The sequence below is a fragment of the Zosterops lateralis genome (genome assembly GCF_965231275.1).
Source record: "Zosterops lateralis genome assembly, chromosome: 3".
Taxonomy (NCBI): domain Eukaryota; kingdom Metazoa; phylum Chordata; class Aves; order Passeriformes; family Zosteropidae; genus Zosterops; species Zosterops lateralis.
Genome location: NC_139764.1, coordinates 70,336,448 through 70,480,626, shown reverse-complemented (window position 1 = coordinate 70,480,626; position 144,179 = coordinate 70,336,448). Strand labels below are relative to the sequence as shown.

Genomic DNA, 144,179 nt, shown 5'->3' with positions numbered 1-144,179 from the left:
ACATATCTGAAGATGTCATGTTCAACTGCCCACAAGTAATAGGTCGAACTTGTCTTTCACAGTGAATCAAATCAATTATCAGCCCTGTGAAAGAAACACTGTCCTCGACTCGTACAGGAAGTTCATTGCTGTGAGCAGTCTCGGGGGGATGAGAGGTAGGCTGCTTCTTTTCAAAAAAGATAATACCATCCCTAACAGTTAAAACTAGTGCCTGCAGTATTTATTTTTCTACAAGAAAAGTTTTCTTCAGAGATAAAACTTATTTTGTTTTCAGGATTGGGAGGAATACAGATTGTTGTCAGAAATGGAATGCAGTACTATGTAAAACTAAAAACATTCAGCTCTTTCACTCTGTTTTTCCCTCTGTACATTCTTCACAAAGACATAAAAAATTAGAAGAACTTTATGCTAGTTAGCCTACAGCATAGAAGTGAGGAATTGATATTGATTTTTTCCATGTTTAAATGCAAAGATAAATTTGTGGCATAAAGACTTAGTAAACTTGGATCTCAGGTTTTTTCACACATTTTCTGTCATTAGATTGCTAGTTACTCACAAAGAGACTTCTCTGGACAGTGCTGAGCACAAGCATCCAGTCCTAAACTGGACCTTTGGTCATCACAGAACACCAAATATAGGAACAAATTCAGTATGTGGGAAAGTGCATCTATAGTTTGTTGTCTCCTTTTACCAAAAAAATTAAAGGGATTCTGCTCAGATTCAGTTCAACAGACCCTATTCATTTACATGGAAACTATGAGACAGGGCTACTTTGAAAAAATACCAAATCTCTGCGTAAAGGAAAAATATCAATAAATATTTAGAAACAGATTTTTAAAACCATATTTTTTATTTTGTCTGCAAAGAACTCTAGGATCATTGAGTCCAACCATTAACCCAGCACTGCCATGTCCAGCACTAAATCATGTCCCTAAGTACTGCACAACTTTTAAATACCTCCAGGGATGGCGACTCAACCACTTCCCTAGGCAGCGTGATTGAAAACCCTTTTGATGAAGAAATTTCTCCCAATATCCCATCCAAACCTCCTCTGATTCAACTTGAATCTGTTTGCTCTTATCCTATCTCTTGTTACTTGGGAGATGAGACCACCCCTCACCCGACCTACTCCTTTCAGGTAGTTGCAGAGAGCAATATGGTCTCCCAAGCCTCCTTTTCCCCAGGCTAAACAACCCAAGTCCCTAAGCCATTCCTTATAAGACTGTACTCCAGACCCTTAACCCACTTTATTGCCACTCTCTGGACTTGTTCCAGCTCCTTGATGTCCTTCTTGTAGTGAGGAGCTCAAAACTGAAACACAGGATTTCCTGAAACACAGGAAACAAGATGCAGCCTCACCATTGCTGAGTGCAAGGGTATCATCATTGCCCAGGTTCTGCTGGCCACACTGTTTCTGATACAAACCAAGATGGCATGGTAGTCCACGTTTCATCAAGGAATGAACTAAAAATCTGAGAGGAGTATGATATTTTAATGGGATACTCCAGATAAACTAGCATGAGCCATTGTTCTTCCTCCTGCAATTCCATTTGCCTTGATTCCATTCCCTAGCAGTGAACTCTAAGCGCAATCTGAGCTCTTCCTGGAAGCAGCTCTGCCAGCAGAGGTTTTCCTCTCCACTGCATTGCAGTCTTAGGAGTCAGCATATCTTTGGTGTGTGGCTTGGAGCCATTTTTCTCAACAGCCATGTGCTCCTTGTGGGCTGAGTCAGCTTCTTCTGGACATGCCAGCAGACTAAGATTGAAAATTGCTGACATATATTGTACTGGGGCTTGCCTGCAATGAAGATGAATCTATATAACTGAGGACCTTTGCAGAGTTGTAGTAGAGATCAACTTAATTCACAGAGATCTTCAACTACCTTTCTCCTCCCTATGCTGTCTTCAAAGAACAGAATATATTCACAGGCAACATGTGCATGATGTTTTCCCTCTGCTCTTGAGGGGATTTGTCTTCATAGAATCTAAGTGTGGTGTGGATTAGATGAGACCATAAAGGTCACCTAGCTCCAGCACCCTGCCATGGGCAGAATACCTTCCACTAAACCAAGGTTCTTAGAGCCCCATCCAGCCTGCTCTTGAACACCTCCAGGGATGGGAATCCACAACTTCTCTGGGCAGCCTGTTCCAGTGCCTCACCACCCTCACAGTAAAGATTTTTTTCCTATATCTATTCTAATTCTGCACTCTTTCAGCTTAAGGCCTTTCCCCCTTGTCCTATCACAACATGCCCTTGTGAAAAGTCCCTCTCCAGCCTTCTTGCAAGCACCTTCTAGGTGCTGCAAGGCCACAAAAATCTCCCTTGAGCCTTCTCTTCTCCAGGACAAATGGCCCCAACTCTCTCTATATTTCATAGGAGAGGTGTTCCAGCCCTGTGATCCATTCAGTGATCCCGTAAATGATCTATTCTTATTGCTAGATGTATATTCTTTGGGATTGAGGAAAATAGGCACTGCAGTCAGAGAACTGTGCACAATCCCAATGAAAACAGTAATAGAGGATCTATACATACCTCTGAGAATTCCAGTGCTAACACAGCTGCATGTCTGTCCTATATACTAATTCATGCAGGTATGTTTTAATATATTTGGCCAAGGTAAAATGCTACCACAATGAAGCTTCAAGCAACAATTTTTGTCATTGGATAGATAAGCTTTATACATGTATACATGAATCCTTCTTTTTCCAGAGATTTTTTGGATTCCAAATTCTACATTTCATCTTGTTATCATTAGTATTGAGGGTAAGAAAATGTAGCTTTAAACTGTTTCACTTTTATGTGTTATTTGTACTGGAAATCCATTTTTAATTTGCATATCTATCTTTAAAACAATCAATACGAGCCCACTTTTTTTGTCAATGGGGTTAAAAGTCAATAATAATATGGATTATCTCTACATTTATTTCTACTGTCAAAAGAAATGTGAACTTGTCTGATTTCAGACTTGATTTCTGATCCTCGTTTTTTGTGCTATAGATGCCAAAGCAATATTAATAGAGGCCAAATTAATTATTAATAATAAAATAACATTTTATTTTATTATCATAATAATGAATCATTTTTATTTTTTTAAATCGCAAAATAAAATCTATTATTTCTATGCCTTGTGTTATTTTTGAGTAATATGATCATATGTAAAAAGATGCTGGCTTCAATCACTTAATGGGATTTCAAACTTAGTTCCCTAGATAATATTGAAAATGTGTTCTAGAAAAGTACAAATTGTGTATTCTTTGACTGGGTTTCTTTTCATTTTAGGATGAAGAAATTTTATCAAGGAGGGAAAATTCCTCAGAGAGGGCCTTGAAAGCACCACATCTGCTTTGATTCTGCCAACTGATGGTCAGCAGCTATGGCTCAGGACACCACAAAAACTCCCCATCACTTTTTCTGGTTTTATTTTATCTGCCTTGTTGAACTATCTTGCCTTTTATTTCTTTGCTGTGTGAACTATACTAAGTCCTGGTTTCTCTTTCTGAGATTATGGCACTGCTACAAAAGATGTGTGTATATATATATATATATATAAAAATAAGGTTTAAAATGTTATTGTCTATTTTTATGACCCATCTGATTTAGACTGTCAAAATTTCTAAACTAAAGGACCATCAGTTAGAGCTTGTGCAGCATCCATTTCTATTCTCTGTGGAGCAGTTAATGCTACTTGACGGCTACCTACATTTCCTTAAAGCTGGTTGCTGAAATTTCTCGAAAATAATATGTCCAGGCTCAAAAATATATTTTTAAACTTTCTCTTTGTCTAATTCACCCAGGCTCCTGGTCTGAAGCAGATTCTACCAGCTCTATTTCTGCTATATTTGTGCTAAGTCTCTCTTGCATTAATTTTTCAAAAGGAAGCTTTAATGTGCCTCAAAACAAATCTAGAGTGCTCAAGGATTAGACTGAAGATACTTTGAACTATTTTCAGAATGTCATAGCCCTGAAGTTTGCATTGTCTTTACAGGAGCTTGAAAAGCTTACAACTATATTTCATATTTAAAAAATATCATCACTCCTCTTTTAGTAAAGCCCATCTTCTGCACGAAGCGTTTTTAAGGAAAAAAAAATACCAAAGAGCAAGTAAGGTATAAACATAAGACTTTTTTTCTGCTAATCATTATGTTTCTCTCAGTATTAGTCTAGGTGGAATCCGGGAAGAGCCAAGTATTTAAACACCTGCTTGGCCAGGAAGAAATCAATAACCATTCTGTCCTGGTCTCTCTAACGCTGGTGATGTTGTTCTTGCAAGATTATTTCTGGCTGTTGTGTTTTTACTACCACTTCTCTCGTTGGTTTTGTTTGCACCTTTATTCTGTGCAGCAGGAGCTCTCTACAGATGTTAGGGGAGTTTTTTTCTCCAGATAATGATGGCCATTTCTTTATATTCTCTTGTTTCTAGAACATGCATATTTACAATTCTGCAACAATAAACATGACTTAAGGTCCATCATCACTACACTCAAGAAGAGATCAGAAAAAGGAAACCTGAAAGGTGAAAAATGCTGAAATACTGTGTTACATCCCAAGCAACAACCTAAAAATGTTGAATGAACAGTGGAACCATTATTTTCTTCCATTTGCTGCAAATTTTGAGTTTATGATATACTGAGATTTTCACTGTCTCCCTGTTTCAGGTCCTTAATTCCGTAAAAATTCATTCCAGCTGACACTATTTTCTGTCATTCTAGAACCGATTCTGTTTTGAAGGACAATAAAAATCTATTAATTTGGTCCTAATCCACTCATTTTCATTTTTCATATTAAAACTGGGCTATTTTTAGTTGTTGGCAGACAAGGAAGCATACTGTCAGTCAGAAAAGTTCAAAGGAAGGCAATCTCCTTTCTTTTCTCAACCAAATAAATAGATGAATTAGTTACATACACAGGGTTGATCTAACCTCACTTGGTAAAATAACTGAAGATATTTGTTCTGCTGTTTCTCTGTTACTTGCTGCTGATGCTACCCAGGTGGACTCCTCTTGATATCCTAGACCTCAAGTAAAGCATTCCTGCAGACATTGTTGATGCCTATGAACAAGCTAATCAAGTAGATAGATAGAAGATTGCAGAGTTTCAGATAAACATCCTAATTACTTTCTAGCTTTGTATCAGCACGTTGCCAGTTGCAAACATTTGCCTAAGAAAGAAACTTCCACTTTAAAATTCAGAAGAATGTGAATATAGAGCCTGTTAATACAATCCCTGAGATTAAAAAAAAAAAAAAAAAAAAAAAAAAAAAAAAAAAAAAAAAGTGGCAATTTCTATAGTCTTTGGACTGGCAAAAATAGTATTGTCTGAAATGGATCCTATTTTGCAGAGATATGAGGTGCATCTTTTACCCTTGCACCACAATAAAATACATGATGAAACCTTGGGGAGCACAGCTGAGTCCCAGTAACTGTCTTGATTTGATATATGCAAAAGGCAGGTCTCACTATATACATTCTGCTGGACATGGTAACTTCTAACTCACAAAAGATAGAACATCATTAAAGAGATTTTCAAACCAAAGGAGACTCCCTTGTTACTCTAGCCACTGCCTTGAAGTTTGCTTAGTGTTCTAGGATAGGATTACTAACAGTTTTAAAAAAATTCGAGATGATAAATATTATCGTGTAAACAGAGACACAATTAAAGAGACTGTGATTGCAGTGGTAATGCTTTTGTGCATTAACAATTCAACACCATAAAGCTCTGCGGGGGAAATAAAAAAGAGAATTAAATTTTGATACAGCATTAATTCTTTTCTCAGCTCCCTGGCGGGGTTACTGAATAATTTTCAGAATCGTGTGGCAAAAACATCCTCAGTAACATTGAGAGGATGTACAGTAGCTGGTTAAGCCGAAGGATAAGTTCAGTCTTTCCTAAGAAATTCGGGCAGAAGTCGTCATACAAAAAACTACCACAAGATGTCAGTCTTAATGAATTACAGTAGATTATTCTGATTGGCTCCTTCCTGATAAGTAACTAGGCAGGGGGAAACTATTGATCATGTTGCAATATTTGCGGAGAAAGTGATCTAGCAATAATATTGCTAGTCCTAAACATATTCATAAAAACGAACGATCAGACCCAAATATAGCCTCTGTGCATATTTGTTTCTTCTAGAAGATTTAACACTTCTGCTCACAGAGGGAAGGAAGGGACTTAAAGGAAGGACATGGCAGGGATTTGTCTCTCCCCACTTCCCTTTTCCACACATTTTCTCAAAGCATCTTCCATCAGAAATGGAATATCAGACTATATAGACTTTTTTCTGTAAAGGTATTTTTATATTCCTGATCGCCTTGACCATGTTCTAATCTTACCATTCTGAATGTTTGTAAGATAATAAGAAAGTCCAATTTCCATTTCCAGTCCAGGCTTGGGTGCATCCAAGTAGCAGGTATTGATCATTGTTCATGGAATACTTTACAATCCATCCCCTCACAGTTCACCATTTGAGCCCTGACATAGGAGCTGTGCTCTGCATTGCATTTTGGGGGGGGACACTCTATTCACCTCTTGCTACTCACATCAGCACTCTTCTTGTATTTCCTACCTGTTTGCTCATCATGTTTACCATTAGCTACTGCCAGCAGTCACAACCTTCTGTTGTTGTTGTTTCTGATGGTTGCTCACACTGTGCTGCTTTGTTCTGCTCTGATGTGCAGCAAAACTGTTGTTTGCCTCTGTGCCTCCAATCAACCCTTTATTTCTGCAGTGCAATCTTTCAGTTGTGCTCAAAAAGTTGAAGTGATATCCAGGATCTGTAAAAAGACCTTGTGAAAAAAGGCAATTTTCCAGTAGGATCTTTCCCAGATTCTAAAAAATACAGACAAAACACCATAATATGCTTTGACCCAGATTTGCTTTCACTTCCTTTACTGTGAGATCCAATGACAAGCTGCAGCATTTGCTTCCTCAGCAATTGCAGATAGGTTGCCCATAACACAATTAAGCAAACCCCTTACAAATCATCTTGCAGCTGAAATATCCCAGGGCACCACAACACTCTACCAGGAAATTAAACTCTGAATCTTTGGTTCCTTCACTGGCTCACTGCAGATAGGCCATCTTATGGGATCCTCACAGAGGCTGTCAGCCTCCCCTGCACCTCACACCTTCAGCCTTACAAACCACTTAACTGGAGTTGACCGACTCTTGGCATTCAGCTATTAACTGAAAGCAATTTTACTAAAGTTACTTTATTAAAATTTAATTCACCTTCTGTATCTTCAGGTTTCATAATGCACTGTTTGATGGTTGCAAGTCTCCCTTGGGGCATTTTCTTCTGCTTTCTGATGAGAGCAGGCATCCTAATATGCAGATTAAAGGTGCTGTGGGGCTTTGCTCTGGTTTTCTCAGTGGTAAGAAGATGACAGAGAGCAGAGACACCACTCTGCAACTGTGTAATATTAATCCCAAACCAGGGACATATGCATACAGGGCAAGAAGGGAGATGATGCACTCAGGTGGAGCCTCCAGTAGTCTGAACCTGCATCCTGAGGCTGAAAGTCCCCTGCCATCTGGGACAAGCATGGCTGCAAATGTAGGTTATTTGTGTGCCTGGTTGAAAGATGACTCATGTTCTGCTGAGATCTGCTCTGTGCTTTGTAAAATGAATGGGTTGTAGTAGGATGTTTCAAAATTTAGGAGGGAAAATGTTTGGGGATGTTAAAGCTTTTTCCTTATACATAATTTATTATAATAGTATCCTTTACTTACGATAATCCTTTGCAAATATTAAAAGTAAAAAGGTGAAGGATGAAAACCTGATTTTTCTTGTTTCTTTCAATTTCTGTCATGTAATTTGCCTGGAATCTTGTCTGGTTTTTGGTACATAATCAGTTCATTCCTGTGTACTTTCTGTTCTGGAAAGCAATTAGACATATTGGCCACTAACAGAGTCACAAAGGATGCAGAATCATAGACTCAGGAGTTAACTTACATTGATTTAGTGTTCATCAATTATTTTATAATGAGTTCCACTGGAGTGATGCAAAATGTCAGCAAGACAATGAAATTCCTGAACTTATCTAAAGATATATCTGACACAGATAATTTCTGCAGAAAGTCCAATGCTTCCAACAGAAAAAGGTCAATTTTCAGATCACTCAGATAACAATATTCGTATTATTCAACACTTATAAACACCCTCTATTCGAATTTACCATTTAAAGAGCTTGTTCATATCACAAGACTAAGTAGTGTAGCACCCCACTAGAAGCTCATGAAGCACTTGGCTTCATGGGTATCTTTACATTAGTAAGTATAACCCAAGCTCAAGTTTCATTGAAGACAGCTAATGGAGTTACTGTATTCCATTAAAAGAGAGTTTTCTTTCCTTGCCTGATGCTTAATCAGCTTCTTAAATGTGATTCTCTTGTTCACCTCTTCTCAGTATGTGCTTTTCTAGTTTTACCATTTTACAAAGTTATTGTGCTGGTTCCAGCTGGGGCAGAATTAATTTTCTTCACTGTGGCTCTTATGGGGCTGTGTTTTGGATATGTGCTGAACACAGGGTTGCTAATACAGAAATGTTCCTGGTTTTGCTGAGCAGGGCTTGCACAGAGCCAAGGAATTTTCTGCTTTCCATATTGCCATGCTGGAAAGGGAGTTGAGGATGCATGGGAGATCGGGAGGAGACACAGCCAGGACTGGTGATCCAAAGTGACTAAAGGGATATTCCGGACCATGTTGACACCATGCTTAGTATATAAAGTGGAAGGAAGAAGGAGGAAGGGGAAATTTGAAGGGATGATATTTGTCTTCCCAAGTCACTGTTAGGTGAGATGGTGCCCTGACCTTCTGGAAATGGCTGAACACACCTGCCCATGGGAAGCAGCAAATTAGTTCCTTGTTTTTCTTTGCTTGTGTGCTTGGCTTCTGCTTTCCCTATTAAATTGTCTTTATCTCAACCCATGAGTTCTCTGGCTTTTACCATACAAGTTCTCTCCCTGATCTGTCTGGTGTGGGAGTGAGCAAGCAGCTGTGTGGGACTTTGTTGCTGGCTGGGGTTAAACCATGTCTCTCCTATTTTGGCATCCAATGTGGGGTTCAAAGACTTTGAGATAATGATAGATTTGCTTGGGATGTGGCAGTCTGAATTTACATCTGATAGTGCTGTTTAGCTAGTAATGGGCAGGCTCCTTTGCTTCCATGGGGCTTGCCTGCCTGACTGTATTGTGTTAGTTACTGGCTGCTTTTCACTCTCACTGCTGCTGTACTGCTTATCACCTCATTCTGTTGTGCCTGGGAACATTTTGATAACAGCCATGGTGAAATGCCTGGGCTGGCACGTGGCCAGGCATTGCTGCTGTGTTCTGTGCTTCTGTACTGGATAGGCTGGAACTCCAGTGTGAACGTGAGTTGAAGGGACTGTGATGGGTGGGTGAGTCCACAAGAGAGCAGAGATACACATGTAGCCCATGGAGGACCCCGTGCTGGAGCAGGTGGATGCCTGAAGGAGGATGTGACACAGCTCTGCAAGAAGCCCATGGTGGAGCAGGTTTGCTGGCAGGACTTGTGACCCCACAGGAGACCAGGGGTGGAGATTGTAATCAATGTGCCTTTAAACTGTTGTAAGCTGTGATCTGAGTTGTTTCAGGAATTACTGTAACAGGAACCACCCAATCCAATGGAGAAGAAGCCTTACAAGAGGCAGTTACAGTGCAGCAGTGACCTGACCTGAGCTGGCTTTGGTGCCCAGTAACTCCCCACATACACCACCTCTCTTGTCCTGAGTGACCATAACAGATGGAGCCCAAAGTCATGGACTACATAAATTCAACAGACATTTTGTGGACATTGTGTGGACATTTTGCAAGGGTGGTCCATAGGCTAAGGGAACAATATCTGTGTGTTATATCAAAGAATTGGAAGGGGGATGGTGGTTAATGAAGTTGTACTGAAGAGTGCGGGACCTGAGCATGATGTAAATGGTATGGAATATGCTGGTGTCAGCACAGGTAGAGTTAATTTTCTTCATAGTGGCTCTTACGGGTGTTGTGGATTTGTGCTGAACACAGGGTTGATAATATGGAGATGCTTTTGATATTGCTGAGCAGGGTTTGAACAGAAACAAAGCCTTTTCTGCTTTTCATGCTGCCATGCTGGAAAGGAGGTTGGGGGATGCATTGAAGGCTGGGAGGAGACACAGCTGGGACAAGTGACCCCAACTGACCAAAGGGATATTTCAGACCCTATGACATCATGCTCAGTATATAAACTAGAAGGAAGAAAGGAGAAGTGAGGGAGGACGTTTGGAGTGGTGGCATTTTTATTTTCAGAAGTCACTGCTACACCTGATGGGGCCCTGCTCTTCTGGAAATGGCTGAATATCTGCCTGCCCATGAGTAGCAACAAATTAGTTCTTTGCTTTTCTTTGCCTGTGTGTTTGGCTTTTGCTTTCCTTATTAAACTGTCTTCATCTCAAACTCTGAGTTCTCTGGCTTTCGCACTTCCAATTCTCTCCCCAGTCTCACTGGTGGGGGAGTGATCAAGCAGCTGCTTGCTGGGGTTAAACCACAACAGTCATAGATTGATGTTTCTTTCAACATCAGTTTTAACCATTGACAGTGATGATGATAGATGATGTATACCTTCCCCCACAGTATCCCTTATCTCCTATTCTGCCACTTTTATTTTAAAAACTTGCCCACTCGTAACCACTATCGTCATCCACCTACTCTGCGTCAACTTCCACTATCTCTTGGGACCTCCCAAACACACACAGGCAGAAAACAAACCATCCCAGACCTGATGAGTGTTATTAGTCTTCTGTCTCAATTTTCTCCTTGCACTAGAGCATTTTCCAGAGGGCAGGATGAGGCTAAGGACTGTGCCTGAAAAGCCAGCCAAGCACATGGGAATGTTGTGTTCCTTAAGATAAAGTGGTTTGTTTGGTTTTTTAAAGCTTGTGGCAATGAAAGGATTGGGGGTTTTATCCTGGGTTTAGTTTCAAAAAAACCAGAAAAAATAAAAAAGATGATTTTCCAGATTTCTTTTTTTGTGTGTGTTTTCCTGTACTGCATGAAACCCATATTTGGATTTTGAAATTTTCAGACCTCTCAGGATCTTTGCCCATCACCTTTTTTCTCCCTAAATTTGGACTTATGGCAAGGTTCCTGTGCACCAAGGGACCTGCTGAAGGGCAGCACTGTAGCTGGGGAGTCTGTTTTACAGCACATACCTCTGGGTGATCCTGAACCTTGTGGCCTCCCTTGTCCTCTCTGCCGCATAAAACTGACCACTTGGATTTGCAGCTGCACCTGACCTGTGGGATTCTGGATCCAGAGAACAGATGCAGTTTAGTTTGGGGATATATCTTGTAGATTGCTCTTTGTTTGGCACCATAACTTGGGAACATGGGCCAGGAGATAGATAAACAAATGTCAGTTTGAAAGGATGATTTGGCATATCCACATTTGAGAGGGAATGTCATTCCTGCTCTTTTACTTTCAGAACACCTGACAAATTTTGAGCACACTAAAACACAAGTATACAATCATAATAAATAGCAACACTATTACTTTTTTCTTATTATAGTATTCTTTTCTTATAATATCTATTATTTTTCAGAGAAGTTTGTCATTGGGTTGTGCCTGTTGCCAAAGAATTCAGCTCTATAATTTAGAGCAACTTTGTAAGTGAAGAGTTAATCATCAAAAGCATATATACAGTTGGGAAAAATAACTGCATAGAATAGCCAGTGTTGCCACACTTACTTACATCATCTGCATAACTTCCTTGGAGCAAGAAGGGAGTGTGAAGCCTGGGAAGAAAGGAAGGGATATGCAGGACAAGAAGCAGAATGGTTTACATCACTCTGAGCTATTATCTTAGGCTGTTACTCACTTCCTTCCCTGAGCTCTTTGGGGCCACCTCAGAGAGATCAGTGAGATGAATTGTCTATTTCACATGCTTCAGACAAACCCTCCATAATTAGAGCTCAGCTTTTCTGAATGGTGTATGTATAAAAAGATTAACTTGCGGAAAATGAAGCCATGATAAAAACAGCTATTACAAAGTGCTAGAAAACATAGCCATAGCCAAAAAGTGGCACGCAGCCACTGACTGTTGGGTGAAGTTTTCTTGTACGTTGGTTCTTTGTAAATTGAGTTACAGAGGCGAGGGAAAGTGACACCCTCCTGCACTCTGCTGCCTGTAACGTGCGTGGGGTGCCAGAGAGGGCACCTGGTAGCATGGAGCAAAGGCACCATACTCATGGTGTTGGTGACCGTGTGAGACAAGAGACAGGAATGCACAGGAAACAGCAGCAGCAGAAGGCTGCAGGGAAATAAGTACTACAGAGGAGTTTAATTTATTGCCACCATCTTCATGAGTTTGCCATGAACAAGACTCTACTAGCAGAACCCCATGTTCAGGCCACCTGTCCTGGATTAATTGTAGGGCTGCATGGAGCACCAAGATCATGCACTGTGCAGCTCCTGCAGATGTACAAAGCAGAAACCTAGAGTTTTAAAACTTTTGTGTTCATATGCAAGAATGTTTAGGTCATGAGGTCAAGAGACTTCTGAGCTGTCACATAAAAGTTACTAAGACAGCCTAGCACCCACAGACTGTTCTTGGCTTTTACCTCCCTTGGCAAGTTTCACAGCTGACACAATTTAAATTAGGGTGTTCTAGAATAAGACATGCCAGATCTCACATTAACGATATACTGTATTACCTACACACAAAAATATAGAATATGACAGACTGCTGGGATGTTTCCAGTTCTTGCAATGACCTAGTTTCTGGCTATTCATAAAAGCGGACAACAGCTATTTTAACGTGAAACTTTGATTTTTGTACTGCACCTAAATAGTTAATCAAGGAACAAAAATTATTATCTAAACATATTAATCTAAAAAATTACACTCAGCTATATATATAGAAGAGAAATATTATATTTTTGTCTCTGTCTTTCAAAAAAATACGGTCAATAAGACTGGAACAGAGTGAATAATATTTTTGGCTAGTTTTATGTATATAGCCAGAGTATCAGATTCCTTGTGAATGAGCGAACCAAAATCCAACCATAAAGGAATTAATATTGATCTACTTACATACAAATTATACTCTTATGTAATATTTAAATAAAGTTTTGGGGAGGTATCTATTCCCATGCAAGACTTGATTGATACATGGGTATCTATGTTAAAAATTATTTAAGCAGCTATTAAGCAAATCTGACTTCTGGATATGCTAACTCTGCAAAACTTGTGTGCTCCAAAGGTTTAATGTCCGTATCTAATCCTGATTATTCCTAATCTTAAATCAGAGGAAATCCTCTACTCCCCTCTGCAACACCTGATCTTGATTCCTGGATTACCTTATTAATTGAATATTAACATGAATCATCTCCTTTTTAAAATATATGTTTTACATAAATTGGACCTCAGCGCTGCTCACTCCTAATCTTCATTCTCTTACGCCATTATGCCTCCTAGGTATTATTGGTATACTGTAGAAGAAAAGAGCTGGACTTATTTAATTTTTGAGCACTTTTCTTCTGCTCCAAATACAGCACAAATGCATGGAGAAGCAACTCCAGAGATTTGATAGGACTTGCACCCACTCAGCATGTACAGCACAGTGCCGATCTTATCCACCCCGTGCTTCTCTCTCTACAAGTAGATCTGTGCCTAAGACTGTTGCCAGTCATTGTAACTGAAGTGTCTGTACTGCTACATTGTTAAAGGAAAAGCCTGGCCCAGGCATAGCTCTCCCAAGCAATTCCCAGTCATAGCTAAGGAGCTGTCCAAAGCCAGGAACCATTTCCAATAGGGCGTGCATATGGCCACTCTCCTTTAGAAACAAGGGCCACTACTGGCTGTTGTGTCAGTTCACTAGTTTGTTAATTAATTGACTAGCAAGCCAATTCCTTCATGGATTCAAAATTTTATTTTGAAGAGCTGGTGATGGCTCCTAGCAGATGTTCCATGCTAGGTATGGTAGAAGGAACATCAAGCCTCCCATAAGGTGTTACCTCCATGCAGGCATCATCTCTTTCATGGTATTTATATATGGAAGAATGATCCATCTTCCTTGGTAAATCAATGGAGAAGAAAGAACAACTAGAAAATGCCATTGCACCACCGAACACTGTAGGCAGTTCTGCCTCCTCACCCAGCTCAGAAAGCGGGGAAAAAGTATGTCAGGGACAGTCGAAATTATGAAACTGCTCCTTTCTGAGAACACCCAAAGACAGAGCTGGAGGTGAGGAAGAATGTAATAGATCTCTGTAAAGACAGGAATAGCACAGAAAAGGTGCACACCAAGTGATTATGAGCATCAGTGAAATTTCCAGGCAGCATTTTCAATATGAACCAATGGAAGGATTACTGCAGACACCACAAAGGAAGGAAATCAGAACTCATTGACACAGGACATCATATTAGCCCAAAGTAAAAATGAGTTAGAAGAGCAGCTAAACAAGTTCTTAGTAAAAAAGTTCACCAAAGACTGTTAAACACCAAGTCCTGGATACAATTTTGTCTCTAAAATGCGAGTAGACCAGGAGAATATACCAGGCATCACTATATGTTTCATATTCACTTTAGCAAATCACGTTTGTTGCTTGAGACTGGGATGCTGGGCTTTGCATTCAAATTACTAAAATCTTTCTTATTTTTGCCGAGTTTATAATATAATCATCCTTGTTAATTAATGTTCATTAACTAGAGTTTAAGTATGAATAAAAACCCAAATTAGTCTTATCTGAAGAACTCTTTGGTTTGGATCTTTGGCCTATTTAAGGTGAAATAAGTTCGAGGAAGAATGATAGCAACTCCTTAGATACTGGCCTGCCAGCTATCGAAGATGTCCAATGGAACACATGTTAGGGATAGTTTTAAAATAACAAAGTTTCCATTCCTTTTGTTAAATGGATATAATATGTTTACTGTAGCTCAGAGCTGGGTTAACTTTGGATATACAAAAATAGCTTCAGCAGCTGTGCAAGGTGAGTTTTGACTCTGGAGATTAGTGTCTCACAGGAAGAAAAGATACTCTCTCTAATGAAGACTACTCAAAACCACGTCTCAGAAATTAATGAAGTCAGGCTGACTAAGCTCATGATTCTCTTCAGTAACAACACTGAGAAAGGTTGACATTATGCAGCTCTGGACCAAATTTCTGCTAAATGAGACCCTTAATAAGTGAATTATGGAAGAACGGGCACCAATATAGCAAATTCTAGGTACACGAAGTCACAAATTTTACTTAATATCCTGACAGATCTTTAAGCTGAGCTGTGAGAAAAGAATTGTCCTTTTTTTTCTATCTGTTCATCATTTTTTATGTTCATATTTTTTCTTCCTTCCTTCAAACTGTCAAAGTAGATATGTTTTTGAGCTTGACATGAGAAACACTCTGAAAAGCTTTACGTGTGAAAGGTGCAGATTTTAGCTTCTTAACCTCCTAAGAATTTAGCAAATGAGCTTGTGCGGATCAGTATTTTTTACATATTTTTGTCTCTGCAGGATATAAGCTTAAATTAATATTGCTGTCAGCACCACTATGGACTTAGTTAAAGGTCTATACCAGCTCTTGATCAGCTAGGATTTATGGCCTCAACTTTCTTTTGAAAAAATATATACAATTACTGATCCCTCAGCCCACCATGGAACATTCTGGTATACTGCATTATGATGTATATTAGTAGAAGATACCTTGATGGAAAAAGTAATCTTGTTAAAGGGAAAAAGAGCATCTTAAATATACTCCTATGAAATTTTGATTTCCAAATATCTCATTAAACCTGTCCTTAGAATGCTGGAAGCTAGTCCTGCAGTTTACTCCATCCTTGAGCTCATTTATGTGTCCCAAATTATGTGCCCCCTGGTGCTGGGGACAATACAATTTACCATCACTGAGGTGGAAATTCTGGCTGATTCAGAGATCAGTGGAAAATAGTGCACCTGGCATCACTGGGAGGAAAACTAACAGAGATACAAAAGGGCAGCAAGATGAGCACTGTCTTGCAAATATGCAGACTCCTGAGCATATTGCCTTGACATCCTAAAGACCTTGAATTTTCAATTCCTTTGCATCTCCCTTGAGTAGATGCTGTTTCCTCCTTCATCCCTGACCCATGTTGCATAAATCAGTAGCCATCACTACAAGCTTGTGATGGACTCAACAGCACAGCTGAATCCTCCCAAACAGATAGGAAAGAGCTGTCTGTGAATAGTTTTTAATGTCCTTTTTGTACCTCAAAGACCAGGGTAAGAAGCCTTCCAAGTGATGCCTTGTAGATATATGAGTTTCTTGGAGATGGACTGAGGTGAGACACAATTCAGCTGAGGAAGAAAACTCATCTTATTCTTGGTATGTAAGACATGCCTTTCAACACTTTCCCATGTAAGTCCAGCTAATTGATAGGTTTAGGTGCAGAGATAATAACAGGAGTTGATTTTTTTTTTTCTGGCTGATCTTTTTTGAATTGCTTCCCATCCAGTTCCATTAATTGGTCAACTGCACAAGGCTAGTTTCTGGTGCAATGCAGGGAAAGATGCAAGCAGGAGTTTGATGGTGTGAATTTGAAAGTGACATTCCACACCAAATAAAAAGAAAATCAGTAAATTTCACCAAAATCTCCAACCTTCTCTTCTAAAGTTCAAAAAAAAAAAATTGAAGAGAGGTTTTTTGTTTGTTTTTTTTTATGAAGGGGAGCTGATGACCAGTTCCAAGAGTATGCAAAAAAATAATGCTCTAAAAAGGACAAGAAGGCAATTTCACAGTTATGAAACAGATTATTGGTCACCAATTCCTTTCCTGTTGACAGTGACAATTTGGTAGTTGGAAAACCTAATTCCTGTAGTATTTTATGGATAGGTGAAGCAGTTATTAGGCAACAGCAGTACAAAAAAAATTCTTTAACACTCCCTTTGCAGGAAAAATAATTGAAGTCCACTTTCATCAGTGTACTAAATGGAAGGTTGTCTCTAGAGGGAAGGGTTAATGGCATTTTTTACTCCAGATCATCCTCTTCTCTGGAAGCTTGCTCCATCTCTGTCTTTGACAGAGAAAGTAGAGCCCCTAGCCTCCTTTACCTACTTCAGCCAGGGCACTGAATTGTGCTAGGGTTCATCTTGGAGGTACTCTAAAGGTCAGGACATAATCTGCAATGTAGGTCACATTTGCCACATGAAGTCAGCAGAACAATGGTACTTTGCTCCATGAAAGTTTGCCTCTAACTACTTTGTTGTCTTTCATAGACATAGTAAATGTCTATGTCCCAAGTTTCATTTTCTTCATGCTCTATTATGACTTTGTTTTGAGGTTCCAAAAGGACAGGAGAATTGGTCTGCTGATAGATCTCTTCTGGTTACATAAAATTTTTTGGACAAAATTAATTTATTAGCAGCTTCTATGTAGTTTGCACATCACTTACATAGCAGCCTGCTGGTTTTTTAAGGAACAGACTTATTTGCTTAGTACCAGTGAAAGTTGGTAGGAGTGTCCAAGTTCATTTACAACAAAATGTAAGTAGGAAAGGGATAAAAGATTATTTCATTTCTTCAAAGTATATTGAAGAGTGGCTTTTCACTCGCCTTGCCAGTTCCTGGGGTAGACATGTTGGAAGATGGAGAGAATACCAGCATTGTTCAATGGAGTCTCTCAAGAAATGGAACAATGAGCTTTATATAAAATTTGGACTGTGTCAGGAGTGCCTTGGAATGAGGAAGTGAAGAGAAACGAAAGAGCAGCTTCATTTATAGGATTTTTATTTGCTCCCAGTCTACTTTCTTCTGTGTCAACAGGGATTCAGCAGGAGCATTCATGCAGGAGAGAGCAGGTGACAGGACAGCCAGCTCTGGGAGGGGGCAGTGCTGCCACATCTCTGACCGACATTCCACATACCGCTTCCCACTGAATTCAATTTGTGGTGATGAACTCGTTTGTTAGCAAGATGTCAGTTCCTGTCTCCAATCAGTCTATTTGTTAAAGTCATTAAAACAAAACAAAACCACAAATTTTTGATTCTTCCTGTGCTGATCCTTGCACTTATTAAAAGCTCAACTGCTGGGCTCTTCCATTATCCTTTTTCAAGTAGGTTCTTTATATTTCTTCCATAATGCCTGCAAGAAATATGACAACGATTAGATTACTGGTATGCTGTAACTACTTTTAACTCATTGACTTCTGATACCTTCTTATCAATCTCCATTCTTATTTTAAATTGCAAACTCTTTACTGAAGATTTTTTCCTCTCTATTTGCACGACTTCTTAAAAAATATATATGTCAGGCAAGAAAAAAGCAAGCAAGAAAAAGAATTCACCCCACATAATCTAATTCACCTATTCTCTACTTGCCTCGCTCACTTCTGAAACTCTAGGTCCCTTTCAAAAACCAAAAGTTGTATACTTGCTTGGCTACAGTTCAACTTTCACAGACAGAGCCTGGAGGGTGAATCAGTGAAGGATGATGCAGGTTCGGTTGAAATGCCCTTCTGTTTTTAACAGTCTCTTTTTTTTCTGACCATAGAGATAATGAAGGGATAAATGCCTTATCTCCTCCTTTCCTCATTCTTGCTATTTACCCCTTCAAAGATGCTGACTGACTATTTAAACAAAAAAAAAAAAACCAAAACCAAACAAAACAACAACAACAACAACAAAAAATTAATCCTTTTTACTTCAGACTTCCAGCTGTGTTAGCATATCTATTTATTTACATGTTTCCAGGTCTGGCTAAGCACAATAGGATGGTTCTGCAGAGCTGAATGAGGCTTGTCTCCCCTTATTAAGTGTCAGTTTATAGTTGAATGGCACAGGGATTTTTAAGGAGAATTAGTTATTCAAACCCAGAAAAGGCTATAATGAAGGCTATAAGGAAATGTTCTATATCTATCTATCCATATCTATATCTAATCTATATCTATATCTGTATCTATATCCATATCTATATATAGGAGTTACAGAAAATTCCTTGTTGTGGTTTGGTTTCCATTTAATTTTCCTTTGAGAGTTCCACTATTAGCTTTTAAGTAATATATGTAGCATGTCACCAAGCTGAAGTGCATGAATCCCAGCATTTGTCGCCTATATTAAGAAAATGGCATGCTGAGGGAGACAGTTGTCTAAGCTTTCTGACTCTTCCTCAGATTGGTAGTTATTTTTTTAGAAAGGCAATGAGAGTTGTGGTTAACAAATTTTGTGGAAAATTATTTTCTCTAAAGTCTTTAATTAAGACATGTTTTCATTCTTGTGCTGTAAAAAGGATAAGTGAGGGAATTTTATTCCCATCAGAGAAAGAATTTTTAGCAGGCAGATTAGATTTCCCAAATTCCATAGCACAATTTAGTCTTAATTTCTGTATCCTTAAAGTGAGGTTAATATTTTTGTAAGTACCAAAAATAACTCACTGGCAGTATTCTAAGTGACAAGTAGCACTGATACATTGCATAACACGTACAATTAGGAGAGCACTGATCCTATTGATTACAATCTTCGTAACCAATAAATAGAAAAATACTTCTTAAGCCATCAAAAAATTATTCTGTCATTCAAAGACTCTTGAATTACTGTCATGAAACACGCCAAATGAACACTTACTTGAGATTAACTTAGGATAATGAATTTTCTTACTTTTAGTAGGTAAATATATATGTATCTATTATATTACACCTATGCCTCTATAACTTTGGAATACCTTCCTTTTTTCAAAATTGGATTTTACTTCAAAAGTGGCTGAATATTTGCCCAAATTTCCTTGATGTAGGATATTTATTTCATGTAATTACAGTGTTGTTCATTCCTATTCTAGTAAGACATTTTGTGTTTGATCTGTTTGTATTTAGTGCATTGTAAATTTTACAGTTCTTTTAAATTTATATTGTACTGTTAGGAGAATTTACCTCAAATCAGATCATAATCTCAGAGTATCTTAAATAACTACTGTATGTTGACTTAGTAAATCAGTGGTGTAGAGGTTACAACAAAATATGTAAACATATGTGCACACATTTTTTTTAACTGAAAGGTGATGAAAACTGCAAAAACTTGTACGTATTTTATCAGGTCAGATCTGTGATTTGCTTTGACTTAATGCAAAGCTGAACATTTCCTTAAATGTAAAATTCTACACATGATGTTCTCAGATGTTTTCTCAGAAAAATTTTCAAAGTTGATGTTTTATTTACTCAGATCTCTATGAGCTTATAGTAAATCTCTAAAAGTTCAATTGTTTCAGCTTTGCTAATGGCCTAATTAACCTCTATGTTTGTATAATCTAATTCAATTTAATTAAATTTCTAAGGTTTTACTTTATCAGAAAAATAGTCTAATGAATAAGCTACTAAGCTGAAATGAAAGTGATAACAACTCGCTTTTCAATTCAATCGTATAGCCATCAGCAATAACAAGAAAATAAATTATTTTAGTCTATGTTGCCTATCTGTAAAATTAGGAGAACACTTCTATTTCTTTCATGGTTGTCATAAGAAATAAAATTCATTAATGGCTACGAGGCTTTCAGATACTGGGATGAAAAACGTACAGATGCACATACAGTAGTAAACTAAACAGTGACATAAAATGGTTCTGAACACAGGAACTTACTCATCTGCATAAACTCTGAACCAATTAGGTTTTTTTCTCAGCAATGTAGGGCACAATTCACAAGTTAGAGGAGGCACCATTTCCAATTGTGAGGTTGTACCTGGCCACTATCTGAAATTTGGAGAGTTTAATAATACAGACCTTGGCTACCCCAAGTCAACTGGCCAAGAGGCAGAGAAAGACATGGAGCTAATTAGTGTTTAGATGCACTTTCTCTACACCCATAGCTGATGAGTACATTTCCTGGTGATAGAATCAGACCTGCATGCCACAATATACAGCGCATTACTGTTTTATGTGAGCAGATTTGAGAAAAGAAACATTTCCCATTCCACAATAATCACTTTTTGGAAAACTCTCTGGTCTGCATATTGCAGATGCTCAAAAAAACAAAGGATTTTCCAATTTTCCTTTATTTTTTAACTGAGAGACCAAGAACAAGGTGCCACACTGGTTGCCTCTTCTCCAAAAAATACATTTAAGAGACTTGTCTAAAACCATTGTCTAGATTCAGCAGGCAATTGATTTCTTAGTTGATCAGCTCCAATTTGCACAATGTCATATAATATTCCACTGAAACAAACTCTACTTGGAATTTACCCAAGTATTTGACCAAGTATTAGACCAAGTGAGTTTATGTCCTAAGTTCAGAAGAGCTAGAGTTTTTTCAATTTCCTTGATTTTGACATGGACTTACCCGAGCCCTGATCTTGCAAGCTGTTCCACCCAAGTGAGGCCATGCAGCTCAGTACAGCTGCAGCTGAATTGCAGATACAGGTTTCACCTAGGTTAGCATTTTTTACCATAACTAATATGATAATTTTTACATGGCTTGCCTGGTTTCAGAGGTCACAGAATCAAAGAGTCATGGAGAAAGGAACCTCTAGAGATAATCCAATTCTCTTCTGCTCAAAATAAGGTGGCACCCTTACAAAAGGGTGTTCTGGGCTGGGTCCAGTCAAAATTTAATTATTTTTAAAGATGGATATTCCAAAACCTCTCTGGACAACCTATGTCAGCATTTGATCATCTTCAAAGTGCATTTAAATGGAATTCCCAATATTTCTGCTTTGTGTTCATTGTCTCCTGTGTTTTCACTGAGCATCACCAAGAAGAACTCAGCTCTGTCTTCTCTCCTTCTCTCCATTAGGTATTTGTCATATTCATTGATCAGGTTCCCCCTGAGCCTTCTGTTCTCCAGGCTAAACAGTTCCAGCTCTCTCAGCCTCTTCTCACACAACAGATGCTCTAATCCCTTAATCATCTATGTGGTCCATAGCAGGACTCACTCCAGCATATCTTTCCTGTGCAGTTTGACATGAACCAAAACCCTCATCTCATTTACTGCCATGATGCTTTCCAGCTATGCAGCCTCCCAACATTTCCTGGTGCATGGAATTGTTCTTTCCTAGGTGCAAAACTTTCTTCTCCTGGGTGAACTTAGAGGGTGCCTCTCAACCTGTTGCTCCAGCCCATCCAGGTCCCATCCCTGAATGGCACTGTGACTGTCTGATCTATCAATCCCTCCTTGCAGTTTTGCACCTGAGCAGAGAAAATGCTTTTATAACTCATTTATGAAATTCATCTTTTAACAGCCTCTCATTTCTCTAAGACACTTGTTAGTCTTTTTGCAGGTTCTTTCTGGGTTTTGTCTCACAGAAAGTGTAGAGCACCTCAACTCTCTCCCTGCAAAAATCCATATCAAAGCTACAATGAGAGAGAAAAAGGGTATTTTTAAAGAGGAAAGGGATATTTTTGTTGAGGTTTTCTTCACGTCTGTCTCTTTTTATAGAATTAATCTCAAGTTTACAACTCCTGTCAATCCTAGGATACACTCCTAGAATGGACTGTTCTTCAAACGAGATTGTTGCAAGCAATGAATCTGCCTTCAAGGGTCTTTCATTGCCCAGGAAAACCAACTGATGCAAGGAAATAAAACCTTAGTAAATTGCCTTTCAAAAGTAAAACTGAATCTTTAAATAAAGTCCTGCAGGTTCAAAGGAACTTGGTAGAGACCAAGACTTTGGAAGAGGTATTTTCAGTGTTTTTTAATTTTTTCTAGTGCTCTTCTCTGCAATCAGTATTTGAAGAGAAGCTGGAAAAGGCAAAATCCTAATTTCTATATATGGCAGGTTCTGAAGCAATGAAGGATATCAGTATGTAAGGGGTAAGAAGGGCACTGCAAGCTCTAAACCAGGTCACATATTTTAAATATGCAGTTAGACCAGAGGAGTGTAACTTAATTTCAGAGGATTGTCAGTTTATAATCTTTTATAAGGTGTAACCCTTGATTATGAAAAGCAAAAACCAAAACAAGTACAAACTGTGTGTATGCTGGCAAATATCTTCTGCTTTCTCCAAGAATGTCTTGCTTTGTATGTTTCCACTGAAGAGAGTTCGGTTTTCATCTCTCATGAATGCTTTATCCCTTTACTTCTTTCCAGGCTTGTTTGTTAGCTTTTCCTCTTTCTTCTGAAGAAAGCAAGCTTGATAGGTTTTGCTAATGATCATGCCCTCTCCACTAACTATAAAACACATATAATTAACGATGGAAGCAAAAGGTTAAGTAAATGAAAGGTCATGACAATTGAGGCTGATTTCATTAGACAGCATCGGTATGTTATTGTTCCCAATGCAGAAATCTAGGTTTAAAGATAATGCATTCATTAAACTGGGCCACAGGAAATGATCATCCATTTCTGTTGGGTCACCTGCAACTCTTACTTTAATTAGGTTCACAAGAAGACAATGCTAACAAATAGCCTGAAAATTATATATGAATGTGCTTTCATCAAAATGACTCACATGTTGATTCTTCCACATTTACTCATTGGGTAAAATTTCCCAGTATGAAAAATCAATCTTATATGTAAGGGCGGGAAATTCTCCCCTCTGATTTGTGTCACTTCCACTTTCATCTCTTGGTAATAAGAGAGGAACTGGACACTTGGGTCCATGTGTTTTGAAAAAACAATGAGTTAGGATTTGGAAAGAGATACTTTATCACATGAAAACTGAAGCATAGTACTTAAAGAAACACACGAAAACGTCAACTTTCAGCTCCCTACATTAAGGATATATTGTTGAAGTACAGATAAACTGCTTGGGAAAAGGACAGTATTTAGAACCAGAAGGTACATGCTTGGCTACTTAATTACATATTGGTCTATATAAATTGTAGCACTGGAGGTTGAGAATAATTATTTTGATACTGCCAGAGCCTACAGGGGAGTTTTCCTACCAATGGATTTAGCCAATATCACTAAGCCTAAGAACTTCAGTCTCAGTCAGCTTATGCCAGTGTTCTATCCCCAAGAGAGAAAAATGTCAAACACCTAGATGTTTTTAATATAGTCATAGTTCATTACTGAACTTTTCAGCAGCTGAGTGTCAGTCCTGCCTTTCTTCTTCCCCCATGTCCACCTGGCTCTCGCATGGAGTCTTCTCTTCAGTGGCTTCATTAACCAGCCAAATATTACTGCTACTCACATAGTTGGTCCTTCAGTGACTGTCAAATTTTTGACGCTCCAGTTTCTCTGCCCTCCTTTTCATCATCAGTATTTCTTCCTGGATTGCATGGAGAATCTTTGCCTCTGCCACCATTCTGTAGCTAACCAATTTGTTCCTTTTATTTTGAGCCTCAGACATGTCTTTGTTATTTATACTGCAGAATCCACTGGAAAAAGTTGTGAGATCTTTCTGTTTCAACAGAAAGCTGATTCTCTACTTCCTAAATCAGCTGTTACTTTGGCCAAGGAGCCCCTCTTTTTCTCCTTTCATTCTGCTACTTTTATTTCAATTTTTATTTCTGTCTGTTATCTGTCACCCTTTTTAAAAATTATTATTTCTTGTTTTTCTACAAGAATAAATAAGTAGGATTTGTGAGGATCTCCCTTCAATGTTTCCTTCTCCACTCACACTTTAGCTTGGACTCTGCCTAACTAAAATTTTCCAAATTTCTTCTGATAGCAAATACAATGGTACTTAAACTATACTGACTTTTAGTCAGAAAAGAACCTCAAAATGTATTAAAAAGCCATACTTCTATTTCCATTGTCTTATTTATTTATTTATTTAAAAGGGTATGGGAAATATGAAGGAAGACTCTCCTGTATCAAAGCAGTCTCCATTTGAATCAGTGTCACTTTCAATCAGTTCACCCTTTAGCAATGTGGTTTATTTCTGCAATTAACCTAGGGGTGAATTCCGATTGACTGAAACTGAAGTGGCAGAGGTAAGCCAGGAGCGAAACAAAACCTTTTGAGACAATATTTTTGACTAGTTTAAGCCTTGCTTATCAATTAATGTTTCATTCTTAAAATTCATGAGTAACAATAAGAGTGATGCTGCAAATGAAGGCTTGGACATTATTATTCCAGTTGCATATTATTCTAGTCCAGTGGAAATGCAAAGAAGCTCTTTCTAAATCATGTTAACTTCTCGGCTTGGTTTTTCAATATTCAATAGAATAAGGAAATGCTGAGCTAACTGACTGTAATTAGTTCTCGTGATTGGAGCAATGGCAGATGAAGAAACAAAGTAAATGTATAAGCCGACTGTGGCTTCCACCCACAGATGCATGAGGCAGGCACTTTCTCACTCTACGCCCCCAATCCAAGTAAGCATTTCCTTTCTTCACCACGGTACACTTTGAAAAATGTTCTGTAATGTTTTTCTACCAGCTAACAATTCAATTTTTTGAGCCTGCAGTTCCCAAAGGAAACTAGTTCAAACTCCTTAAATCAAGCTGCTATAAGGAGCCAGACAGTTTCAGCTGATGAAAACCACATCCAATGTAATGCAATAAACCCCACAGATCAGTCTCAGTCATAATGTAAAATTTATTCCTAATGTTAAGCTAACATTTTCTTATGGTTGTTACTCTTAAAGGCTACACATATTGATTTTAAAAGCATTAAATATTAATGGTTAACGAAGTGCACATCCTTGAATTCCTAAACCAGTATTTGAACATGACTGTCATTGTTTTGAAGTAATTCTTTACGTGTGAAGACCTTGTACACTAATTCAGCTTCACCATAAATCCCTCATCCTGCCTCAGACTCTTTGCTGTTGCTGTTGATGAGCATTATATGAAAATCTCCATATTACTCCTCCTTTTTAAAAAGTGCCATAACCCCCACTCTGCTAATTATTCTGAAGAGGAGCATGCTGAAACCCTTCTGTGTTTGAACTGACCCTAAATCCTGGATCAGAAATAGAACAAACACTTAAAAGCTTGGTGAAAACTACCACTTTGGGTAATCAGCTGGACACAAGGAGACCTGAGTCCTTATTTCCTCCCTACTAACGTTTTCTTTAATGGTGGTATAATATAAGACACAGAAGAAATTCAGAGCAGAAACCACTCAATTATGAGCTCATTTTTAAAGCTGGCTCTTAAAAAGGGAGCCCTCAAAGTGGACACTCCCTTGTTCCCCTCCTTCTCCGCTTCCCCTCCTCCCACCAAACTCATTGTGGGGTCAAGGCCATGTATCTACCAGTGAATAAAAAAGTCCAGGGCTCATTTTCAGCTACCCTGTGGCTAACTAGTCTGGCACATCTCACAAGATGAGATGCAAGAGTTTTATCCAGCTGTTCCTAAAACCAAGCCAATAAAAATCTGCACATTAGGGCTTGAGTTTCTCCTATGCTAGTCCCTCAGCCACAGTCTGGCACCTATTGTTTTGGTGAAGCCTGATTGGCACTAAAACACTTCATGGACTATGCACAACCAGTGCTCTGGCATTTGCCCTGGCCCTGTTCATTTTGCTAATTCAGATGTGGCCAGAGTTTCCATATCCCTGAGTAAGCAAGCCAGCAGTGAGGACCTGGGCACAGGATTTCTCATCCATGAAACAAAACATGATAGGGGAAACAGATAAACTGAGAACAGCAGTCCCTTATACTTGATTTGGCAGGGGCAAAATTTTTGTCCTCTTCCTTGACATAAAACCAATACCTATGTGACACATATATGATATGCTCATTCCCATTAATAGGAAAGCTCAAGCCAACACTTTTTTTGTAGCTGCATGTGTGGCCTTGGCCTAAAAAACAGAAAGCTGAATCTGCATTCACTGCAGGGGTTCACAGCTTCCTTTTTGGTTCAGTCTTCCTGATGGATCCATCTCCAGTTGCAAGATTCTGGATGGACACAGCTCAATTTCTGCACCAGTTTAAACACTAAGCATAATGTCAGCTTTCAAATTAGTGTATCTGAGCCCCTGAACAAGGACAGAAATTACTGAGCATTTGAAGAAGGCCAAATATCTACTGACTTGGAATTAAATACAGACTTGTAAAAGTGGTAAATACTGGCATAGAAAAGGTGTGGAGAAGTAACAGTAAAGGCTCGGCTTGACAGAGCACTCTGAATTTGCCTGTGCAATACACTGACTTTGCTGCAACTAAATAATTGCCTAAAAAGCCATTTTTGATAAAATAATTTTCTCTGATTACCATATTGAATGCTCATGTGCTTAGATATCTGCCTTGGTTTGCAAACGGAACGTTCTTGAGAATCTCACATTAAAATTTAAAGCTTCATAAAATGCTGCATAATTTTCATAAGGCCACAAAATAAAACAGAACAGCATATTTTGGCACAGCTTTTTCAAACAAACTTCTAAAGAAATCACTCCCTTTCTTTGGCCCCACTGGCAAATGCAAATAAAATAGGAGGAAGGCACATGGAAAATAGGAAACTCCTCTGTTACTAACATTTTCATTGGATCATTAAAAAAATTAAAACAAACCCAAAGGCAAAGAAGGAGACTAATGGCTAAAAAGAGGACAGAGATCTGTAACTGCACACAGCCATCAATCGCTAAGAAACAGTTTGGACCATGAGCTTTTCTGGGGGAAAGAAAAGAAGACCCTCACCAGTGTCCTTCTATAACACATTTCATATCAGTTTTGCTGCCAGCATGGAGGGAGCATTTAGCTTTAAAACTGCAGTAATTTCTTTTGGTTGAGTAGTTTACTGGTAGACTTGATGTGGTTTTAAAAAATAAATCTGTTAGTCAAATGGAAAAAAGACAAATGCAAGACCAGAATGAGAATAAAAACATAGATTAAGAGTCTTCTGAGATCAGAGCTGTTGCAAGGTGCAAAAAGCTAAGTCTGGAAATTGGGGAGCAGGGACTGGCTGCCAAGAGCATCTCAGTCATATCATTGACCAGCACAGATTAGTCCACAATATGTGAAAATCAGTTAATGAAGATTAACATTACTGTGCTGGAAGAGCTGTCCTACATATCTTCAGGAAGCAGCAGTATCTCTCCTGTTAGTTGTGAGGGGTGAGGACAGGAGAGGCTGATCAGAAAACCATGAGGAAAGCATGGGAAGTTAGTGGGCAAATAGGATAGGCTAAAAGAAAGAGGAAAAGGGGCTGGGAATGTAGTGGAGGAGGAAAAAAAAATGTTTAGAAACACGTCTGCAAAATGTGGGTTGGGATGGCAGGACACTTTAAAAGGTCACCTTAGGAAGAAATGGCTCATGAAATACCTAATACTGTTTAATCTGCATAGGAAGAAACAAATTTCTCAGAAAGTTCTCAGGGGAAATGCTATTAACAAGACCAGTGGAAAAAAAAAAAACTGAAAAAAGGAGAAAGTAATAGGAAAAAAATAATAGTGCAGTGTTTTCACAGCCTGTTTGCTGTGATTTATTGAAGGAATTCAATTCTGCTTATGTTCCATATATAATTTGTTTTATGCAAACTTGCTATAAAATTAGGTTACATTGTATTCTGAGGGCACAGCAAAACAAAGCATATGGGGAAGTTTCTTTTTCTGCAAAAATAAATACCTCAGCAGAAATAGCAGGTACCAGGAAGGAACTCTTCCCCATCTATAATAAATAAATAAAAATTAAGTGAAAAACCAACTTCTGACCATGATCTGGTTTTGCTCGTTTGTTTTTCGGGAAAGATTGTGTAGACTCAAACTATTAGCCAAACGCAACTAAAGTTGTGTTAAGGTAATATAGCTCTGTGCTGGGCTACATTTATGTATATACACACACAGAGTATGTACCAAGTGTTAGGCAATAGAGTCAAGTATTAGGACTCTAGATAAATGTGGGTACTTAAAATCTCATCTCTGAAACATGAAGCAGCTTTCTATGACTGTGCCTAGGTAAGTTGAAGTGAAAGAGTTTGGTCATTTGGTCACTGGAAGACTCCCTCCTGAGCCTTGGAAATATCTCTCTGTTCCACACAAAACATTTCTGAGAGAAGTAAGGCACAGTATTTGAAGGCTAGAAATGTTCCACAGCTGCTTTAATCACAGGCTAAGATCACATAGCAAAATTCTCTGTAAAGCTTTTTCTGTTGAAAGGAAGTTATAAAGCTATGTATGGTAAGTATTTTAGTGCTGAGTTTGCGCTTATTTACACTAAAAATGCTAAAAAATTCTTGAAAGCCTAACTGTATCCTCAAAAGTTAAATCTACAAAGGAAAGCCCAAGAGTGGGAAGTTCAAGGCAAGCATACTAATGCCTAATGATAGAGAATACATGTGAACTGGGCTCACTACAGACAGCATTTTTATCTTGTTCTCTTAAGAAAATGGAATTGCATTTGCCATCCCTTTGTTCTCAGGCAAATTTTGAACCCTTTTCACAGTTTCAGCTCAATTCAAGGTAAAGGACCCAGAAATACTATGTATCATGATGAAAACCAGCAGTCAGGAAAATGAGATGGCTAACTGGTGTTCTCTCCAGATGGAAGATGGTGCGATTTCACCATTTGCCTGCTGTTTGACTCACCAGTTGGCCAATCCTCAGCACATGTGCCTGGTGAGGAACCACACCACTGAGAACCATCTCCATTTTGCTAGTGCGTGTGGAAAATGGTGACTACTGGAGCCTATGTAGTGTGGATTGGTAGGAAAAGGATGTGGAACACTGGTCCATAGGTTGCCAAACCTTGTTAACCCTTCTATTTTTAGAACAATTAACAATATACCCTTGGGTAAAGCTGATGCTGGCTGCGGGACAGTGTGTAAACCACCATTGGGGTATTCCATGGATAAGTCAGGACAAGCTAGAAAAATAAAACTTTGGCATTTATAGCCTCATATGCCAGTAAAGGAAACCAATCATGGTGCAAGACTACTGGGAATGGACAAGTTCTGCACAAGCCACTTGTACAGTGGGAATCCTGCCTGCTCTGTGGATGTGGACTGCATGCCATCAGTGGCATGCTGCTGGTTAAAGAGCCATTCAGACCGTCCACACAGGAGCATCACATTAACACTTGTTTGGATGGAAATTACACACCCTTCACGTATCTTTTCCTTCTCACAGAACTTCTGTCGCAATTGCACGTGCCCCCCCCGCATGTGCCAGCGGCAGATTTGGGGGTGAGGACACGGCGGCTGGAGAGTCCAGTCCCCGGGGCGGCGAAGCCGGACGCAACTATAGGTGCCAATGGCCTCCGTGATGGGCAGCCAAGGAGGCGGCCGGGGGAAGGTGTTGTTGGCTGGATGGGGCGAGCGGGGCCCTCCCGAGCGAAAGCGCCCTGACCCTGGGCTCGGTCGGGCGGCTCCCGGGGGCGCGGCCGGCCCCGCCCCGCCCGCGGCTCCCGCTGCCCTGGAGCGCCCCCGCGCGCAGCCGCCGGTGCCGCCCGCGCGCCCGCGGGGAGGGCGGCGGGGCAGGTGCGCGGCGGCTGCGGCGGCGTGAGGCAGCGCCGGGCCGTGTCCGTGTCCGCCCGCCGCCGCCGCCGCCCCTCCGCGCCGGCTGCTGCTGCCGCCGCCCGCCCGCCGGGAGCGCCGGTTCCCTCTGCCGCCGCAGCTCGCTTTCTCCTCCTCCTCCTCCGTTCCGTCCTCCCGGTGGCTCGGGAAGGCAAAGCCCCCCGCCCGTCGGTGGGCGCTCGCCCCGCGGCCCCCGCGCTCGCCTCGCCACCGCGGCCGCCGCCGGCACAGCCCCGCTCAGCCCGGCCACCATGGCGTGCGGGAGGTAAGCGAGCCCCCTTCACCCCTTCCTTCGCGGGTCTCGCGCTCCCGCCGCACCTGCCGGGGGCGCCGGTGGGCGGCGGCGGAGAGGGGACGGCCGGCGGGTGTCTCCGGTGCCGAAGGAAAAGTTGCGCTGTGCGGAGGCGGAGCGGCGCCGCATTGGGGTGTGTGTGTGTGTGTGGGTGTGTGTGTGTGTGTGTGTGCGTGTGCGGTGTGGTGTTCCCTGCGGGCGGTGGCGGGGCGGGTGTACTTCCGGGTTCGCACCTTTCTCCCGTGGCCGCCGCCGCGCCCCCTCCTCCGCCGCCGCCCCCGGCCCGCCCGCCCCGGCCCCGCTGTCCGCGCCCCAGCCGCCGGGACGGGCACAGGGGGCGCCGGGCCGCGCCGCCCGTCAGACGCGAACGACGGCGGCGGCCGCGGTAGAGGAGAGGGAGTAGGGACGAAGCCGAGCGAGGCGCGGGGCGCAGCGCCCCGCCGAGAGCACCGGCGGCGGCCGGGGCCGAGACACCGGCGGCGGGAGCGGTGCGACAGCCCGACGCCAGGGGGCGGCCCGCGCCCCGCCGACTGCCGCCGCCGGATGGCGGTGACCGCCCGCAGAGCGGCCGCGGCCGGGCAGGGCGGGCAGGGACCGGCGCGGGGCGCCCGCGGCCCGGCGGAAGGGAAGGCCGGGGAGGAGAGCGGGCTGAGGGCGGGATGGGACCCGCCGGGCGACGCGTCCGCTGAGAGGCGGCCGGGGAGCGGAGGAGGGGGCGGAGGCGGCGCGGCCCGAGGGGTGCGGGGCTCGGCCGCCCTGCGGTGACACCGGCGGAGCGGCGGGGCCGCCCGTCACGCGCGGCGCCGTGTGCGCGGAGCGGCGCGGTTAACGCGGGGCCGCCATCTTGGAACGCTCCCGCCGCGGAGCGCGGGTCGCGGCCGGCGCTGCCCGCCCCGGGGCCGCGGGGACACGGCCGGGACCGCCGGGGATGGGGATGGGGGCGCGGCCCCGCCGGCGAGGGAGGGGCCGGGCGGCTCTCCGGTGCCGCCACACGCAGCCCCCGGCTGGTCTGAGGTGCCGGCCGGGCGCGGTGCGGGACGCGGTGCCGGTAAGAACAAATAAAGCGCCGAAATGCCTCCAGCACGCCTCGCTCCTCCTTGTCCGGGTGCGCGCCCGCGGGACCGCGTGGCCGCCGCCGCCTCTGCGGTGAGGGCACGGCCCCGGCATCCCCGGGCTCCGTGTGCGAGCGCCGGCAGCTCCGCTCGGCTGTTGTGTTACCGTACAGCGGGTCAGATAACCAGCTATCGAATGGGAACAGCCATCGGAAAATATGTAAACAGCAGCGATACACGCGTTTTGTCCAAGATACAGTAAAATATGCAATTGGCGTATCTAAATAAATTGGAAAACTCTAAGTTAATTTTAAGTATCTTTTAGCTTTAACGTGAGGAATTACCCATTTTAATCTGATCAACGTATTATCTAAAGAGATTTGATTCGTTCACTTGTTTCTCTCTTACCAGTTGTTAGCTTCTTAGTGATGGTGAGTAAATGATGTACCGTGGTGTTGCAGGGATGGGACAAAACAGCAGTGCACGCTACGCCCATTTGTTTACAGACTTGACTCCTTTTCCTTATGTAATTGGTCTTGCTGTTCTTTTTAAATAGGCCGTTCACAGGGCTGTGGGTTTTTTCCCACCTGTTTTGGAATTTCCCATTTTGCATAGAAATTGCAAGTATGGAGAAGTGTCCTGTTATGGACAAGTCATCAGACACTGAGAAAATAGTTACAGCTGAATTTGGTCATGGTTAATTTAAATGTAGTTGTGTGTACTTCTAGTGATATCTGGATATAACATTGTACATAAGTGCAATAGTGCAATTTACTCTTAGAAAAAAACCACCAAAAAAACCCTTTAAAGCTTCAGAGGAGATAACACTGACAAGCTTGTTTGGAAAATTATTTGTAAGATGTGCAACTAAGCCATAACTCTTCAAAGGATGATGATTTCTTTTTCCCTTTGGTATAAAGAGTACTAAGAATCAATGTTGAATTAAATTATGACCTAAATTATTAATACACCAGGAAGTCAAGTTTCCTTTGCTGTAGTCAAATGAATCATGTATATAATGGCAAAGGTAGTGATGATATCTGATGTTTGTCCCTTGGAGTAGTTACAAAAATGCAACTGTACTAAAAACTGCCTGTGTGAATATGACAAAATAACTGTTTTCTGCTCAGTTCATTTTAAAATACGTTCTGTAAAGGACATGTGCTGCTGTCTCACTTTTATAGAAACTTTTTTTTTAATCAATCTGAAAATGTATTAGCTGGTATGTACTGAGAATTTCATCAGAGGGAAGACGGTGATACGTAAAGGAAGGAGGAAAACCCACATGCTCTCCCTCCTAGGCCTGAACAGCTGCAGTCTAGGCCGTTTGCAGGATGCAGTGGTAGGTCACACGCGGTGTTTCATGTTGCATCCCTCAGCACAGAAGTGAATTTTAAAGCCCGAGCGGTTAAGCCATTTGTTCCTCCTCTTTTCCTGCTTTGTAACCCCGCGGCAGCCGCGTTTGGTTTGAGCGGCAGCCGAAGCCCGGGCGCGGAGGGGCGAGAGGCAAGGTGCTGGGCCGGGAGGGGCTCCCAAAGGAGCCGCTATTCCCAGGGCGGGGGGCCGTGCATCCCCCGTGGGCGGCGGGGCGGCCGAGGGCTCCCGTGGGCAGCGGGGACCGGCGGGCGCGGCCCCTCCTCTGGCGCGGCGCTGTCCGCGGTGCTGAACCCCGCGGCCATGCCATTGTTATCGCTATCGCCGTGCCGTGCCGTGCCGTGCCGTGCCGTGCCGTGCCGTGCCGTGCCCCGGGCGGGATGCCCCGGGCGGCTCCGGGCGCTGCAGCGCGGGGGTCACGGCACACAGTGCTCTCACCCACGGCCTGTATATAATGCACTGTATCGCGCCGGTATCGGATGCTGACAGCAAAATCAGTGGCAAATACTACAGATTTCTCCTTCGGGAGCTCTCCCAGCAACGCAGATTTTTTTTTTTGTAGCCAGTTTGGGAAGCTTAACGTTTCCTATACGAAGTGGAAGTGTGCAGGTGAAACCGGCAAGTAAACAGGAACTTGGTATTCGCTATTTTTAGCCACAGGTTCAGTTTATGAAAGGACATTCTGAAAGTGAATATCGAAACAGCGTGTCATCAATGAGAACAAAATAACTGCTCATGGCACAGGGAAGGTTCAGGAAAAAGCAGGTATCTGTTAGCAGCAATGCAAACACAGGCATGGGGTTTTCTCCTTTTTTTCCTCTATTTAATAAAGACAAATTTAGAAAAGTGCGCTGTCTGGCAGATCTTTTTTTCCAAAGTCACTTTAAAGTGCTGTGACATCTCTACTACATGAAAAAAATTTAAAAGCTTTTTTCATCTCAGAGACAAGCATTCATTTTCTGTAATTGCACACCGGGTGTTTCGAATACAGTTGCACAATAAAAAGCAAATATGCTCCTCTGGTGTGACGTGTAGAGGCTGAAAAAAAAAAGACAAAACCAACATGATGTGTTTCATACTGAAGGATAACAATTTAAAAAATATATGTTCCGCTTCTAAAAATAGAATGAATTGATATGCAGAATGAATTGACCTTCAAATTAAAGGTCAGAGGTGACAAACCAGGACAAAGGTCATGCAGCTCATTTCCAAGCAATCAGTTTCTAGTTTTTTCATAGTTGAACAAAAGCTTAATTATACAGAAGAGTAAGAACTGTAATATTTAACTAGCCATTTCTAACAGAGAAATAGAGGTAGTTTTACACAATTCCCTACTTTCTTGAATGTAGTGCTGTTAGGGAATTAGTTGTGCTGTTACTGATGCAGAAATGGGTCTGTCTTAAAATAATTAAATGCATTTCTTAAGTTAATAATCCACCATCTGTACTTAATATTACTGCTTCAGAGATGAGAGGGTTGTGTAGCCATTTTCTGCTTTTTCAGTGATTTTAGAAAAAAAAATAAATCCTGCTCATGCTATTGTTTCAATGAAGTTAGATTGCAGGTCCATTCAGTTGGGCATTCATGCACATACTTATTATTTGTAGCAAACCACTTCCCCAAAACCCTACTTCCACTCTGCAGCATTCTGTATGTCCATATGCAGCAATTAGACCTAATACCTGACTGTTTAACTAGTGTGTGTATATGATTATTGTTTTATTGTAGGCACTAAGATTCAATGTTCTAACAATTTGAAGGTATTGGTTCAGTGTTGATATCAATAATACCACATTTAGACTAAACCAAGCTTTCATAAATATTCTGAAGGTATTTAACAAATATTCTATAGGCTGACCATATGCAATAATGTACCAGCTAAGGACAGCTACTAGAAATTCAACTGTTAAATTTTGTACAGTAACTCACCAATAATTTTGTATCACATATTAGGCTTCTCTTACAGATACTGTATGTTCTGTACCTACTTCAACTACTGATGTGTACATCGTTTTTAAAGTTTTCATCTTTTCTTTTAGAGATTGTAGGCTTTTTTAGTTATGTATCACTTGTTTACTTTTTTTTTTGTTTTGAATTAATGGCCTATCTCCACTAAAGTTTTTAAGAAGTGGCCATTGTGTTACTTTATTAATGTTAATGTTACTTTATTTTAAACAATGAAGCCATGGACATACAGGATTGATGTCCACTCCAGTTGAAATGGGAGAGATGTGCCCTGTACTATCCACTCTTCTAGGAAAGTGAATATTGGTGTTTAAAATACAGACACTTTTTACCTTCTACAATGTTTGATTTGATTATTTTAATGGACAATATCCATATCAGCGCTTGATAAGCATATTGCAAAACAAAAATTATGATAAACCCCATCATTAGTAGTGCTCTCAAGTAATAATTCAGTGATTAAAAAAAACCAACAAAAATGAAGAAAGAAGATTCTGTGGTTTATAGGTAAATAGCACATGCAAATAAGACAAAAGTTCTGTGCAAAGGAAAAAGTATATAGAGGGTGTGTAAATTTTACATTAACAAGTGTTAATGTAAAACTTCTCAGAAAGGAGGTATGAATAAACCATAATAAAGTTGTTATAAAAGTAAAAATAAAAATTGTTAATTTTAAAAAATAAAATCTTAGTACTATCAATTTTGAGGGGATGATATTGAAATCCTACTTGGGTGCAGTATTTTTATAACCTAAGTGAAAGTTGTAAGTTGTACAAATACTGAATTCAGCTTGTCATAATATTCATTCTTAATTTGACCTTTAGTAGGCATTTTATTCAGTACTTCATTTGGCATTCTTTTGTTTGCAAATAGTTATCAAGTGGGGAAATAAAATCTTACTCTCAATGTAGTTTCTCACAGAAATAAATAACAAAATAAATCAGTGATCAAGCTCTGAAAAATGTTACTACCTATGATTTGAGAATTAGGGCTTTTAAAGTTCTTTTCCTTACAAACTATTGATATGAAGTAATTTAAGAAGTACAAAGAAAAATCCATCTGAAAACATTAAATAAGGTCACAACATAGTTTCCTCATTGTTTCATTTGCTGTATAGCAAATCAATGTGTGGCAATTTCAAATGCCTTTGTTAGCAGTAAACCGGGAACAAAATAATTTAAATATATAGGAAGTAGAACAGTAGTGAATCATTTTTAAATTGTTTGTTTAAAAAAAATATCTTTGAATCACAAAATATTGCTTGAAACATACCCGGTTTACATTGTTTCTTTAATTATATAATATGATCATTGTTTATTACATGTATATTCAAATGCAGACCATAAGAATTGCAGATTTGACTAGATCAAATACACTAAATATGAGGATTGTATTTAAGTAATTTCAATACTTTAAACAAAAACAACCTTGTTCAGCATATTCCTTTGTTATGTATTTTTAATGTTTTAAACTAAATAAATGCTAAATAGTTTTTATTGTAAAAATAATTGCAAGTATAGCAGTAGCATTTATTTTTGAGGAGAAACTCTGATGCTAGAGTTGTCAGGCTTTCATTGGCTCCCATTCTGATATTGTGGAATCCATTACCCTTTTTGTTGCCCAAAAGAATCATATTCCTAACAATGGTGGAAGCACAATTTGCCTTTCTTTGTTCCTGTTCTCACTGTAGTCAAATGACATTCTTACACATAATTAAAAGGTGCATAACTGTATGTTTGATCTTTGAAAACTTAATTTCCTAAAAACTAAATATGCTTATCCTCTTTGATATCAGGAAAAAAGCATATCTGGGCTATTGCCCAGCTGTGTTATTTCCTTGAAGTTGTAGTTATCCTCCTTCAGATCAATAACAAAAGTGAGTGAAATTAGCAAAGAAAGACTAAGTTTAAATTTGCTAGTTGTTCAATTAACTTTCTTAAATCAGCATTGTAAAAAATATTTTAAATATCTCACACATGCTTGCTTTCATCTTCACATGCTAGAAAAATACTATAATGGTGTACAAACAGAAATGTGGCAGAAAAGCAAAGAAAATTATGGCTAAACGAAGAATAAAATTGTGAGAGCTTTCAACTTGATCCACCCTGTAATTACATAAGAACATTAACACTTGAGTTTACCTTTTCAGGAAATCTTAATTTTTCTTGTTTATGCATTTCAAAGTAACTATATTGAACTGAATGAAATGAAAAGGAAAAAAAATAATTTAAACAATGAAAGCATCTCAGAACGAAATCCATTAGTTAGAATTGCACATTGAGGAATCTGTGTAAAACAAGTAAATTCAGAGTGTCAGACAACACTCATTTCTGATGTTTGAAATCAAAATACTGTGTGCATAATGCTTTTCTCAGCAGTCAAAAGCAGTAAATAAGGCTATTTTTGGCTGACTGGTTCAAATGACAGCAAAGTTTGTTAGTGTATCTGACTGGTTTGTGTGTGTGTATATAGATACATTTTAAAAGCTCATGTTTTATGCTCTTACTGTGTTTGGGTTCTGTCCACAGAGTTTTAAAATTTTGTATATACTTTGCAGCATTCATCTATTTAAGTTTTCACTCCTGATGAGTTAACTAAAAGAAGATCTTTTCAACACTGGGATGTTTTCTCCTATTCCTTTGCATCATTATTTTCCTTATTTGTTATAAAATAAAGGATTGGTGGGTTTTGTTTTCTAGTTCTTCTGCTCTCAAATCATACTTACAGTACCCAGCATTCTTTAAAAATATTGTTGGCTTTACTCTGGAAGAAAACAGTCCCCTGGCTACCACTGTAGAAGAAACAAATTTAACATATTAATTTTTCTTTTCAACTTACTTTTGGAGGAAAGTGTTTATCTTACTTAAGTGAAGTAACTATTTATGTCTGCTTTACTTTCTTGCAAACAAATTATGTTTCTAAATCCTTTGGCAGCAAACCTACTTAAGGTAATGAATTCAAAACAATGCATATCTCAGAGAATTCCTTTTAAGTAGATACAAACTTGCTATTATTTTTTATTGAGAAGTTGTCAAAAAATAGACTACATAAGCTGTTAAGTCAGTTGAATTACAGAATGTGCTACTTGTATGGGAAAGTGGATCACCTTTGTTGGGTGTCTGTCAGTGTGCCTTTAACTGCTACTGCACTTCTCATTGTATTTCCTCTCCAGAAATAATTCCATACGGTGTTCTCTTGCATTATTTTTCACACTTATTGTTAAAGTATCCTTCCACATGCTGTGAATGCCTAGTTAAAATAAGTATTGCTCTCAAAGTTAGTGACTTTTTCGCTGAAAACATCTTGCTGTCCAGTACACAATTCCTCAGCAGCATTTTTTTACTTACTCGCAGTTACAAAGTTCATGTAAATGCCAAGATAATTTCAGAAGTAAAATGCCAAAATACTTTTTTTTTGTTTGTACAGCATAAGTGGGCACAGGAGAGTTCACCATGAGCCATTTCAGAGCCCAAACCTGCTTCCATTTAAATCAGGGGCTGATTTTGTATGTCTTTCAGTAGGATACAGTAAAATACATGCCAGAATAGTTTCTCATTTAAACTGTCTATTTAAATGAGTTCATAGAATTGAAATGCCCAGGCTCTTATACACAACACATGCCAAGTTTTAGATATTGTATCTGGAAGCTTTTTGTAATAACTCTTAAAAAAATTAGATATCCTTTTTTCTGCTTAATAATCTATTGTGTGACCCTCTAGAATATGTGATGATTAGAAATGTGTTACAAAATTACGATACTGGAAACAAGAATAACTTGAACTTGTGCTGTTTCCTGCTACAGTTTTTAAGAACTCTACTTCCCTCCTTTGAATCCCAATACTGCTCCCCCAAATACTTACTTTTAATCCCTTCATAAACTGAAGCAGGCTACGTTCCAAAGCCAAGAACGGATCTTTTACTCTATGCTTGCATATTTCATTATGTTGCATAAATAATGCAAGTAAATCTGAAAGACACAAAAGCCACATAGCCACAGGTTGGCAGAACAAAGAAGCAGATACAAGAGATTGGGCTTCAATGCTTGAAGGTGTAAAAGCAGAGTTAGGTTTAATACTAGACAAAAGTCCACACAATTCCAGTGGAAAACTTAGTTACTACAAAAGAAGAGGAACTGAATCAGCTTGCCAGTGTTGTTGCACTGAAAAGAAAGATTGTATCACCTCCTTTTCCAAATTTCTGGTGTTGGAAAGGATTCAGGATATTTGACTGTAAGGGAAAAGAAGTTAGAGAAAATTGGTTCTCATTTGTCTTTGTTCATTCTTCTTCTAACTTTGCTCACTTCTAGTAGATTTTTTTTTTTCCTAAGGGAGCAAGATAGTTGTCCAGATGTTCTCTTAAACTGGAAAAAAGGACAAAAAGTCAGATTTGTGTAAAACAGAAGAGAACTGAGCTTATATCTAAACAAGGTGATACTGCAATTCCTTGTTTCTTTTTGATGGGTTTTAGTTAACATAGATTATTCAAAAAAAAACAATAGAGGGTGACAAGAGGACAGGCTTGTGACAGGTGAGTTTGTGCATGCTCCTATCTATTCATCCTTCATTTGTTAAGCAAACTGGACAACCTTAGTAACAAGAATACTTCAAAACCAAGGTATTTTCCTTAATGCTTCCTGCCATCTGCAGCGGTTTTCTTCTGTATGATTTTTTTTTTTTTTTTTTTTTTTTTTTTTTGACATTACACTAAATCAGCCAGGCCTTTTTCAGCTAGAGCAAAAGTACAGCTTTCATGAGGTTTCAGTCAAGTCACACATCTGTATTTGTATGACTGATTGATTTTGTTTAGATCGAGACCTAGAATTTCATATCATTACCTTCTATGCTTTGCAGTTTTATCAGTCATAACTAAAAGCCTTTTTTTGTTGATATTCATAAGTTGGCATTGAGTTACTATTTTGATTATGAAAGAATCCTGGAGAATTGTTTTTATTAGCTTTTCTTAAATCGTATACAAGGCAAGACTTGATTATTTAATATGTACAATTTAAGCATAGTAAAGAAAACTCACTAGTTCTTAGGTTACCTAGTGCAATTAAATATTCATAAAGGAAAAAAACACGTTCCAATATTCTGCAAATCTCTGTCTTTTCCGTCTGTTGTCATCAACTGTGTAGCTTTAATAAGAGACTAATGAAAAGGGCAATGTTTTTACTGGTGCTGGGAGGGGAGAAGCAGCACTTGATTCTTTCTCTTATGCCTTGGTTATCTCATTGTGGTTCTGATGAGCTAGGTAAGTCTCAAAACAGTAGGTTTACAGGTCACTTCATAGAGTCAATGCCCTGGCATTTTATGGCCTCCTAATGAGCCGTTAAACTGGAGATGAGGTAATTCAATACTCTGGGACAGTGTACTCGGTACTGACTCCAGCTCTCTGATTTTAGGTTCCTCAGAAGACGATGAGGTCATTCAAGAAGGTCTCCTCAGGCTCAGGTCAGTCTTCTCTACAGCGTCTTACGTGGCTGTGTATGTGTAAAAGTGAGGTACTTCAGCCCTTCTGTCCCGCTGACTCATGACAGTAATCATTGGGTGGGATGGGGAAGAATCGCTAATCTTGTGCGCAGGCTCCAGAGTTCTTCTTGGATGCAGTCTTGAGTGTTCTGCTTCTGTATGAAAAATAAACGATTACATGAGGAAAGTTTATTTACAATAACGCCATGTCACATACCTGTCGCAAATGGTGGGAGCCCACGGGTTTGTGCGGGCGCTGCGGGACCAGCACCCCGGGAGACGCCGGCGGGCGCACACAGCTCAGTCACTGACTGAAATTTATACTCGTGGCGTTATTTCCGTGCCGCTGTCACGCTACCGTGACCTACCTCCTCCGATCGCGACGCCTCAGCAGTGCCGCCCGTCCACACCCTCTGCCCGCCCGTCCATCCCCTTAGGCTGCCCGCCCATCCCTATGCTTGTCCGTCCATCCCCTTTGGCCGCCCGTCCGTCCCCCTGTCTGTCCCTCCATCCCCCTGTCTGTCCCTCCATTCCCCTGTCCGTCCATCCCCCTGTCTGTCCGTCCATTCCGGGTGCCCGGGGTGGCGGCGCATGCGCGGGCGGGGGCGCTGCACCCCCGGGGAGGGACGCGGGTCCCGGGGACCCCCGTGACACACCCGTGACCCGCCCGCACGGCGGGACGGGCTCCCCGCAGCGCTGCGAGCCGGCTCGGGGCGGGCGGAGCGGGCGCCGGGTGTTGCGTGTGCTCTGGGGCGGGAGAAGCCGCCCGTGTCACCGCCGGGCTGCCGCAGGCCAGAGCGCCCGGGCACTTGCCCGTCGGGGAGGATGCGCTCCCCACACGGTGCCGTGTCCCGCCTGAGGAAACGGGCTGGAGCGACCCGCCCGCTCACAGTCCTGCGCCTGCCGAGCGGGAGGCGAAGCGGTGACACCGGGGCCGTGTCCCTCCGCGAGGGCCAGCGTTCCCCGCGGGCGTTAGCCCTTTCAGGCGGTCTCCCGCGACGACTTCCAGAGCCTCCTTAAATCCCCCAGGGGAGCGGCCGCTATCAGTTGCAAATCCGCAGCTGAGAGACGGTTAATGTACGTGATACCACATCCTGCATCCGAGCTCTCCGAGCGGGTGCCTCCCGCACCCTCCTGCCCGCGGATCCCGCGCGGGATCCCAGTCATGGACAGCCCTTTCAGGAGTCCCCTGCAGGCCCGGCACGGCACGGCCCGCAGGGATGCACGGCCCGCAGGGATGCACGGACGGCAGGGCGGGCCCGCGCCGCGCCCACCGCCGCTTCTCGTTTCAACAGAAAGCGTTCGTAGAGCTCATGCTGCAAACCGCGCTCCCATACCAGTTCGAGCAGCGGCTCCTGCGATCCTCGGCGAGGGCTGCCCCGTCCCATGAGGGAGCCGGGGAGGGCTCCGGGCAGCCGAGAGCGCCCGCCTTGGCTGTGACGGCTGAGGAGCGGCGGAGAAGCCAAAAAACCGCGGTGCTGCGGCGGGCGGGACTGAGGGGAGAGAGGCGCCTTCTGCGCACTGGAACTGCATTTCCCGAAAAGAGCTGCGGTTCGGGACGGGCGCGGGGAGAAGGCGCCTCTCTAAGGCCTGTGACTTCATACCCCGCAGCCGCACGTCGGGCAAACCTCGTCCCCGCTCGAGCCGAGCCGAGGCAGCGCGCAGTTGGGCCGGCGCTGTGTTTACAAAAAAAAAAAAAAAAAAAAAAAATTATATATATATTTACAAATTGCATCTTTTGTACTCTTAATGCTCACGATTTAAAGCGAGGATAGGGGAGCTGGCGGTGTCCTGAGCGCGTCCGAGCCTGCTCTCCCCAAGGCGCGGGAAGGAAGGCACGCCGCTACCTCCCCGCTAGGAAGGAGCCGCATTTTCTGGGAAGTGTTAAAAGCCGGGGGCCAAAGCCCGGCTTTAGGGCAGGGTTGCGGGAACAGACCCACCTCCGCGCCCTGACGGAGCGCGGCCGCTGGACGCCCGAGCCTGCCCGCCCGGCGGGTGCCCGAGTCTGGCTCGCCCTGCCCGGCGGCGCTGGGAGCGGCCTCTCCTCTCCTCTCTCCTCCTCCCCCCGAGGCACGGCCGCGCCGGGAGCGGGGCCCGCCGGACACCCCCACCCTCCGCCCGGGCGCTGCGCGGCGGCGGAAAGGGAAAGCGGCTTTGGCGCCCAAAATGTAGGTGAGGGTTTTGGCGGGAACAGCTCCGCACCGGCACAGCCTCCCGGCCGTAGGAGCGGCGGAAAAGGGCCCCCTCCGACCACACATCTAGGAAAAGGCGGATTCGGTGGAGAGCGCGTAGAAAAAACCACGACGGGCATTTTGCTCGGTCCAGCATCGGCGGGGCGGCGCCGAGCCCAGGCCGGGCAGAGGAGAGGGGGCAGGGCAGGGGCCGCGGCGCCGTCCTGCCCCTCCTGCCCGCCCGTCGGCGAGGGGCGCTGCCCGGGCTCTGAAATGGGAAGTGATAGCAGCACCCCGAGCTCCGCTTTCAAGTGTTAAACACGCGTTTTGTTTCAAATGCACGCGGCTCCGTCGTTTGTTTGAATTTTTGTGGTTTGTTTTTTTTTTCCCCCTTTTTTTCCCCCTTGTTTTTGTTTTCTTGTTTGGTTGTTTTTGAGGTAGGGGTCTGTTTTGAGAGGGCGAGCAGTGTATTTGGGAGAGGGTTGTGCGATTTTTGTCTTGTTTTGCTTTTGTTTAGGGGAATAGAAGAATCCGAAGTTAGGACATTAAAAGTTTTAGGAAGGTGACAAATAGGAAATCCAACACCATTGGTTTTGGTGACATAGTTTCAAGCGAACTCTTGCTGTGCATGTAGAAAGACAATGATTCCAGCTTCCTATAATTGTCTTTACCAAAATTAGCATCTGTTTAGCGAAATGTAAGGGTAGAAACAGCTTTTTTTAAAAAATATGTAAACTGTAAACTATTACTATTAAATTAATTTTTCCACGAACTGGCTTGCTCCGTAGGGTTTTTTCCCTCTTCCCTTCTCCTTTCAAAATGAATTTTGGACAAATGTTGGTTAAGGTCCCTTTTCTTATTTTATTATTTTTTTCCTTTTTAATTTTTTTTTTCTTTTACTCGAGAGTTCCCAGCTGGCAACAGCTCTCTACCTTCCACAAAACTTGAAAGGCTGATGTCCCTTGCAGGAAATGAATGAGTCGATAACATCTGACACCAGTGACCAGTCCAGTGACCCCAACCTTAATTCCACTAATACTGGAGGCCTGAAAATCTCAGTACAGACACATTGCAAATCCAACCTCCTCCATTTTACAAAATCTGCATTTATTTTGCAACCTAAGGAAAACTTTGCAACCAATATATTTACATTCATTTATTTGTCTGGTTTTGTAGTCTTTCATTTATTAATCGAAGAACATACTGAATTTTCTTTTCATTGAAATTTGCTAACAAGACATTTTGTCCATTTAATTAACTCAATCAACTTGTTTGTGTCTGTTTGACCAATATTCTAACCTCTAAGGATTTTTTTAATACCGAATATTTGTAAAATAAATCAGTCTTTCAAAATAAAGACTTAAAAAACTTTATTAAACGGGTATTTCCTGTTTTTTCGAGGGGAGGGGCAGAGGGATCTTGTATTTTACATGTGTGCCACTCTGCCACAAGATATGTAGCCTTGGGCAGTTCAAGTAAGAGGTGTAAGGATTGTTTTCTTCCGGTAACCTTAATTTCTTGTTCATAACTGTGGTTTCACCTGTATTAAAATCTCGCACGTTTATTATATATCCCCCGGGTCATAAGATCCAAGCATATAAATTACTGGAGATTTAATATTGTAAAATAATCGCTATTGTAAAGGGGGAAAGGAGGTTATGAGCCAAAAGCAGTGGTACGTTGCACGAATGCGTAAGGCAGGTCAGTGTTGGAAGTCGACCTCACTGTTGAAATAACCTATAGGAAATTTACGGTTGAAGACTGCAAAGGAATTTCAGGATTTAAAGCTTCTGCTCCACTTGCCAGGGTGCTTGTATTTGTACACTCTTGCCCACCCTCGCCTCTTTTTTGCAAACGATCACACGGAGCCTCCACCTTGGTGTTTCACACAGAAATGAGGCGCTGGCAGGGGAATTGACGCTTTCCTGAAAGGCAACAAAAGGAGTAAACAGGCCCATGGGGGCAAAGGCGTTCCCCTTAATTGGGCAGACTGATCGACGCCACTTCCCAAACAACAGCAAGTGCTTTGCAAATGCATAAGCCCCTTGCATTCAGGTTCTGCACGGATCAGTTTGTTGCCTTGGCTTTTGTTTGTGTGTCCTTGGGATAAGAGAGGATGCTGGGGGGAGGAGGGGGGAGGTTAAAAAGAAAGTCAGAGTCCAGGTTTTTACAAGGTATGGGCAACGTTTAAAACATACACACATACGTATATGTATATGTATATGTATGTATATGTGTATATGTGTGTATATATATAAATACCGCCTGGAAAGACAGGTTAATGCGAGAGTAGGTGGTTATGAGGACAGAATACTTCCACTTTTACTCTAAAGGAGATGGGCGGAGGGAAAATAAAACTAATTGTCCCGTAATTGTTTTTCACGTTTATAAAATATAATTTTAAATGCGTTTGGCCGAGCGCAGAGCAGCGGGAAGGGCTCGAGGGCAGGGCCAGAGCTGTGTACCTGTGAGCGCGGAAGGGGAGTGCCCTTGCAAAGGGGCTGTTACCGAGCCCGTTACACATCACACATTTTTCTCCGAATTGGATCTCCCCTCCCGCTGGCAGTGAAGACTTAAAACAGCACTCCTCGGTCACTGTTATTTCTCCCCTCTTTGTCCTCTTCCCCCGAGGCTTTTTTTTTTTTCTTTTTTTTTTTTTTTTTTTTTTTTTTTTTCTTTCCGCCCTCTTCTCCAGTAAATCCCTCTCTCTGTCCGTCCTCTCCCAACTGCTGATTGAGGTTCACTCCAATTCTCGGCTTGAAAACTGGGCTCTTATTTAGGAAGTCATTAATCACATCCCCTCCCCCGGAAAGAGATGGCGGAGAAACCTGTGAAGTACAATTCCTCGCCCCATCCCCCTTCCAGAAATGTTGTGAAACGCTAGATCTGCGCACATTCTGGGGCATATTAAGGTGATATCGCGTTTCCGGCGCGCTTTTAATTTGAATGCGTTATTAGTAACGATCCAGTGGCACATCTGCCCGCATTGTGCGCAGAGGGTGCCACAGATGCCTCCCGGCGCTCGCCGTGCCTGTCTGCGCACACGTGTGTCCCCCGTGAGTGTGTGCGCACACGTGTCCCTTGTGAGTGTCTGCACACACGTGTGTTCCTTGTGTGTGCACACACGTATGTCCCCTAGCCGTGTCTGCACACACGTGTCCCTTGTGTCTGTGCACACGTGTGTCCCCAGCCGTGTCTGCACACACGTGTGTCCCCAGTCCATGTCTGCACACACGTGTGTCCCTTGTGAGTGTCTGTGCACACGTGTGTCCCCTAGCCGTGTCTGCACACACGTGTCCCTTGTGAGTGTCTGTACACACGTGTGTCCCCAGTCCATGTCTGCACACACGTGTGTCCCTTGTGAGTGTCTGTGCACACGTGTGTCCCCTAGCCGTGTCTGCACACACGTGTCCCTTGTGAGTGTCTGTACACACGTATGTCCCCTAGCCGTGTCTGCACACACGTGTCCCTTGTGAGTGTTTGTGCACACGTGTGTCCCCAGTCCATGTCTGCACACACGTGTGTCCCCAGTCCATGTCTGCACACATGTGTGTCCCCCAGCCGTGTCTGCACACATGTGTGTCCCCCAGCCGTGTCTGCACACGTGTCCTCTGTGTCTGCACACACGTGTGTCCCCCGTGAGTGTCTGTGCACACGTGTGTCCCTTTGTGTCTGCACACACGTGTGTCCCCCGGCCGTGTCTGCACACATGTGTCCTCTGTCCGTGTCTGCACACACGTGTGTCCCCAGTCCATGTCTGCACACACTCCAGTGAGTGCCCACACGCGTGTCCCCGGTCCGGGAGCATCTCTCCCTGGTGTGCGTACGCGGAGCCTCCCGCGGTGGGCACAGATACCCCCATAATCTCCTCCGCACGGCCGCCCCTGCGTGCAGCTGTTGTTCAGTGGGCTGTATCTGGAAACACACGGACCTTCCTACGGATTTCTGCGTGCACGGGAGGGCAGAACCCCCAGAATAATACGTCATCTCGATTTCCCGTAAAGAAGCGTGCAGATTAGCTGTCCGAAAAGGAAGGGGAAAAAAAAAAAAAAAAGCGCCGTGTTGGAAATTTCTTGTTCATTCGTAAATTATTTTGGTGTGTCAGGCTACTTGAAATGGCGATTGGCTGCTCCTGCCTCCTGCCAACCCCTTAAGGATCCGATGCGAAATTAGTAGCAAGAAAGCATGTAATTGACCGAGTCACGTGTGCGCAGGGGGCCAGAAACGGAGCGAGAGAGCCGGGGAAAAATCAAAAGAGGGAAAGCACATTAGACCATGCGAGCTAAATTTGCGATCGTTCAAATTCAGGATGTTAGATTAATGCAGAAGACCACTTCGATCCACAGGGAAAGTTTTCATCTCACGAGTTTGGAGCAGAGGGCCCGTGGGGCAACATGGCCGAAGGTTAATTTTCTTTTTCTATTGTTTTACTATGATTTTCGCTCGCTCGCTCGTTCTCTCCCTCTGTCCCCCCCTCCCCCCAGCCCTTTTTAACCCAACTATGCATTACCCTTTTTTAGCAGCTCGCGCAAGGGGGCTTTCTCCAAACCCATTGTTACCCAGCTCAGAAACTGTTCCGTACCGCCCACACCGATTCACAACTTGAAAAGCTTTCAGGGGGCTATTGTTTGAATTGTTCCTGTTTGATTAAGCACAGTTGCAGTGGTGGGATGAGAAAACGGCCGTACACCTGTCCCAACTTTAATCGAAAGTTTATTCCAAGGAGGGATGGATACACGGTGGAAAATAGTGGTTTCGGCGCTGCATGTGCAATAAGCAGTTGTGCAATCTACCCAATTTTGCTTATTCTCTGTCCTCCACCCCTCCTCGGCCGCCTCCCCCCTCGCCCCCCCCGGTCCTGCGCCTTGCGAGGAGAGACTAATTGAGCTGAGAATTTCTCTTGAGAAATGGGATCGGTCTTAAACCAGCAATATTCAAGTAAAGTATCGCGTTCCGTGCTGTAATGTGGCTGAAAGATGGAGTTAAATGGAAAAATACACGTATGTACAGAAACGTGGGCTGCCCTGGGCTCAGAGAGAGGGAAAGCCTCCGTGCGCAGTGTTTCCTCTCTCTAACCTCCGGTGATTTTATTTTGTTACGTATTTTGGGGAGAAGGCTGTTTATTTTAGGATTTAGGAAAAATACGCACTTTTCACCGTTTGCTTTTCGATTTTGTTTTGTTCGCCCCCCCCCCCCCTTTTTTTTTTTCCTGTTCAGTTTGTAGTAACTCCTTTCTACAGCGGCGAAAGGATGTTACCAGAATTTAACTCTTGCTTTGCATCTTGTCCCTCTCTTCCTTCTTTTTCTGCCCCCTTCCCCCCTACACCCCCCGCCTTTCCCTCTTCCTCAGCAGGGGCGAGTAAAGGTGGAGACGAACCCGGGAAGTTGCCGGAGCAGGAAGAAGAAGAGGAATCCCAGGTTTTGCACGGAACCGGCCATTGCAAATGGTTCAATGTGAGAATGGGATTCGGGTTCATCTCCATGAGCAACCGAGAGGGAAGCCCCTTGGAGTCTCCAGTTGATGTCTTTGTACACCAAGTAAGACCCGTTTTTGTCTTCCATCTCAGCCTGCCACATTTGGTTGAGCTCAGTGGGGACTCCGGTTTTATGTGAAGAGAAGTAACCTATTTTTTCTAGGTATTTAAGTACATCTGTAGTTAAAGAGTTGCCTTAGGTAGTGGTTTTGTTGGCAGTGTACAATTTGAGTAAATAAGGTCGTTAGATTGTGCTTGGTCTCTGTGGCTGGTGATTTGTGCAAGGGTATAATGTTTCTTCGGATCTTCCTCCTTGGTTAGAAAAGTCTCCTGTGGTTTTTATTTATTTTCAAATGTCACAGTTTTAAACGAGGTTTATCATTTGTCACCAGACTGATCAGGAGCAGATACGCCTTTCCTTGGAAAGTGTTTAAAATTAAGCTGGGAAAAGGATAAATAAATGTCGGGTTTCATTCAGATAACATTTCAGTACAGTTTTAAACGGTTTACTTGTAAACCTCGAATTACTTTTTAAAAGCTCATCTGAGATTAGTTAGTGAAATTAAGACATAATTATAGTGTTATTTTGCAGTAATTCAGACCTGAGAGCGTCCCTGTGGTGATACTCTGAAGCGTGTATGTGGTTTGGTTGGTTGATTTTTAAGTATTCCTTTCTAGGGAGGAAAAAAAAAAAAGTAATCTTTAAGTATTCAAACCAAAAGCAGTGTTTCTGTAAGGCTGTTGGGGAGACAAGGGGTGTATGTTCCATGGTTTTAATTTTAAGCACAGCAGCACGGTTGGTTTCGTGTTTTGAACGTGGAAACTGGCATGAATGCCTTCATGTTAGAGTTACAGATGCAAAATAGGTATGGTACAAAATAATAAGAGAACTTTTTTCGAGATCTGTACTGTGGTTTGTGAAGAAGACCTTCCCTGGTCTTTCTCTAAGTCTCCAGTTGCAAGAATGCTATTTTGAATTTCCCCCATCTCCTTTGTGATCAGAGAAGAGAGGTCTCAGGTAAAGAGACCATTTTGGGGTTGGCTAGGGCCATGTTAGGGAGGCAAAAGGCATCTTTTTTACGAGGTTGTCCGTTTTCTATGACGTTTGCAGTGACGGTGAAGGGGGTGTTCCGTGATTATATAGTGACTCCCTTTTAATGCTGCATTTGGTGGCCCGGCTTTATTCTGCAGTAACTTTATCAGGCTTTTTAAAAGCGTACACCTTTGATTAGGTTAGTAAAAAGGTGGCTGAAATTTCTTAAACTCCTGGTGTGCCCTGTTGCCTTGCAGTGCAGGGTGGAGTGGATTTCTGGTCTTGCTGCCTTACATGTGCCCTTGCACCTAAGGGCCTGCACTTCAGTATAGCTGCTTGCGTTTGAAATTATGTACAAAGCGTAGAATCCACTAGTGAACTTACTAAATTCCTACACTTCCTGCTTTGTATTGGCATATAAGCTGCGTCCTCTTTGCTGCTGCTTTTTCTGTTTAGAATTGAATGAATGAAACGCTTATCAAAGAAGGAGCACTCTTCCTCCTTTTCCTTTTTCTTCCCTTCTTTGTATCTTAACTCACAAAGTTGCTCTCTACAGTTTTATAAATATACTTTAAAGATAAAACCCCCTTTCTCTTAATGTAATTTTGTGTTCATGTATGTGACATTTTTGCTTCTTGAATAGTAGAAGACAAATATTTGAAACATAGCAGTGCTGTTAATAAAAAACACATTTGGAAACAAAGATATTCTTAGAGCTGTGGAAATAGAGAAGTATTGAACTGCGTGATAACCTGATACATTTAAGTAATACTAGACAAGGTTTTTGGTTTCATAATGGAAAGTAGTCATAGAAGATAATAAAGTAGTAGTAAATTTGGAAGTCTCTATTGAGTTGTGTCCCCTAAAGGAGGGGAAGAGAAGGAAATGTTAGACAAGTTTGTTTATTACAGTTTAATAATCTACAGCTTATCCATACCCTTGGGTTTCTAAGACAATCACAGTGTAAAATGCAGTGAAAAATACTATGTTTCATTGCTTGCTAACTGTGTGCCTCAGTCATTTTGAGTTTACTTAGAGATATGTCTTACTGAGTGAAGTTACTATCAGTATTCTGCAATGAATTGCAGCAAAGAATGTTTCTCGTGATTTTCATTCTGATGAAATCTAAGGTGTATATATATATGTATAAACTTCACGGTGGCATGAATCATCTTTCCATCAGTTTTCTGTGTAACGTAACAGGGAGAACTACTATGTATTGTGTTTCAGAGTACATTTTAGAGAATTGATTTTGCTACATAAAATGCTTTGTTAGCTAGCTAGGTGATAAAGTTCTAGTTCTAGCTAGTTCTAGCAGTAGAAATCAGAGTATAACAATGTCTTTAAATCTGTAATGCTATTTAACACTGCTGCTTGTACAACAGTCTGTTGCCTGAGCAGTGAATGGACCCTATTCCTATTTGTTTCATTAATTTGAAAAAAATTGTCCTGTGAATGGTCCTTTTCAAGGCAAAGATGTTAGTTTCTTAATCTGTTGAAACAAAATACTACTGTTCAAAATTGCTTTGAAAACACTTCATCATTTAAGTGTGTGCAGGTAGTGTTGCATGCATTTATTCACTCATTCTGCAGTGTTTGTAGTTACTAGTATAATTTTATAGAAATCTGAGTCTGAGCAGGGGAGAGAAGCTTCTAGTTTACTTAGTCAAAGTCCTGTCAAAGCTAGCTTGAACCCTGCAACAATATTTTTACTTTCTTATCTTACCCTTTTTTGGTGAGGTTATGCCCAGTTTATGAGATCTTGCTATGAGCAAAAACTTACTGTATGTCAAGTCAAAATTCCTGTAATAGTTTAAGCTCATTATACCTAGACTTTTGAGCTTGCAATAAATAATTTTGCTTTCTTCTTGGAGTTCCCCCTTAGCTATGTGTGGATTATAGTCGCATTTTTCTGAAGTCGGTGCTTTGCTAATTGTATATATTGATATATTTTTAGAGGACTGTGCTTTTGTTTGGACTTCTCTTCCCCTACATCCAATGAAAGTCCTGCTCACAAAATACTTGCAGTATTGAGTTTTTAACCCTGTCTTTAAAGTCCCTCCTTTGGTGTTAATCATTTCGATTGATCTTCCCTGAACTACCTTCAGACTGTTACCCTTCTAGTAATGAGGTACCTAGGGCTGTGGATGCATTATTTAAGGTAGAAACACATCAGCCATTATATATGTACATCTATGTGTCTACAGTGTAATTTGGTACACTTACACACATCCACAGTCTTTTCCTTTTGAGCTCTATTCTGATACACTTCATATCTTTAAGTCATGTATTTGAGTCATTCAGGGTCATATAAAAATTATGAGTCCTAAGAGCAATTTGATTTTTTGAGCAGAAGCCATGCTTAGTGCAGCAATGTGCCAAGTCAACTATTTCTTCTGAAAAAAAAAAAAATGGAAGAGTAGTAACTATAGTCCTTTGTAACATTTTTAAATCTAAGGAATGTGCACCTTTCTGAATTTGGCTCATTGTCATATGTACTCTTTATAAGTTACCATGGAATGAATAATACAGCTTATTTCTCTTTTGTGATGTGAATTCTTGCACCTAGTTATGTGTAAGTGGCTCTTATTAAATTTTAGAAGAAGATCTATTTGTCAAAGGGTAAAGCAGACTGGAGAGGTGAAGTGAGGAAAACCTTTTGTGGTGCACATGAATAAAGGTCTTCAGTGCAAAGGACTCAGAGGAGCTGACGTTCTTATAGAATCAGAAAAGGACGTTTGTTAAAATTTTTTTGCACATTCAAAATTAGACACAACTTAAATATGTACTACTTCTTTTGAATGCTGGCAGTAAGGCAAAAATGCTGTATATTCTTTTTCACACACACTTTGTACAAGCCGAGCTACAAACAAGTCTCTTTTCCTTTGCTTAGCATGAAGCACAGATGTTAAAGATGATAATGAACTGTAGGGTGCTGAATGTAAACAGATGCAATTAAATGCCTGAGTATCGAGGGTTAAAAATTCATGTCTGTTTCTCAATAATGTGTTATTTTCAGGATAGGATGGATTGTTCCGTTTAGATGGAGTTTGTTGGGACCTTGTTGGCTCTGTAGTCCAAAATTCTTACCACAATAAAGGGTTGATACAAGATTTCTGAACTGGGACCTTAAACACAATCATTCTTTGGGATCCTCTTTTATGAGATGGGGAGAGGAAGGAAGGGAGGAGCAGTATGTAGGAGCTGGTGTATTTTGTCTTCTCGTTAAAAGGAATATCGTTGGCTTGAAATTTTTCACTTTCATCTGAACTTTCTTACTGTTAACATTACTAAAAAATTTGATAAAAATGGAAAACACCCTTTTTTCTTGCATTGAATCCTTCTGCACTGCACTATCATTTGTGTATTATAAAGATTGCTCTTACTGTTTCAAGTACATATAACAAAAGGAGGAAAAATTACTGAGACTATTTTGACTGTAAACAGAAAAATAAATGGAAAATGAGACATATAAGGCTTTTCCCTTAATGTGACCAACTGTCCTTTTCAATGATGAATCAGATGCCTGTTGTTTGAATTCCTAGTTTTTAGGCACAGTTGAACTACTTTTCCTATGACAGAGTAGGGCATGGCATTATACACTCAATGCTGACTTTCTTATATTGTGAGCACATGTGATCCTGTGCTTTTTCAAGGATGTGTTCATTCTTTCATCTAGCATACCTTTTTAATTTTTGTTTTATTGGGAGCTTTTAAAAACTACTTAATTGCTCAGGATAACTGTAAGTCCTGGCAAGCAGGCAGGATCAGTATTTCATTGCTCCTTATGTTTAGTGTGACATGTTTGAAGTATAGAAGTCCCCAGAATACGCTGTGACTTCTGCCGGGGACCAGGCAAGGCCAGCCCTAATCAAAACAAAAGTGGCTAGCAGGATTTAGGGAGGGAGGCTGAGGAAGGAAGCAAACAGGGAGTGAACGTGTGTCTGCAGTGAGCATGTGTGTGGAAGATCCAGCAGGGATCAGACGCGGGTGTCAAAGTCTGCTCCGCAGCCTCAGCGCGTGTGGCATCTGTAACGGGATGGAGCTGCCGGAGACCTGGAGCCAAGCAAGGTTTGGCACTCTCCAGCTGTGCTGCAGCATGCAGAGAAATGGTGGAGACGAGACCACTGATTGTGGTGTGGATGGAGTGCTACGGCATTGGGATTCTTTTTTTTTTACTAATTTTTAAAATTTTGTTTTGGCTACTAATTACTGGATAAGTTAGCATAATATATGGACACATAGACAGATGGCAAAATACTTCACTGACAGCTTGATGGTTTAAGATGGTTGTCTGAAGAAACTCGTACTTTGGTTATTTGAGTTACAGAGCCACCATCTTCTTAACCTTCCATATTTCATCTATTTACATCTAACCCCAACACTGTAGTAATTTTTTATTAGTAAACCCATATAGTATTTAAGTGAATGGCAACACCATTAAACCTAAGGAGCGTTATGTCAGATCAGCGTTATGTTAAAACTCTTCACTGAAGAGTTTTAAACCTTGCATGGTGACAAGTAGAAATCACAAGTGGCCCAAAGGCAGAGGGCTGCAGTGGGACAACTTTGTCTTAAGAGGTATTTCCCTCTTTGGCAGGGCAGTAAGCTCACCCTTTCCAGAGCATGCTATCCTCCTTTTCTCCAAGACTGAGGAAGTTGTGCACTGGGGTTGGGATACTGGAAGGAAGAGGATATTTTGTCTGGGGCACAAACATAAGATATCAAAGCAGATACACGAACCAAAGCTAAAAGGAAATGAATTGTCAGATTGGGAAAAATGTTATTATTGTTGCTTGTTCTGGTTTGCAAGTACATTACAGAGGCAGTAGATACATTTAGAGCTATCCAGAGTTTCGTTTCACAAAGTATACTCCCATGTAAACATTGCTTAATTAATCTTCCTTAAGTAACCCATTGCAGTAAAGGCCTGCCATATTTCCCCACTAATTATCAACAGAAGCAAAATTAGGCCCACCAGTTTCTATAAAGGTGTACAAAAGTGACCATAAAAGTGTCATTTAAGAATGATCCTAGAAATGAGAAACTAGAGGGTAAAAACAATTTATGATGCTTTTTAAAACCAACACAAATAAATAAGGACATATTGTTTAAATTTTAAATTCCCTGGATGTAGGAGTGCTTTTTTTGCCTTTTTTAAAATCAGCTGAAAGTAACCAGGACTTACATAGAGGTATTATGTGATGCTTGACTCTTTTTAAAAGACAGTTCTTCAGGCTAGATTTGGACTGGCTTTTGCCTGATGGATATCACCAGTGAAAGAGTGAATCCTTAAATTGCTTTTACATCCGCAGAGTATCACTAACACCTCTGCATGGAAGGTGGGGAAGTGCTTCTGATTGCTTAAGCCTATTCAGTTGAAGAAACTGGTGTCCATGCTTTTCCTCAGATTAGTCTGGCTGGTTCTGACTTAAAATGGAGGGGGGGTTTAACTACTTGGGAGATGGCTAAAGGGAATTCCAGATCCTCACTCCAGAGATGGCTTGGCTGCTTGAAGAGCAGCTGTAGACCTTGCTGCAAGCTTCACAGTCTGCTGTATTATGGAAAACTGGCACTGAATTCAATTTTTTCTGAACATGCAGAGCTGTAACATGCAGCAGTTCAGCAGCTGCTCTGCAAGCAGCCAAATAAGATTTTGCAGTAGCAGTGTGGGGTGACTAGGTGGAGGCTTAAACTCCTACAGCCACTCTTCTCGGTGGGAATCCTACAGAGATGACTTGGCTTTTACATTTGGCAGCAGTGCTGCTGCCTCAGTAAGTTTCAAGAGCTTTTGTATCACTGTTGGTATTGGACTAGGATAAGTGCTTGTGGGGCTGCATTGCAAACTCAGCTGCACTTCAGGGACAGTGTTCATGTTCATATCTGATTTTTGTATCATTTTTTGCAGCAGGGAATGCCGATAATCCCTGCCAATAAGGGTGGGCAGTGTTGGCACTATGGGAGGGTGGCCAAGGGTGCAAGCAAGCAGCAGCCAGGATGAGGTGAAGGTATTGGAGCAAAGCACTGGAAGCTGCTGTCACAGAAATATGAGGAATGAAACTGCTGTCTCCTGGTACAAAATAGCAGAGTTCTTGCATTGCCACCTTCAGCTGGGGATGGAGAGACAAGGAAAGTGATGATGACTTTGCAAGGAAAAGGGCACTTAAGGGTATTGGCATGAGTACAGGCATCTGAGTTCTCTTTGGAAGTGAAATGTTTCAGGAGTCTTTCTGTCACACTTCAGTCTTTTTCTTTTTAAGTGATTACAGTTCAGTGGTGGCACTGAAATATATTGATTGCTGTTTTTAAAAAGCACTATTTATAAGGCAGACAAAAAATCAGGGAAATTTTGAGTAATATAAATAATATGTGGGCTTTTTCTTCTACAGAACAGAAATAAGCATATTTACAGGGCATGTTCATAATAATTTGGATAAATCTTTTTAGCAGATAGGTGGGGTCTAAGTGAAATTTGTTGATAATCTGGAAAGTACAGCTCCTTAATTATTCCATAGGTATGGAATTTCAACTTTGAAATTTAAATGCATCAAAGTCTTTGAGATTGAGAGTTTGTAGAATATTCTTATTTTATTATCAGTGTAGGTGCCAAGAAAATCACAGTTTCTATTCCAAAATGCTGATCTGGTGCTAGAATTGCATTTTGTGGAAGGAGGAAGGCTGAAAAGTTTGGATTTATTTTTTAGCATTGTAAGTTAATATTTTCACTGGTTAAAATTCTTTAACAAGTAAAATCTGAGTAAAGGCATATGTAATAAGTATTTGGAGTGTATGAATTTATCTATAAAATTGAAGTAATATTTCATGACTATAGCAGATCTTGTGCACTGTCAGAAAATGCTAATCTTGTTATTACATTCATGAGTGTGTAATTCCCATCAATTTAGCTGATAGTTACTTTCCCATCAAAGATAATCTGTTCCCAGAGAAGACTTCTTTTAATAAGTAATGCTAATTTATAGGTATGCAGTGCTGAGAGAATTTATTTTTCTTGATTGTTTTTATTATAGTGCCACGTGAGACTACTTTAACATTTGTGTTACAACACTCTGTTTATGGTCATATAAATACATGGACTGAAATAAACCCTTGTCTGAAACTGAGTGTAAAAGTGATAGTCATTGTGTACTTTCAGGAGACCAGAATAAGCTTTTTTTTTTTTTTTTTTTTTTTTCCCCGAAGTACAGGTGTCTTTAAAATCCCTTAATTGTGCACATGTGCTATAATTTATAAAATATTTTGTTTCATTTTACAACTGTGTTTTGCAAGGTAGTAATCAAAATCTTGGTTAGTTTTATGGGCCATTTGTAATAATACAATCTTAGGGGAAATAAGGGGGTTTAAAAAGCCTCTGCTGACCATGTGTAGTAATTTCTAAATATTCTTAGACTCATTGTACTGGAAATACTAGAAATATATAAAAGTAGTAGTATCAAACATACCTAACAGACCCAAGCTGACTTCTCTAGATGTAGGGTTGGACCCTCAATTGCATCCTGTATTTAAAATATATATTATATACATATCACAATAAATAAATAAATATCACCCAGTTTAATTACCTGGTCGAAGTCATGCAGATTATGCATCCTGAGAATCAGCCATTTTTGACACTAAAGTGGAATAAGATCCAAGAATTATTCACTAACGTATTTGCTGCCCTCTTCCCCAGATTTTAAACAGAAAAGTGCATCAAGGGAATGGAAATTTGAGAATTGTTTCAATGGTGAACATGCAATGAAATTATGACAGCCCTTCCCTTCTTGATTACAGCCCGGTGGGCCAAATTCTGCTCAGTGTTCTCACATGATGTGCTCCTACTGACCTGTGAAACTTAGAAGTGGATGATAAGACTCTTACATGAATGTTTTTACTGAAACTATGTGGTTCCAGGCTTTTGTTTTCATAAGGCAGTAAGTGTGCATTTTGTGCTCAAAAACAATCTGACCTGTTCCCTGTACAGCGCCTAAAATATGGGGTAGTAGACAGGGTTTGGGTCACTGTTGCTTGATTAAAAGTTGACTAAAAGTGATACAACTCATTGAGTTCATGCATACATACTGTGTTATGTATGTAATTTGTATATACTTTGATACTATGCAGCTTTTTTCCTACTGTGAATGTATATTTAATGTCTTACCTAAAGTCACCCTGCTGCTCATCTACCAGTCTGCTCTGGTGCTAAGGTATCAGGCTGATAATGTGTTTTTTTTCTATCTTCCTGTTGAAAAATTGCTCAGTCCCAAATAAGTTCCTCACAGTAGGAGAAAGTGGAAGAAGTATGTCAAAAGCTCCCAGTGTGGGAAAGACCCCTCACTGTGGGCAGGTTCTGTTGGAGGTGAATGTAGTTCACCCTTGCAGTGAAAGTGTCTTTGGGTTGTTGAACAGTTACCGAGCCCTGTGCAGGGCCTTTGATTTCTGGCAGGGCTGATGGGATGCAGTAGGTATTGGGAAATTAAAAAAAAACAAAACAACTTGTAACTTGCAGTATTGCAAATCTGTGCTGATGAAGGGGAAGATGGGAGCTCTTCTGTCTGGATTCTTCAGGATCTTCTATTTTCTTCCCAGGCCTTGGTGTTAGGGATGTAGAGATGTTACTCCGAGATGAGGGAGAGCACTGACAGGTAGGGAGGAGGAAGTAGCTGAACCTTCTGCTCAGGCAGGAGCAAATGGACAGTTCATACATTTGGAGGCATAGTATAGTTCTCAAATATTTGTAAATGCAGTTAGTCAAAAGATTTCCATTTCACCACAGTGTTCCACTGCAGTGAATACATTCTCATTTGGCTGTGCCAGATCTGCTTTGTTTGCCTGTTTTGTTGTTTAGTTTTGGAGGTTTGTGTGCCTGTGTGTGTTAATTAAAGCAAGCACATTACATTTGTAATAGCCGTTTTACATGAGTCAAAAATCACATTTGTTCAATGTTTTCTGCATGTTTTGCAGAAACTGTTTATTGGGTGGGAAATGTAGGGTAGGAGTGAGCCCTGTAAGGAATGCATGGTTTCTTTTGTAGGGGTCTTTGTGGCTCTGGCATGCAGGCTGATCTTAGGGCATCCTGTTTGTTGTGCGATTCTGGTTTAGAAGCTACTGCAACCTGGAAAAAAAGATAAAACATTTTTTACAAGTGTGTTTAGCTGACTTCGGGAATTAGTGATAACTGTTAAAGACAGACATTATTTGAGGGTGATTGATCTGGATGTGAAGCAAATGCATTAATAAACAAAGAAACTCTTCATTTTTGATACTGTAGAAAACTTTATATGTCACTATTGACTTTACAGCACTAGTCACAAAGAGAGGGACAGTGAGATTGAACTGTAGAGGGTAAGAGAGCAAAAGATTTTAAAGATGCATTGTTAAGATGAAAACAATATCCAAGATTCTTAGGCAGAAATATAGTACATGTGAAGATAAAATTTTTGCTTAGACTTGCAGGAATAGGATTTTGTTAGTGTTAGTTCCTGCTTTAGTGAACACTTAATGGAGCAGTAATTACCACATCTTTCACCAAGGAGTGCTTAATTATCCTGGACTACAGTCTATTATCTATACTAAGAAAGTAGGTTATCAGATTCTTCTCCTAGCAATGTCTTCTTTTCCTCAAGAATTAAAAAAAAGAAGTTAACAATATTCCAAAATATGATCTATTAGATTTGAAAATGTTTAAAATTATATAAATTGAAGACACTGATCAGGAAGATTCCTTTAAATTTGATCTGTGCCTACATTGTCTTTAGTAGAAATTATTAAAGACTATTATAAAAAATAAAAATGCATATTCTATTTTATATGTATTTACATTTAGTAACTACTTTTTTAAAGAACGCAGATGCTTTTAAAATTAATCTGCAGTCTGCTTTGAGCAATATCTCTTTATGTTTAATAATGTAATTGGTAGATCCAGATTTCCCAAAGAATTTTCACATTAATCTTCATTAATTTATTTTAATTGAGCAATTACACATTTTTTTCAAATGGCAGATTAATTTATTTTTGCACTATAGTTTCTTTTTTACTGACAATAATCATCAGTAGTTTATTGAGAAATGATAGCCCATTCCACGCTTGTGTGGGTTTATTGTTAATCTTCACACAGTACTTCTTTGGATGATCATTCTTTAACTGGTGACAGCTGTAAATGGACTAAGATTAGACTGCTGAAGTGGCTACAGTTGAAGCATTTGGTGAAAGATGAATTATTTTTATTGTTCATTATTAGATATTATGATCAATGTTTAAGATTTTCTGTGATCCACATATTAATATCTTTTTAATAGGAATCAGTGTATTTTTAAAAATTGTATATAAAACACTACTATGTTTCTATACTTATGATTTAATTTCCTTTTATCTGAATGTCCATTACAAGGGATCTAAGCCAGCACTGACCACAATAGGTGTCACGAAATGCATCCATAGTATATTATAGTCTCTTGAGTGAGCTCATGGCATAAAATGGTTGATACACAATGGTTGATACACCATGGTTGATTTTTGCAGTATTTCTGGTTTTAGGATGATAAATATAATCTGTATCTTAAATTCTTAAAAACTGGTAAACCGTAGCTTATTTTCTGTTTTCTCCCTCCATCTGATGTGCATTTTGAGAGTACAGGATGTTTTATCTACATTTAAAGGACCCAATGTTACTAAGAGATGAAATGTTGAGCCAGGTGAAGTCAGTGAAATAGCTGTCGAGGAGTTTCAGTGCATATGCACAGTTTGTCTCAAGGATTTTTTTTTTTCCTAATGCTTTCATTTGGGAGCTTAGATACTTAAACCAGAAAAGCTTGATTAAATAAATGAAAGGGGGGTTTGTGCGTATAAACTGTCATTCAATGGACTTGGTTTTTACTATCTCTGTATTAAAGCTTTGCAATCTTTAAAATGCCCCCAAACTAATTATATAACTATTATTTGTATGAACTTATCATACACAAATGTTCATTTGAATTTCTTGCAGCACATTCATCAGGATCTTCATTAATTAAAGTGTAGCTGTGCCACTTTGTGGACAAGTTTGAAATTCCTGGCATTTCAGGTCTGAAAGAGGACTTGGAAGATTAAATAATTATTTATTGAGAATATGTGAGAAAATAAAAACGTATACTGATCTGTGATTTTCTCCACTTAAGTGAACATGTAGGCAAGTTTAGTACAGGGTTTTTTTGTTACTGTTTAATTCCAGCGATTTAACAAAATTAATCTGAATTTGTATGTCTTTTGAGCACATTGTTCTGGGCATACTAACATCTCGCTGCCAAACTTTTAAAGACGATGGACAAAAAACAAAATTGCTTCCTTTTATTAAGTCTGTATGGAAGTAAATTATTAAACAATAAGGGACATGCTAAATACAGAAGAAAGACATTAATCCTTTCTTCCTTTAATAATTGGTTTGTTGAAAAATACTGATTACATTATTTTAACATAATTTTTACACATTTACTAAACAAAATACCTCTGTGTCAAAAGCAGCTGTTAAATTTTGAAATGTCAAGTTTCCATTAATTTGACAAATTTTATCAAAAGCTTTCTGGTAGCAATGTTGCTATGAAAATGTTACTATTAAAAAAGCTACATTCAAGCATTAAGAAATCAAATCAGAATAATTAATTTGGAATTCAGCAAAAAACCCCAATGAAATATGGGTCTATTATGAATAGATGCTAATATAGGAAATACAAGATCTCTGAGATATCTGCATACAAGCCTTGTTTTCATCTTCTCCAGCATTCCTGCATGTTTCAGGAAGCAGCTTTAACAATGTAGGTCAGTTTGGATTCTGCTGCGGGGAGGAATGGCAGAGAGTGATGCCGACTTTAACCGCGGGTTTTGTATTCGCCTGTTCCCTTCTGGATCAGCGCGGTGGCATCTGGAAGGGGCCAAAGGAAAATATTCCGGGCCTTAATTTCTCTGCTCGCTGGGCAGATTTGCCGGTCAGCTGTTGACTTCTCTGCTGCGCGGCAGCTGGCGCGGGTGGCGGAAAGCCTCTGCTGTGGATGTTGTGTTTATTGTGCGGTGAGTTGGTAATGCTGCCGGCAGGGCAGGTTGCTGTCTGGGGCTGCTCCGGTGGTGGAGGCACTGTGGGATGGAGCTGAGAGTTTGGGTGGGCAGGGGGTGCCGCGGCGGCGCCGGGGAGGGGCCGGGGCCTCCTTTGCGGCGCCCTCCGCTCCCTCCCCTGCCCGGCTGCGGCGGGAGCGGCAGGAATTTGCCCCCTCCCGGCTCAGGTTGCAAGTCCCGAGCGAAGCGGGGAAACGAGGGTCAGGGCTATTCATTGCCTATCGCTTCCTCGGGCCATTTATAACCTGGTCCTCCCCGGCTAGCTGACTGTGGTCCAAGGAAGTGATTGATAGGAGAGATTCAAAGGTTTTATTACTCTCTAAATACGGTTTAAATGTTCGGTTTTTTTATTAAAAACACGAAAAACAAACAAACAACCTCCCAAAAAGCTAATTTAGCACACAGTGCAGAACTGGAAATGCTGATTAATATATTTGAGGATCAAAATAATGATCGATCAAAACTATCTGAAGGGCAGCACTGCTGGAACTAGTGGATTTAGTGCTGTGTGTGCCCACTCCCCTGGCAGTAACACACAGCCATGCCTTCCACTGCTGCCATGGGGCAAGTGGGGACAATCACAGCTCCCCGTGCTGAAGGACCAGAATCATAGAATAGTCTGATTTGGAGGGGATCCACTAGGACTGAGTCCAACTTTTAGCCTTGCACAGGACATCCCCAAGAGTCATGCCTGAGAGCATTGTTCAAACACTTCTTGAACTCTGTCAGTCTTGGTGCTGTGACCACTTCCCTGGGGAGCCTATTCCAGTGCCCAACCACCCTCCAGGAGAAGAACTTTTTTCTAAAATCCAACCTAAACCTCCCCTGGCACAAATTCAGGCTATTCCATTAGGTCCTGTCCCTGATTGCCAGAGAGGAGAGATCAGTGCCACTGATCAGCCATGGCCAGTCTGCCATCAGGCACGGAGTACTGATCAGTATACTGTCATATACTGATACACAGGCAATGCCAGTAAAAGCACCGTGGGGCAAACACTTTTCCCTGGAGCTTTCCACCATTTGTGGCAGCGTTGTCCGCACTGGGGAGTGGAAGAAGCTGAGCAGGGGTTCACTGAGCCCCTGCACCCTGTGCCTCTCTGCTCACAGGAGGTGTCACACACCAAGGGTGCAGCAGGGGCGACATCGGGAGCACGTTTGAAAAGAAATGCGGCCTCCCTTTAAGGAGCCATTTGTTTGGTTCACTGATGCTCGGAGGAAGAATTAAACTGGGGTAGTCACAGAGTATTCTGGGTCAGAAGGGACCTACAGTAGTCATCAAGTCCAGCTCTTCAGTGAGTGTCCCATAAAGAGATTGAACCCACAACCTTTGGTGGTCTTACCATCACCCTGCTCTGACCAACTCAGCAAAGATGATAAAAAATTGGGCACATCACAATTTTCTGTAACCTTTTGGGCTTGCCCTCCTAATGATCAAGCAAATCATACTACTAAATAACATACCACCTTGAAGCAGTCATATTTACAGAAATATTTGAAAGGGAATAACTTTTTAGTAATAAATTATTCTTCTTGAATTATTGGAGCTTTTCAGTGGTGTTTCACTTTGTATCTTACAATTTCTTTTTGATTTCTGAGTGCTGTAATGTGACAAGACAAAACTTTTGAAAAATATTCAGCAGAATTATCTGCTTTTGTTTATTTGGAAGGACAGCAAAGACTTAATGCTAAAAAGTCCCTCAACAAGATTAATGATTGCTGGATTCCAATCTTGCAAACACTTGTTCTTTAAAGTAAGACCTGTTCATGTAAATAAATGTTTCAAGATTAGGACCTTAAATATGCAGCTTTTATAACAAAATGGTCTTCTGCTTTAGTCTGTCCTTGGGTGAAGTTCCACATGGACTTGATGGGATATTTTTTCCTTGTGTTACAACTATAGCTTTACTACTTAAAATAATTTTTTGAAAGAAGAATTTGTAGTCTATAGGTTTTTTTCTTTATAAAAACCTCAAAAAGTAGAGCATATATACATACTTTATATACTATAGATGAAATAAATATATTTCCTCAAAACAACAGGTTTGCTCTAATGTAAATAAAGTCAAGCAATCTTTCCCAACACAGGTCATAATATCTCAGTTTTTCGGTGTCTGTGGGTGAGCTGTGCAAAGCTTTTACAAGTTTTCTGGCTGTAGTTTAGAACAGCAAAATTAAAACCAGTATTTTTTACATTCCTAAGTATAAAATGTACTTCAAGGCTGTCAGCAGTGTTTAATGATTCACCCCTCTGGGACAGTTTCTCCTATGGGATGAGTTTGGTGTAATGATACAGTTGACTATGATACATTTACTATGTATTGACTATGATGCATTTGTGTCAGTTGATCCTTCCTCCCCCATCAGTATCCCACTTGCTGGAATCTCTTGGTTTTTTCTGATAACATTTTTTACTTGCAAACGATTTTTTTAGATGCATATGTTATGAAAGGAGTTTTTACAGACAACCCTATAGTTGCTTTGATTGTTTCAAAATAGTACAGGGATTAAAGGTTCCTTTGCTTTTATTGCTGCCTTCAAATAGGTGGCACCTACTTCTTGAAAGTGTTTTTCAAACAGAAGTACTTAATGCTTCCAGTATGTTGCTTTTCTGTAGTTTTAATTAATCCATGTGTGCCTTATATTTGCATACTTTCAGCTAAACACAGGGCTGTTTTACAAAATGTACATTTCTCTAAATATGCGTTAGATAATTGGAATAATTAAATGATGTTTTGTATGAAGTTAGCTACTTATTTTACCCTTTCTATGTAAAATTCTTTGTCTGTTTTTAACGTTAATGTTAGATACTGCTTTTACAATGCCAAATGGGAGAAATGCTTTTCACAAATCTCAGAGAGCCCAGTAATTGTCATTCCATACAGCAGTACATAATTTCGTTGATAGACATTAAACTTTGCACTGCTGTTGCTGCGAGTCCCTGAATTATTCTGCATGGTTATTTTTAAATTAGGCAAGTATCTCTATTAATCTTGAAGAAAAAATTGTTTGTTGAAGATACGATCCATGCTAGGCTTTTGTGATTGTTTGGTTTGGTTAAGTTTCTTTTTTGTTGTTGTTGTTTTTATGCTAGCTTGTTTGGTTTGGGTTTTGGGTTTTGTTTTTTCTTCTCCTGGATGAAATCCTTGCATGTTACAACTCTACAGTTTCATTAGTGCCTTAAGCCAGTAACTGTAGACTTCTGCTAGAAGAGGCAATCCTTCCCACCCCTTCCTCCACCCCGGCCTCATGTTCCCACCCCGACTCCTGTGTCAATTCCATTGCTTTGTAGCTGCAGGAGTTACAATACTTTGCTCCTTAACCTGAAAACTAGTAATATTTTTTCTGTGTTTGGGTTTAATTTGTATCATGAAACTCAAAGGACTTTGGCTTTGCTGTATGAAAAATTAAGCTAACTTGAGAAAAGCAGTAGAGGCATGCAGCCTGAGGAAATGCAGAATACACCATTCCATTTGGTATCAGCGCAGTGGTGGAGTGTAATTTTTGAGGAACTGAGCCAAAATAAAATGGAAGTTCTTTTTCTCCAAGCTTCTTGTTGCTCTCATTGATTTAACATGCTGGCTAGGAGAAAAATGTCAGAGCGAGACTTTGCACAACCGCATCTCATGGAGCTGCCACCTCTGTTGGTGTGTGTTCAACGTGCCTGCACATTGTATCAGTGAGCTTGGTCTGGCATTCATTTCCTCAGAAAGAGATGTTAAGAGTCCAGTCCTGCAAACAGTAGCTGTATCTGCTTCTGTAACTTTTTAAAAAATAGAGTGAGTTTCCTGTTGGCAACATTTAATTTGTGACTGCCCTACTGGTGTGTAACTAGCAGGTATAATTGAGCTGTCTGCTTTACCGGGCACACCTTTTCCTTAATAGTACAGGAGGATCATGTTAAGTTCCTTGGAAGTGTCTCTGTGATTTGAACTTTCTTAGTAGACTCAATGTAATGTTTATTAACTGATCTCAGTGGCTACTTCAACTAAAGTTCAGTTGTGAACAGCTTCTCTCCTGGTGTTCAAATGAAAGATGTTGTATTTTGGTTGTCTTGAGATTATTTATTGACACAAGCTGTACTGTCACTGGCTAGCGTACACTCTACTACAGATAGAGAGTAGTTCTACTTACTGTATGTTAGTGTTCACCTCTGTCCCCAAGGAGATTGGCGAGGAGGTAATACAGATGTAAATAAATTGAAAGAGCCTTTATTTATATACATATATTCTGTATTATATGTGTGTGATTGATATATATATATATATATATATATATATATGTATGAAATTCTGTCCAAGTGAGTGTCCTCAGGCAGCTGGGATGGGCAGCATAGGAGCTGTTTTTAATTGAGAAAAATGTATGTCCTGACATTTTGGGAAACATTTTTCTTATACAGAGAGAGATGCCACTGATGAATGGTGCCTGTCCAGTAGCAAATCTCTGTGTAATTGCATTTGATCAGGAAAGGCAATGAGGTTGTCTTTCATGTATAAAATTTCAGATGGTTTGAATTTGTAGCTACTTTTCTTATAAATGCACCTAGGTATTTATTTTAGAAAGAAAAAACTGCTAAACTAAAAAACATTTTGTTCAAGTGCAACATGTAAGAAAAGATCGTTAGTTTTCAGTAACCTTCATTTATTGTGCGGATTAATGGTTAATTAAAGTAATTTGGCACTTTCTTTTGTAGACAATAATCTGTGTGCCTTGTGCACTGATACTACATGAGCAGTCTAAGCTGATCACAAGTTGCCTTAATATAAGACTGACCAAAGTAGGTATAGATGTTTCTGGTGCACAGATATGAATAAGGAGAATATCAATATTAGGCATTATTGTAACAAATTAATTTTTTGGCAAATTATTCTAGCAAAGAGTGAGTTAAGTGAACAAAATATCATTTATCTTTATTTGTAGGTTGTTCAAATCATTATTGATTTCCAAATTTCAGATAGTTGTAATAAGTTATAGCACTGAAATAAAAAGTAAGCAATTTTTTTTTTCCCAGGGCTTGGGAGACGGTATGTTGCAAACAAATGAAAAATTTAATGTAAGAAAGAATAAGCTGGGTGTGAGAAAACATTTTTAAGAGGAGTATCAGTTGTAAAAGTAATACTTGAAAAGCTACTATGAAATGTAAATTTATTTTCCATTTAAAGGTATTTGCATAGCACAGAGTTTTTTTTATTTAACAAAATCAAACAATGTCTACCCTTTCTGAGCAAACATATATAAATCACTAATTGCAAGGAGAGGCTGTATAAACTTACTTTCTATCCCTTAGATAGAAAGCTTAGCATATGTGAGTCAGCATTTTACAATAAACTCTAGATTTTTTTTACAAATAGGATATAACCCACAATAAATAAATAATTTCCAAATTGTCACTGGAAATTTGTGGAGGTTGGCCAAGGAAGAACTTTTCTTTACATTTTTTTTGAGTTCTCAGGTAGTGATAAGGACATGCTATTTCATGAGGGCTGAGAAAAATGCTGCTGTAGATTGTAGGCATTTCTGCTGGCTTTCCTTCATCTCCTGCGGGTGCCCCTCCTCCATTTTGTTTTCCTTTTTCACAAGTTTTCTGGTTGTGCTCTCTCTTGACCTCACTGTGTGAGCTTGTAGCCACACAGGACACTGGCAAGATGAGAAAACACCACTGTGTGAATAAAACAAGAACACACAAGTCAGGAAAGAGTCTGCAAAGCCAGCAAAAGGAACGTGGAGGTCTGCAGATTTTTTATGTAAAATAATGTAGTAGTCTTAAAACAGGGCTTGAATTTTGTACAGATTGCTTGACATTTAATTTTGAAAGATAGAACAGCTATTTGTGAAAAATCCCTAAATAGATTTCGTTAAGATCTATTTTTTCTCTTGTGATTTGTTATTACAATTCAGAAAAAAATAGACTAGAGAAATAAGAATAAGTACTCTCAGTCTAAAAAGACAAGCAAGCACCAAATAGAAGGATTATTTTGCTTATATTTTTTTGCATTGCAAGTAAGTTTTCCCAAGATAAACCTTTGAAAACCATGTGACACAATTTAATATTAATTTGTCCTTGCAAAATAATGCCTTTTATTTACTCCTAAGATATGACATCTCTGATCTGTGTATAAATACACTTTTTTATTGAGAAGCTGACCTTAACTTAGTGTTTCGTAATAATATTACATTTATATGTGTATATATAAAAATAATTTATCTATTATATACATTTAACCTATTTCTTGGCATTGGTATTCTAGGTTCCATGTTTTGTAGAATACTGTGTCCAAAGACAGAATGTAAGCAGAAGGTACTTGTACTTTTGTGATAAAGTGTGCTTATTCCTGCCTAGTGAGTACATGGTGAAGCTCATCAAACTGTTTTAGAAAGTACTTCTTGAGACAAGCATAAGAAACTTTAATTCCTCTTGTCCTTATGTCTCTAAAGTCATACCCATCTTTAGTTTGATTTATATCTTCCCTTTGACAGGATTTTAACACTACCATTTGTTAACCTTGTCATACACCTGGACACCAGGGAATGTGTTCTGCAATTGGTATTTCATTTCCATGTTTATCAGTTGTGGTTCTCTACGCACAGTGAGGAGAGGCATTCACAAGTTTTGTGAATATCTGATAACAGAATTTCCTTAATACTGAGTTCAGTGGCTTCGGGCAAGTCTTTTAAGAGAAAGGACTGTGTTGCAGTACTTTATTTTGCTGTACCTGTGGGTCTGATTTTTATGTCTGATTATGGATTCAGTTTCTTGGCAGCTGATTGCCAGTTATATTAAAAAGTAGTGCAGGGTTTTCTCTCAGGATCCAGAGATGAGCAAGGAGCACTGCTGAGCTGTGCTCAAAGATACCAGGGTACAGGTTCTTGCTTAAATTAAGGCATGGGACAGCTATGTGTAATTTCTGCAAGCACCTGCCTGACCAGTAACAGAAACTCTCCTAGTTAACAAACCAGTATTGCTCATTCTGTGGGCTTTAAAGCTGCATCTAGTGATAAATAACTCTGAGTCAGGAGCAGGCTGAGGTAGTGGAGTGTGATCCTCCATCATGCAAGAGGGTTGCATGTTTTTTCCCCTGCCCGCAGCAACTGCTACTGCATTTGGCGCACAGAGGAGGGCATTCTCTGGTCATCAATCAGAGCACAGCCACCCTCTCTTTTGGGAATGGGGCACAAGTGGAGAAGGAAAGAATGTTGCCAGATGAATGTTAAATTATGCTGTGCCACTTTGCTTCAGAACCAGGGAATGATGCCCAAGCTGTTAATTAGAGGCATGTATGTAGCCTGAGACTGCAGAGACTTGAGATGCACATGTGCACATGTGTCTGCCAGCAGATGCTGGCAGGAGCCAGTGAATCACCATGTTTGTGGTAACGGTAACATCTTTGTAACTCACACAGGTTTGTTGATTTGTTAAAATTTATGTATTACTGTTAATGTTCTCCTCACCTTTAAGTTTAATAATAACAGATTGCAAAGATGGATATTTTTGTTCTCTTTCCAAAAGGAGTAGGACATAGTAAATTTTAGAAGATGAAAGGCACTACAGTGGCTAGGTAAACCCACACAGGGGTTAGTCTGTACCTGGTTAAGGGCAGCTGTGCAGTAAGTGTCCCCCTGGACAGGTGGGACAGAGGAATTTGACAGCAGTGTGGTGGCTTGAACTGCAGGTGAGAGTGTCCTGAGCTGTGTCCTGTTTAATGTGACTGAGCAAAGTACTTGTGCCATGTGGGAGGTAACAGCAATTTGCTCAGCACATGTGCAAATGCCATGTGTGGATGCACTGACTCATGTTAATGTAATTACCTCACTGTAATTGAGTTAAGTACAATTGATTTAACAGTAGTGAAGATGAGCCCACAGTTACAGTTTAAAATGTGAGCACATATTTGATTGTCAGGTTTACTGTTTCTTGCAGAAGGTTGAAATTTTTCTTCATAATACAGTGAATGAAGAATGTGCTTAACTTTGATCCTATCCACTGTCTGAGTGGAACTTCTGGTAGTTTTTGTTTTCTTGCATGTATTTTCCAAGTACTGTGTGAACTATCAATAATTCACCTTTTGCAGAGCAGGAGGAATCAGCACAGTGTGCTCACCGCCATTTTATTTATCAGCTGCTCTGTAGGCTGGGTTCTGATACTGAAGTAGAATGTCTTTTCTTGTCACTTAATTGCTTTTTGGGGGATCTCATGGCAATAGTTTTTAAAGTCCCGTGGTTCACTGCTCCACAAACTTGATCTTCTCTCAGAAATGTTTTCCATTCCTGCTTTATATTAGTTGCTAGCTGCTAAGAAACTCAACTATTTACTCAGACTTAATCCAACAGTACGTGCCATCTCTAATTCAGTATGTTAGCACTTACTAATCCATGATTTTAGAGGCAATAGAAGTGTGAAGATGTTATGAGAAAGGGGTTGAGAAATAATGTTATGAGAAATAATGTCTTGATTGGCTCATTGGTTACTAAGCTTACCAGATGTTAATTGTATAGATTTGGTATATTAAGCTAATACAAACAAATTTACTTCCCAGTGAAGTGCAAAGTAAACATTGAATTATTTTTAAGAGGTCCTAAGCTGGTCTTTGTAATTATTGATAGAAAGGCTTTGTCACAAATTCCAAATTTTCCATGAAGAGTTCATCTGTGTCCCTCTGAGTTTTAATCACAGTGTATGAATACCTAAATGAAACATCCTGCAAAGAAAAATATTTTGAAATTGCTTTTAATGACTAAACTTTATTTATATTTTAAAACTAAATTTAACTGATACTCTTAGGGTCTGATTTGATGTAGTTTAGCACATTTAGATTCACTGCATCAAAAGAAGTCTTTTTTTTGCACTTTTTGTGCTGGCTCAGGATCAAGCACCAAGCAGTTCAGCAAGCTAAATTTGTTTTAAGAACAAAACACACACAACTCTACCTTTTTATTTATTTTAAATTAAATTAGTTGGACATTGCTACCTAAATTAGTGATGACTCAGATGATTGCCAAACCTGGTACAGTGAGTGGAGGAAAGAATCTGTGTCTCCAGCAGGGAAGAGCAGAAAGGAGCTTCTCCTTTTTCCTGGGAAGGCCGTTGTTTAAATTAAAAATTATGTTAATGAGTTTATATAGTTTTAGTTTTGTTGTCATTTCAGAAATAGTTTCTGAAAACAGGATATTCTGAAAATAGGATACTCTGTGTATATCTACATATAGATAGTCATATCCATATTTTTCTCTACACATACTGATGGAATTTTGTAAGCTATTATAGATTCAGGCTGCTGTTTAAAAGGCAACTATTTTTATTTTATGATCAGTTCATTTGCAATAGGTTGGTTGGTTTGTTTTGAAGGACTGAAATGTCATATTTGGCAAAAAAACTTGCCTGGATAACTTCTTGTATTAGCTGTAATGGAGCAGAAAAATATCAGGGACAAACCCACAATAATCCATACAGTTGTGATTTCAGGTTGTTACAGAATAAAATACAGTTAGTAGTATATCATATAAATCTATGGACATTATTAAGCATATTACCATTTCTTTATTAGAAATTCCAGTTAAGCCCTGGAGTTGAAGCACGTTAAGGGAGCTAAAAATAGTCTTGGTGTTCAGATGATTGAGTCAGAAGGTTTTCAAGACTTGGGAGTAGACTGTATCAGAAATTATGCAGTGCTACTATTTGACGTAGAAAACCACAAAACAGGTTCAGCAAATGTTTCTATTTATATCAGGTCATCAATAATGCATTCTGGTGGGTGAGAGTTCTTCAGATTCCAGAAAAACACCATTGATGGCCATCTCTCTAGTGATGATAGTTTATACACCAAGATTTGGTGGTCCTGTTGGCTACCAAAGTGGAGATTTGGTGTGCCGAGATTTGGTGGTCCTGAGTTTTTGAGGTCCTAAAACTCTGAGTTTTATCCTGGTTTGAGACATGGAGCCATTTTGACCAGCCAAAAAAGACTTTTTTTTTTTCTATGAATTTAAGGGATCAGATAGTTGTTCAAACACCATTAACTGTAACTTGAGACCAAGCCCTGTGTGAATCTTCGTATAAACAAATCCAATGTTTCTGCCTTTATGTCCTACCAAGGCAGGAAGGCAGAAAACCAAAGGCACCAGTGTAAGAAAAGGGATTCTGTGTGTTGAAATAAACTAGCGACGTTTGAAGTTCAAGCAATCCAGACCTTCAGCAGGCAAGCTCTGGGCTGTGTATTTACAGAAACTTTTAACAATGCTTAAAAACCTGTCCCTTCAGCAAAAATTTTGTTCCCTAAACAGGGAGGCATCATATGTTAGCAAGCACTGAGGCAGGCTGCATTGGTCACCTGGCCAGCCTCTCCCAGGCTGAATCCACAACCTGGCTGCTTCCTGGCCCTGAGTCACCTGTCTCTTGTAAAAGGATCCTGTGATGTTCCTGCTCAGCAAGTGCAACTGGGCTCACAACTGCCATTTTTTCCCTTAAGAGCAGTGATATGTTAATCAGTGACCAGAAATGACCTTCAAACAGAAGTACAATTTTTATAGAACTAAAAGCAAAAGAGGGAAAAGCGTCTTAAAATCACAAGCCACAGAGCATGTGACTGGAGGGCAGTGCTATGGGATTTCCTGGGCTAAGTAACACTCATTTTCTCTAGATGGCTGCAATGGAGTCTCTTTGGGCCAGTCCATCTTTCTAGTTTCTGAACAGGGACCCCGCTGTTTCCTTTGAGAATGACCTTTCTCATTCTTCAGTGTTAGTTTTTACTTTTTCCGGCTAGAAGATCCATTTGCTTTATCTGGATCCTAGGATTTGTCCCAGTTGTTGCATGTTGCTTTGGTGGGCTGTTCTTATGAGAGCACTGCTGGAGAGCTCTCTGTCACTGTCCTGGCTGTGTGTTTAGTTGACGGATCATACATAGCCAGTTCTGTCCCCTTTTCAGCAGACAACAAATGGCTTTGCTACTGGTTTTGATTTTATTTGTGATAAGCCTTCATCCTCTATCATATCAGGCAGTGAGGAATGGATTGGATAAGAGTTATTTCCCAAGAGAGATACTTGCGACTTAACTATCTGTGAGTACATTCACAGTATGTTTTCTTTGATGAGAAAGAAGAGTTTTTAGATGCCTGTTTTTCTTCTACGCCCTTTGGAAGACAGAAAAGCAATATTTTTAGGTTTTGCAAGCTGCATCAATGGGAAAGCAGTCAATCCCCATTTTTACTCTCTAAGAAAGCTTCTCACTCACATTGGGTTATGTCATTTGAGAAAAAAATACCAGGTCTTCAAGCTGTGCTGTGATATCACTTTGATGATTTTTATTTCTTTAATTCTCTTCTAAACAGCTGAATTGAAAATACAAATATTTTACTGATATGGGACTAATTCTTGCATCTTCAGGTATTCCTAGTTTTAGTTGCTTACAGGGGAAAAACCTGAGTTCTTGAGTCTGTGAAAATTGTGTATCTTCCAGCTCTGCATCTGTTTTTATGATGTCTCTTGTCTATGTATTTAAATGTCCTAACTGCCAGGAGCTGCCTCTCCCTTGCTTTTAAGTTTCCCATGTTTGTTGTTAGCTTCCGGGCTTATTTCTTTGGAAATACTTGAATGTGATTAATCAAGTTAATATGGGGCAACTATATTAAAAAAAATAAAATCAAGGCTTTAATTTTTGTAGTCTTAACTTTCTATTTTTCTGTAAACATCCTTTTTTTCAATTTCTTATCTCAAAAATATCTTGCCTGTCTATATAACTGATGTTTATGCACCTGGATACTCTGAAAAATATTCCCATTTTTACAGAACAAAGCCAGCTATAAGAAATCTCACATACTATATGAACTGCAGAAACCTGACAGGTGACTAATCATGACATAATCTTATGATTTCTTTACTTTCTTAAAGTAACTGATATTGGCATGAAATAGTGGTCACACCTAAGTGGTCTGGGATGTACAAAAGGACCATGTAGCTATAAAGAAAAAAAGCTGATTTGCTACTTTGTCCTTAAGATCAGTGGAATTGAACTGTTTAGGGAAGTGAGACAAATTATGTCAGATTGGTCTCAAAATTAGTCACTCTCCTAAGTTTTGTGTTGTTTTTGTTTGGTTGGTTTGGGATTTTTTCCTCTATCTCTGTCCATGAGCACATTTTGCTCATGAGTAGAGTGTTTGTCAAGCCTACACAGTCCTGTAGCCCATGATCCTTAACTGCTCTTGGGGAAGGTGGCTGGTTGTCTGTGGTTCCTTTTCTGTGCCAGTTTTTTGCCAGGGTGTGGAAACATATTCCAAGTACATATCATGCCCATGGTGTCCAGTCTCCTGACCAGCTGTGCCGTGTCACAGTGCCTGTGGGTACATTGCCTGCCAGCCCTTCATTCAGTACTTCATGCAACCTCATATCCACTCTAGGAGAATCACTCTGTTCTCTGACATGGAAGAGGTAGTACAAAGCTTTGTCATCTTCTGCTGTGTAAGGTGGTTGTCTGCTTCTGGAATCTACTTTTTTGTAGATACAGCCATTAGTAATGTATTTTTTTAGCCTTCAAAACAGCTAAAAAGCAGATTTATCAGGTTAAATTTGTCAGCATAGTGAACAGAACTGTGGTATGTTAGCATTTACTAATCTATTATTTTTTGCAAGAGCTCTACCACAAAATATTTTCTTAGACTGAGCCTGTCTAATTAGACATATTTATTGTGTTATCCTAAATTGCTGAAACATTTTTCCAGAGGAGATAGTAGCATCACATTGATATCTTTGTTGTTTTTAGTTAGTGAAATTCTTATCTGCTCATCTGTTTATGCCTTTTGTCCTTTACGTGTTCTAGAAGAGAAAATGAGACTCTCTGTTGTTCATGTTCCCATCTGGCCAAGGCAGGCAGGTCTGCTCACCAGCTTATCCCTGTGTACCCTCTGTACAGCCCCATGGCTCTCAGAGCCCCTCTTGCACCACAGGAGGGGGACCTACAGTCAGAATCTGTATTTCCTCCCTCCTATTCCATGGAGTCTGGATGAACCAACAACTGTTAGATCCTGATCATCCCCATTCTTACTTGTAGCAGCTTTGAGTCCCCACCTGAAGGTGGAGATAGCTTTTGACTAAATGTGCAAAATCTGACTTGGATTAAAAACTGTGTTCTCCAGCTATCCACACCTGGTGGAAATAGAGCACAGCTATTTCACATAACCGTTTCACCTACCATCTTTTACCAAAGCCTGAGTTATTCCCACACATAGGTTGTTGTTCCTGATTTACTTCCCTGAATCTTCACAGCTACTTATGGCTGACAGTCAAAGACTGCACAAATGGATGTTGGCCCATGCTCAGGTGAATCTACCTAAGGATAATCTATCTTAGGATAATCATTAGAGCTAATTTAAGGAGTGCTTGAGCACTTGGTCAGAAGTCCTCCTTCTCTTGTAGCTTTCTTTCTGATCCTGTTTGCTTTCTCTCCCAATGGATACCTCTGTGGGAGCTGTTGCTGCAAGAACTGCTGGGCACATGTGTCTGGTATAGGTACTGCCTGGATTTAAAAAAGCATTTGTGGTTAAATACTGCAACGTACCTGTTCTGCCATAGTGTAGTATGTACAAGAGACATCTGCAGAACTCAAGTTACTGACAAGTCACATTTTCTGCCAGCAGGAGTTTTCTAGCTAACCTTTATTATACTTTGTAATGGACATTTTTTGTGGCCTAGTGTTTAATTTGGTTGCTGTTTGATTGATGGACTTGATGAAGCTAGGTTATGGAGTTGGCTTTAAATTACATGTGTGTTTTCACATGCTTATACACGTGTATATGAACTGTGATAAGGGAGTACTGAATTTGTACAATTAAGGAGGAACACATAGATGATACTCAAGGTGAAGTCACACACCTAATAAGTCTAACCCTTTTTTATTTCTTTCACTTTAATTTGTACTCACTTGATTTTTATGATCACCTACTACCTGCCCCCTTCCATTCCATAATGTGTTGTGCTTTCAGCTACAAGTGGCTGCCAGAAAATAAATGTTGTATGGTCATATGTCACTGAAAGGAGTCTAGAAAAAGAAATAATGCACAGAATTTATTGTTTCCCACAACTCAGCTGGGTTTCTTGCATTACAGTTTTGATGTAGCTCTGATTTTAGCCTTTCTAGCTTTTATCTTTCAAACACTCTAAGAAAAAATGAAGCCTGGAATTTGTTTACTTCTGGTATTAAAAGCAAACAGCTCAGGGAGCAGGCCACTTTTATTGGACCTGTAAAGGAGTAATATAGATGGTAGAGATTTCAGGCTTCATTTTGCTTATTATGGGTTTCAGGTTTTTTTGGGGTACTGAGCTGTTGGTGTGAGTAGGAAAAGGGAGGGCTGGAAGCTTTCACTGATGTCATGGCTGTCTGTGAGAACAGACCATTACAGTAATGCAGCAAAAAGACTGAAAGGCAACACAAATGTATTATAGTAAAAAAAAGGCAATTTTATATAGTTCTAGTTTTTTATCACATATGAAATGTAATGTTATGAGGAAGAAAAGTCTTCAGCCGGAACTAGGAGGAATAATATAATTATGGCTGAATCTTACTACAGATGGATACAATAGAAATAAATTACTTGGAAATTAAGAAAACATAAATACTGCAAAGGTTGGTCTTGTGATCCCTTGGCCTCAAAAGGGTATCTGGAAGAGGAAATAATTATTGTTTGTGCTCCTTTTGTGAGCCAGAATCTGTGCCCCTGACAGGCAGGGGAAATCTGAGCGTGCCACCAGTGCCTTGTGAAACAACAGGCTTCTAGTATTGAAAGAAGGACAGATACTGGAAGGATGTTACTAGGTGAGGCAGATAAACCATAAATGTGTGTTTGGAAGAATTTCTCCTATGGATTGTTTGCCTTACAACTTCATCAGAACTAGTCATCTGCCTGGGTTTCATAATGAGATGTGTCTGGCGTGTCTGAGGTGTAATCAGCCCACAAAGCAAACACATTCAGAATTAGCAGGCTGATACTTCTGGGTCTGCTCTCCTCCATGAGTGGTGATGGGAGCTGTGTCAGCACATTGCAAGAGGAAGGACTTGTCCTTAAGGAACCCCTTTGTGTCTTCCTGCTGCAGCTGGTCTGACCCTCTTTGAGGAGGCCTCAGAAAACATTTACATTCTTTGCCAGAGCATGCTAAAATTAGGACATAAAAATGACAGATTCAATAATGGAGTCTTAAATAATATTTAAGTAGTCTTGTATTCTCTGCAATCTGAGCTGCAGCCAACATTATTGTCATTTGATTGATGCAGTTGTATGCATGATGTTCCAATTTCACAATTACTTCCTACCTAAATAAACATAATCATAACCATAGCAATAAAACAGTATTTGAAAAGTAAAGGTTTTCAAGGATTTCTTAGTATCCCTCCAATACCTATGCTAACATTAAAGAATTTATCTTTTAGAATTTAAATCCTTAGTCCTCTTCCATAAAAATCACTTTAATCTGCCTTCCATTTACTTGAGAAGGGTTTTGCCTTAAATGCCGTTTTCTCATTTTTAACACTGTAAATTCAGAGGTGTTTCATTGAAACACAGGTTGTGTCTTCTGTAACATAATATAGCATTTATAACAGAACTAGCTCCAAACCAACAATTTCTGTCAGTTTTTTAAATCGAGCTGTTTAAGGAACTAATTCACAGTAAAGTTAAAAATTAAATATTCTCCCAGATACTAAGTTAAAAGTGCTGCTAAGTTCGTTAATTTTTGAATCCTCAATGCCATCTCCTCCCACTGCTGTGTATTTCTAAAAAAAAGTTTAATTTTAAGTCAGCCAGTCATTTCCTGTTACATCCAGTTAGACATTTATTACTAGTTTCACTGCTATCTAGTACCTTGATTGTCATGTATTTGGATAATCTGCCACTCCCTTCCCTAAAAAAAAAAATGATTAGTGTTTGAAGTATAAAATAACCTTGTGCTCATTCTTCATCCAAACCAAATGGGTTCTTTTGTTCAGGTATTTGAATACCTAATAGAAATTTGTAATTCTGATAAAATTGTATCACATGAAAATATAGCTGCCCATAAGCTGGTAGAACTGATGTCATGCTAGATTATCTAGTTCAAAAAAAAATTTTAAAATTGAGTAAATGTGTATAACCTGCTGTACAAGAATAACTAAGGAAGCCATAATTAAGGAATCATAGAAGTACTAGAGACCTTGAATCATAAGTTAGGAATTCTTAATATAGTATAAATGTTGCTGTTAATTTTGTTTTTATTGTAAAGGGTTTTCATTTTATAGTATAATGTTGTGAAAAGAACTAACCATGCCCAATAAAAATCTCAGCCTTAATAATTTTCAAAAATTATTGCCTGTTTTATAAGCAACAACATTTGAACCCTACCAAATTTGTCAGATATTCTTGTTTTATTCTTGTATGCATGGCAACTTAGATTTTAGAAAACAAATATTCTAACCAGTATTTTATTTGTGTCTTTTGCTTGTATATAGGCATATTAAGTAAATGGAATTAAAAACTAAATGGTAAATATAGGTTAGGCCTCCAAATGGTTTAGCAGCATTGATGTATTGCCTGTGGATGGCTTCCTTTGTCTTTTGTGTAGGACCTTGCGCAGTGCAACCTGGGTCCTTGGTGGGAAGCAAGGACACCTGTACCATAAAAGTAAAAACTGTATTTGCCCAAAAGCTGGTGAATAGTTCAAGAGAGGTGTCTGTTTACAAGAAAATGTACTTTTTATCTTGGAATTGCTTAGAGCATTGTTACTCTCAGCTGGCTAAAATACCATGCATGTTCATTACTCCCTCACTCCCTGGCTCAAAGGAGCTTTCAAGCAGACAGTGCTTTTCTGTGAAGAGTTAGAAGAGGTCATTGAAGCACGGAGGAGCTTTGCACTAAAGCAGCTGATGGTAGTTTTCAGAAAACATTCTCTGCAGCATGATCTCGGGTTTCTGAGGTGAAGTTGCAGTCGCAGTGGTGGGCTGGGCTGCCAGGCTCCAGTTCTCAGCCCGGGGCCTGGAGAGGGTGGAAGTGATATGAGGACAGTTTTGCAGACTGAAGCCCATAGGTAGCTGGGGAGGAATGAGAGGAAAAAGGAGGTAGGGGCAGAGGTGGACTGCCAGCCTGGCCCAAGTCAGGATTGGTCTGTAAACCTTCATTCTGCTCCCAGTACTTGACTGGGAAGAGGGGGATTATCTGGGGCTTCAAGAACCTGTAGATGCTGTAACTATCCATCACTTTCCCAGCTTTCAGTCCTCAGCCAGGCCATTGCCCTAGCCCATTCCTTATAAGGTACCAACCTTGGGTTTTTGGCATTACCCTGCCTGCTGAGAAAGTCCAGTTGCTACATTCCATCCTACAATTTACTGCTCACAAGTAAAATTCTTTTTTTTCCTGGTTGTTAGTCTGTATCTACAAACATAACCTGCTGCCCTTGCCCTGCTGCACTTGCCCTAATCTTCTGGTTCCCTTTTGGACTGCAGAATTGTTGGTGGTACCTGTTACACTATACTTCAGGAAGAAAGAAGCAGGTCAGGATAATTGGGTCAGGATAATTTTGCCATGAGAACAGGGTGAGATGAACAGGTTCAGGACTCCATGTGTATGCTGATTTGCTGATTCATTTGTTTAAAATGCAGGAGGTTTCTGATGTCAGCCTGTGGCTCCTCTAGCTGCCCACAGTGTTAGCCATTCTTCTGTTTACCAGTGAAGTGTGAACCACCTAATTTTCTCATGTGAGGGGTTACAAAAAGGTGGATGAACTGCTTTCTCAGAATTTCCCTGGTACTATTTTGCAGCTGGTATACAATTTAAAAGTTTAAGAACAGCTTCCTCAGAGATGGATCTTAAGGGACTATAGTAAGAAAACATGATTCTCAGACCACTTTTATGCAGAGGAAGGGAAAGGTGCATGTGCAGAGAGACATCCTGCTATATCTGAATTAGCAGATCACAATCTGGGCCTAATTCATATTTAATTGTATGCAGTGTCTTATGATGGTGGGAAGTGGTGAGGGAGGTGGATAAGAAACCTTTATATAGCTCAAATGTCTCTTGACACAGGGGGTGTCATTCTTGTGCATGGGGGTGTATAGAGGAGCACAGAAATGAGGCTCACAGACATTGTAGGGCAGGCATGGAAAATAGAGGTGCTGCAGTGGAAACATGGTTAACGACACCAGAAAGGTGTAGTACTTCTGGAGGAAACTGTGGTTTATGTGGCATAACTCTGCCTTTGACTCTCTGCTTTCTACCAGAGTACATTTTCAGTACTTGAAAAATGCAGCAGACTGTGAGTTAGTTGTACATTGTACCTTCCTGTGCTTTTGATTTCCTCCTCTGCGGAATGATGTACATTGAAGCTGGCTAATTTTTAGATCTGCTGGAAGAGAACTGTGTCTCAGTATATTCAGCATGCTTTTTAAAATGAGTCAAGCATAGCCATGCTGTGTTCTGTCCTCACCATTAAACCATTATAGGAGAGATACCTGACAGGAGACAGCCAAATCCATCTTGCAGGTTTTGCTGTATTTGTATCCATTCTGGAAGAAATGAGAGAAATGGGCTTGGTGGTATTTATGGATTTTCTAATGGCCCACTCTGTTTTTCTTCTTTCCTTTTTTTTCCCCCCAAAGAGCAAGAGAAGAGATCTAGAATTCTGTATGATACCTCCTTTCTTCATGTAACAGATGAGCTGCAGGAGTGTTTTGACCTCTGCCTTGAAAGTTTGTGTTTTTAACATAGAGGAGATTTGAAAAATACTGTGCCTAGGTGGTCACTACAGAAGTGTGCAGCTCATGAATTTTTCAGTTTATTGCACATTGTCAGGGGAAGAGATACACCAAGCAGTCTGATGGTTTCTTTCCCTCTTGGGAAGTTTTCCACTTGGAAGCATCACTAAATAGAATTAATATCAGGGTGCCTTGGAGAGTCTGGTCAGCTGGACATCAGTGCCTCATATCCTCGAAGAATAAAAAATGGGGGGGGGAAGAAAGAGAATAATGAAAATAGAGGATAATCTGCCCTGTGTATTGATTGCATAAAAGGTCATGTTTGTTTGTTCCTAATCTTTGTAGAAAAGAGCCTTCGGGTTTCTGCAAAACTACTTTACAGCAGATGAGCGTGTGGAACAGAGAATGAGGTGGTTTCAGTTGTATGAAGTCACTGCACTTGCCTGAGTGTGGAATAGCTCAGTGGTGAGTGAAGGAAGGAAAGGGCCCCCATCCTGAGGTGTCTGTGGGGCTCCCAAAAGCAGTAGAGGCAGCTGGTAGCAAGGGAAGGGATCCAGGAGGTATTTGACCATTGGGAGACCATCAAGAGAAGAAGGTGCTTCTCAGTGGGGAAAGTTCTGAGGGTCTGGGATTAATACTGTGAGATTAAACTATCTGAGGTTGATAGTGTGGTTTTGGGAGATCACTGATGCAATATAAGTGTTGGCAAGGTGCTGCACAGGACAGCCTTACCTGCCATGGCTGCACATTCACAAGGCTTCTTTTGAGGTGCGCTGGTGGGTTTTTTGATTGCATAGAACTGATTCAGGGAGCAGAAACAAAGCAGAAATCTGGCATTGCCAAGAAGAGCTGAACAGTTTTCTTCCTGAGTCAATGTGAGGCTTTGGTGGGAAAAGAGGAACTTCCCTTTTGAAACTGACTGAAGTGAGTCAATTCTCTCTTGTGCATAGTGTGACTGATGAGAAAATACCTAATCTAAGAAATGAGAGAAGAGACTGATTTTCATGCCTGGTATTAAAGCACAGAACAAGGAAAATTGGGTAAATGGGAATTGCATATGCAGTAACATGAATGGTCTATACAAAGGAGAAAAGGGTGAAAATTACTAGCAAAACACTAGTTGTGTAGGTGCTACACTAACAAATAATACACTTGCTATAGGAAGAAAAGAGAGTTAAGTCAGGGAAGAAAAGCGGAAGATCTTTTTACCATCCAGACTCTTTTTACTAATATACAGAATCAGAACAGCCACTGCTGAATGAGTAACCAGATGCAGAAACAGCGAGAACATGGTCAAATAGCATTCACGGCCTGAACACAAATACCTAAAATTATGCAGGAAATTGGTAAAGTTTCGTCAATGAAGTTGGCACCTTGGAAACAAAGAGTAGCATGGATGCAGTAGAATCTATTTGGCCAGAATCATTTTGTGAAGGAATTATGAGAGACTTGTTGTAGATCTCTAGCTTAGATTTATATCCAGACAACTTGTCTAATACTATGATATAATGATACGTTTTTTCTTTACACAGCCATCAATAGTTTTCTTACCAAAAGAGTAATTCAGAATACAAGTTGTGTTATTTTGGAATGTAAAGGAATTGCTGACCCTAAAGAAAACATGATTGCTTAAAAATGAAGATAAAACATGAACTGTGTTTTCTTGGTGTAAGTTAAATGAGATGAAAAATGTTGGTTATTTTTTAAGATGAACATGTGTTAAATTTAAAAGAACTCTTTTGTAAACATAAGTGAGTTGAAGTACTGGAGACTTAAATAGAGAAAAGGTTCAACTGGAATCCCAAGTAAAGGAAAAGGAGAATTGTGGCAAATTACCTAATCATTCTAGCAGAGACCCTTTTCTTGGGAGAGCTATCAGGTTGATAGCTGGATTGAATGAAAAAAAGGAACAGATTATCAAAAGAAATCTCTTCTTGGAAGTTGTGATGGAACAAGAACTGAAAGTATTAAGCTGAGTTAGAATTGATTTATACTTCTTAAAAGTTAAAGCAGTTAATAGAAATTTCTTTAAATACATAAATAGAGAAAGAAGAAATCCTTCTGTTGTATAGGGAAGGGTGGTTTTGAATTAGAGCCTTTTGTTCAAAAGTTAAATAAATACCTTTGCTCACTTCTCAGTAAGAAAAATAACAGTGTAGGGACAGCGACAGGATGATGAATGGAAACAAGGTTATGAACATGACTACGGTCATGGTGGAAATTCAAGACAGAAACAAATTCCAAGTAAATAAAGGTGTGAAATTGCAGTGTACCAGCTGCATGTGGTTACTGCCTAGGTACCAGTTCTTTCCCTACTGTAAAGTTACTTGCAGTAGCTCACCCTTTCTCATGAATGTTTTATACATGTAGTGTGCATGGCTCTTTCTTGTCTTAGAGCTGAAGTGCAAATCTTTAAAAAATACTGTTTTGTAGCTTTTTTTAAGTTACTTTGTGTTATGTTATGCTTCAAAAAAAAAACCCCTGTAATGCTGTAGAGTTTGCTTTTTTACATAAAATATTAGGAGGACATTCTCATCTCGGAAAATGGCTGTTTCCACTGTGTATGCCCTGGAGCTCATTGAACTTTCCTGTGAATAGATTTAGCTCACTGGAAAAACAAAAATCTATCTCTGTTTCCTCTTCCTCTTATCCTCCCCCCTTCTTTTAAAACTGAGTTTGTTTCCTGTCAGATTAGCGAGTTAAATTGGCTTATGGGGAGGACCAAAAGAAGTGCCAGATTTGGTGCAAGATAAGCCTCTAGGAGCAGGAACAAGCCCTTGAGGGTCGACCAGCAGGAGCAATGTTGAGGTGTTTTGTGATTGCCCAGTCTTCAAATCCCGTGTTAGTGCAGTAGGGCTGCACGTTGCCCTTGGAGGGGCTGTTATTCAGGGTAGTGAATTTTTTGTTTGCCCTTAGCATTGTGCCTGCAAAAATACCTGGTCTTTACACACCTCCTATAATGAAGTTTTGGTCAACAGCAAAAGTCCTTGTAGCAGGACTTGTATCATGCAGCTAATACTGTTTTGCTTGGGTTTTGACCTAATGCAGGGAAGAGTACTAATATGCATCCAATGTAAATTGTTTTACTTCTGAGTCCTCTCACTGTGTACCCTTGCTTTTCTCAAAGGTTGATGGCTCCTGATGGAACTATATGAGGTTGTTTTGGAGAGATTTTCTTAAAATCTTTATTGTGCTTGGGCTTTAGAATATGCTTTCCTTCATGTCTGGATTTAATTGTGGATAATTTTGGAGGGAAAACAGTTTTCTTACTTTGGGAAACTCAGCATACTGGTGGCATCTGGTCATTGTACTGAGCAATCAATCAATCACTTGATAAAAAGGGGCAGAAATGAGAGATACAGAAAATAAACTACATAAGCAGAATGCCACCAAATAACGTTTTTCCCTTGTCCCTTTAAAGGATTTAATGTCTGCAACAGTGGTTGTTCACAGCCCTGACTAGAAATGGGAAAGTTGTGATGAGGCATTTAGTCCTCACACTTACTAAAAGTAATGCACACATATCTGAGGCAATCGGGCCCCTGTAATGATCCTTAATTCCAAACTTCCTTTCTTTTGTAGAGCCTGGTGAAAGCTGTGAGCACTCCCTGACACTGCCCAGGAATTGGTGCATTTCTTTGGGGACCATTTTGCTAATACAGTTCATACTTGTTAAGTTTTGATTTTTGTTTGGAAAAGTAGTAGGAAATGCTTTCCAGGAACTTGCGATCATGGAGTTTTCTATTCGTATTTGCTGTTGTCAATGCTACTACAAGATTGCCAGCATTTTGGACCAAGCCATTGCTTGTAACAGAGATGTGTGAGATTTTACATTAGGATATCTATTAAAAAAAACCAAAGCAATCAAACAAACAAAAAACAAACAAACAAAAAACCATAAATGGTCCTGTCAAATTAAAAAATAGGAAAAAAAGCTCCAGTCTGAAACCAGTGTATTGACTGCTGGTAAAATAACACTAAAGTCTCTGACAGCTGAAAGAGAGAAACGAGGAAAAGCAGGTTGCTTTTAAGTTTTTCTCTTTGTTTGTTGGCAGTGTGCCCATACACCCCATTCAGGGCTCTAGAAATGGTTCACTGACTTGAAACTCTGGCTGCTTTTAATTGTGTCAGTTTTATTTGTTTAAGTAATGTGAGGAAAATACTGAGCTAGGTCTCTCAACATTATATTATCGACTTTACAGACATTTTTTTGTCCAACTCTTTAGACACGTTAAGAGGGATTCAGGTTTTAGATTTGTTTTGCTGGTTTCCAAATGCCATTTCTTCACAATGGCTTTGAATTGTTACTACACCCTCAGAGAATGTCACCATGAGCTATACATTTGCACAGTAAGTCAGACAGCACCAAATCCATCTCTAATATTGAAAAGCTGTTGAGATCTATTCAAGGAGAGAACTGTGCAATTCATTTAAAGTGGGTTTTTTTCAACTTTTTGTTGTTGTTAAAAGTGCTCAAAAAAAGCAGAAAAGTACACCTACATAACATGATTCCTGAAAACATTACTGTTGCTGTACTTAGGCTTTTAAATATGTTTAAAAATCTCTTGTAAATAGAGTGCTTTGTTTAGAAATCAAGTTCTGTTGCTAACAGTAAATGAGATAAATAAAAACATTTTAGAATACTAATAATGTCCTGCTTTAAATTATGTTTTAAGCAAGTATTTATTTTGAGGTAAAGTAGAAGACAATGTTGTGTGAATCAGATGTTAACCTTTTGTCATTTTCTTTAATAGTAGCGAAACTCAGGAAAAAATGCAAACTCTTACTGAGACTTAACTGTATTTTCATTAAGTTGTAATTAAACAAGTTGACAAGCATCCATGCTGTGTTCAGCATTGCAGGAAAACAGGAGCTTATGCCTTTGAGGTTCCCTTGTGATTAGCACCCATCTGTGTTGTGCTGATTGTCTAGTTTTGGAACATTCAACTGTGTTCTTATTTTGGGGACAGAATACACATTGTTTAGTTCTTTCCTTTCATCAAGATTTCCCTGGTGGCCACTGAAGAGATGTGGATGGACCTAAAGATGGACTCATGCCACAGGCAGTGTCTGTTGTTTCAGTTGAGGAGCGGTGATGTCTTCTTTGGGCATATTCTGAACTTGGATGTTTCTTCATTGTGACAAAGATCCCCTTATCACTATACAGACATTTCAAAGTGGAGGGCTTGCTTGAAATATTACTGCCTTCCTGGGTGGCTTGTTTCATTGGTTTATGTACAGTTACTGTCCTCCAGTTGCATTAGTAAGAACATTAGCATTTTTATTTTTTCATGCCTTAAATTTTCACTTTTAAAAAAAGCCAAGGTAATGATTCAGGGAACAGATATTATACATTTCTTCTTTCATGTGTCCCATGGCCCTCCCATGCTATTCCCTCAGCTTTTAAATAATGTTCAACCCCTAGCCTATAAAATCAGCATTTTGTCTCACGTTTCACACTGTTAAAACATTTGGTGGAAGAGCTAAGTCTAGTATAACTGGATAAGTAAAACCAGCCTTTGTCCTAATGAGTGAAGCTGTGTTCTTGGTTACTTTGGCTACTGGAAAAATTGTAAGTGTCTGAGCCACTCAGTCAGACCAGTAGTGGTAGTGTCTTGTGCTGGGTACCCTGAGAACTTGGGGTTTCAGGAAGCTGAGGCATAGGTGCTTTCACATGATTCCATTAAAATAAATATTCAAAATTATTTTATAATTTATAATTTAGTCTATTAGTGCTGTGAAAAATAGACTTTGCAGTGGCATGCCTCTTCAGAAAAACAGTTAGAAGTGACACAGGTCCCCCAAAGTAGCTCTGCTGCAGAACCAGAAATTGTAATCCCGTTCTTCAGTCTTACCAGCACTGGGTTAGGATATCAGAATCACAGGAAAGCTTAGGCTGGAAGAGTCCTCTTTTTTTATATGATTGAGCATCTTGCTGAAAGCAGGGCCTTGGATTGGGTTATTCAGTGTCTTGGTAAGATGAGTATTAACTATTTCCAGCAAAGGGAACTATTACTTTGGGCTACTCTGCTTAATTCTTTTTATAATGAGCAATTTCTCTTTGTGTCTGAAGCTAGTTTGCTCTGTAGCAGCTCAGGGGGAACTGCTCTTGCTCTGGGTCCTGTTCTCTGTGCATCCTTGTGAAGAAACCAACTCCCTATTTGTGTGCTGACTATGAACTGTGTAAGTGTCAGTTCTTGTGCTCTGCTAAAACAGTGTCTTGGTGCTGCAGCCCTCCCAGGAATGGTTACAGGGAGCCCATGTCAGGGGTTGCCATCTGATTTGTACATCTTCCTGGTTGCACTTGTCGAGTAACAGATGCGAGTTGAGTGTCACTTGGCTTTTTCTGGCATGTGACTGATTTGGGATGGCACCTGCAGTGAAGATTTCCTTCTTGACTCCATGGTTCAGCCAAGTAAATGCTAAAGAATGGATTAAGAATCAGTCAGAATACATTTTTTTCTATTTCCTCTGAGGAATTAACAAACAATGGAAGAAAATGTGTTATAACTCTCCTGAAAGACCTCTAAATGTGTGTAAATTGAGGTATTTTGTAATACTCTCTGTGAGTCCAACTGATCTCATTCACGTATTGTGTAATTTCTAAGGTAAAAGTGTACTGTTACCACTTTATCTCCACCACCCCAAAGCCTCCCTGTCATTTAACTCGATGATCATTTTATTTAATAGTTTGATTAATCAGATTTGTCCTGGAATGCTTACTTACTTAATTGTACGTAATTTGTTTGGAATCGTGATGAAAATTTTCATTGTATCAGAATCAGTGGTAAGCTTCTGTTGACTTCAGCTTGTCCAAGATTTTTCTACGTCAGTGTAATATTAAAGTATTTATCAGTATTTATTTCACTTGCCCTGATGATGAAAATTTCCTTTTCTGTGAATGAAAATACAAACCCATACATAAATCATGCTAGGTAGATAAGATTTTTGGTGTAGTCAACAGAAATTCACCATCTCACTTGGGATATTTGAATTGCCCATGTCATCAGACTTTGTTCAGAGTGCCTTCCTCGTGTCTCTCATTCTTGCTGTATCTTTGATTCAGCAGATCCATGTCTCAGATATAAAGAATGCAAATTATTAAAACTTTGATCATAAATTAATTTGCTCTGAAGTGAACATTTGCTCTCTTTCCAGACCTTTTCACTTCCTGAGACTTGTTAAGAATTTTTGGGGATTTTGAGAATACAGCATTTCTTGTGCTTCATCTATGAATGCTATAGATGGAAAAGGAAAATGTTATTTCAGTTTTGCTGATGCTGAAAATAGATTCTTTTTACTTGTTTGGTGTTGGATGGGGTTTTCAGTGTATCCAGGACTATAATTTGTAATATCATCTGCTACAGTTCACGCAGAGGAAACTGTTACTCAACATGTGTGTGTTGTAGGATGGTAAATGGGGTAATTTGTCCTGTTGATTATAAATGTAAATACTGTTTTTAAGGCAATGGTAACCAAGAGTGTTTTTCCTATTTACAGAGCAAGCTTTACATGGACGGATTTAGAAGCCTAAAAGAAGGAGAACCTGTGGAATTTACTTTTAAGAAATCTTCCAAAGGCCTTGAATCAATACGGGTAACAGGCCCTGGTGGGAGCCCCTGTTTAGGAAGTGAAAGACGACCCAAAGGGAAGACAGTACAAAAAAGAAAACCAAAGGGAGATAGGTAATTACCTTACTTTGCTATTCCCCTTTTTTTTTCTTTGCAAGTTTTTTCCTGAAATTGTGTTTTCAGCATTTATTTGTTTGTGAAGGGAAATCCTTCTATGCAAATTTGGTTTTTATATGTAGCTTAGTAATTTAATTAAAGCCGTATCTATACAACTACATCAATCACTCACTGATTAGTTTTACTTGAGAAGGTTTTATTAAATTAGAGGGAGCCTGCAAAGGAATATAATATTATTCTGAAGATATTGCTCAGACTGGAGGGAAAGGTCAGTCTGAATACAGGTAAAATAACGTCATGTTTAGGTGAGAATTGTGCATGCTAAACAGACTATCATTTGCAGAGGGGTTTTCAACTGCATCAGTAAAAAATGTAGGTGCTTCAGTAAGGGTTGAGATGTATATAATTTGATTAATTATATTTTTACTTAGTCAACAGAGTATAAGGTGTTTTCAAAGGTTTTAATTCCTGGTGGTCTGAGAGACTGTTGTAATAATACTTTACAAATTTTAGTTAATTTTGATTGCTGCACTTCTCTCTGCACATGTGCAGCAGTCTGACTTGCACTGCATTGTTGCACTTTATTTTCTACTTCTAATGGCTTGAAGAAATTCTGAATCCTCTTCACTACAAAGCCACCTGCACCTTGTTTGTTTAGGTGAATTCACCCTTTTTTCCTCATGCTGTTGTCCAGCCCAGTAGCTAAAATGACTGAGGTCAAGGGAAATACATATTTTGTGAGGATCCTAGGAAGAACATCTAAACAGCCAGGTTTTGCCTGCAGTATTTAATATATGGCATGACTGAGAGGTGATGGCTCTCTTCTATTGCACATTCTGAAGCAAAGAGTAGCTTGGGAAAGATAGGGTTACTTGGAAAGGCAGTGTAGCCCAGGTTTGAGAAATTTGGGATCAGAAATCTTTACTAGCTACAGATGAACTCCACTTGTCTTAACCTCTATAAAAGGCCCTTTTCTTTGTCTCCCCTCTTTTTCTTTTTAATTTTTTTAGTTAAGGACTGGAGACAACATGATATTTGTCCCTCTTTCACCTTCTTTGTAAAAGCTAAAGGCCATAAACAAAATGTATTGATGGTGTAACAGATCAGAGTCCATAACCACAACAAGGACATACTTTGTAAGCTGGACAAGGATTTCTTTTTGATTGCTCTCCATATCTGGCCTTTTAGAGTCATGTTGCATACAATGGCTGGGTTTGTTTTGTTTGTTTGTTTGTTATTTCTCACTAGGCTTTCGCTATTATTCTTATTTAAATCATTGGGTTTTTCCATGAATTTTAATTAGTATTACCACTGTCCTTGATGTGTCATACCTTGGCAGCAAATAAACGCGCCACAGTCATGCTGGTATGGTCCTATTGACCTATTTGTTGCACATGTATATGAAGGAAGACAGTCCTTGCTTCAAAAACCTTGAAATTTAAATGGACTAGTTGTAAGCAGTCAGGGAAGACTACATATTGAAAGAGTCAGGGATTTGAACAGTCTACACTACCCAGTGTAGTAGATGCAGGGGGAAACAGTACTTTCCAAGTGCAATTCATCTCATCCTAGGGAAGCATCTGAAATGCTAGGGTTGAGTCTTGGCTTACTGCTCTTCCTCTTCAGGGACTACAAAGGGATCCTAGCTCCAATCCTGTAGATGCTTCCCATACAAGTCTCTAAAATGAACTGAGATGAAGTCTGCTTTCAGTCATGTTTCTTCATAGCTGAAGCATAGAAAAAATTGAACAGATATACCCTGAAAAAACAGTGCGGGGAGGCTGATCTATGAGACAGTGTACTCTCTAATGTTCACTTGCCTTTAAAAAAAGGGAAAATTCAAAATTAATTTGAATTAATTTGAATGTGAAAATGTGGGCAAAAACATCTACCCACTTCTGTCTCAGAATTCTTACACTTAAGTCATAAGACACCAAAAAAGGCTGAAATTTGAAATGTTTGAAGTAGCATTGACATTATCACTCAGTGAAAAGCAGTATCTTTGCTTGAAGGAAAATTAGTTTTGAATGCCTAGACAATAAAAAAGGTACACCTCCAACATGTCTAGTGAAAAGTTTCTTGAAGATTGCTGTTGTACTGTGAGAACTGCCTCCATTTATGAAAGCTAATTCCAACTTCTTGTGTTCATCTCATTTTATGTTACCAATGTAAGAGTGTGAGAGCCCAGCCTCAGTGCATCTTTTTGTCTGGATCCCATTTGAATAGATTGTTACTCTAATTACTGAGAAGAGCTAGAGATAGCAAAGATGGGGGGAGAAAAAAGGGAAAAACAGCCATATGTGCAGACAGGGAGGAAAAAAAGTCATGACACTGAGGCTACCGATGTTGGTGGATTTTGTGAGGATCTCTGCAATGGTTGCTATAATTTGCAGTGTTGTTACTGTGGGGACCTTGCTGTGATAATACTTCCCCATTGGCATCACTGTGGGCCACATTAGTTTTATAAAATAAGTGGGAATTCTTTGTAATTATTGCCAGTGGCATTGGCCACTTGGTCATTTTTTCTCAGTCAGTGTGTTGGTGCACACACACATGTGAGGAAGGGAAGATTTGTGGTCCATGTGGAATGAAGCTGTGGCTCCAAGCAGCCTGCAGGCTTCAGGTTCTCAGACCTTACTTTAATCTATTGCAGTACATGTATGTACTTTTTCACAGTATTTAGAGAAATCTGGGCTAGAGAGGAGGTTTCTAAATGAAGCTCAGCTGGGATTTTCATCTGACAAGTTCTGGGTTCAGAAGAGGTGCTTTATGGCAGAGATGCACAGAGGAGAGGCTGGTCTCTTCCTACCTGCCCAAGCAAGGGGATGAATTTGTGAAGAGTTGCATTGTTACCAGCCACAGCTTGCTTTGTAGGAGCCCTTAACATATGCCAAACAGTGTGCTTTGCTTTGGCAGTGAGCTGACACAAAAGTATGCTATGCTGCTCTCTAGGAATGACCATGGGGATCTGATGCAGAAAAGATAAAGTACTCTGAAATCACATATAATCAAGTACTTAGTAACTTGTAGGCAAGTCTGTGATTTAGAGTAGAGCAAATGAAATCAGAACCTAACCCACCATCTCAGTGTAAAGTTGAGAGGAAAAAGGGATGAAGGAAAAAATTACACTACTTTCTTTTTATTTTTTTATTAAGCACTCCCAGTGTTTCTGTCACCTAAAATAAAACTAGGTAAAGGACTATTGTATGAGTTGTAATTATTTATATAGATGGGAGAATATTCTTTAATGCAGTGTACATTTAAATAATTTGATCCACAGACCTTTGGGACAATATTAATAAAGGTGCATGATGCTCACAGGACTGGAAGCTAGAGTTATCTTTGGGAGCTAGAGTTATTACCCAGTATCTCTAAATATTCCTGCTAGAGGCTCAAACTTGGATAGTTTCAGCAGAGTGTCTGTTATGCTGTGTTTGTTTAGCCTGGCACTTGCTTCATGTGGAGTGTTTTGGGGAGATGGGAAAGTTGACAGCTTTTTTTTTTTTTTTTTTTTTTTTTTTTTTTTTTTTTTTTTTTTCTTCCCTTTTTTGGGGTTGAAATCTTTATACCAAAATGGAAGTAATAAAATAAAGCAAGAAAAAGAAACAAGGAAAATAATTAAGATAATAACTCCATCTCCCAGTTCTAATTTATGTCATTTCAGTCCTCTGATACCTTCTGCTAACATCACGCTTGTGGCAGGGAAGCTTTTTACTACGGGTGACCTATGTCAGTAAGTGATTTAGATTTAAACATGTAATAAATAAGCACTATATTGTGAGATTGGAGGTTGACATGAAACATTTCACTGGCTTCGTTTATAGTGCAGCCCTGCAGGTAAACGGTGAGGAAGGGATTTAGGAGCTGCTTAAAATGATGGAGCTCAATGAACCATTGCCAGTGGATAAATAGTGATGCTGAATTACACCCTGGGATATGGCTGGTGAAACAGCCATGTATTTGTAGCTCAGTTGGCTAAACAATAATGAGTACTGCAGCATGGATATAACACTTCGAAAACTTTTTTTCCAATGCAGATAAATATGAAGGAGGAACAATTAGAAAAGAAGTGTTTTTGTGTCAGGATGTTATAAATTATGTTCACCAGTGACTCTTGAATATGACCAAAACCATAATTTTCAAACAAAGAAAACATAGTTCTAAACCACCCACAGGGTGGAAATACAGCCACTTAGGGAAGAGGGAGGTTGTAATTAAATAATATAATTCTCCCCTGATGAACTGTCATTTAAAACTACTTTGTGTCTGAGTCAGACAGAAAATGGTTTTAATATCTGAAGACATTCTGTGGATGATCTGAAGTGAGACTATATTAAGAAAATCTTAAAGGTCTTCTTTAAAAGCTCGTGATCTGCACAAACAGCCACTCAGCTGGTGTGATGCAGGAAGGGATGACACATGGTGGCCTGCCACGGAGGACATTTGAATTAAAGTTAACTGGAGAGCTAGTTAGGACAGCAAAGTTACATGACACTAAGTTACATGATACTAAGTTACTTCAGATATTGATATTATATCAATTGATATTATATCAATTCCATCTCTACTGATTGAACCACACTCAAGTGTATGATCTAACTTTCACAGAAAAGCCTCCTAGGGCTGGAATGGAGCAAACTTTTGTGTAGGAGATATGAATAACGGGAGTAGTATGGGCTGGGGAGGAGAGCCCTGAGCTGGTACCAACATGGCAGAAGCACATAAGACCCATGCTTAGCAGATGGGTGGAGAAAGCCTGCCAGTCTCTTCTCCTGAGAGTGAGCAAGGGCAGGCTGGTTGTCACTGTCCACAGAGGGGATACATCCACTTGGCCAGCCCCAGGGACCTGCTCCGGGCAGATCCTGAACAGCTCCAGAGTGAAATAGGGAACAGGCAAACTGAGTCACCCAACCAGGGAAATGGATGACAAGTCCAGGGAGTTGTAGCCTTTGGCACAAAATGGTGTCAGCATGTTACTGTCAAACGGTGAAATTTTCCTACTCCTCTTCAATATAGATTGCATTCACAGTTCTGCCATTTTCTAAAGAGGAAGCTGACACATAAGTAATGCAAAAATTGCATGGTCTACATTAGTTTCTTAGAAATACAGCCTTGCAAAAGGACCTTACTTGAGGACGGTGTTTCAGCAGTTGGATCACCTACATGAACACCTCCTCCCTGACTCCCTTTCACCTGGTCTTAGATGGCAAGAATCTCTTCATTCCAATTTTCATTCTGGCTTTTCCCATTTTTCAAGCATAGGGCATTTTCTTGACTATTTACTCTTTTCCTGCATCAAAATGATTTTGTTGGGTATTCAGTTGCTCTTCCCAGTGATCTCTGAGACAACCTTTTAAACATAGAATTGAAAGACGGCCATAATTTTGTTCTCTTATGTGAAAATTGCTGTATGAAATTAGGTCCCTTTGGCCAACCATCATCTTTCCAACAAGGGCCTATATTTAAGGAGAAACTGTAAAAAATAGGAAGGTATAACTTTCTGTCTCTGGCAGTAGTGGTTTAAGCGTTCCTTCAGTATTGGCAACTAATCTGCAAAAGACAATTAGATGAAGTGTTAAGTACCTGAATTTGCTGGATGCAACTTCCTTTTGTATCCTCAAGCAAAGCTTAGTATTATTTGTGCAGAGTTTTACAGAGTTAACAATTTGCATGTTTAAGCAATAGGCTAGAATGGGGATAAACACCACTCTTATGGAGTTATGCTTTCTTACATAATTTTAGGATTGATATTTGCTGACTGTGCCATAATAAGCCACTGGCATGAACTGCTTGTAACAGAAACAGCAGAATACTGATTAGAGAAAAAAACCCATATATTCATTAGACAGCTCCTGTTAAAATCTACACCATCCATCTGTGTTTAAAGGGAGGTCAGCAGTCACCACCCTCCTGCATAACAAACACACAGTGTGCTTCCAGGACTTGGTGTGTCCAGTCTGACAAGAGCAGAATCACATCTTCAAGAACAAGTATTTTTGGTATTAAAAAAAATGAAAAGAAAGTGGCTTAAGGGAGAAAAGAGAAAACTACTGCCGCTGCCTAGTGTGCATAGCTCCCAATATCTAGGGACCACACACCATGTGTCATGATTTCTTCTGTGGCACAGAGTGTGACTAAACCAGTCTTCCTGAAGTGCCTGAGAGAACTATGGGTAAGTGCTCCAGAGTGAGAGCAGAAGCAGGAAAACCTCACCTCTTGGAAGACAGCAAGCCATGGCTAGGCTGGCTTCTACCCCCAGATCCAGCATACAGCACTGGGAGCTGCCTTTCTCAAAATATACTAGATTTCTCTTCCATAATTCTGTAGCTCAAACAGTCAGGAACCAGGATGCAGAGCTGAAAGATCGGTGCTTGTGTGTTGGGGAAAAGTGTAGAAATGGTTACAGCTGTGCATAACAGCATCTCTAATATTTGAATATAAAGTTTTGTCTTTCAGAAGGCATAGAAGAAATCCCATTCAAAATTTTAAATGGAGAGAACACGGTTAGATTTGCAAAGCCAAGTGTCTATACTTAGATGCAGGCTACAAAGCTTAATTTGATCCAAAGTCAGTTAGGTATTTTGGGATACCTTGGCACACTGTAATGTGCTGGCTATACAAGCAATTCCTCATTCATTTGAAGGGCCGTTTTTTGGTTTCAGACAATTTAACTACCAAATTTATCACAAGGCCACTTAAAGTAAGATCTCTTTTCAGATCCTCCATTGCTGGTGAACTTGCATGACCATGCAGTGTTTTAGCCTGCTCACTTGAGTCCAAGCAGGAATTGGGCTTTGCACTTAGGCCTACAAATCATCAAAACATGCAAAAATATGTGCTGCCTTTCCATTATGTGTCTTCTGGTGGGGCTTTTCATGTGCTTCAAGTAAATGCAAATACCTGTGCCAAGGGAAGGTCCTGGAACCTGGTAGCCATAATACCACTAAGTAATATCCAAGTGTGTTTTTCATCATTGCAGGCTTTTGTATTAAGAACAGAATAGAACCTGGAAAAACTTTTTGGTGTCTGTTTGTATGCATGTATAGTTAAGAAGAGAGAGGCCCCAAATTTTTCGCAGTGTTTATAATAAGAAATCCAAATTTGATGCTAAAGTAAGTTGATTCAATTCTGAAAGCATACCAGGAACAGATGAGTGAGTAGGAAGGTGTCGTTCTTATGCAGCCTCATGTAGAGTAAAGCTGTCCCTGCACAGCAGATGGGTTTCTTAAGTACATACACTGTTTTTGGAATGCAGAATATTTTTCTTTAATCGGATGTCTTCTCTAGGCCTCATGTTTTCTGACTATTCCACTCTCTTTCATCAAGGGGTAAACTCTCAGCATATGTTCAGGCCTTTGCCTGCACTGATATACCTAATGATCCCACTGTATTCTTACCTGTACTAATGATTACACGTACCAGAAGGAATTTAGAAGCAAAAAAGAATTGAGAACTTTGCTCAATTTAACAGACTTTATGCATAAATCCAAAAGAGTATGTGTTAAAAGTATCTCAGTAAATAATTTTTTAAAAAATTATTCTGTTTCTAAAAAATCTTCTTAATATAACTGGCATCTTCATCTTTAATTTAAATTTGTTTCTCAGTGTTTAATTTCTTACTACTATACTATTTCCAAGTAGACAAAAATAAACAAAAAAGTGTAAGCATGTTCAGGCCAAATCAGTAAACGTAAATCTTGTGCTTTGAAAACAGCAGGGAACAGAGCATTATTTAAAGATATTTTCCCAGTTGTGAAAATTTGTGTTTTAAGTTGATACTGTGCTGCTTTCTGCTCATGTGACATGCTATAGCTGTCAATGAACAGGTAACAGACCTGCTCACAGGATAAGCTACTTTTTAAAAAGGTGAGGACTGCCTGTGCTGTATTTTCTGACAAAAATATTCAGTGTAATTAAATAATTAAAACCCCAAATCTTCTATTTTAGGAAAACAAATGCATTACCTTGCTTTGCTTTTTTTTTTTTAATATATGTTGCACTGTAGCATCACCTAGCAAACATACTCAAAACATGTAATAAATATATATACAACACTGAGAACAGATTATAATGGTGGAATGTAATTGTCATATAGTTTGGCCTGTTGAAAAATATATCAAAAACTTGAAAGCTGGAGAAAAGTGAATTATATCTGCTAAATCAGATATCCCTGAAACATTTTCTCTGATTTACCACTGTGGATTAATATGATGCTTTTTAGAAGGAATAAAAGTTCTGGAGCCCTTTAGCTTCAAATTAATAAAGACTATGTGGTAATGTAATTCCAAATTGCTACAGCTGTTTCTTTTATTAGCTGTGGCTTCATGTTTCTGTCCTTGACACTTAAAGATCAAACCTACTTAAATATGAATAATTTAAAATGTGAATTTACTTCAATATCTTATTTTGCCAAGAAGCTCAGCAGCTCATTATATAAGAGGAATGTGTCACTGAGGTAGTCATCTCCGTAGTGGTGGTGCAGGCACGATGCTGCTCTTCCCACTGTGCATCCCCCACCCCCAAAGTGCTCTGTGCTAGAGCAGTTATCCAGCAGGTAATGACACACAGGCTGTGTCCTGAAAGAAGTCATAGGTCTTTAAGGGCATTTTTACACAAGGAAAGGGAGGCTTATTTCAGGAAAAACATACCAGTTGAAGCCACCCCTGCACAGCAATGTGGCATCCTCCATCCAGAAGTAGCAGGACTGAGTGGGACTTTGCAGTTGCTTCTTCTGGTTATAACAAGCTGCTCAGTGAAGAGACAGTGGAGCTCAAATAGAAATGTTCCTGTTGTGTCGATGACCCCTCAGGCAGGGTCATAGGAAGGTATTTCAAGAATAAAAAGGTAGGGTGAAGATTAGGAAGAAGCAGGAACAGGGAAACAAACCCAGAGAAGATGAGGAAGGAGGGGAATGAGAAAGGACTTAGGGAAAGGCGAACAGACCATTGAAAAGAGTGTCAATATGAGAAGCCCAGATCCTTTCCAAGGCTCCAAATGGTTATCTCAATGCTGGTGGCTCTGCCACTCTCCAGGGACTACAGAAAAACCTGAATCTCCCCATAGGCACAATCAGGGACTCAACTGAATTTTCCTCCATTTTGAAAGATTGCTGCAAGTCAAGAGCTAAAGCACAGAGAGCTGAAGCATAGGTGGTTTGTGAGTTCCTGCTCTTCAGCCTTGCAACAACCATGGTGATGCTAGTGCATCTGGGAGGGTTGACCTGAAATGGGACTTTCTGCAATATTCTGCTTATTGTGTGTTCCCTGTTCACCTAGTGACACACATAACACATCTGGAGTTTGTTTTGCAGAACGACCAAATACAGCCCTCACAGTTGCTCAATTTGAGCTTTGCCTTAAATGTATCAGCTGCTATAAAACAGTAAGTGCTCCATGGGCGCTGGTATTTCAAACTGGGCACTTAGACGAGTGTTCCTCTGGAAAATTATTTTGGCTTTTTTTTCTTGTGCTCCAGAATCCTGTGCATTTCTCTGAGACCAAATAAACCACACAATTTTGTAGCAACATTGCAAAGTAGTTAATGTTTGTAATGCATGAAGAGATCTTAGTGAGAGCCCCAAAATCAGTATTTTTTGTGTTCTCCATTTAGCTGGATTTAGTGGTGAGTTCAAGTGTTGAATTCAGTAGGCAAAGAAAGAAGGATACAATGACTTGTATTTCATGCAGCAAATGAGAAAAGGCCCTATAGGAGAACTCAAATGTGAGTTCACAGGGTGTTGCTGCAGTGTAAAATGTTTCCCTCTCTTTCAAATACTGAATTGATAGATAATGGGATTTGTAGAAATTAGCCTGCATACTCCCCTCACTAGTTGGGGGATGTACTAGTGTAGGATGAGGATGAAGAGAGTTTCAGGGAGGTAGCGGAACACTGCGCAAGTGAGAGCAAAGGTGCTGTGGCCAAGCTGGAAGAATAGCGAGCTAAGTTTGGCATTATTTATTGGGAAGAGGGAGCTGGGTTTGCTCAGTAACAGTGGAATGGTTAAGGAGGAAGGAGTTGTGAAAGTTCACTGTGAAATATGGGAGTGAGCTAAACAATTTCTTTTCTTTGATCTCTATTAATTTATAATCTTACAATGTTGAGTCTCCTGGCACTAGAGCTGTTACAAAGAATAGCTGAAAATACAAAAATTTATTTAAATTGTACTGGCCTTGTGTTGAATGGCTGCCTCTACTCTAGAAGTCACTTGGAGTTTTACCCTTTTAGCTGTTGGACAGTTCAAATGGTAAACATTTAATTTACTTTAGACAGCTCTGCAAACAACAGCAAACTACAGACTGCTCAATTAATGTTGCAACAGCCTTTGCATCAAAGTTTAACGAGAATGCTTTGATTTCTTTTAATAATAAATGAATATATATTCTCACCAGTATAAAAAGCTGAAATAATTCAGTGTTTCAAATTCAATTTCTGAATTCAGTGTTTAAAATTAGTATCTTCACCTTTTTGTTGTGCTAAACTAATACTGTAAAACAAAACAATAGAGTGTGTCAGTGTCTGCCTGAGATGAGTTGCACTACAGAATTATGCAGTGTTACTTCTTCCATCAATAGTTGCAATAGGATTAGAAGTTGTATGTAGCTCACATGTAAGCCTATTAATTTGCCTTTTTAAAGGTTTTGTTTCATTTACATTCTTTCTCCCTAGCTTTTATAAATCACTTCTTTCTAGTGAGTAAATGCAAAATCTCTCCTTTCCTGTTTATCAGACTAATTTTTTCAAGTTCTTATGTTTTGGTATATTTTTTAAAGAATCACAGTTAGCTGGTCCAATAATAATTGTTAGAAATATGTGTCTATACCTCCTTTTAATAATTAGTTAAAATGTGTAAGCACTTTAGTTTTCTAAGTAAAAAAATAATCCTAAGAGTGCATTTAATTTATTTGGTAAATAATTCAATGTGATTTTATGTTATTAAATGTGGGAATATCATTACTCACTTCACTAGTGAGAAATTCTAGAATTTTTGTCCTTATGTTCATTGTGTAGCAAACAGATTTTACTTGGATCCCAGAAATAATTTTATCAAATGGTTCTTTCTTAGTATCTCTCATTTCTAACTCCCTGGAGCCTCCTGAAGTTATCTTTCTCCTTTACAATTTTATACATTTCTCTTATACATAGAAAAGAAACATCTGGCATTTTTTTAATGAGAGCTATCTGCTCATTGACCAAACAAGGAGCAAGGAATCTGTTGTATGGTTGATTATTGCAAGAAAATGAGGTAGCAGCCTCACTAATAATCGCTAAAATTTGTATTAACTGGTGCTGTTTCATTTTCTGAGTCAGCTAATCTCATATTTTCACCCTTTCTTTCACAAGAAAACAAATCATGTTTAAAAATGCCTGGTGTGGAAAAATGGTACTTTCAAATGTAGAGATTAGAAACACTTAAAACATACATATCTGTGGTTAAAGATGCCGACTCTTAATTCTCCCCTGTCTAGAGCTTTCCTTTTTTATCTTTGAAGTTCAGTCATTATTCCATGTCTGTGCCATTGGTTTATTCTTGTATCCTACTGAAATTAATTCAGGCTGTTTAGATCCAATCTTTTTAGAATATTTATGAATGCAACTTATCAACAAGTTTACATTTTGTGCAGCCTGTGGAGTTGGATTTTGGAATTTGCTTTTTTAGTAGTTCTTTTGTGGAAGAGAAATCTTTCAGGCATGAATTGATAGTCCAGATCTTTTGAGGTCTGTCTGTGCTAACCTATGACCTCCGTTCTTAGGAGGTCAACATCTGAGGGCAGGAGATTAAGGCAGTTAAAAGATTGGAATGGGAACTGGAATGGAAAAATTAGCCAGCACATTTTGGGTGGAAAACATCAAAGTCATCAAACAATTTGCTTATTTTAAACTCAGTTTAAGGGTAACAAGCTAATTGTACTGTGTTTGTTGATGCAAGCAATTTATATTATTTGAGAACATAACCACTAAAGAATTTTTTTTATTGGGGAAACATAATGCCTTTTCAGTATAAATGCACTACATATAATGTATTCTAAATGCTTTTGTGCAACATTTTTAGATGATAATTCAGGATTTGCTCATATAGTCTGTGTACATTTAATTAGCTGTATTGCTTAAAAACAGCAATAGTAAGTGTTGTGGAACCTGAAACTTGCTTGGAGTCTGCTGAAGACTCCTTGCTGTTGTTGGAGAATACAGGTGCTCTCAGTACAGGGGAAAAGTTATTCCCATATTAAGATTTTCTGACTCCGATGCTTAAAATCATTTGTAAGCATCTCTCCGTGTTTCAGTTTTTGAAATGTGAATTCCTTTCCCATACAAATGTGTGACCAAGACATGTTCTTTTACAGATTATAAATTGACTTACAAGAAAAGACACCATTGTCTCTTTGTTCTTGTCTGACATAGTTCAAAATTCATTAGTGTGTGTTTTTAGAAGAGTGACAACTTCATCTTTCATCTGTGCATTGATTTAAAAAAATGTTATTATCTAGAAGAAGACACCTTCCCACATCTGAACAATTATGCAAGTTCAAGGATTTGTGTAAGCAATCACATTTTCTTTTTGCTTGTTTAAAGTGCAAATGAAAGTGGTTTCAGTGTCATAGGCAAAAGCCAGACTAGTGTTTCAGCATGCAAACCTACCTAGCAGGAAAGAAAACAAAAGTTCCAGGTACTTCTCAGCTCAGGCTCTGACTAACCAGTATATGGATTACGGTGCTTCTCCTATAGGTATGGCTGCTAATTAAATTAAAGTACTATAATACAGTTACACTCAAGCAGAGTTTAGGCTATCTCTAAACCTCAATGTAACCGCCACATGTTTTTATTGTTCTTTGGATAATGAAGAGTATGAGATTTAAACCCCTTTGCAAGCCTATAACTTTACAAACTCATTCCTCTAACTGTGAAAACCTTCTTTTTTGCAGCTTTTAGCCCTGATTTGCACCTGAGGGAAAATAGAACAAACTTATCACCATAATTTTTTGTTCTTTCATGGAGGGAAAGCAGGAGAAGCTGTTGTGGACTACAGCAGCCCGTGGACTGTTCCCAGAGATGCAGGCACTGCTTTGTTTTCTTGCTGCCATTTCACTGGGTTAGCTGGAGAAGCTCTGCCAGCTGCAGGGGTGGCCAGGCTGGCTGTGCTGCACCATCCTGGAGGCACTGCCATTCCTGGATGTGTCCTGCATCCTCGCTGCTACTGCCACAACTGGCTGTGGCCTGCATCCCTAGGAGTGCCACAGGCACTGAGAATCACAGAGCATTTGAAGGGGCAGAACCAACCCTGAAGGTTATTGTAATCTTGGAGAGCTGTTCCCTGAGTTCTTGGGATAAAATGGGGTGGCTTCTGATCAGCCATTTTGGGATTCCTGCTTGTCAGCACTCTCTGTGGGAAAATAATCAGTGGTTGGAAAGCTAATTCTGTTTTACAGAATGTTTTTGGTTACCCACTTGTGGTAACTCGTGAATCCTTGGGAAGGAACAGAGGATTTGCTAATTAGTAAAGAAAAAAATGTTAGCTATAAAGATAGCGTGCCTGAAATGACTGAAGATAACTTTGTTTGCCTGAGCCATTTCTATACCTTCCTTCTGTTCTGTATGCTTACCAGTAAACACTTCAATCCAATCCTCCTTAGTCCATATAATACTTAAAATCACTGTAGTTTTTTATTACAGTAATGATTGTGATTCTTGGCTATTTGAATTATTAGCAAGTAGTGATACATACACATTTTTTGATCTGGAAGGCTTGCTCCATGGGATTTTTGATGGATGTTTGTAGCCTCTTGTTTCAGGATGTTTGATGATTCAAACACCCTGTCCACAAGCCTGCTTTTCTTAATATCTTTTGCCCACTCTTTAAAACTAATATATATCTTCCCGAGATCTGCAGATTGAAAACTACTCTAGTGCACACTCTGAAGGTGCTGGAGGTTTTTCATCCCTTAGTAATTGTGGCATTAATTCTAATTGTGCTAAGACCTGCCTCCAAGTTTTATGTGCAATAGCTTATGGGGCAGAGGAGACCGCTTGCTGAGTTTGTGGAAGGGTTACTCAAAACACAAAGAAGTTATAATGCAATTTTTGAATGACGTGGAAATTAATTTGACTTACTTATGATGAAACCCTGCTTTGTTTTTGCTTGGTCTTTTTGAGAAATTGCTAGAGAGTATATCCTCAGTGCCCTCACATCTTTTCACAACAAAAAATGCTGTTGAGATAGACAAAACTGTTTAGAATTACTGCAAATAGTATTTTTCAGGCTTACATGTTTGCGAAGGTTGAAATTTCTGGCATTGCAGCTGTGCCAGATTCCTGACTGCAGACCCTGGTGCTCTTGGAATCAGTGTCTCCAAATGGACTCTGTAATTTTCCTCAGCTGAGTCACTTCCTTAGTATGAACAGCCTTAAAGAGATTATTACTTCTGCTTTGCTTTCTAGGGTTTAGCCTGCACTGCCCTCCTCCTTTTCAAAATAAGAACATATCAGAAAACACCTTTTGTAGAAATGCAGTTGAGTTCAAAAGATTTTAGAAAACTGGATTATTGGTGGCCTTTTTTTTTTTTTTAAGGACTATTGAGGTTTGTGTTCCTCATCTGTTTCTAGCTGCTGATTTGAATGAGAAGCCAGAAAAAAAAAGCATGTTGGTTTTGTTTCTAAGTAGTGGTTGAAGTTGTTTCCAGCTGCCAGGAGAACATGAATGTCTATGAGATACCTCAGGTATCTCATCAGTTATTAGGTGATAACTATCCATAAAATCTTTGGAAGTACATAGTGATAAATCTAAGATGTTATATATAAATTTTCTTCATGACCCACATTTTTTGCTTAATTCTTGCATAAAATACAAATTAGTCAAATCTGAAAGCTTTTGACTTTGTCAGAGTAAGTCTTTACACCAGTGGAATGTTAAGATGCGTTTTATAGAAGATTGACTTCAATTGTCAAGAGGAAAAAAAAAAAATATTAAAGGTGTCGTACACACATACAGTATATACAATAGATTTATGAAAGGTTACCTCAGTTGCAATGAAAAAAGTGGGTGCCAAAAGAAAGATAATAAGTTATTGGGTATTAGACAAAATGAAACTATAATAGTGTAGCTGTGTTAACTCACACTCATTAGGTGAGGTAACACCAGAAGTAAAAATGTCACATGACCTTTTATCATCTACAGTCTCACCTATGTACAAAGGTCAGTTGAGAGTTTCCAAAAACCTGCAAAAAATCTTGAATTACAGATTCTGGTTGAGACTGTAAGTCAAAATCTATATGAAGGTGGTGTTAGTACTGAAATTAATTGTGACACTCTATGTACACTAATCACTGTAGTGAAACATCCGACTGCAATAATGAGATGCTGTGTTGTGAACAGGATACCACCATGTTCCCTTGCTATGGTAGCAGGTGGTAAATTTGCTTAAGCTTGCATATTTTGTTACATTGTAGAGTTCTACAGTTTGTGTGTGGCATATAAATCCATTTTCATTTAGCTTGGAAATGTTTTATTCAAGCAGCTTCTCGCTTAGTCAAAGAAAAAAAGATTCCACAGCGATGTGTTTGTTTATTATTATTACTATTATTATCATTAATTAATGCAAACAAATCTGTTTTTTTTAAAAAAAAAGAACTGCTTTGTTAAATGATAGTTCAAGTTTTTTAGTTTAAAAATCCTTATTTCCTTGAAGTAGCCAGCTGTGACCTCTGAAATGGTTCATTCCAATCAGTGTGTAAAGGCTAAATCAGTAGGTAAATGCTAAAGGTGCCTACTAGGAGCAGAATCAGGATGGAAGTGAAGGTGGGGGCGTGAAGAACTGGAGATGGGAAGGAAATGTGGTAAAAGGGGTTACTGAGTATGAAGTAGGTAGTTTGTGGGACTGGGGCTGACTGAATAAAGAGAAGTGGAGGATGAGCAGTGTTCACCCCTTCATGACTGATGGAGGCAGGGCTGCTTCTGATCTGATGTCTTCTATGAACTGATGACTTCCAGTGCTTGTAGACAGGTCTTCAGATGCTTCTGCCTCAAACCAGGCCATTTGTAGTGCTCACTTTCCATTCACCCCCATTTCTCTCGCAGAAAGGCAGAGAAGCTTATTTAAAGTGTATATTTCACATAATTCAGAGGAAGGGGAGTACCAAACATGGGTCTGCTGCAGGCTGATCAAGAGAGAGAACAGCACAGGTTGTAACTGAGCGCTTTGCATTAGTGGTCCAGGGTGCATGGCTGGCCAGGACTCTGGGGTACAGCTCTTTGCTGGGGCAGGCTGGGGGCTCATCCCCTTGTAGCAACCCAGGAGCCCCAGACACTGTGTAGGGGGGTGTACAGTAGCTGTGAAAGCCAGTGCAAATGAAAGTGTGGCACAGCTGTGGCTGCAATGAAATCTAGTGAGGCAGTGGTTTGGTGCTGAGAACCAGGTTCCCTGCAGGTGTGCTGTGACTGGAGTCCCAGGGTGCTTCCACCTGGGTGGGGATGGGCTCTGTGACAAGACAGGCACTTGTAAAATTTCCCCTCTTGGTTTTTAGACAGACAGCACTCATGACACTGCAAACACAGGCTGAGACTGCTGAGATGCTCAAGCAATGTGGCCAGGAGAGTTCTCCTGATGATACTGTAATAGACACAGCCCTAGAGACCTATTTGGCAGAATGTGCCAGTAAGGTAATTCTGTGTGTGCTGCAGTCTCTTTCCACAAGGGAAAAGAGCCTCTCTGAAAGAAAGACAAAAATGGGGAAGCTACACAGGTGGCCTTGGCCCAACCCTAGGCCATACCATTTCTCAGAGGTATTCAAGACAGATCCCTTCAGATTTGGGAGTTAACTTAAAATTTCTTGCATCGATAAGTGTTCTTAAGCATACAGTAAATTGAGTACATCTAGGTTATTGTCAATGTAGGCACTGAACATCCTGAGATTTCTTTTTCCTTTATATGTACTTGCAAATCATATATATGGAATATCTAGAGAGTAAACTGTCATCCACTGGTTCTGTATCTCATGCCTGTGTCCATTAATGCATAGCTGGGTTTTGGGACTCTCCTCATCACGTTGACATTCCTTGGGGACACACAGCTGGTGTTTAATTATGTCTGATCTAAGTTTGCCAGAACTCTCCCCAACAATTGCAGCAAAATTATTCAGCCAAAACTGCTAGAGAGGCACCATTAAGTGGAAATAACATAAATTTCAGAAAGCAATGCTTCTTTAAGTATAAAACATACAGGGTTTTTTACCTGTTGATTTTTCTGCACTGCACTGTACAAGCTTCAATTGTAATGGGAATCTCCAAGATTCTGGACTGCGTTAACAGATTGAATCCCTATTTATTATTTTTTCCTGAAGGGGAACTGTGACTTTAAAAGAAAGGGATGCTGCTCCTGACTCTGAAGCCAGGTCTCTGCCAGGGTGCAGTTTCAAATTACTGCGGCTGGGCAGCTGCCGTGGCCCCCCTGCACTCACAGCCAGCCTTGTGGTCCTCTGCCTGCAGGGTCGCCGGTGCCGATCTAATTCCTCAGAGAGCCAGTTCAGAGAGCATAACCGAGAAAAAACTAATCCTGAAAAAAAAAAAGGTACTGAGCAGCAAACGGATAGAGAGGTGACAGAGCAGGGGACGCCTCTCGGTTACAGCTCCGTGTTCGCTGGGTTTATCTGGAGTGAGAAACCCTACGGGCAGCTCGGCATGAAACGTGTTGTGCTCTCTGCTCAACGTGGCGGAGACATTCCCTGCTGGCGGCAGCTTTTTGGCCTCTGCAGTAGGAGCGATAGGAAGTCTGCCCTCACTGGTGGCAGGTGGTGATTTAAGAGCCAGCGGGGTTCATGGGAGGAAAGTGTCAGGAACACAAAACCCAGCGGGGAGTTAGGTTTGGCCTCCAAAAGGCCAGAGGTATAATTAGGCATCAGCAAGACCTCGCAGAGGGTTTGGGGAGTGTCCTAGGCAAGGTCTTTTCTATTTGAGCTTGCTCTGTCAGGCTGCCAGTAGATCCCACTGCACACGGCTCCCCACAAGAGCGATGGTCTGTCCTTTTTAGGGGGCTGCAGCTTGTGGTTTTCCTGGGCAGGGAATGAAAACAGGATGCGAAAAGCAATTGTACCTATTTTAGATTACTTGGTGCCACCACACCGTTAACTTGTCTCTGAAACTGTATAGTGCCAGAAAGTTGGCAGCTGACTGGGAAGGTAAGCAGCATTCCTCAGCCTGACATCCCTGTGGGGCTGGAGAACAGCCTTTAAAATCTGCAGTGCTCAGCCTTAATTCCCTAGTCTGGCATCCTAGTATGTATGCAGTGGTCATTTCTCAGTTCCGTTCCTGCCTTTCAGCAGCTGCTCCTCAAAACTTGCAAAATGCAAGCAGTAGGTTTGGAGGAGTCAGCGTGTGGTGTCATCACAGTTCTTCCTTCCCTGCCAGCTTCCACTAAACAATCTGTTTAATTTTTTTTCTGCTTCTGTTGCATTAGTTTGGAGTGCTGTGAACGATGTAAAGACAATTGGAGATATGTACTAAAACTAGCATTTCCTGTTCTAGTGTTCTGCTATTTCACATCAATCATGTTATCTGAAGGGTGTTACAATTTCAGAGTTTCACTTGGGAACTTAAATTTCCTAAAATTATAGCCTGCCTTCTTCATGACAAGGAAAAAAATAACATAAACTTCACATACAGTACGAGAAACCATGCTCTTTCCTTCTGATTTTACCACATGCACCAATTACAGAGTGTTTGTATGTCATACAGAAGAAGTTAATGTTGCAAGTTTCTTAATGACAGATCTTCAAAGGAAGTTTTCTCACCAAATGGGAAGGATTATATAGAATCAGCACTTTAAATTGGTAGTACTGTAATGCTGAAGGTGTCAGTAACTTTGTTAAACTTGGTCTACAGTTCACTCAATGTTGTGTTTTCCAGGCTTCCAAAAAAAAAAGGAAATATATACTCCCTGGTATTTCCAGGTATGTGTATTTTCCTAAACTTTGCTAGGAATCAGTGAGTTTTCAAAGGATTCATAAATGCTGCTCAAGTATCAAAGTAAGTTTAAAAATGCCATTTTGCAATGTTGAGATAGTAAACTAGCATTATTGTGAATCTTTCAATCACCCTCAGTTATTAAGAAAGTTGAACATGCCTTTAAAAAAACCCAAACAAACAACCAGTTCATTTAAAAACAAATTAATTTATGGTAAAGCTCCAGAGTGATATTAATGTTATTCATAGTTCCTTTTGTACAAAGAATGTGGTACTGGCAACTAAAGTCCTTATTTATTGATGACTTCCCTTTCTATAAGACAGCTTATGGTTTTCTTCTTGTCATCATCATCAACAGAGGAATGCTACCGGCTGAACTAATTAATTATGCAAGACTTCATAGGAAAAATAATTTTGCAGCTATTTTTTCTAACTGATAGGCATGTGATTTAAGCTCTGGTGGCAAGAGGCAGGGTAAGGTATGGAAATGCGGACAGCTGCTTCTGAAAGAAACAAAGCTTCAAGGAAGCTTAACATGCTGAAATCAAGGGGGGCACATAATCTCCATCCTAGGGTGCTAAAGTACTGAGCGTACATCAGTCCAGGGTTATTAACAGCTTTTGCTTTGAGATATGGACTTAGGACTAAAGAATCTTCATGAAAAAAAGGACATAAGAACTGCAGGCAATGGTAATCAATCCTATCCGATCTCAAAATATTTATGACAGCTTTGCATCCTGATAATAGAGAAGACATGGGAAAAATAGAAAAAGTGGATGAAGTGTAATGTTAGTTAATCAGTTCCAAATTGTGCCTTATTTTGATTATTTGTCTAGTATTTGTATTCTGTCAACTAGATAATTTTCTTAGACAATGGAAATGTACTAAATGTAGTCTGGCCTTCAAAAATTATCTGTTACAATGTGCAAAGGAAAATAATTAATTAAAAGAAAGAACTCTGAAATGGGTGAAAAATAGTTTACTGAGCTTTACTTGGTTTTGAACCTCCCATGCTCCCTTGTAAGTTATTATTTAGAATTAGAAATGGCTTTAACAACATGGTGAATATAAAAGTTCTGTGCCTTGTGCAGCATCTGCCACTGATTCTAGCACCACCATATAGATAGCCTTTAAGGACAACCATATTAAAGAAATATTCAAGTTAAGAATAACTTTCCTAAGTTACACCCATCTATTTATGTAAAAGATAAAGGGGTAAAGGACAGAATTTAAAGTTGACATTCGTGGGGGAAAAGCAGAAGTTGTCATGTCCTGCCTTTCCTGCTGGTGTGTCTCCTGTGGTTGCCCTTGGTCATTGGGGAACATTGGGGTACATTAGTCTTCCCCCTTTTCCTGCCAGCCATGGTTACCCCAAAGTTTTTGTGTCAGGTTACAGGAACCCTAGGAAAGAGTTTGGCTGGAATTTTGCGGGTTTAGGGGAGCCTGTGGAACAGTGGAAGCAGCTCTTTTGACAGCATCTAGAGCAGTTTGGGGAAAGAAGATAAATGGTCAGGTCCTTGATTCTTTACTCCAGTTCATGCCTAGAGCAGGCTAAGCACTGCTGAGCTTCAGATGCCTCCTGACTCCCTTTCCTAAAGGCACACAAACTGGGAATGACAGGGATATAATGTATTTCAATGAGTACCATGTCTCCTATATCAGGTGAGCCACTGACCTGGGAATCAGGATTTCCTTCCCTTCCTTACTCTGCCAGTGTTGTGCAAAAGCAAGCCGTTGAACAGGTCAGGGAATGTGCTCTGAAGTATTGATCATGTTTTCTCAGCTCTTTTAATAGCCCGATCAGCTCCAGTGTTGCCAAAGCCTTTGCATAGTTTCTGTAAGAACAGATAATTGTTTGCAGCATCCCTCTAGTGCCATTCACAGGTTGTGCTAACTGCACTGTCAAAGTCCTCTGCAAAGAGGGAGACACATTGTCTGGTGCTCAGTGGTGCAAGTCAGCAATTCCTGGCTGCTGCCTCCTTTTCCTGAGATGCAGTTTGCTTTCCTGACAGCAGGCCCATTGGGGATGAAGGACTGGAGAGATGGCTTTGTGTTTTTCTCATCCTGTGCAGAACAGCATGCACCACAGCTGGAGTAGACCGGGGGAACAGTACTCCCCTCTCCCAAAATTATGTTATCTTGCACAACAACTGGAAACCTACTAGGCAGCCAGCTGTAGTCTTGTGGGTTTTCTATTACCTCTGTTAAGTCATGTGTTGCAGCTTTTTATCAGCAAATGTTTGACAATTCTGCATCATTGCACAGGCACTGCGAGGTATCATCATCTACATCAGAAATGCTGTATGAACGGGTCTTGGCATGTAACAATTTGCAAGCATCCCCTTATTTCTCAGGCTGAGTCATCTGCTGTGGGCTGTCTTTGCTCAAACTCTTCTTACTTCCTTTTTCATCTTAAAGGCACAAAAGAGGTCAAGACAGGGAAATTTGACCAAATTTTCAGAAGGCAATGGTCATTAACAAAAATGATGCAGTCACAGGTTACCTGGGTTTGGTAGGAAAGAAATTACAACCTGACTGTTGATGAAGTCAGTGATGATTACTTGCTTGATTAAGAACTGCTGGGGCAGGGTTTGAGGCTGCAAGGGAGAGAGAATCTGAGACTTTTGATGAATATTTGGGGTAATGACCCTGAGGTAATGTATGATGTGCTATATAGGTCAGAGTTAGGGTTTGGTTTCCCTCAAGAACCGACAGATCAGGATTTTAAGAAGGGCAGAGGAAGAATAGGGGAGTAGAATGGACCTGCTGCTGCTGCTAACAACCATTAAAAAAATACAAAGCCAGCTGCTCTCAGAGCAGAGCTTGATCCTTTCAGTGCCTTTAACAGCACAGTATATATTCAGAGGAGGGGAATTCATGAGGCCCTATGGACCTACACCATGGCATTACACAAAAATGCAAACCCGAACAATGGGTGGCCTCAGCGGTTCCATCTGGCTCGCCATTAACAAGGTTAAAGTAAAGTGGGTTTCCTTGGCTGTGTCACACACAATTTACACTTCAGATGCTTTAACTTTGGAGCCAGACCGAAGGGAGCACCACTCTAAACACATGCGGCAAGAATCGCCTGAGATGTGTTGTAAGCACATTTGGTATTGATGCTCTTTCAAAGATACAGAGTGGTAGCGTTTAGATTGGTTTTAAATACTATTTCCAAGTGCAGATTTTTTATTTTCCTAAATAATTTTTTTAAATCCTGTAAACAAACTAGAATTGCAGTCAAATATTGTTTACTCTGAGTAATTTACTGGCAATATTAGAGGCTGGATTCAGTAACAGCAGAAATTATTAGAGGCCCTAGAAGCGTTGCCACCAGCATTTCTGGTATGAAACCTTCAAAACTTCAATACACTGTGAAGCTAAAAGGGATATTGGTACATATAAGTGTATTCTGTTGTAAAGCATTCTGCTTTCAGAGCCACCAAAGTACTTAGCATAGTTAACCATGGCAGATAATAACCTTCAAAAAATTTTTGCTCTAGAGAGGCAGTGGTATGTCAACAGGTATGTTGGCCTGTTAACTTCTACGCCATTGAGTGTAATAAGGCATGGGAGCATCCCAGCATTTTGCAGAAATCAGGTTTTCTTTGTCTTAGCTTTGGCACATGTAAGGAACCCAAGCGTTCTCTATGGCATCCCATTCTTGAATAAAAATTGTTACTGAATGAGTATCAAAGTTGATAATTTAATTTCAAAGCTGTTCTATCTGTAATAGAAGCATTTGAGCAGTTAAATCTGTGGTAAAAAGCCAAAGTAATTTACAGAGCGAGGATAGATCTATTGTTGCTGCAGAGGTGTTCAAGGCATTCCACAGAATGGAGTGAGTGTCACCCTGGATGACGAACACACTACAGGAAACTTGGCCATCTTGGCTGCTTTTCACCATGAGTTGTGAGTTCAGTAGTGGAACAGAACTTGATACTGCTCCTGAAGTTCAACAATTAAATTTGCATGCCATGAAGCCAGTGGACATTGTTGACTTGCAGTCATCCTGGCAGTGTCAGTACTCTCATGTAGGAAGGCCTTTAGCTCAGACCATAGTGAGCTTCCTCATTGGTGATCTGTGCAGTTCTGCTCTGATGGGACATATTTCCTGCTGAGCATGCTGTCGAAAAGTTGGCATCAGCCTCACCAGGGTTGAACAGTTGCTTTTTGCCTTCAGGCTTTTCCAGCAGGTAAGACAGTGCCATTGATAATGGCTTCCCATGCCTTTAATAAGGAGCTTGGTGTGAAGGATCCTCTTGTTTATCCCTTTTCTTACTCTGCTGTTCAGCTTCCTGACCCACCCTTATGGTTCCTCTGTGTTACCTTTCCATATCTCTTACAAAGACAGGAATATCCTTCAACATGACACTTGAGTTTCTGACTATATGCATCAGTCCTGTAATCACAGCCATGATTATTGTAAAATGCAGTAATTTTACAAATTTACAATACTGTAAATTTGACAGGTATTTCAGAGTTACCAAGCTCCTCTCAAAGGTTTCCTGCCCAGTGCATTTGAGGTAACTACAGGCAAAATAAATTGAGCTGAGAAGTCATCTCATCTAATTGGTGACAAAACATTGACATTCCCTTCTCCTCTCCCTTTTTAGCGGCTGGTCTGTCCATGAGCAGTAGCTTTTTTTTGACTCAAGCCCTACCTTGACAATAGCCTCAAAAAGAAAATAGAGAACTATTCTTGCTGAGCTGTGACAGGTGCAGTGCTTCCACATGAAGCATTGCAGTGGTAGGAAAATGAAGAAAGAATAACACAGCAAGGCAGAACCTGTGAAGGGGTAGAAGGAAAAGAGTCCAGCTGCCAGTAAAAGCATATGTCCAGCTGCAGCTTGCGTGAGCATGAAGTGGGAAATGCCCCAGCTATGCTCTGTGTGGGTGAAGGGACAGTTCATAAAAAAAGCATTAGTTAGCCTGAAGCAGAGCTGGTTGATTTAAGAGGCATATGTAAAAGAATGGTGTAAAAACCTATTTCCTTAGAGGAGGGATATTGTGCATCTCTGTGCACTATATTTAGAGTAAATTTAGTTCCAAACACACAGATCAGCTAGTTTTTGTCAGTTAAGTTCTTTTCCAGCTCATTGTCTCTAACTGAAAGGAAATTCACACAAAACTAAGTTGACCATCTGCATCTTCTGCCTGGAGGTAGAGTGTGTGATTCTTTCATCCACTCTTCACATACACACACTTACTGGAGAGGATCAGATGGAATACTATGATACTGACAAATTCATGAGTCCAGATAGAAATCCAGTGTAGATTTGTGTGAAAGCCACGTGTGTGCCATGACCAGGGGTAAATCCCAGATATTGTGCCCATTCCACATTGTAGTTCCTCAAGAGCGTTTGAGGACAATGGGAATTTCATTGCTTAATCTATTCCCTCCCACCTCCTGACAGTGTTTATCACACCCACAGTTGTGCCAATGCAATGATTTATGATTTTGTCTCAAAACTGGAGGTGTGATATGAAGCAAGCTGAATAAATGCTACAAATTGAAAAAAAAAATAGTAAGTGAATTAACTGAAAATTTTTCCTTTGAGAATTGGCTAGCATTTTAGTGACTGCATGGTTCATCACAGAGATCATCCTTAGGAGTTTTTGAAAGCAGATCAAATGCCTTTGGAAGCATTCTTCTTGGAAACAGGGCTGTTTACTCAGTAATCATCTTCCACTTATTTTTACATTACCCAAGGAAAAGCTGTGAATGCAATGTAAAACAGTTGAGCTGGAGTCCTGGTCACTTGCTGATAGTTCTGGATGGTTTGCAGCATTGGAGCAGGATCCCTGACACTCCCTTCATTCTGCCTGGCACAGCACACTGCTGCTGGCTTGTTTTGCAGTACAGAGTATGAAAACAGAAGGGCACCCTGGGAACTGCTCCTGATGCTGCCAAGACAGCAAGCAGCTGTGGCACTCACTGTGCAAAGCTTTGCAGGAAACTGGAATGAAATCTAAGCATGGCAATTTATTGAGGACACTCTAGTTCAGATGTTTTCATCATTTACAAAGTGTGTGCTTTCTTCATCTGATTCTCATATTTGTGCTGCCTGCCAACAGGGAATGTAAAAGACTTGTGGAGGAAATTTCAGCATTTATGTGAAGTCAAATTAAGCTCGTGATAACCCTCATTTTCTGTGTAATGTTTCTGATGTAGTTGAGATTACTTTTCACAACTTGTCTATGACTTTTCATTATAATAGTTGGGCAGTGGTGAAATAGGTGTAACAAAGAGAACAGTTTCAAAATCAGGTATTTTATGCATTGTTCAGGATGTGCTTGATTCCCGCGCTAGTTCAATGAATGGCAAGTTGTGACCCAATCACCATATCAGTTTGTACTTTGTTGTGCTGTAACTTCCTTGGTGTACCAGATAAAATCCTGATGGGCACAGACTCAGATCTTCTAAGCTATCAGGACCTTGCTTACCTCTGAAGTTAGTGGGACTTAGATATTTAAATACCTGTAAATGTTTGATTGTACCTGACAGTATCACACAGGCTGCCTGTGACAGAGAAGGAAGGTTCTATCACTAGCTTCTAAGCCTGGGAAGGCTGAGACTCTTCATGAAGGAGGTTTGTGGGCTATGCTTGAAATTCAGAGTCCTGAGTAGCAGATACAGTCTCCCTTCACTTTGTGGTTATGTGGAATTATATATTTCCAGGATATTTGAATAGGTTTGTGAGGAGGAGAGCCAAAGGGATCTTGATTAGGAGCAAAGTTTTCTGTCCTTTTAGGTTTTCAAGAGTGAGGTTGGTTTAATAAACAATTGGTTTGTGCCTGGAAGTATCCAGGAATATTGTAGGAAATGACAGATTTCTGAAGGTCTGGTCCCTTTTCTTCTATGGCTAATACTCTTCAGATGTGACAATTTCCAACCTCACAAAAGGGATTTGGTTCCTAGATTTGATGTTTAGGTGTTGCCAAGAGATTCAAATGCCAAATTTAACTTGCTGTCTGTGTCTTGTGTCAGCTGGGTTTTTTTACTGGACAGCAGCAACTCTGTGCTCTTTACAGCTGAGTCCCTCAAGAATTACCAGGTTGCCTTCTGAGTTCTCCTCTTCACTTGTATGGCCTACACCAGTGAGCACACTTCTAACCTACTCTAATGATCCCTGAGTTCACCACATACCTCCCCCAGTGTGAAAGGCAAATTTGGAGGCAAATCTTTCCTCCATCAGGAGGTTGCTGTAATCTGCAGATGGTCATTCAGCCTTTTGAAGGAGGATTAGTAGATTGTAGGTAAGACACCTGAGTTTCTTATCTTCACTCTCTGAGGAGCCAGGGTCAGTGACCAGTGGCAAGAGCATTACACCAGTGGTGGAAGCAGCACAAGATACAGAGGAGACTGTACCTGACAAGGACAGGCAGTGATGGAGGCTCTGGGATTCCTGCAGGTGCAGAGGGTGAAGACTTCAGTTACAAAGCAGCTCTTAAGACTGGTGGTTTGGTTTTTAAAATGGTGCAGTGATACAGATATCCAACACCAACACCCAGTACAATTTGTTATTGCACACACTAAGGATTGTGGCACCCATGTACCACCCCTCTGGAGCAGCTGTGAGAAAGGGCACTGCCCATAGAGGATGCTGACTGGATGGGAGGGACCCTGCTCCAGCCTGATGCTGAGAAGCTGTGCTCCCTCACACTGCCTGCCAGTGAACTCCCTCCTTCCTCTAGCGTTGAGTGTTTATCCAGAATGAAAAAAAGAATAAATTCAGTTTGCTGTCTAGCTGTGAGTTCAAATCTGCTGCCCCAGCTGTGGTATTTTAAGGTCTTGTGGCAGAAGGATACTCTCAATTATTCCTGCAGAAGATCTGTCACTAGAATAATTAACTGCTCAATGAATAGTAAGAATTGCCTCCATAACCTTGTAGCAGTATGGTAAATAATCATTAAAGCAGGAAGAAACTGAGTTTCAGTCAAGGCTAATGAAGTCCTATGGATTTGACATGTTATATGCTCCATTCCTAGCCCCTGCAGTATGTCTCAGTCACCTTTCTGTGTCTTCTAATGTGCCCCAGAGCCTGGGATCTGAGGAGAGCAGACAGGCTACCAGCATAACTAAGTAATCCTTTATTTTACTGGAAATCAGGATTTTCCTTCCAAATTGGAAGAACTTGAATCCCCTTGTAACCACTTCCCAGTTCAGTACCTTTCTGGCCTGTGCACACTTCACTAAGTGACTGCAGAGACACACATGCCTTTTTCTACCCCAGCTAGTGGTCTGATTTATCACTAGCAATTTCTGGGCTTGAATTAAAATACATTGCCCTTTCTGCCTCCATGTACTTCTACTCTTAATGTGGAAGTGCCTGCATTGCACAGTGAGTGCTGCTGGATAACTGGAGGGCTGTTTGGTTCAGAGTATAAATGAATTGTTAAGACACAGACATCAGAAATCAGACAGATTAATGCTGGCATTAATCATTCCTCTGGTTTGTGACTGCTCTCAAAATTGTAGATTCAGGGCTTCCATAATTGAAGTTGTGGCTTGAGTATGAATTTCTGATCAAAACTACAGGAAATTTGTTGTGCCGTGTTCAGTGAGCATATCCATTGTGTTTTCCTGTGGCAGGTTTACTCGATGTCCAGCTTGTAATCTATTCTTCCCCTGCCATGATCACAACTGAGGAGCTCTTATCTGAATTGTTCTTTGCTTTCAAACATTTTATTTAAGTGTAAGGTTCCTGTTTTATCAAATCTCCTAATTCAGGGTTCATCGGTCCTCCCAGAAAAACTGATCCTTGGCCTGTGAATATCCTTAATTTTGAAATCATTCATTCTTTCTTAGGCTGAAAAATGCCCAGAAGACACATCACTCCTCTACTCTTGCCATAATTCTTTGGTTTTCTTTTTTAAACTTTGTGATTTATGCTGTGTTTTGCTTTCAACTGTTACATCAACCAGCAAACGCAGATTTACAGGTGGAATGAAGGAGCTTCAGCCTACATTGCTCCATGGCCTCACAGCTTGTATCTACCTGACCTCTGCAACCAGCCTTGGCTACTGCAGGGCAACTTTTCAGAATTCATAAACAGTGGGAAATTTTCTGTGTTACTAAAGATAACAGAAAATAAGCTCAGTGAAGTCATCAAAAATTGCTCTGGATCTATACCCTTGTGACTGAGATCAGAACTAAGAGCATTAAGGTGTTCTGTTTCTGGGAACTAACAATATTTAAGAAAACTTTTATTGACTTCATTGATATAATTTTACTGCAGTGATATCACTTATTCTACATAATCCTAATCAAGAGGGATAAAGTGATCTAGTTTACCACATATAGGGAAACTATTTATGTTCCATTATTTTTAACTGTACACAAAATTAACAAGTTCAGAGAAATAAATATTAAACATGTGCGTGAGATTTGCCATCCTGAGGCCAAACAAGAAAAAAGGAAACACCAAATTCGGAATTAACAATAATTTTTATATGCATAAATGTGCTTTTTATTCTTATGTACACAATTAATAGTGAAAATTAATGATGAGGATAAATCCTCATTGTGGTGATATAGGGTAGAATAGTAAAAAATGGCATTTTTTCTCTCTTCAATAATCAGGGATCAGGCAGTAAGGGACAACAAGAATACCTGCCTCAGGTGGGAATTAAAAGCTTTAACATATAAGGCTTAATCCTGTTGCTGCCGAAATCCTCTTTTCACGCTTTACTGTTGCTTCCACATTTTAATGTGAAAAGATGCAAAATATTTTTTTCTTTAAGATGCTGAAAGCCTCTTAAAAATGTGTGGCAGAAAATGCCCAGCCGTTTAGTAATAATGTCAATATATGAAGCTAGCCCTTTTTAGACTTAAGATGCGAGTTCAGAAAAGTGAATAAGGTGACTGTTTCCTCTCTCAGTCAGTGCAATCAGAGTGATACAGATTTTTCTTACCATTAAAATGTGGCTATGGAGCATCTGAATTATTTAATTGTTCTTGTGAGTATTGAATGTATGAACATACAGGTGCTATTTCAAGCAAAATCAAGCACCATGTTTGATGCCTTTTTATTCCACATTTGGGATAGGAAGCCCTCTGTGTTCCATGTGACATGAATTTATCAGTTTCATGAGCTCTGGAAAGAACCCCTATAGAGATAGCTGGATGGTCTCCTCATAGAGAGTGTGTCATACAGTAACCATCTCTTTGTTTCTGAATAATGAAATGAAAATGTGACCTGCTGGTTAAATCCTGCAATCCTTAACACTCGTGAAGCCTATATTCATGCAAGTCATCTAATTCGGTGTATGTAATAGGAGAACCCATTTCAAGGCTAGGATATAAGTCAGTCCATACTCCTGTAACTGGATATCTCTGAAACTTTGTGCGTGATACTGATTTATATGAGGGTACCTAAAGTCATACCACTCTAAACTGGTATTTGGGGAGGAAGAATAGGTTATGAACTTCCAGAGCAACATTCTTCCTCCTCTTTCTTTACCACTGCTTGCTTCAGTGCTCCAGCCTACTGCCAGGATGCCATTTGCTGTTTCCTGCTGTTGTGAGTTGGCGTCACTTGTATTTGCTGTGTTTGTCGTATTTGCTGCTAATGTTAGTGATGAAATAAGGAACAAAATGAAAAAGGCAATTTTTAACAACCGATTCCCAGTTACCTACTGCCTTTTTATCTCATCTGTGGATTAACTGATCAGTGGATGCGGAAACCCTGGAACCAGCTCTGCTGAGAGGCAGATAAGGTCAGGCATGCCTCTTAGCTCATGACCAGCACCTCACTGACCCAGAAAGAGTTGAGCCGGTTTTATGCAGCGTGCGTCCTTATCCACATGGCCAGGAGGCTCAAGCCATCTCTGTGAAAGGCTTCTAGTGTTACCGAGCTAGGCTTCTGTAAACAGGGGCACGAAGCAGTGCTTTCAGACACAGGCAGCCGGGGTCCGCTCAGCTCCGGCCACCCCCGCCCATCTGGCTCTGGCAGAGGGCTGCAGATGTGGGTACACGCAGCAGCAGTGCCTGGGGCAGAGCCCAGGCAGCCTTTCCACCAGCATGAACTGTGGAAAACACTTGCTTTTTAAAAAATTACTGCATGCGGAGCTGTTCTTGTTGAAAAGCTGGTTTCTTTTATTATTCCCGCAGAAATTAAAGCTTACAAGGGAAATTTGTGGTTGAGAGTGTTTGCATGTGTGGTTTCATAGTGCAAAAAGATTAACAGTAGTAGACTTACTTGAAATCATGGTATAACATTTCATGTTTGAAATGTGTGATATATGACTGTTTAAAACATAACTTCCTTAAACCGTCGCTGATTTTGTATCTGCTTTATCTGGATGGGTTAAAGCCATTAAAATATACACATTCTTTCCATGCTATATTGATACCATTGGAGCAAAACCATCTTTCATGTTATTTAGAAAAAATACTTCACTTTGTAAATTGTTATTTCAGGACTTTTTAGCTCTTAATTATAAAGAAAACCCTTTTGTTGTAATAAAAAGAAATGCATCCAAATCATTCCTCCATGAGGATGCATTTCCTAAGGATTTTTGTGTGATTGTGTGAAAAATAATTTTCCTCCATGCCTGTAAAGGGAGCAGAGATAAGGTTTCATGGAAAGGAAGAATGGAAATGACGTCGTTGAAGTTATTTTTTTAAGATCTGCTATCTCTGTAGTCCTTTCCATTTTCGTGGAGAAAAAGCTGCATTTCATGCATTTTGCACCACCTTTCTGTTTCATTGTTGTTCTTGGTTGTAAAAGAAAAACAAACCCCATCACCTTCCAGTAAATTTGTATTAGCAGATTGTAAACAATTTTATTTCCTCATGAACTTAAGCTAAATTCTATCCTGACAGGCCTGATTTATCAGGCAAATGCCCCACGTTGTTTGTCAGCTTCTTTGTTGGGGGGAAGGGGGAGGGGAAACCCGAGCAACAAAAGACCATACCCTATTGATACTACTTCTGTGATACACTGGGGGAAATAGGTTGATTTAGAACTAACCACAGAAAACTAGTCGATCTGATGAGTTTACAACAGAGCATTTTTATTTATTTATTTGTAACAGGAGTAAACATCATCAATATTCCACCCTGTGTTATTGGAAGCCTTGCAGACAGTGTGGGTTTGTGTCAGCGTGCTGGGGCTATCTGTAAAATGAAAGAAGGCAAGCTTAAAAAAATGGAGGGACCTTGTTTTTCTTCACAAAATTGAAAGTCTTGGATCTCTGGTACATTATCATGAGTTGTAGCATTCAAAGGACAAATAGATGGGTGAGCATTTTTATTGTATTTTGTCTTTCTTTTTCTTTAAGAGATGATTTTTTTTTTAAATTCTATTTCTGTTATGTGTCTCAAAAAGCTAGTAAAGCACAGAAAATTTTCTAACTGAATTTCACTGAAGAATGCCAGCCTGCAATTAACTTTCCCAGCATGTCGCCTCTGCACAGTGTTTTGCATGAACGAGGAGTTCAGAGTAGCAAATACTCACAGGACCAACACAAACCTAAATGTGGCACCAGTGTGCCATTTTCTGCATTGATAATATGCTGTTTTACAACATTCTTGATTAAAAATACTTACAGTTTTAAAATTAAACTGATTTTTTTCCCATGGATTGGTAAATGAGGGTGCTGGTGAGGTTTTCTGCCTCATTGTAAGCTTGCTTGATGGACAAGCCGTAAAAACTTTGAAGATGGTAAATATTCCTTTCTCTAGTTTATTTAACAAGATAATTTCACTTGACCTTAATTATTATTTCAGTAGTATTTCAGTATTCACTACATTGAATTCTAATACCTTTTTAGAGTGTTTTCAAAGTTACCTGTATTCTCTCCTGCATTCAGCTACAGCTTAAGAATTAAAGGTTGGTGACCAGAAAGTGTAAACCCCAGCAATGCACATGCGAGCAGAAACATTCCATCCATTTCCCTGTCAGAGGGCACGAACAGAGTATATATTCCACTCATCTTCTATATGTCTTGTTAGCTCGCCAAAATGCTTGGGGTTGAATGGAGCCTTAGAGACCATCCAGGTCCAACCTCCCCTGCCATGGGGAGGGACACTTTCCACTAGACCAAGGTTCTCAGAGCCCCATCCAACTCGGTTTTTCAAGCTGCAATAAAGACAACTTGAAATTAGCAGATCCTTGATAGTCTAAAAGATCCTTTCAGCCCTGCTGAGGTGTTGGAGGTCTTTCTCACTTGTCCCAGGTGGTGCCTGAGCAAACACACTCCACCCTGAGCTTTTGTAAGTGTCACATCCAGGTAGTGAGAAGCAACCCTTTGCAGTGTTTCATGGCCTTATTTTCAAGACAAGTCACTGAAGCCTTAAACAGTGAAAAATCTTAGTTATGTCTGAGACCCATTTTTCTGTTAGATCATGGATAATCTAACTTCCCTTTACAGCCATTTACAAAATAGAATAGTAGAAGCGATCTGCTGTCTGTTCCGTCTGCCTTTCTTTAGGTATGTTGTGAAAGTAATGGCTGAAAAGGATAGCACATTTAGGTACAATTTTAAACATTTCCTTTATGTTTTAACTGCACAGTTGGATTCAGTGTATTATAACAGCATCTCATGTGCACACGCTGCTAGAATTCCATATGGGTTTTTCAAGGCATTAACATTGCAAGATGGAGTATTGTTAGCCAAGAATCTTGGGTTTTTGTTGTTTGATAGCATTCAGAAAGGAAGAACAAAAGAGGAATTGGTATGGGGTATATCCTGGTGAATTATTTTAGTCTTCCTCTGACTGTACCCCCTTCCGTCCCTTTCCTATCCCTGTTAGCTGTTAACCCCTTAGTCCCTCCTCCCCCTCCCCCAAGCCAGTCACTAGGGTAATTTTACTGTTTTTTTTTTTCTCTCAACAGATAACAGTCTGCGGTTACGCATATTATTCTCTACTTGTAATATGTGTTGGATTATCATCTAAATTATATTATAAAACAGCTCAAAGAAGCAAGTAGTTCTGTCTCTACCTAGTGCTGCTTAACCCGTCTGAGTTGTTACTGTGGAAAATGTATTTGTAAGGCAAGGGTATTGTGGTTTTAAAATGTTTAGGCCTGGGGTGTGCTTCCTGAGTAGGAGTATCTGATTGCTGGAACAAAGAAAAAAAACTAAAGACTAGATGGTATTATTTGGTTGTGAAATTGAGTACTTCTATTCAATTTCAGTCATCAGCTTTTTGCAATTAGTATAGCATAGTATATGTTGGAATCTGTACAGTTCTGCTTCTTCACATTTCCTTTAATATGTATACTTTTATGCAATCACCAATCCATAGTGAAGGAGAATTTAGGTTTTCTTAACCTTGCTGTATGCCCTCTTCTTTCTTCATTAGTAGGTATTAATGTTACAGTTCTTTTGAGAGTATTGAAATATAATACTAGACAAGTTTCTCAAGCCGTATCTCCATTAAGATGTTCATCTTTTTTTAATATAAAAAAACCACCCTGATTCACCTTGCTGTCAGTTCTGTAGAGAAGAAAGGATTTCCCGTTAGGATAATTGCCATTTCTTTATGTTGTTGAGCCTGAAGCTAGCTAGCAAATCATGGAAGCCTACTGTGAGAAAGACAATCCTATTTTAACAAATCCTTCTTACTTTTGTTCTTTGTAAGTGCTGATTCTATTATAATTGCACTTTTAAGGGGTTTTTGTGTTTTATTCATCTCATGATAGACTTTACATATAAACTTGTTTTTAAGCTAACATACATTCTTTCCATGGTGCTTTGGAAGTGAAGGGATACTTGCTATGATTGCAGTAATCTGGAGTTTCTGAGAGCAGAATCAAATGAGAATTGGTCAGTTTTCATGGCAGGAGTCAGGATTGGTTGGTTTTCATGGCAGGAGTCAGCTTGTTGTGTGTTGTTCTGTATATGTAAGTACGTAGAGATGTGAATGCATAAGCTCCTATGTGCACATGGTGCTGTCAGCTTTCATGATGTGGTAACATAAGTACAGGCAGCAGAGAGGAGCAAAAGGCTGAAGCACTCAGGACAAAAGGGTTATTGCCATACCTTAATGCCTGGGGATGATGCCATGCATCTTCTGTGAGCTCTGAGGTGGCTGACCACTTCCATTTTGGGATAGATCCCTTGGAAAGGGAAGATGTTTCAGAGTGAGGTGTGATCTGTTCTCCTGGTAAGAATGATAGACAAGGAATGAATAAATAGTTACAAAACTGAATAAATATCACCCTCCTCTGTAAGTCCAGGCACACCTCTGCTGGTACATATATATTCTAATGTGACACTTTACCCATATGCTTGAATCGATTGGTAATGAAAAACATCCCCAAAAAGCCAAATCAGAGTTTAATCACAACTCCTTCTGATAGAGTTTTTCTTTTACAGTGACATTTCAATGGCAATTTAAATAAATGCAAGGAATTACAATATTTTGCAAATAGGATGTATTGATTGAGTATATGCAAAGGGTGACAGAGGCTGCTAGAGTGGAAGCAGGGGCCCTGACAGCAGGTCCTTTGCCGTCTGGTGAGGTGAAACGGTGCACTGAGTTGGATAACACAGAGCATATACCATAGTAGCTGATTAAATTGATTTGTCCATGGCTACTGCCTACCCTGCTACTGAGGCCCTTTACCCTGTTTTCAAAGTTTTTCTTTTTTTTTAAACTATTCTAAACAGATGTGATATTAAGGGAGAAAAGAAATGTGCTGATGCATTCACAGCCGTAAAGTTCCATATTCTGAATTAAGATAAAAAGCGGAATTTCCAGAATGTCTGCACACTCCTATGCTATGCTGTGTTACAATGCATTTATCCCAGGAACAAGTACAATGCTAAAAACTGGTGACAAAGGTAATAATAAACATCATTCTCTAATATAACCTAAATTACAATCAGTACCACATCTGTGAATTCTTAAATGTATTTATTGGAAGGGGAGAAAGCAAAACACCTAAAGATTTTTACTTGTTGCTGTTGTTTCAGTTCTCTAATTGCAAGGCTTATTTCCTTAATACTTTTTCCAGAAGGTGTTTATAAAGTATGTGGTGGAAACACAGCTGAATGCCAGTTAGGAAGACTGAATGCTGGACATATTGTCAAGTGGGGGTCACTAATTTGAAAATACCTGCAATGATTTGGCAAAAAGTAGTCAGAGGGATACTGTTTAATAACTTGAAAATTATTTTTTAACTATAGGAGAAAAAAAGCTTAATGTTTTGGTCTTAGATCAGGATGTTTGGATTTTACAATGTACTTAGTATGTCATTTCCCTTCCTGTGCTAGGGAAATCAATACTAAGTGATAATGGGGCTGGTACATGTTATTTTCTTTGTGATTCAAGGGAAGCTTTGTTAGACTATGTGTCTCTTCATGGGTTAGTCTGTAGTATATGCAGACAGAGTAGTGTAAGCATAGTCTTCAAATTCCACGGAAAATCACATCAAACTTCAGTGCAGTGGTGACATTAAAATAGAACCAGTTCACCTAAAAGCTGTTATTACGATTGTTGTAGAAGTGCAGAATTCATTGTACTGGGCTTGGTTTCTTCTTTCTTATTTTTAGGGAAGATACAACAATAAATCACAATAATTTCTGAAAGGATAATGAAGTTCTGTTCATTACTTAACTTCTTTAAATTATTGGTCAGTCCTGTAGGACATGATGGCAGGCAGCCTGCCGTGACCAACTTGTGCTATTTTTTCATTTGTCTGTGGAAATGAAGATATGTTTGGTATCTTGCTACTAGTGATAAAGAGATGTGAAGTGGGAGGTGCCAGGGATTGTTTCTTGGAGTGGAATTACAAATGTTGATATTTGCAATTTGTAATTTTTTAAAAATTACACAGGTTTCATCAATAGCATTTCTTTGCAAGGTAAAGCATATTCAGGAGGTGAGACTTCGGCTGTACGTAAGCTTTGTGTGGACTAAACTTCTTGATGTTGTATAAACTAGTAGAGACTACTAAATGCTAGAAAAAGTAGTCAAACGATGCTTTGTTACTTTGCAAGAATCTGAAAATGTAAGATACCTTTATGTGGGCTTGATCCAGAACACTTTGCAGTATTTCATATATAGTTATAGTTACAGTCTGTTTTTTAATCCTTAAGTTGACTCCACAGACCTAAGTATTTGGGAAATAATTTTTTTAATTAGTTGGTGGTTAGGGAAAGGAAAAAAAAAAAAGGAAAAAACAAAACAAACAAACAAAAAAACCCCACAACAAAAACAGTTTAGTTCTTTCCAGTAACATTAGATTATTATAAATGAAATGTCTATGCATTCAGTGCAGGTTTTATAAAACAAAGAAACAGAAACCATACAAAAGCGGCCAAAATAGAAAACTCAGTGGTGCACATAAGGTCACCATGCCAAGGGCGTGTAATTATTTCTTTGTATCGTATGTTAGAATAATGTAATCCAATAACTGGTGTTCCTGGGGTGTGTTACAAAGGATTCGGTAAGGAATTGCTGGAGAGTTCTTCAGGACTCCCCTGGCTAACAAGGTTAATAGAAGAGTTTTTGTGGGCTTCAGCCACTTGTGAGAAGCGTGGGCGCAGCCCTGTCCCTGCGGCTGGAGGGGGCACTCTGCACCCCTGGGCAGCGCATCCCATGGGAACTGGCGCCCCGGCTGCAACCATGTGCCCGTGGCTTGGGAGTTTTGAGAGGAAACAAACAAACACAGGAGCTTAATGACTCTTCCCGGGGCTCTGCTGAGTTTGTTTTGAGCCGAACCCCTAGATGCCATTACAGACCCTGTGTCCCCACTGTGAAGGTTTGGCCCGAGCCCCGGGCCCGCCGTGCCTGGGCTGAGCCGGAGGAGCCCAAGTGCCGGGCCCTGGGACAGAGCCGGTCCTGCTCGTGGCGGGGCACCGCGTCCCCCGGGCTTGTGTTTCCCTGGCTGCAGGCACGTCCCTCGGGAGGTGGCAGCGGGAGCGGCCGAGCCGGAGCATCCATCCATCCCTCCTTCCTTCCCCCCTCGGCAGGCGCGGGTGTAGCAGGACTCGGGTGCCGGGCGAGCGGGGACACCGGGCGGGCATGGCTGGAGATCTGGTGCCCTCTAGTGGGGCCGGGCCCTGGCCCGCAGGAAACCGTGCCGGGGGACGCTGCATTGCATAACTCCATCTTCTGTCTCTGTTTGGTTTTAGATGCTACAACTGCGGTGGCCTGGACCACCACGCTAAAGAATGTAGTCTACCTCCGCAGCCAAAGAAGTGCCATTACTGTCAGAGCATCATGCACATGGTGGCTAACTGCCCCCATAAAACTGTCTCGCAGCAGCAGCCCACTAGTTCTCAGGGAAGACACGAAGCCGAACCACAGCCTTCCACATCTGCCTTCCTGAGAGAAGGGGGAGGAACGCACGGCTTCTCGTCTCCATCATACTCTCAGGAAGGCAGGGCGGAGATCTCGGAGCGCTCGGGCAGGTCACCACAGGAAGCTTCGTCGAGTAAGTTGTCTGCGTCGCCTGAAGAACCGAACAGAAAGGGGCCTTCTGTTCAGAAAAGGAAAAAAACTTAATGCGTTTATCGTAATGTTCCGTTTTCTTTACCCTCTTGGGATGTCTACCTCATGCAAGTACAGGGGAAATAATTCATTTTCAGTAGCTGACCTGGAATTTTAACTACTGTTGAGGAACTGTGAATGTTTTTTTTGTTTTGTTTTGTTTTTTCTTTGATAGACAAATCACTCCAAACAAAATACATTTGAGCAGGGTGCATTACGTTTTACCTTCTGTGTGTATGTATGAGTGTGCATGCGCGTGTGTATGTGTCCATATCTATAAATATATATTTTTCCATCAGACCGTTCTCCAAATCCCACCAGACATTACTGTGAAGCAAAAGTCACAGTACCCAATGTTCCTGAACTCCTTCCTAGAACCCGTTTCCAAATGCGTTCAAAAAGCAAACAAGAAAACCCAGTTTTCTGAAATTTCACTCAGAAACAATCCAAACCTGATAAACCACACAAAGAACTGACATCAAGACTGTTACTTCTCTTGTGAACCAAAGGATACTTCCATATTTTAAAGCTGCCATAATGGTACTAAAGATACTAAGACATCCCCTGTCCCATCAATTAGAATTACTTCCTTTTTCACCTCCACAAAGTATCAAAACCCCTCCCCTCCCTATGCCAGTGCAGGGCAGTTTCATGACTCAAAATGATTCTCATTGCCACCACCCTTTGTTGGTGTGGAGTTTAAAGCTCCAGAAAAGACAATGAATGTGTAATTTCTGTGATGGTTTTGCTAAATTAATATGATTGTAACTGTAATTTAGATGTCTGTTGTGTAGGGGAGAATGTATAAGTCATTACCAAACAGACCCTTTTGAGTGGTGTCAGGATGCCATCCTGGTTAGCCATTTGTATACTGTGAACATTTAGGGTACCTTGGTGGCAGTAGTAGCCGCAGCAGCAGCAATATCTCTTGGTCCCAAGTAGTGTCCCTCAATTTGAAGGGTCTTCCCCCTTATCTCCTGTTTGAAATACCATGGAGAGAACTCCCTAAGGATTTTGATTGTTGTTGTCTGTTTGGATTTTAAAGAAAACAAAATACAAAGCCAATGAGATCCTGGGCTAAATAGTTTCTTAAGACTGAAGGTTGATGGGTACTTGGGGTTGCTCAGCTAGCCTCCCTAGATGATGATACAGTGTGGATGCAGACCAGCCTGAGTGAAGCGATCTGCAAATTTGCTAGAAGCCCTGGGCATCATCTGCTTCTTGTGAATTGGGGGCTGCAGCCTTGGGGGGACCAGCCTTGGTCCAGAGTGCCCTAGGACCACACACTTCTGTGTGAAAGAGGAAAAAGATTGGTGGCCTCAGAGTGAGACTCCCTGGGCTGCAGGCCTTGCTCGGGGTTAATAGAGTTGGAGCCTATCAAAACTTTGAGTCACTTTCCATTTGTAACTTTTGAATTACCAAGTCATACGTAAGATAACGTACTCTGACAAATCCCATTGTGGATGTAAGTTAATTAGAGAAACCTGTATAATCCTTAACATTGGCAATAAACACAGGCTGTTAAAGCTTGAAAGTGTCGGGTAGGTTTAAGCTTGGATAATCAAACTAAAGAAACAGCCTGCATGAAAGGCTAGAGCGAGCCAAAGTCTTACTGTGGTAACTCCTCTGCAGCCGATGGTTACAACAGGTATGCAGCTGGCTCCCTGCGTGGCCTTCCCCTTCCCACTTGTCCTGCCAGATGAGACTTTTACTGGTGCTGCTGCTGCTGCTTCAGTGAACAGGTAGTCATCAAACTCCTCAGTGAAGGGCACAATTTTGAGAGAATTGTTTTCTGTGAATTCCTTGCCAGTGTTTGCAAGAATCTCAAGGTTTGTACTGAAGTTCTCAGTGTGCTAATGCAAAGCTTACCTTTGACGATATTGAATGTGATATATCTATAGAGAACATCCTTGCCTTACGTAAGGATAGTAAACTTATTTAAATTATGTAGACAAATCAAAGTGGCATTGCTTAACCTTCTAGTTGGTGTAAAAACCAGGTTAAACAGCAAAGATGCAAAACTTAAGTCACTTTGAAAATTTAAACCAAAGTTCCTTATAGAAATGGGCAACTGTGGATTTGAAAACTGGTCATTCCCTGTTTATACATGAGAAGTTCAGAGCTGAGATAAGGAAATGTTTTCAACACGTGGATTTTTATTGGTGCTGTTTGAAATCACTGTGTGCACCAAAGTCAGACTGAACTGCTAAGAGCACATACCAAACCCTATCTTATTGTTGAAAGCTTAAGGTTTTATTTTTATATATTAGAATGTTATCACTGTTACAAAACATACTCAGGACAAAGAACTTTGCTCAGGGAATATACCATGTAATGTTTTTTCTTTACAGAATAGTCTACAGACCTGCTTACTCAGAACAAACCAAATAGTCTTAGACCTTTTTATCTCCATATAAGTATTATGTACTGATATTAGTAACTACCTCTGAGTTGACGTAGACCTACGTTTCTGATAATCAGATCTCAGCATTTTGTATTATAAGTTCCTGTGAAATGATGAAGTGGTATTCTGTACTGGCTGTTTATGTGAGTATTTGTGTCTTTACATTCACAGGGTCTGAGTTTTCAGAGATGCTGGGCAACCACAGCTCCAACTGACTTCCAGTCGGAGTTACTGGTGCTTAGCTTTTCTAGAAGGGGAGGGATGGGGGATGGGGGTGGAGGGAGAAGAATAAAAACACAAAAGCTTCAAGCCCACTTTGTTTACATAGGTGACAATAAAATTATTATTCTGTTTACAGCAAAAGGCTACCTCATATCTACTGCATGAACATACCTTTGTGCTGCTGTGGCCTTAAAGGTGGCTGTTGATCTATGGTACATATGTTTTATCTGTACTAAATATGTAACTGTTAATTCACCACTGCAGACATTATGGTAAATACTTGTTTAAGATAAATCATCCATTTGAAATTATGAGACCTTTCCAAACATTACTTTGAAAGTTTTTACTTTTTTGCCCAAAGGATTATGGGCACTGTTCATGAGAATAAATACAGCTCCAGAAGAGACAAAAATGTACATGCCTAAGTCAAACATATAGCAGCATAAGCTGCAGCAGGGGACTACTGAGCACTGGGCTGCAGTAGGAAAAAAATCCAGTTATACTCCTTCAATTGGCTGCTCCAAATAAGCAGAGAACCTTTTAAAGGAGGAGGCACAGCTTGAGTTTGGGATTCTTCCTTCATGTCTAAGGACAAAATTAATATTCGGCAGCATTCGCTCAGGCTAGATTTCCCCCTATTCACCAGCCTGTCCTTGCCAGAGCGCTCCACAATAAAACTCATTTGAGTAGAAATAGTTCAAATATCTCCTCAGACAGACGTATTTTTCTCCTGACAATAGTGGAGATAAGGTTAAACCTGAAGCAAGAATCTCTCTCTCTCCCCTTCCCCCACCCCAGAATACTCAATGTGATTTAATTGCAAGGGACGTTGTGAGATATTTTTTTGCTCTTCCCCAAGGAGAGGTCACAATATTTAATTACACGCTACAAAAGATAGGCCATGAGGAAGACATTTATTTGGAGGAAGAGCCAAATAACTTTTTGCTGCAGTTAATGGTAGATCTGGCATTGTAATACCATTTGTAAAATTTTGCCTTTAGCCAGCTGTCAGGGAGTGCCAAACACCTCATTTGGATCCTACCTCTTCTCCTTGCAGGCCACCTTTTTCAGCCGTTTTATTCTACACCAGTGTTATCTTGGAGTTCCTGCTTGGTTCCTGCTAACTTAGTTTTGTTAATAGAACCCCATTAAAAAGAAAGTGCTTATAGATCTTGTACCATTCTTTGTAAGAAGAATTATAAAAGAGCATGGGAAATCGCATTGAGTCTTAAATTTAATTTAATTAATTTATCTGTAAGAAATGTTTATCATAAAAAAATATATATGTATTCCCCTGTGCTAGATATAAAAGTAATTGGGAAGATATGTACATGTGCAGATGCACTGATTTTAATTTCCTAGAAATCTTAATGAGATTTGAGTATTGTTTTAGAAACAAGCAGAGCCTTGTTAAATGCATCAATCTTATTTTAGTTAGTTTATCAACAGCCTCTTTAAGATCCAGTGGTTGTGTTACCCCTGTTACAACTGTTGACTGATAACAAGAGGTTGATCTATGAACACATACTTCTTTTTTCTTTTTTCTTTTTTTTTTTTTTTTTAATAAACCAGAGCTGTGTATCAGCAGCTGTGGCAGTATTTTTCTGAGAATGTTGAAAAGTAGCAAAGTATTTGCTACCATTGTCATTGAACCAAATATATGAACATCTTTACAAAGGACAATGGTTTTGACTACCTCTTGGATTACTAAGTTAAGCAACAACTGTTTGACAAACATCACCAGACTGGCTTTAACTAGTATGTGTTGCTTGTGATAATAACAAAAACCATACTAGAGACCAAAGTGAACACTGATTTCTATATGTCTTTAATACTGTGTCTTATTTAGTGTTTTTAAATTATCTTTGTAGTATAGATTACCTCATTGTCCATTTTGACTTGTATGTTGTTTACAAGGTGAAATAAAAGAAAAATCACTTGAATTTTGTGTTGTAAGAAAAAAGCCTTGAGTTGAAGTTTTGAAGGTCATTTCACCTGTTTACTGTCTTGAGGGACTAAAGCACTGATTGCCTTTCTACATATCATGTATTTTATATTCTCATTTCATGCCTAATGTCTTTTCTTTCCTGTCAGTCATGGATATTGTGAGGTTTAAAAGAATTACTTGATTAAAAATAAAACATATAACATTGGCATTTACAGTGAGCCTTTGAGATTTGCTTTATTTGCATGGTAAAAACACACTGCATATCACTGGGGAGTTTTCTTTTGCACCTATGCTCACTTAGTTTTGGGATATTGCCTTCAGAAAAAAATAATTTTAGTTATATAGGCCATTGTTGGGGGGGAGCGATGAATTAAATGATTAATTCATACCTGAATCATACTTGCAGTGCTGCAGAAATTGTACCCCAGAACCTATTCAGCTATTGAAATTAAACTGCAGGATTATAGCTTTTGGTACTTACTCTCTGTGAGAATACACTGGACATTAAAGCTATCAGACATTTAGACATTTAGGTTATTCTCTGGGCTGAAAAGCTTTTGGTATTTAAGCCTCATCCCATCTTCATTACTTCTTCCATAATCTGTAAGCTTGTATATATCTATTTCATGCTAATTTAAACTGAATTGAAGAGGGATTTCTTTTTAGAAAGGAAAGTGCTGTCATTTTTCATTACCTGGAAATTCGCTCTTTAAATTACATAAAGTGTTATTAGCGACTGGGCTAGCATTAGCTCATCATTCTGTATTAAAATATTTAAGGATTTGTATATGCCAGCTCCAGTGCCTCTGTTTTAACACAGGGCTCTGCATGCAGGTGATTAATAGCAAAATTTAACAACCTCTGCTAATACAAAGGCAGATTTTTTTTCTGTTTGTACAAACACCTGCATAGGTGACTATCTACTACTGTTCTAGTCACAGAAAACTTGAGTTTATTTCCCCTCACCTCACCCCTCTAATATATGTCCTCAAAAAGGAGTGAGCTATGAAGATGTGTCCCAATCACTTATCCAGCCACTTCCAGTCATGTTCCCGTGTCACTGGGAACAAGTGAAATGGAGAAACCTCCTCTCCAGCAGTGTCTAGTCTTGACTGAAACCAAAGCACCTGGAGGAGCAGCAGCACCTAATTCTTCCCACCTCATCTCCCAAATGAGCAGCCCTCCTACCCAGAGCCACTAAAAGTCAGCATTTTTATCCTTTCAGCAGCTGCCCCAGGACAGTTGTCTTCATGTTATAGACGGGAAGCCCTGTTTTATACATTAGGCAAAGGCAGATCATCAGCAGTACCTAAATCCACTGCTGCAAGCCAAGGCCCCCCTTCCTAACCTTGCAGAAAAGTCATCTCTGCGGTGCAGCATTAACAACATTGCTCTGTGCCAACAAGAAGAAATCTTTGGGTTGAAACATCTTAATTAGTCAAATGAATAGCATCGAAATCACAGAAGCCTTTTGAAATAACAGTAAAAGTAGCATGTTTATTTTCTTCCCTGTTCTGTGGGTCCTGCGACACATGCTTCCAAGCTATCTCCAGCCTTTCTGTAACCCTAAGTACCAAAACAAATGTAGCCATTTTTGAAAGAATTGCATCTTCCTTGCTATCTGTTGGGACAAGAACTATTTACACTAACCATAGAATTAGCATACTTATCCCCTTCCCTCAACACCAGTTGACTTCTCCCCAGTTACAAAAATAGATCAGATGCAGGTAATTTCACATGCTTTCAAGTTGTTTATGTAATTAGCCCTTGCACTTCCTGTGTACTTGCACAGGAAGACACTCTATGGTGGACAAGAGGGATTTCATTTTATGTCTTCCTCCTGATATTAATATAATTTAGGTGATGTCCCAATTGATGAATGTAAACATCATTTTGGCAGGGTGCTCTGCTGTTTCCAGTGTTGTCTGCAATGCTGTTGACCTCTAGGATGAGTAGTCCCCTCAAGAGCATGCGACTGCACCAGTTGTTATTTTTTGCAGTCATTGGCCACTGCACGATTGCAGAGTAGCTGCCATGGAGCCCTGGGCACCTTTTCAGGCTGCTGATGCTCAGTTAACATGCAGCTGGTCGATTTTTGTTTGCTGTCTGTTCAATATTTGGCCCCGGGTGTTACTTGCTGCGCAGCTCTTAGCCTAGATAGCCAGGGCTGGAGCAGCCAAACAGTTCATAAACCAACAAAGATGGGCTGGTGGTGTTTCTAATGCTGGGCCACCCGAGAGAAGGCAAACTAGGCAGAAAGAATGATGACCACTGAGCTCAGGTACCCATTGAGGTTCAGATGCTTACAACCCATTTACTTCCAAATAATCCAGGATTCCAGGCCAGAAGTACCAGTTGTTTATCTAGTTTGACCTGCTGGACTGCACAGGCTGTTAAATTCAGGGCAGTAACTACAGCATTGAATTTCAGCACTCAGCTTTAACTGGAGCCATATTTGCTTGGGTGCTTTAAGCATATTTTCTAATTGGGTTTCAGATCTGGCCTGAAAGCTTTTGAGAAAGAAAGAAAAAAAAAAAAAAAAAAAAAAAAAAAAAAAAAAAAGAGATGCTCTGCTCCATGCCAGTTTTTTTTAATCACCTGCTGCTAACAAGTAGTGCCTCATTTCCAGTTCCACTGACTACAACTTCCATCTCTTTGTCCACTATAGTAAAAAATCCTATATGCACCAATAAGGAAATTCAACCCTCTTTTTTTAGTTTTTAAAATGATAGAAAAGACCCAGTATCTTTTTTTCTTTCCTTTTTTTTTTTCCTTTCTTTTTGTAATGTGGAGTTGCCTCCTTCTTATGATTTTGAGAAACCTGCTACTTGCCTCATTCAGAATCCTTTAACTTCTATGCTGGGACAGCATATCAGCTCTGGCTTTAAAATCAGCCTTGTTGAGCTGCCAGTGTTGGTCTTCAGTGTCCTAGAAAACTGGTTCTTTTGTCTTCTTTCCCTTTTAGAAATGTGCTGGATTATCATGTGCTGGGTTCTTTAAAGCAATTAGCTAAAAATGCCCCACCGAAAACAAATCAAACAAAATAATAATAAGAAAACCTGAAGAACCAGGTTTTTCATATCCACTTCAGTTGGAGCATCCAAAATATTTGGGGCAATCAGACATTTTGGGAAATACTGTCTGAATGTTACTAGAATAATGCATAATAAGTTAAAATTGGAAGTATTTTAGGAGTTGCCTATGAAAGAAAGCAGCAATGCCATTTCTCCCCCAAGGCAGCCCAGCAAGTGTGGGGGCTTGAAGCGCAGCAAGTTCCTTTCCATTCAGCCCCCATTTCTTTCATCTCTCCTTGACCTACACTGACAGCTGTGACAAAAAGTCACAGTCAAGCCTGCTGAACCGTAACTTCTCTGGAGTTTCAAGCCTGAGAGTTTCTGAAAAGCAGCTGTCTTGCACAAAGCTGTGCAGAGAGGAGCAGAGGCTGCCCCCACAGAGACCCTCTGCTTGGCTGCTGCGGTGTGGGAGGATGAAGGGGACAGGCACAAGCACCACACCAGCAGTCTCTGAGCCCTAGGATCTGTTTGTCTGTCAGCAAAAGCCAAGAGAATTAAAGCAAAAGAATTGCAGGAACAGACATATGGTTTCAGCACCAGGTGATTAAAAAAAAAGAAAAAAAGAAAAAAAGAAAGGGAAAAAGAGGGCAAGGTTTGCTAGCCCCTCTGACCAAAGAATCTGGAAAAAATAGGATTAGTGGCAGCTCCTGGAGTTTGGGAACAGACTATCAGAAGGCTTCAAAGAGCACCAATAGGCTGAGGTGCCCTTCCATCTGTTTCAGTAATACTCCATTTTCAGATCAGGGCTTGGGGTTATTTCTCCTTATGGCTCATGAAGAAGTGATGGCCCTGAATTGATCTGAATACGAAAAGCTACAGCCTTGTTCCCCTGCCCATATTGGGTTTGCTGGCAAGGTTTGGGGTGTGGGGGGCAGGGGGTGGTTGCAGGGGTGTCTTCTGTGAGGAGCTGCTGTAAGCTTCCCCCATGTCTGACAGAGCCAATGCCAGCCAGCTCCAAGGCAGACTGGCTGCCGGCCAGGGCTGAGCCCAGCAGTCATAGTGGTACCTCTGGGATAACAGATTTAAGAATGGGAAAAATACTCTTCACAGCGGCAGTTGGAGAAAGGAGTGAGAATATGTGAGAGAAAGAGCTCTGCAGACACCAGGGTCAGTGTAGAATTCTGGAGGGGGAGATTCTCCAAGTCTGGAGCAGAGATTCTCCTGCAGCTGTTGATGAAGACTATGGTGAAGCAGCTGTGCCCCTCCAGCCCATGGAAGTCCATGGGGGAGCAGGTGGATGCCCAGAGGAGGCTGTGACCCCATGAGAAGCCCACACTGGAGCAGATTTTCTGACAGGACTTGTGGCCCCATAGAGGACCCACACTGAACCGCTCTGTTCCTGAAGGTCTGCACCCAGTGGAAGGGACCCACACTGGAGCAGTTCATGAACAACTGCATCCCATGGGACGAACTCACTTCACTGGAAAAGTTTATGAAGGACTGTCTTCCATGAGAGGGACGTCACTCTGGAGCAAGGGAAGACTATGAGGAGTCCTCTCCCTGAGGAGAAAGGAGGCGCAGAGACAACCTGTGATGAACCTACCACACAATTCACAATACCCATTCCCCGTTCCCCTGCACTGCTGGCAGGAGAGAGAGAGAAATTTTGGGAATAAGACTAAACCCAGAAAGAAGGGGTAGGGGGAAGAAGTGAGGAAGTTATTTTTAGATTTTATTTCTCATTACCCTACTCTGATCTGATTGGTAATAAATTGGTAGTAATATGCTTGGTAGTAAATTGGTCTAATTGGTAATGAATTTCCCCAAGTCGAGTCTGTTCTGCCCATGACAGTGACTGGAGATTGATCGCTCCCTGTCCTTATCTCAACCTGTGCGTCTTTCATTGCATTTTCTCTCCCCTGTCCAGCTGATGAAAGACTAATAGAGCAGTTTTGGTGGGCATCTGGTATCCAGCTGAGTCAACAAGCCACACTGCCCAAAGTCAAGAGAAGATGCAACTATTTCACCTTGAGCCAGTACTACTGAGAAACAGCCACCTCTGCAGAGCATCCTTCCTCTGGTTGCTGTGCTCTGCATCAGAGTCACCACAGTCCTGCTGGATGAAGGCCATGAACCACAAAGAGGAAGGAAAAAACTTGTTCCTAGAAACATCACATAGCTTCCTGGAAATAGCAAGGGTGGGGCTGAAGTTCCAGCTGTTTGACCAGACAGCATCATCTCTACAGGTAGTGGTGTAAAACCTGCAGTATTTTGTCTGAAATAGATCTTCAGATCTTTTCTTCAGAAAATCTGAAGATTTTCTGGTCCTCAGATTGACAAAGTGGCAAAGATAGGCCTAGGGTTCTTCACAATTTTTCTGCAAGATGAACATTTTCTGAGTACTCTGGCAACTGGTAGGCTTTTGGGACTGGGAATGACAATATGCTGATCTATCTCTGAGGCTTAAAACAGGTATTTTTCACTACAAACAAGAAATTTTTCAAATCAACAGCACTGACAGTGTATTCCACAGCAGGAATGAGGACTGATTTCTAGGTGAACTTTTTCAGTGAGAACAGCCCACCTGCCTCTTTTTACATGTGTTTGAAATACTACAGCGAGACAGACACCACAGGAGCAGGGAAGGTAATGGAAGAAAATACACCAATCAGCACAGATCTTGAGCCCCTAAGTAGCACAAGGTATTTGTTAGCTTGCAGCTAAGAGCTACAAGCAGCTACCAGAAAAACCTTGTCACCCTCATGAGTCACACAGGGACATGCTATACCCACTCAAAATCAAAACAAAATCATCCATTTCCTGGAATGCTTCCAGCACAAAGCCCAAGTGAAGTGACAGGATACAAGAAGAAAGGGCTGGTAGAAGAATAAAGAAGGTCAAGAGTCTCTTTCAATTGGTTTCCTCTCACTGTAGAGAGACTCTGGCAGGTCCCAAGAGCCACAGGGCTCCTGGGGTCACCCGGAGCCCCCAGCTGAGCTTCCCAGGCCCGTGCCGGCACTGCCAGGGTCCACCCGCACTCATCACCCGGTGCCTCTTAAGTGTCCATCTAACCTATTGCTGCTGAGCCTCCCTTTGTCCCCACTGAGTCAAAGGGGGAAGGATTTGGGTCACTGTGAGCTTTTGTTAGAAAGGTTCCCTAAATTAGCTCCTCTATTTGAGATAAAAGAAGAAAGGGGTCCATCTTTATTTTCCCCATTCACCCACTGTAATTACTCCATCTCATCCCTGTCTGCTATTCACTGGCTCTCAGCAAGGTCTCAGCAACCAGGTCACAGGTCAGCACGGAGGACAAGCCCCTGCTTCCCTGAAAAGGATTGAAATGTCTTAAGTGCAGCTTCAGCAGCTTCCAGAACGTGCCAATCCCCTTCTGAAAAAGTGGGCTTGGTGAACCACACCTGCAGTGACATGGCAAGGAGACCACAGGTCTGAAAATCCCTGCTCCTGCACTTCGTTCTCTTGGTTTGCTCAGGTTCTCAGGAAAACAGTTAATATACACCAAGTCTCTTTATAGTACACTGCTTTATTTCTCCAGATTACATAGCAAGGTGCTTGCCTTGTGAATTTTCAGATCTGCTCAGCTGCCTTGTTTGTATTTTTATTTTTAATTCAATGTGTAATTTTGCTGTTGTTGTTACAGGGGCTGTTAGATAGCTCTGTACATGTCAAGCACTAGCTCTAATATGAAATGTACAGGAAAGATCTTCTCCCAGACCTTAGAGAAAAAGTGCAATTGCCCTGTGATTATTTGTTTGTTTGAAAAGATACACATCAAAACATCATAAAACAAAAGCTGGGGGAAATCGCTCTGTTCTGGCATCAGCACCAAGGATCCAGCTGGAGCCGCTTCTCTAGTTGAAGCTACCACACACTATAAGGTGACAACTTCTGGTACAAGCAATAAATGTAAAAAAATGCAGCCGTGGGGGTAGGCTGAGAGAAGAAAATGTCTCTCTTTTAGCAGTTTCCTTCTACAGGGAGGGCTGGCTCAAAGGGACTAACAAATAGTTGTTTTCCAAGTCCAAAGGAAAGGGAAAAGACCCTAAAACACTAAACCAGTTTCCCTTAACAACACTTTTAAACAGGTGAGCACTGAACACCCACTTCTCTGACCTTAGAAGAGGGGAACCCCGGGTTGGGCCAGACAAGACCAGGAGAAGGAGTTTTATCTTTCCCCATCCCATTCTCAAGGGGTAGGGACCACCAGGGAAGAGAAGAGCTGCCTGGAGTCTTGAATGCCTTAGGACTGCCACAGCAGCAGCTGCAAAAAAGAATCTGCTGGCTCCCTGCTATACAGCACGATGTACAACATCCTAATGATGCAGATTTTGATGAGAAATATCCCATTTACCTGGCCATGAGAGTAGCACTCACTCTGCAAGAGCCGTACTGCAGATGCCAAAATTTCTTCTAATAACAGCTCAGTAGATGTTATAATTTTCTTTTCACAGCACAGCCTAGAGCTGGGCTTGCATATTAATGCATTACAGCTGATGTATGTATAAGTCAGTCAACAGAGCTGGTAAGCAGAACAAAAGGAGGCTAAGGATGCACATAAGAGGCTTAGATTTTCCAAACTGAAGTGCTTGGAAGTGCCAGATGACAGTGGAAATTCTCCCGAAACATTTCCCCCTTTGGAAAAGAAGAATAATTTTTTTCCTTACTGCAGGAGCCATTAAAATATTTATGTACAGCATCTCCCTTTCATTCAGGCTGACTCTAATGGGGATTTCCATTAATTTCAGCAGTCAGCACTTTTTAGTGCTTCTAAATGCACTGTATAGCATGATAAATATGCTGCTGGACAAGAGCAGAACTCAGATCAGCTGCTTCAAGACACAAGCAGGTGAGTGATCATTTTTTCCATGAAATGATTATGCTAGTGCACAACTGATTTTTCTCTTTGTCTTTCCTCAGTAGACTCTACTGCACCTATTTCAGAGAGGCAGAGAAAACATCTCCAAGAGGAAGACAAGAATCAGGATAGGAACATCTGTCTGGGAAAGTTGGACAGGGGCAGCTTACAGATCTGCCACCTATCAGCACAGTTCTATTCACCTTTGTAGTTTCCCCCAAAAGTCTGTGATCACAACTATACTGAAACACCCCAGCCTAGAGCAATGTTGCCTTCATTGCTTACTTTGGCACCAGAAGACATAATCTAAGCTCATCTGGCTCATCCCCAAGCCTGAAGCTTGCATACACTACCACAATCTCTGCCAAATCCATGTCTTTCCAATTAAATGGGGTTTTTTTATCCTTTTGGCTTTCCCACTGATACTGACAGCTTTTTCAAAAAGCATAGGAAGTTTCTCCCCAGCAGAGGCTGCTGTTTGTCTGCATTCTTGTCCTCCAACACGAGCAATTTTTAAGATTTCTTCTCTGATAAGAAAAACAGCACAAATACCAGGGTGCTCTGGCACACAGCTAATTTTTGTTACAGTGATTGACAATCAATCAGAGCTCATCTGCGTTCATGCTGGAAGAAACACTTGTGCTGGCTGAGTGCACTCTAGAAGCAGTTCAGGGACAGGCTTGGCCACAATACAGCCTCCCAACTTCACCTTCCCTGACCCTGACAAGGTAACTGCAGCAGAGAAAAGGTACCAATTCAATTCTCTGTGCTGCTTCCATTTTTAAGGCAACATTCAGAAAGCAATTAGTTTTCTGAGAGGTTTATGATGAGTGGAGATACAATTTAAAAGCAGGCTCCATCCATTAAGAGAGTCAATGTAAAAAGCAGCTGGTTTGAGCTGAACGTAATGAAGACAACTTGTGGACAAACTGTAATTAGCTCCAACTGCCTGATTTAAATTAATGTCACAAAAAAATCCTGTGGTAATAACCCACAGATAGATACCACCTGTGTGTTCATGTGCCATTTAGGATACAAACTAAATATGCTGAACCCAAACCATTGTTTGTTCTGCAAGGAAACCCTCGGTTCCCAGCCCACTAAAACAAAACATGAAAACAAACCCCACACATTTTGTTACAGATTTGCTATCACAGGTTATTTTAGAGAGCTTTATTTATCTATTGTTTTTTCACCTGCAAAATTTCAGATCCCCTTTTCTAGGAAAAGGCAGCAGAGGGAGCAAACATTCGCTGCATTGTTAAGAATCCCAATTTGTCCAGGAATCACACATTAAAAGTGTATTTTCTTGGCCTTTTACGTGTCCCACCCACTTCAAATAGTACACCAGCCCATAGTACTAGGTTTAAGCAATTAAAGGATGTCCAAGACACACAGGAAAGGAGTCTTTTTCCCCCTAAAACAAACCCACAACCTTTTAACAAACTCTACTTTTGTTTTCTATTTCTGCGTAAGTACCATGATTTCCTCTTTGACTTTTAAGTAAGGATTTGTATTTAAACTTTCAGATTCTGTAGGATGTTTTACAACATACCCTGTGCACATAAAAAACCATTTTCCATTCAATACAATCTAAGTCAAAGAAACAGTAATCTGTTAGGCACTTAGTTCTCCAAATATAAAGATAATTTATGTCAGTACAAGTCTTTTTTTTTTCTGTTGCTAATTTTATAGTTTAGTGGTGAGCACATAAAAGCTACAAATGAACATAATGAAGTTTCCTTTGATAACTGTCTCTACTGCCAGATGTGTTCAAAGAAGGAAATAAGGAAGGCAACAGGAAAGACACAGGGAGCCAAGTAATCCCAGCAATGCCTGTATGAGCTTAATTTCTCTATGGGATTTCTAGAAGAGCTATTCCAATTTTACATCCTGGCCACAAGCGCCTTTGTATTTTGGACAAAATTGTGTCATTCCTCCATATGCTTACAGAGATGAAATACCAGCTGGTATTCAAGACTAAACCTGACTTAATTCTCAGAAGAACAAAACCCTGTGGAGGTATAAGGCGCAGGGAGCATGCAGACTCTTTGCCCTGCACTCAAGGCCTCTTACCTCTCCTCAGCTGGCAGATGACAACCACATGCACCACCACAGCAGCTTGAGCATCCCAGAAATGCATTTAGGTGGATTTTTCCAACCACAGAGAACAAACAATCTCACTAAACTCCAGGAAAACAGAGATTGCCCCTTACATACTTGTATGCTGTTTTTATCCTGCTGACTCTCACTCCTCTTTTCTCACACCAAGCCAAATGAAACAGCCATCTCCACCTGGGTTTTCCTGTTGCCACTGGTCCTAGTACAATCCCAATGCTGAGATAGAAGCCTGTTCCCCAGTCCACCTCAGAGCTCAGTCCTGACCGTGCTTTGGCACAGGCCAATGATGTACTCCAGGAAAGGGAAATGGTGGAGGTGTGATGGGAAAATGCCCACAAAGCAGTAATGCTGTGATCTTAACATTTATATATTAAAAGGTGTCTTTGAAGTCCTCCCTCTGAGCAGGTTTCTGTCTCTCTTCCCTGAAAGTGACTGCATGCCTCATGCTCCACACTCATCCCAAAGCCCTAAGGGATCAGGACAAGTCCAGTTTAGCCAGGAGCAGGTATGTTACCTGCCCTTTCTAAGACATAAACCAGCAAACCAGCCAAAGAACAGTGTCACTGCCAGCTCTCCTGAGCACACCTGCATAGATAAGTAGCCTAAGAAACCAGGCTGTGGACTTGACTGGAAGTCAAAATTTGCAGCCTTTTGAAAAGGATTCCTTCCTCTCTTGTCTCTTCATGGGCCTATGGCAGCTTTTGAAAAATTAAACAACGAGGAAATGCAGAGAAAAATATAGATGGCTGTTTGGTTTTCTAAGTAAGTTGTAGTCATCATAAAGCGTCCCTGAAAGCCTAACAAAGTACTTTGAGACATGAGTGATGAAACCCTGGAAATGTTTGGCCACAAGAAGTTTTTATAGAAAAAGCTTTTCATAAAGATTTGGAGAGAAGCCCAAGTACACTGAAAGATAAAAAAACGTACAAAGTAAAACTCCAGAGGGTGGCGTGATCAGGGAAATTATTTTGAAAAAAACTGCAGGAGAACAGGCATTTAAAAGCTTAGAAGGTTCATATTTCTTCACAGTATTTTGGCAGACAATGTCTATACTATTATTAAATTCCTTAGTTTTCTGGAACAGGATGGAGCACTGAGTGACAGTGAACACAAGAGTGTTGATGGAATAGCATACAAGTGGATGCATGTCAAGAGGCGCTGCCTTTGATCTGTTCTTTGCTATGAAGGATGACAGGGAGTTGTTATCCCAAAAGCACTTTGCACAGGAAATCAGGATGTGGCTGTAACAGATATTAATCCCCCAGGAGAAAGCTAAGGAGTAATTGAAGCACAGTAAATTGCAGTGACTGAACAGTATTCAGCTACAGTAGGTGTAATACTGAAGTTTGTAGGAATACTTGCACTCATCCCTGTGCAAAGCCCTAATATCTACTTTATCTCAGACTTAGGGGTCTTAAGGAATTCTCTGGGGAAAAAAGCTCTCAAGGCTTCTAGAGGTATTAAGCAAATACACACAAAAACAGGCATGATATGGCACTGGTGTAACTTAGATTTGTAACTTATATGCATTAAATGCTAAGTAAATATTCTTGTGAACTAAAATACAGCTAGTATTTAAGCTCACTGAAAATGCTTTGTTCTACTTATAGTCATAATAATTTTATCAACTGAAAATCATTTTGTTCTGTTAAATGGCCCAAAAAGAGCCCATCAACTTTTGCAGTGTTGTTGAGCCACTCCCTATTGCCCTCCTTACTGAAAAAAACAATACAGAGACCATATTGCAATCAATACCAAGTGATCCCACAACTTTTGCTTTGTATTGCATCTCTGCACCCTCTAATGACTTTCATATTATCATCAGCATGCTCTCAGGAAGTTTACATGTCAGGTCTAATTAACTAGGATGGTTTGTCTTCCCTTATTAATCCCCTAAGTACTGAAAACCCATTCTCCTTTGAGCAGAAGCAGCTGTGACCAACATGGCATCAGAGATGCAAAGCCAGCATTTTACTCAGAAGCACTTGCTACAACATTTCTGAGAGAATAATTCAAGTAACTGTTGTTGTAATTCCAGTAATAAGGTTAAAATGTGTCTTTACAATTTGACTTCCCAAAACTCCATCCAAACGATTTGTGAATGTGCATGTGATAGCCTGTCATGCACAATGTTGCTCTAAAAATTGCTGCCTTCCATGTGCAAAGATACTTTCCAAGTCTGTCCTTTTGCAATTAGGCTCCACCTAGATGCCAAAAATTTACTGAAGAACCTAGCCCTTGCCTTTTAATTGTATCAGTATTGCTATTTTTTTTTTAACTAAATCACTTATTTTGTTAAATCTTTGTTTTGCTTACTAGTGCATATATCAAGTAAAGTAGCTTATTTTCCATAAGGAGATTATAATTCTGTTGTCCTCATTTCTTGAAGGGAAATAGTGTAGGAAGAAAAGAAGACATTTAGCATTTGCATACCAGCTCAACACATTGTATTTTTTTAATTTAAATACATTGGGCTTGTTCATAAAATGACTGTTTCAAAACAAGGGTTGTCTAAAATACATTCATATTATTGAAAGAGTTTTGGTTGTTGAATTAACCTTTTCAACACTTGCTATTTACTGAAATATCCATCATGGACTAGAACCGGAAAACTATTTTTCAGCCTGTAGAAACATCATGTGGATCATGGCTACCATGTTTCTTTACATTAATTGAGGTCTACTGGTTCACCAGCTCTGCCACTACACATCTGACTTCCCAAGTGCTGGGCTACTGTTGATTTTCTGAATCCTCTCTAAATACTCAAATTTTTCAGCTTTGGCCAGCTTCTCTGCAGGAGATTTACCTCCAGGGGTCGGAGCACACAGGCTCCTGTGCATGAGAGTTACAGCTCAGTCAGTTCCACCTGAAGTTCATTGCACAAAAATTAAGATTGAGACAAACGGTGCTTTGCTATGAGAATGGGACAGAGCCTTAAACATATCTCTAAGACAATCCTTGATAGAGCTAATTGAAACCTTTTAGTTTGGTCTCCCTGACACACATGGTACTCAAGATGCATTTTTATATATACAAATTCATTGAAATCACAGAATTCTCCAAAAAAACAACCACCAAAAAGGCAAAGCACCTTTCATTTTTTCCCCACAGCCATTCTGGTTAGCAAAGCCAACAATCTGCTAATATAGCTCACATCTGCTACTTAGTTACAGTTTTGACCAACAGAACATGTTCTGATTTAAAAATATATAGTTTTATGTTTGATTTACTAATTGAAATTAGTATTACCTTGAAATGAGTGATCCATGTGTTTACAGCACATCTTCTACCCCTGTACACAAGCCCTCCTTTAAATTTGAATGATTACATGATGCTTTTCCTTACCTTCTGCAACAGCAATGAAAAAGGGTACCTCATTCAATATGGAAAATCAGTTTACAGTCTGTTTTAACTTCTGTTGTCTCAGAACAACCCTGTTTGAAACAGAAGGACAGGAGCCAACAGACCCTGCAAGTTGTATTTATCAAGTAATCTTATGTCCTATTAACTTTACCCATTTATCAGGAATTTAAAAAATTTTAGTTATGCATTTTCAGGTGATAAAATTTATCACTTTTGGTAAACTGGCATAGTTATTTATCATTATTTGCAGTGTTACTGCTGTGGCATCCTTAGCTTTGGTGATAACTTTGTTCATGCTCCCAGGCACCAGACAAGGGCTCACAGTCCTGAGCCAGGGATGTGCAGCTGCAGAGTTCAGCTCCTCTAGGCTCTCCCTGATTAAGACAAATTCTATGATAATTCAGGAGGTGCAGTCTCTCCAGGCATTGCCTATTGGTTGATTTGGCCACAAAACAAAATTGTTCCAGTAGAGAAGTTGTAGGAACTGCCATTTTTACTTTAGATACTCTGCATCTTCTTGTTATTGCTAAACTGCACGAGTTCTACTCCACCAGCTTGGTTTTCCTCTTTAAAGGAATTTGAATGCCAGCAGAACTTTGGGAAAATGACATGAGGGCAAGGACATTACTCCTTGTATCTCCTCAAAACTAAAACACTTCCCATTTCCTCTCTTACTCTCTATTCAAGGGAGCTCTGTCAGGATAAATTATTTTAGAAATAATATGGAATGACATAAACAAAACAAAGACTATGAAACTTCTAATTGCTAGAGAGTTGACAACAAACTTCCATTATTCTATGTATCAGTTTTGTGCAATTCAATAAATGGAGGAATAGCTATTTTCTGTTATATTTAGTTAAAATACACTATTTGCTCCATGATTTTCAAGAGCTGTCAAATCTGAGTAGTACAGCCACCATCTACATGTCTCCACATATAACAGGCAGGACTGCTATAGGTGTCTGTTATAAAAGCTTGCCAGTGTCTCCCTTTATGAGACTGGCCTTTACTAAACTTGCAGCTACCCAGATTTGGGGTTTGAACAGAATTTCCTACATCAAATATCATTTGTGTGTCTCTGTGGGGGAAGGTTAATTCAGAACAGCTCGGTCAGTCCATGGACAAGGCTAAGGAAAATCATGAAGTTCAGTATAATACAGTTGCCTAAAGAAGAAAAAGTTAAGGCTGAAAAGATAGCATTAAATTTAAATCTTTGGCCAAGAAAAACTAATATTGAAGTCATTACTACAAATGTGAAGTCAAGCAGT

At 40.2% G+C, this 144,179-nt stretch overlaps 1 protein-coding gene across 5 annotated transcripts; it reads left to right on the top strand.

Moving 5' to 3' along the window:
• Window positions 1-40,371: 40,371 nt before the first annotated feature.
• LIN28B (lin-28 homolog B) lies at window positions 40,372-125,139 on the top strand (the record flags this gene model as incomplete). 5 transcript variants are annotated; one of them, XM_083858118.1, is made up of 4 exons in its annotated part: window positions 40,372-40,405; window positions 47,948-48,132; window positions 87,378-87,562; window positions 124,608-125,139. In XM_083858118.1, 4 exons carry the CDS (start codon window positions 40,372-40,374, stop codon window positions 124,978-124,980), a joined length of 777 nt encoding a protein of 258 aa, XP_083714244.1. In that variant the 3' UTR covers window positions 124,981-125,139. The 5 variants fall into 5 exon arrangements, with proteins under 5 accessions (XP_083714244.1, XP_083714242.1, XP_083714245.1 ...); XM_083858116.1 differs by having other exon boundaries at window positions 47,945-48,132; XM_083858119.1 differs by lacking the exon at window positions 40,372-40,405 and adding an exon at window positions 46,902-46,998.
• Window positions 125,140-144,179: the final 19,040 nt, after the last annotated feature.